This window comes from Coffea arabica, chromosome 11e, assembly GCF_036785885.1.
Source record: "Coffea arabica cultivar ET-39 chromosome 11e, Coffea Arabica ET-39 HiFi, whole genome shotgun sequence".
NCBI lineage: Eukaryota > Viridiplantae > Streptophyta > Magnoliopsida > Gentianales > Rubiaceae > Coffea > Coffea arabica.
This window is the reverse complement of record NC_092331.1, coordinates 61,113,085-61,214,392: the sequence shown is the minus strand read 5'-3', so window position 1 is coordinate 61,214,392 and position 101,308 is coordinate 61,113,085. Positions and strand designations below refer to the sequence as shown.

Genomic DNA, 101,308 nt, shown 5'->3' with positions numbered 1-101,308 from the left:
GACGGAAAAACTACTCTTTAACAGCCCTTTCATCTCCTACGATAAAATAGTACTAGTAATTATTATATACACGACTATTTCCTTTTCTAATTGAACATCTCAAAGAAGCTAATTATACAAAGGGCAATTATATATAGGAGAGTTGAACTGTAAACAAATCAACATTAATGTCTTGGAGGAAGGTTGGTTTTTACACTTTGGAATCAACTCTTGCTTAATTTGGAATCTACCTACCTGATATTATAGGAATAGTGTATATGCCATGATATTAAATTAATTGCAACAATGTTTTGGAATTTAGGTATATAATAGTGAGGTAACATCTTTAAAAATAACATGCATTATATGCTTCTTGAGAAGTAAGAGTTAAATTCATTAACAGATGACAGGTAATTTCATGAATATATTTTTTTTAAAAAAAAGAATGAGTGGTGAAAAGTTCTTAAAAGTGGTGGAAATAAAAAAATATTTATGATTAATAGGGCATCGCTATTAACCTGTTGATTTTGCCCTCCCCAAAAATTATATATAATTCTTACTCCAAACAAAAAATATCAAATTTTCAGGATAATAAAAAAATTATAAGAGGTTCGAAGGCTTGTATTGTAATAAATTTTAGAAAATCTTATATATATTGATGGTGTACACCATCACGGCTGAAGATACGACATATATGCAAAATTTGAGTTTCATATTTAAATTCAAATTATATGTCATGCATTTAATGGTGAAAGTTTATACACTATCACTATATAGAAGATTAATTTGAAAAAAAAAAAAGATTGGGGTCTTCGGGCGCCACAAGGCGCGAAACCTAGAGGCTAGAACCAGAGAATCCTGTACAAGAGTCGCCCATTCAATGACACGCCTTCAAAACCCCAACCTAAAAGCGGAAGGAGGAATTTATTACGTAGTTGCACATAAAATCCACGTCTCCAGCCATAATCAGACCAGTCAGCTGCAAGTGCTTCTCCGTTTCGCTGCAAAAGAGAGGGCTGCTGTCAAATTCACATCACAATACGTTCCCAATTTCCCGCCCCCTGAGTTCATCAGCTCCGTGCCGCTGCCCTTGCCGTCGCCCGGCAATCCGTTCTTTCCAATTGGATACAGGTCAGCATATCTTGAATTTCCCCGTTCCCAAAATTCTTTTTTTGTCCCGAATTTTGAGCTAGGGTTTGCCATTTCCTTTTTGCAATTGAACTGAAAAGACAAAGAAAACCTAAATCTTTGCGTAGATACGAAATCCAAGCATCTAGTAGAAGTTATCCACCTCTGAGAATTAGGAGGCAGCATTTCGTAACGGTGCACTTCTCTTCCCAACTTTGGCCTCGACTGAGACAATGTAAGTGATTTTTTTTTTTTTTGGTTTGGTGTTCAACTCAATATTATTTTTTTTTATCTTTTTTATTTTTCCTAGAGTTTTGGGGAAACGAATCAGATTGCACTGATCTTTTATGGTTCTGTTTGGAACAGGAAAGATTTTACTTTAGAAGTCCGGTATCGGAAAAATGCAGATGGAATTGCAGCGGATCCACAGCCTGATTGGAGTTTTGATGCTATTCTTTTCGACCTCAACTCACTCGAAAACAGGCTCAAAGTCTCTTTGCAAATTTCTTCTCCTCCTAGCAAGACTGATGCTCCGTACGCTTTTCGCCTTACTTACCTTATAAGCTGCATGACCATTACAATTTAGCATGTCTGTGTGCGTTGTGATTGTATATAGAGATATTTACATTTAAAGTCTTTGTGTGCTTAAAATCATTAGTACCTTGTAATTTCGTCCAGAGTTTTAAAGTGGAAGGCTAAGAATGAAAGTCCAGGGCCATTTGTGATGCAAGTGCTGGATGATGAATTCGGTGTTGAAACGGATAATGTTGAGGAGGGTCATCATAACCATCGAGCCATGGTTGCAGGCAGGAGATTTGGTTGTGATGAACTCTCTATAAGGTGCGCTTATGTATTATGATTCTTTTCTCTGAATATTATGTGGAAAAATTTTCTGACCGAAAAAAAGTGTGAAGAGGGAGTTTGGTTGGGCCAAGTTACCAAATGTTAAGTGACGAAACTAGTTCCATTTGTCTAAGGCGACATAATAGAACAGGTCCTATTGTTTTGTATACTTAGTTTTGACTCTCAACCTTCACCAATCACTTCCTATTCTTCATCTCAATCTTCAGTCTAGTAATCAGCTGGTCAACCACTACTTTACCATAACATACTTGGTCTTCCATAGAGCAGTATTCAGGTCTTTACCATCTTCCTGTCTCCTTCAACTTTTATCACCACTTGAAGGTTCAATATAATTTTCCTTACCGTTGCTCAATTTGATTGTCTTGAGTTCTCAAATTGTTATGTTTATAGGGGATCATCAAATGCCTCCACAAATGACAGTCAAAATTCTACTCTGCAATGTACTCTTTAGTACTAGAAATGTAGATACTAACACAGAAAGTGCATGAACTTAAACAACTAGATAAAAACAACTTTTGATATGCAACTTCCAAATTATGTGAGAAGTTGTTGTTCTTACACTGTTGTGTTGATATAAATTTCTTATGCTAGTTTGTACGTTGCACAGTAACATGTGGCTGACAATTGTTGAGGCTCCTCACCCACCTTATAGGCGTGTTGTTACTGCAGTGACGGTGAAGATTCTGAGGATGAATCCGTTTTTGGAATGCAAGGAAATTTGATGCCTCATGTTGGTTTTGCTGAAGGCACACTTTCTGAGCTAACTCATGAACACCAACTTGGAGTAATGGTATATTATTTTGCAAGTTAACAACTTTTTTGTTGTTTAATTATTTGACTGTGTAGGAAGCATGAACATCACACATTACCGGCTGTTCTTTAATTTTTATAGGAATGTGAAAGTTGATTTGGAACAAATGCTGCTATGATACTAGTGTTGATAATTTCAATTTTCCCTTTTACCCATGGTAGCACAATTTTCTCTTCTCATTTGATTGCTTGTTCTACTTGTTACATGAGATACTTTTGATGCTCCGTGAATCATGTGGCGTTATAATATTTTCTTTGAATGTTTAATGTAGAGCAAGTTTGGTTTCTGGCTTTGTCATTGAAGCTTGAACTCTTGTCAAACTTTTTAAAAGGGGAAAGTATCACCTTTTCTCAAGTAACTGTTTAGCACAATCCACTTTTAGGCTTCAAATGTACTATATCGTTGCCTCATTCCCTTCCTCGACTCTCCAAATAGAAGTGTCTACTATCTGAGTTAAGTTCTTCCGGTCTTTTTATTAGCCGTTATAATGAGTCATATAACATTGTTGTTCTGATTAACAGGAAGTAGTTAGAAACCAAATAACAGAATTGGAAACTTGCCTCATTGATGAAAATGAGAAGTTTGCCTCTACAGTTGCTCGTGTGGAGAATTACACAAAAACAAGGCAGGAATTGGACAGAAAATTCGATATGCAGTACCAACGCAGAATGTAAGTAATTTGATTGTAGCTTCCAGGGAGTTATTAAAAGTGGTTTAATTTGCAGCATATAAAAGTTTAATGATGATGCTTAGTTAATTTTATTTCAGAAACTTTCTAAAACGTTCATGTGTTTTGCTTGTATTCTGATCATGGTGATTACATGATTTGTGAGAGAAGTTATGATTTATTTGCTACTTTCTTGGTTTTTGCCAATGCCCATTATATTGTTAAAGAATGTTAATTGAAAATCATGTTTTGGTATAGAGAGACGGTCTCTTGACATTTGAATTTTGTGCTGTAGCGCAGAAGCATTGGATAATCACCTGACAGCTGTACAGAGGGATCATGAACACAAGTCTCAAATAGAAGAAAGGAGAATAAGAGATGATGCAGTTCGTGAAGAAGCCCAAAGAAGGGAAAGAGCTCTTCATGAAGAAAAAGTGCGGCAGGAAAAGATTAAAGCTGAAGCTGAGGTTTGCCTTAACGTTTGTCTTAATGATTGAAGTTAATCGCATTTTACTTGCTGATACTATGTTATGCTTGCAATTGGTTGCTGCTTGAAAGAGAAATTTTAGCTTGATGTCTTCCTCCAGTTCCCAGCATTTACCTATTTTTGAATCTGAAGTTTGAGTATTAAACTTTTATTCAGCGAATGGTAATTTCCTTCGTACTGATGGTTTTGGTTTGTCTGAATAAGTTGGGAAGAGGGTTGCAAGAGAAGGTGTGTGGCATTGGAATGGTTTTTATGGCTTGTAAAGAATAAGTAGAGCTGATTATTAAAGTAGGAAGGCGGAGTAGCTGTTTGTTTGCTTTCTACATTTGGCACTCTATTTTTGGGTTTTCCTTTTGCCCATTTTGCCTCCACTATTCCTTATTGTTTACCCTTTAGTCTTGCACATATTGCCAATTTGTTCGGAGGTATTAAACTTTCTCTGTGTAAATCCTTCATTAGGACTTCATAAAGAGTATCGGATAAATCTTAGCTTGTATAACTGGTAAATTGTCACTTACCAGATGCAGGCTAGACTAGAAGCAGAGAGAGTTGAAGCAGCAAAAACAGCAGCGTTGGAAGCTGAAAAAAGAGCAGCAGAAGAAGTAGCACAGAAGAAGAAATCTGCCGATACAAAAAGTTCTGCTGCTGGGGTTTCTATCAATGCTACTGAGGCTAATGGATCCCAGGGTTCTGTACTTCATGTCACAAAAAGCGCACAGCCACAAGGTATTTGTGCTCTCTTGTAGTTACCCTTCTAAAGTTTTGTTGCACTGCACACTGCCTAGGGTAGGCAATGGATTCTCTGGTTCCTTTGCCTTTTCCTTGTGCCACTTTTTTTTTTTCTCTAAGAAACTGATACTCTAGGCTAAGAACTTAAAGTTTGAATTTTTCTTATTAATTGTCAGCTCAAAATCAAAGTCAATGTTAGCTCTGTACACATTATGTCTTTGACTTCTGTTTTCTGGGCCTTTAATGTATGCACAGAGTAAGCTGGTTTGTTGCTTTAGGATATGTCCATTGTTTGATGTTCAGTGAGTGTTGGTTCCACTTTTGTACTGTTCAGTCACTTGTATTTTCCAACTTGGTCACAAAAGCGTCTAGAATAATTAATTACTGCTAGTTTTACACATTCAGTATCAGAACTATTAGGATATTTTCTTGCTTCTACTTGTATTGCAAGTAGAGTGAATTTTGATTTGAGTTTTACCTTGCTGGTATGGTTCCAGGCACCGTAATCAGAAGTGCAGAAAATGCTTTAAAATTGGAAGAAAGGAGATTCCAGATTTATAATGAAGTAGCTGCTGAAATGCAAATGAATCCTAAGATGGTAGGAACAGAAAGACCTAATGCAGTTTTAACTCTTATTTAGATGTATTTCTATGATACATGTTTCTTCCTTCATAAATTGTGAGTAGAAACGAAGCCTGGCCACATCTCTCTTTTAGCCACACCAACCTCAGGGAGAATGCCAATCAGGATTTCAACCATTTGCATTTTTTAATTATTCATTTCTGTGGATTTGTTAGAAACATAATTTAATCATTGTTAAGAAAGAGCTGTTTAATTTGTATTTTGCTGCTGGAATATGTTGCAAGTGGTCTAAGCCATGAAGTGCATCGCATGGTATCATTTCATATACTGGACTTGCTTGTTTTGTGGCACTAACAAGCTGTCTCTCTGTGTTTTCAGGACTATCGTAAACATGAGCAGAAAATAGCAAGAACTATCCGCCAGATCTCAGGATCAGAAGAGAATGTCAGGTCAGATGTCTACTTTGGTCCAATTAACAGTTTTGGCTCCATAAAATCTTGAAGCATTGCATTCTTCCTGTTTCCTGCAGTCCTAGATTCTCAAAGGGTAGCTTTTGTCACAGATTTTTGAATGTTTTCTCTTGAATCCTGATTGGTATAATCTGGATTTATGCATGAAAGAGTAGTTTGATGCATCTTTTATTTCCTTTTATTGTTTCTTATTGCAGTGCTAAAGCCTCGGAGTTGTTTTATCTTATTAAGGATCCTTCTTGTCCCCAATTCATCAGCATCACAGCGTTTGCGAAGAAGGTGATCTCTTTAGTTCCAGAAGATGAACAATTTCTGTAGTTTTTTGCTGCAATCATATTCTTCTGAGATGTGATGTTTTATCTACGTGCATATCCTCCAAAGTTAAGCTTGGAATTAAGGAAAATGAGATTAGTTTCTATTTTCATGTCTTTGATTTTGCAGTTTGTCTCTCTGTGTGAAAATCCTACTGGAAGCTTTCATAGATCTGTTTATGCATATGCTCGTGTCATTGTTCTCGTCACATCAAAGGTAATGTACTTTGTTCTTCCTTATTGTTGCATGGCTACTTCAAGTGATTTGAGATCTTTTGTCATCAGAAGTCTCCCTAGCAACAATGGAGGGTAGACTCTTCCTTACTTTTATTTAATGCATTGGACAATCATTATTTTCCTGAAAAAGTAATTATCATGAAGTATCTTAGCTCAATTCTTTGTGTTTGATTATGTTCTATTTTAATTGATATAACTATCTCGGTAGTGGAGGAAATAAAGTCACTAACATAGTCTTGACTCTCTCTCTCTCTCTCTCTCTCTCTCTCTCTCTCTGTTGGAATGGAGGCTAGTAGAATATGTGTGTATTCTGGCTAAGTATTGCTGCCACACACATGAGGTGGCTCATCCATGTAGAACTGTCTCAAATTTTATTAGCTAGTATATCTGAAATTGCTAGACTTTTTTCTTTTTATTATAAGATTTGACCTCCATTATGTGTTAGAAAATAATAGAGATGAACCAGAATAAGTATACAAGAATTTCTTACAATTTTCAGTGTTTGTTCAATTTTGAGCACAGGTGCCACGTGCCATGGATGTACTGATTTCTATGTTGAACCAAGCTTGCATTTATACTGTACCCAAACACATCATTTACTCAAAGGTATATACGTATATTACTATATTTTCATTATATGTGGTGGTTCTGTAGAAACCCTAATTATGTCCAAGTTCCCCACTTTCTCTGTGAAAATTGTCTCTCTGTCTCTTTCTCTTCCCTACTTGATTTTCCTGGTGTAAAATAGCCCCTGTCTTTTCTACTTAATTTTCCTGGTGCAAAATAGCCAGCAAGTTTGAAGATCAGGAAGGTTCTGATTTATTAAATTGTTAATTTTGTTGGTTCTTTTCTGTTTTTTTAATTCGTTTCTTGGTTAGTACATTGTTCTCAGAGCATGACTTTTCCTGTTGCAGCTGCTAGCTGCTGTTGCCTAACAGATTTTAAACTATTTCTTTGTTTACAGTCAGCATTTCAGACTAAAGAAGCATACTACAAAGCCATTGGTTACAGAGAAGAAGATGGGGCTATTGAAAGTACAGATAAATATGTTTCACGCTTGAGTTTATGTGTGAAACTTTATGCAGCTATAGTCCAGGTTTGTCCATCTTGTACTCACTATAGTACGATTCCGTTAGCGCATATTGATAGTACTGATTAAATTGCATATTTGGCAGACTGAACTCGAGGGTATCCAAAACTTGCATGGCCTTGCAGAAGGTTGGGCATGGCTTGCCAGGTTCGTCAATGGTCTCCCACCGAATCTTTATACGGTTGTTGCTCTCGAGTCATTTCTTCAAGTAAGTTAATTCAAAAAATTTCCTAACACACCTCTTGTTAAGTTTGCCTAAGAAATTTTCTGGGTCCTAAGAAATTTTCCATGACCAGATGGCTGGATTTGCAATGTACAGGAGATATGGAGCACAGTTCAAGAAGATACTACGTCTTATAGCTCGTAACTTCTTAAGTGCATTAGGAGAGCAGGAAAACACAAAGCTGAACATGGCAATTATTAATATTCGTAACTACCTGGAGTCTAACCAGTTTCTCCAAAAGCCAACAGGATGGGAGCTGGAGAGCCATATCGAATCCCATAATATGGCTCCTTAGCAAGATTTGATTTATTCATTCATTTTCCCTGTATCTCAAACAAAATGCACGGGCCAAAGTCGCACTTGATTAAAAGCTACACAAGCTTCGGTAGGATAAGAGAAGCACAGCTTTTCGTAATCCATCAAGTAGATCTTGTATTTCCCCCCCAACATGTGAGAAATGCTCCCTTGTAGTGGAAGCTGGTTTATAAACAGAATCATTTTACAATCAGAAATCAATGATAGTGTAGTTAGAATGTGGTCTTTTGCATCATTTGTTGCCTCAGCGTTTTGCTTTTCTTAATCTTTTAGTACCAGTGTCGAAATATGTTGCCGAAAATGTACGTATTCGGTATTCCAAACCCCCCCCCCCCCCCCCAAGCATTAGGAGCCCGCCACACGCTGTGGACATACATCGAAGACATTTATTGGAATTCCAAGTGCATCACAAAAACATTTCTTAGACAACATCTGGATACCCACTCAGGAATATTATCAAGATATGTTGGACTCATCTCCCTCGCCCTCTACACTTCGAATATCTTCATAATCTGACAAAACTAAATCCCATCCTCCTATTAAAAAAAAAATTACAAAATTTAAAAGCAAGACCTTAGAGAATCATGCGGGATGACAAGATGGACTGAGCTACCAGTATGGTCTTCGAGCAGCACCACCATCCAATTGTTCGTTTCTACCAAGATTAATCAATAATATTCTTAACCAACAGGTGTCTGGTGCGTTACCAAGAAGAGGAATCAACCCAGAGACGAACAGAAAGTTCCATGGAAATCTTGGTTAAATTAGCATTTCACTTGGGATATCTTTATTGGCCTTGGCCAATCAGGCGCTCTTGCTCCATAGAAAACGACCTGATCAAATCAATCAGAGAAGCCCCGTCTTCCAGTTTCCTGGAACATGAAAATCTTGTGATTACCGTCAAAGCACACTGAGGAATGATACTACAGAAACAACTCCACAAACAGAGATCAATGAAATCTGTGAGCAGCATGTGCTGAACACAGCACAATGGAATGAAGAACGTCGGATCCCCGCCCGCATACAGCTAAGAATAGAGCTTGATTTTGATTGTTATTGGCATCTGGCATATTGGGCATGACTGAAGATCTATTCCACAGTTATAGCAAGCCTGTCCGATGATGTTCTTTTTGTTAGATTAAAGATAGTTAAAAAAGAGAGGATTCATTGAGTAGCATTGTCACATTATATCTCGTATACCTGATGCCCACATTCAAATGCCAAGTCCTTAGTACTGCCTAGACAAATGGTGCAGACCTGTCAAGAATAATGGGATTAGAAGAGATGAAAGTTTGAACTAGGGGGCGGTTGGCAGGGAAATAAATTACAAGGTGTGGGTTATGGTCTGGCTTGTCAGGATTTATTCCGCCAACATTTGAGGCTCCAGAAGGTTTCAACTAGTTCATAATCATACAATTTATCGTATCAAACTAGGTTCCGATTAGTTTAGACTGATTCATGTAGATAATCTTTCATGTAATACATGTCCAGTTTGCTTGCTACATGCCCAAAAAAATTGCTAGAAACCAGAGAATTCAGTGTGGAGATTGGGGATTGTCTTAATGATTCTGACACAGCAATGGTTTGAAGACACTTGCACGGTACAACAAAATCAATCTGCGACTGTGATAGTTACTCGAATTGAACACAGTTTTGCCCACGAATAAAACATTACAGCAGTTATTCAGGATCACTGGAAAACTCCTGCAACCAATATATCTCTGTTTACCTTGTTATCCGGAAGAGAGCTTGATGATGGAGCCTTTTGAGCAGCAATCTCAGGAAAAGGATAAGGATAAGATTGAGCACTACGCTGGAAACTGTTCGGACGACATGATTTCAAGCTGCTGCCATAAATAGGAGGAGGAAGAGGTCTCCTGCCTGGAGCCTTCTTTGTTTCGCATCTGATGATGTTACTGGATCAGAAACCGTATATAAAAACCAATATATGATAGTCTGCAAGCGAAAGTTTTCAAATTTGTACCCCAACATGTCGAGTTCAATTGTAGCTTTGTACTGAGAAGGTATTTCCATCAAGGCAGCAAGAGCAAATTCTGCTTGTTTTCTCAATGGATCCACATCCTTTGACATAATCTCCGTAAAATTGACAAACTGGACAGAGAAAAAGTTTAGAACACACAAATTTATGGCTTCCTTGTGATACATTTAGGATCAGGCAAGTCACATGAGAAGTCAATGCTGTCATTAGTTTCAGTCATTGAATGGCCAAGTTACTGCTGCTGACCTGAAAATTATCAAATGCTCTTGCAGGGATATTATCATCAAACTCCCTCATCATGTCCCAAGGACCGTCTCCAACCCCAACTAGAATTATTGATAATGGATAGTCACTGCAAATATAGATGCATTAGAAGATGAATGTTGGTAAACTACGCTATAGCTTTTCTTGAGCTCAGTATGCCACTCTACCTTGCTCTGACAATGGCATCAACTGTCTTCTGCTCCTGTTGACTAAGTTGACCACGAGGAGTCTCAGTACTTCTTGTCACCTAGAGAGTAGGTGTAAGTAAGGAAGATGTCATTATTGGTTAACATTTCCATTCAGAAAAGCCTGAGGCACAAAAAATTGTCGCAATGCCATAGGTGAAATTCAGAGAACATTATCCCCCCCCCCCCCCCCGTCCCCCAACAACCATGAAGATGACGGGAAATAACCATGAAGATAGAAGCTGAGATGCCCCATTCCCATCCAACTACGATAACTGAGAAATAAGGGGATAAAGCAAAAGTGGAAGTGTGAAGCAAAAGAATTTCACAGTCAAGAAAAGGTAGAGTAAAACATTACTTGTCCATCAGCAATTATTAGCAAAACATGGTACTGGCCAACACTGTCCTCTACGATTCTCATAGCCATTTCAATGATAGGTGCAAAAGATGTTGGTCCTGCAACAATGAAGGAAGAAACTTCGAGTGTAAAATAGATGGAAGTCTGAGGTACACCTAACAGTTGACCCAAAGCGAAAACGCACCTGAAAGTCTTAGACGGGGAACTAATTCCCTGTATCTCCCAAGCACTTCTTCAAATCCATTACAAGATCTAGCATCTGGATAGAAACTAAATACATCTTGATCATGTGTTGAGGCTGCATGCAGAAATAAACACCTTTACGCGAGGTATATACAGATCAAAACCTGAACATCTTGTATGTAGGAAATCGACAATAAATAAATTCATATTGCGTACCATCTCCAAATCCGAAACATGGAATCAAGTTGTCCTCATCAAAGGCAGATAAGGTTTTCCCAATGATGGAAATTGCCTGCTCATAGGGATTCTGAACATTTCCCATATGATGTAAGCTTTTGTGCTTGAATGACCTTGCACCTAGTTTTAGCCGAAAACATTAGCTTACTGGATGAAGCCATTAAATAGCAAAGCGCACAAGGGAATATCAATACCTGTCCACTCATTGCTCTTTGTGACATCAATACCAACTATAAGGTTAGATGACTCTAATCCTGCCTCGGACAGAGCAGCTGTTACCTGAGGTAGAGATTCACTAACAGCAGTTGATGACGTTTGGACATAATTTGGAGGGCAAAACAGAACACAAATCTTCAAATGGCCTTACCTGGTCTAAGGTTTCATAGTTATCGGCTATCCTCGAATACCTGCTATCTGACTTCTGATATGGCTGAGGAGTCCGGGCACCATAGTTGAAGGAAGCAGGTGCATGGTGAGGCTGAGGGGTATAATACGGAGGCTGTTGAGGGTACGGTGATCTTTGGTAACCAGCATGACTAGAAGAAGATGAGCTGAAGGACGAAATGTTTCTCCTACTCGAACTTGCACTTCCCATCAGTTCCACTACAAAGCCTTCAAAAAGAAACTTTAAAATCTCCTGTAACAGCAATCTAAAGCCCACAAAAACCTTCAAAAATACGAACCAAGATTGATTCGAGAACTCACAATGAAAACAAAACTTCTGGCTAGAGGAGACCTTGGAGCAAGGATGATATCTAGAGACGGAGAGTTGACCAAGTATGGAAAAGCAGGAGTAGGAAATTACAGACCAAATGCATCATTTGGCGGGTCGAAGTCATAATTATGGAATTTGAAGCACTCAGAAAAGGAAAGCAAACAAAAGCGTTTACCTTTATGATATTTCTTCATTTGAGAAACCTCCTAGAATATTTGTAATAGTACATAACCTAATAATAATAATAATTGAGGAGAAAATGATAGGTGGGTTCTGAGAAAAAGAGCACGGAAGTGAAAAATTGCATACGGACAATGAGTCATCAAGAACAGTCAACGTTCTGCTTGTGCCGATAGCATGACTTGGAGTCTTTGGACCAAACGCATGGCTTGTACAACGGAAGAGCAAGCAATGCTACCGCTAGCTTCATCACTTTGCTGAAGCTTCTTAGAAGCAAGAGCTAGTCTTCAATCCTGAGTCGTCTCTAGAGCGAATTAAACTGAAGAAACACTTGTCATCTACCCAAGGGAGCAGGGTAGAGTGAAACCAACTAGAACCAGCCAAATCTAATGGCGTCAAAAGTACCACCTAGCTAATTGTGTTATGGAGAACTGCTAAGGTAATTATACTGCGTCTGTCCGTCCATCTTCCTTGATTCGTTGGCTTGAGAAGTCAGATGAATATTTCTCGTTTTTCTATCTTTTCCCAGTTTTGCATGAAGGGACTATTAATTAGTCAATAATAATGCTTTACTTGTTGATTTATTCCGTCTAATTCAGCACAGCTCAGTTGTTGTAATGATTTTTAATGTAAGTTCTTATAATTTTAATGTAATTCTAAATTAGTTATAGTATAAGTTAATAAAATTCAGTTCACATCAAAGTTATAGTAACATTTTAAAAGTTGACTTGGAAATTCCCTGATCCATTTATTACCGTGCAAGTTCTTGGGAAACTTTCAAGCATTCGCCCTTGATTGAATGAGGTTATAACTTATAAGAAGGATCCAGGGAACAAATATACTACTGTAAATTCGACATCATCAATAGGTCAGGTCCCACTCCCCCACCGGGGCGCATTTTTGACATAGCCCTGCACCCGCCAAGCCAACAGCGGGAAGCTTCCTTCTCCGCTCCGTCATCTGCTGGTCAGTCTCCGTCACCGTGACTCTGACTCACCAGAAAAGAAAGAAAACCAATAACTCCAAAAACTTCTCTTTAATTCCCAATCCAGCCGTCCAAAACCCCCACGCGTCACCATCGCAATAATCAATAAGCCAAAAGCCAAAATGCATCGAGTAAAGAATAAACCCGATTAACCGAACCCCGACTGGTAGTTGGTCTCGGTTTAGCTGTCTCTGGATCCTCTGCATCTCCAGCTCGGCTCTCAAGTTTCACCCGCATTTTCAGAACCTGAAAATCGTCGTTCTTTAATATCTGATTTAAGTTATCAATTCCCCGTTTGTTTTTTTTTGGACAATTATTGACGTTAGCAAGACTTCGGAAGCCGCCGGTTGTAGCGAAGTGATTTGTCAGTGGAAAATTAGGTTTTTTTTTTTCTTTTTTGCTTTTTTTTTGGGGTTCAGTAATTAATGGCGGGGGCCGGTGATGAAGAGCAGGATGCTGTATTAAGCGACGTGGAGGAGGACGATCCGGTGTCGATTGATGTAAAATCGACGGCGCCGGAGGAGATTTCCGTCGAGAAATTTAAAGAGCTCCTGGTGGAGCTTGATCGGGAGAGGCAAGCGCGGGAGGCGGTGGAGAATTCAAAATCGGAATTGCAGGTATCGTTCAATCGGCTTAAAGTTCTGGCTCACGAAGCTATACGAAAGCGTGATGAGAGCTCAAAACAGCGGGACGAAGCGTTGCGGGAGAAAGAGGAAGCGTTGAAGACAGTTGAGGAAGTGACGTCGGAATTGGTGGAAGCCAATAAGGGTAAAGATGAGGTTTTTAAGCAATTGGAGGAGGTCTCGAAAGCAAAAGATTCGTCGAGGTCGGAGATTGAGACTGCTGTATCGATGTTGGTGAGTGGGATTGAGAAAATATCAGGAAAGGTGAGCAATTTCAAGAATTTCACAGCTGGTGGATTGCCCAAGTCGCACAAGTACTCTGGATTGCCCGCAGTGGCTTACGGAGTAATTAAGAGGACTAATGAGATTGTTGAAGAGCTTTTGAGACAGATTGAATTGACTACAAAGTCGCGGAATGAGACTCGAGAGCAGATGGAGCAGAGGAATTACGAGATCGCTATTGAGGTTTCGCAGCTTGAGGCCACCATAAGTCGGTTGAGAGAGGAGGTTTTGAGGAAGAGCTCGGAAGTTGAGAGTTTGGAGAGATCAGTGGTTGAGAAGGATGACAAATTGGTTGAAATGCAAAGGGAATGGGCCGAGAAGCATAGTGTGATGGAGAGGGAAGAGTTGGGATTGAGGAACTTGGTGACTGAGTACGATGACAAGTTGAGAAGCATGGAATCGAAAATGGGGTTGCAGAGGTCGTTACTGATCGAACAGTTGAATTATGTTACCAAAATACATGAAGAGATATCAAATGTTGTGAAAATAGTGGACGCGAACAAGTACTCTGAGTTATCGGAATCTTTGTTTCTTGCAAAAGAAACGGATTTGGAGGAGAACATTAAGGCATCTTTGGCAGGAATGGAGTCTATATATGAACTTAGTAGATTTGTTGTGGAAAGAACGAGAGATTTGATACAGGAGAAGAATGGGGAGGTCAAAAGTCGAGATGAAATGGTTTCTCAGTTGGTGAGGGAGAAAGAACAGATCGGATCATTGTTGAGAAGTACTTTGTCGAGGAGAACGTCTGTGGATTTGTCTTCAAGGACAAATGAAATGTTCAAAGTTGCAGAAAATGGGCTAAAAGCAGCTGGCATAGATTACAAGTTCAGCAATCACCTTGGGGAGGGCAAAGTTCCAGCTCCTAGTGATGGAGTTATTCCTGTGGATGCAGAGGAAGATGAAGTGTATGCCTTGGTAAGTACGTTCTTTTTGGTTGCCTTGATTATTCTGGAATGACTTTTTGAATTTTCATTTCTTCTTTACTGACTATTCTTATATGTCATCAATGAAGGCTGGTGCTTTGGAGAATATCATTAAACAGTCTCAGGTTGAGATCATTGAGCTAAAGCATTCTATGGATGATCTAAGGTACCTTCTGTTAGCCCTACTGCCCTTATCTACAATTGGCATTGCCTTGTTGATAAATGAGATAGACAATAAAAGTCACCTTGACTTTTTTGCATCTTCAGAAGTTCCTTGAGATTGAAATTACATGACACAGAATGCTGTTATTAAATTTTCCCATTCCAGTTAAGAAATAGCCAAACTAGCTTACTCATAGACATGGTAATAAGTTTTTGGTTTGTTTTCAAATAATCACATATCAGAGAAAATTTCATTAGTGAATGATGAGGAAATTGTGGTCTTTATGGAAAGAAACCTTGATCAAGGCTTTTCCAGCATCTATAGTAAATTGTATGTCTTGTAGAGTTAATTTGTTTTGAGCCCCCCCTCCCCCCTCCTTCCTCTTCCGGTGCATGTAGATTCTTTGAAATTCAGGATACTGCCAGCAAATTCCTGTGCTAACAATCAGTCATTCTCTCTCTCTCTCTCTCTGTGACATATTTCTTTGCTGAATTAAGGGCAGAGTCAAATTTATTGAAGGAGCAAGTGGAATCTCAAACAAAAGAGCTCAATCATTGGAAGCAGCGTGTGGATGAGCTTGAAGAGAAGGAGAGAGTTGCAAACTCTAATGTTAGTATATCTGCTGTTCTTTTCAATATGCTATTCTACCATTATGTAGTTTCATATTCCAGAGATTGACTGGCATTTGGCCCTTATTTTTGTTGTAGTCTTTTTCATTGGTACATCTGAAGTAACTCTAAATTGATATTCTTAATTGAATCTAGGTTGAAGGCCTTATGCTTGACATTTCTGCTGCTGAAGAAGAAATCACAAGGTGGAAGGTGGCTGCACAACAAGAAGCTGATGCAGGTAAAGCTGTTGAACAAGAGTACACGTCACAGGTAATTTTTGTTCTGATTCTAACTTTGGACCTTTACACTGTATGCCTTTATCACATCTTTTCACTTGGCATCTTCATACTTTACTGAGTATGCAGTGTAATTTGAGCGCAGGGTTGCTAAAGATTTCCACTTATATGATAACTACCTTCACCCCAGGAGTACTATTACATGATTTATATGTGTTGCCTGCAGTTTCTTCTTCTATTTCAATCTTACTTGTAGTAGTGCTTATGCATGAAGAATAAATGATGGTGAATTCTGAATTTCTTTGTTCCCCTTTTTTTGATGGAAGAGGTGTACAACAATAACATTTATAGTTATTTGCTCTGAGGAGTTGGGTGTTTTTTGTTTTTAATGCTTTCAGGTAATGAGTAAAATGTTTGCACAGTTCAGTGACCAAACTGTGCCATTTTAGATAATTTAGTGATCATTTTTGCCATTTACTGGTGATAGAATAGTAGGACATTTGGCCAAGCATGATGGAAATGAATGCCAACCTAAAAGAAGGAACACTTGTGCTTGAGAGAAGCTCAGTAGTGATAATAATATTTATTGTACCATTTTGATATGTATAAAAGCAAGGCTGAATTGATGATGCAGCACGAAGACTTGGTAGGCACAACAGCTTTGTAGAAAAGCTCAGATGTGGAATTTCACTCGAATTTAAAATAGCGACTTGGAATAGGGTGAGAAAATATGCTTAACAAGATGAAAATCTGATTAGCAATTCTACGAATCACTCCTAGGAATCTTTAGGCGTCACATCTAAAGTAGGATGTATCACACAATCCTAAGAAAGACATTGAGCCGGCAGGAAAATTTTATTAATGATAAAATCTGACTTCCCTTTGTGGAGAAGTCATTATTTGTAGGTACTAGAACAAAGCCAACTCCAATCCTAATTAGGACTCCTAACTAGTATAAATTTCTAGTAGAAAGCTAAGCTTTCTTATTCCCCCATAACAACGAAAATACTAATTACACAAAAATAATTATTAAACAGAAAATTACCATAAACATAAAATTCCTGCAGCTAACCAAATTACTAAAATACCCCTGCTGGTGAAAATCAGGAAACAAACTCGATAGGATTCAAATCAACTCCTAAGTTGGTTCCTTGTCATCAAAAGCATGCCAAATCTATGCATGGGCATTCGACACATCTTTCCCACACCTCCTACAAACCTTAGTAGATTTTTGCCACTTATCTCTATGAATTGATCTAAGTACGATGAGTTAATTGTAGTTGTTTAAGATACAGAAATATGATTTGCCCTATCTGGTTTGTCAAGAGATCTTTTTAGTAGTTCTATCTTTTTTCTTGATTCAAGAAAAAAGAATCTCTATGTTGTACTTTGATCATTGGGTGGAATGCTTGGTAGAGATACATATTGCTGTTGTTCATCTTTGTTAGTTTGGATGCTTAAAATAAAATTCCCTGTACTTTTAGCACCCCTTTCCCTTGCGTCTCCGTAGTCTGCATATCCATTTTCCCCCGGCCAAAACAATTAGACCATCACATGAATGAGAAAGTAAAAGTTTACTGCTAGAGAGGGACTTCTGTTCTTCTATCATGTAACCTTTCAGGCTCCCATTCTGGGAGACTGATGCGTTTTCTTCCAGAAATATCTCGTTTGAGTGAATGTGAGGACGTGACGGTATAGTCTCTTTCCCAAACAAAAACAGAAAAAAAAAGGCTAGTATAGTCCAGCAATACTACTGTATGGCTCAAAGTTGAAAATGATCCATTGTCGTGATTGGGTCCTATAGATTGCTAGTTTTCTCCTTTATAAAATATGAGACTACAATTATTGGGTACTTTTTGCACATTTGTTGAAAATTATTAACAAAGTTTAGAATTACAAATTTAAAAATGAGGTTTTGGGATATTCATGCAAGTTTGAGAATACTTGGTCCATGACTGCTCTACGTCCCTTTTTTTTTGGGCACAATGGAAAGCTCTTTTCTCTGCATCATAAAAGTTGTTCATATAAGTTGTGATATATGCTTCTAGGAAAGACCATGTCAACAATAATACTTTGCTGACATTGTTCTGAATATCGTTGCAGTTGTTAGCCATACGCCAGGAACTTGAAGAGGCCAAGCAAGCTGTCATTGAGGCTGAGAAAAAGCTGAAGTTCAAAGAAGAAACAGCAGCTGCTGCCATGGCTGCTAGGGACGCGGCTGAGAAATCTTTGAAATTGGCAGATATAAGGGCAACTAGGTTGAGGGATAGAGTGGAAGAACTGACTCGTCAGCTTGACGAGCTGGATACTAGGGAAACATCGAGATCAGGCCTATCCAGGCCTAGATATATGTGCTGGCCATGGGAATGGCTTGGGTTAGATTTTGTAGGCTTCCACGGAGCTGAAATACAGCAGGAAAATACCAACGAAATGGAGCTTTCTGAACCTTTACTCTAGTAATTCCTTTTCTTTTATTAATTTCTACTTTACGATTCTCTCTCATACAGTATTTTGTTTTCTCGCCCAGTTGTATGCATTGTAATCTTCCAAGATCAGAGCTGTTAGACAACAGCGGTGTATAGTAGATTCATTCTTTAGGACCTTGGTCAGGTGAAGGATGAAGCCATCTTGTTAACCTGTACACACTAGACACGAACTCTTAAACATCAAGCGAACTTTTTGTTCAGGAGACAGGAATCTCCATCATTTACAATTGTTTTGAGCATCAGTTTGGCCCCATGATGTTTATCCTCGCTAATTCTTCAAGATGGCTCACATTTTGCCTTGATTGTATGAACATGCATCTCTGATCTATGGCTAGTGTTGACATGTCATCATAAAGTGAAGATGCATCATTAGGTCTGGTCTAAAACTTACACCTTTAGAGCAGAATGAATAACATATAATTCAGGGAATCGCTCTTAAGAGAGTTTGTTTAGGTTCAAGGTTCGAATTGTCAATTGGAGGTGGAACGGGTGCAAGAAGGGCTGTTAGGTTCAGGATTCGAATTCTTAATTGATGGTGGGTGGAAAGGATGTAAGAAGATTAATATATATATATATATATATCTTAAATATATAAAAGGGGGAAGGGGGAATAGTTACAGTGCAGCTATGGGCCGGTTTTGATGGTAATTCTGATGATTTCGTGGGGTGTCTTGGTCTTTCCATCAACAAAATCCTCCCAATCACACAATAAAATCCATCACCCCCAACACAAGCGCAGGGCCCAAAAACTAGTATATCTACAGTGCAGCTATGGGCCGGTTTTGATGGTAATTCTGATGATTTCGTGGGGTGTCTTGGTCTTTCCATCAACAAAATCCTCCCAATCACACAACAAAATCCATCACCCCCAACACAAGCGCAGGGCCCAAAAACTAGTATATATATATATATTCAACTAGTTACCTAGTTACTAATAGTGTTTCAAACTTTAGGTTCAAGTAGAAAATTCTGTTCACACAATTTTTCCTTTACCAATATCCATAGAATTTTGATTTGGGAAAATTATTGTAAAATCATCGTCTATGCTTTGAAATTTGAAGCAATCCTCAAAACCAATTGCATAAAATTTTGTTGATTACATCTTCTCAAATGGTCAATTAACATTACAACTCTTTATCACCTTAATAATCTTATAGTTTAGTTCCTATTTGCATAAGTTCTAATCTAGTGAAACGAACGGACATAACTAAAATTGTAAAACAAATTGATCAGATTAAAATTTCAATCCGGTGAAATTCTATCATTGGTGCTCTTGTCCTTAGGACATGGGTTCACAAATCACAAGCGAGGAGATTAACATTTGGAGCATTCCCAGACAAAGAAAATTAAAAAAGAACAAGATGGCATCAATAGGGAGGATGAATAATTTCAGTGGTCATGTAGAATATCCAAAACAAAAGGGTCACCAGAACAAATTAAGCAAATACAGAGATGGATAAAATTAACTCAACCACAGTTGACAAACCCAACCAACATTTAACCAAACATTAACCGTAGCTTAATGGACGGCTTGGATTGATCCTCCAGTCAATCCTACGTCCGAATAAATCTCAACGGTCTGGAGCTCCAGGAACTCTGATACACCTCAATCACATCAGGGAGCCTTTGGCCCTTAATCTAGGGTTAGGGTTTCAAACCCCCTTTCTCTGATTCTATGCTCGAGCTAAAATTGATCTATGGAATTGCAGTTCATGTCGGATTATCCACATTCTCATATGGATCGGAGACCAAATAAGCGGCCCAGATTAGCTTGGGACCCATCTCATACCCCGAAGGTAAAATTCTTCCCCCACTTCCTTTTATTGATTTATTTTTTAGTTTAATTTTCTGAAGCATTTTAGCAGGGGTGTCAATAAATTTGGCAACTTTTTTACTCAATTATGGTTTTTCTAGAATTTGTAGCTTGATTAACTAACTAATATCAAGAAATGAAAATTCGAGAATATGACAAAAAGAAGGAAGTACAAGTTTTGCATATCGGATGTTTCATTTGTATATTGACTGGGAATGCAACTTTGATATCATAAACATGTTGTTTTCATTGATTTTTTATGGAAGCCTTATAATTTTGCAGTTGACTATCTTTGTGCTCTTTTGTGTGTGTGTGTGTGTATGGTGATTACTTTGGTCCCTCTTATGCGTCACTCTGAAATTCAACGATATATATTTTTGATCTCTTTCTTGAGATGATATATATCAGGTCTAGTTGAGATAAAAATCTTGGCTTTTGAATTTTAAGAAGGCTAAGTTGGACTTAATGAAGATCAGAATTCTTTTTTAAGCGAGCATTAGCAGGAAACCTGTTAAAAATTCTTTCTTGTCTGAAAAAAAATGTTTATTTAATTTTTTTCTTTTTATTTTGTTGTTTCAGTGTTGTTATTTAGGCCCCGTTTGGGGTTGCGGTGCTTTTGGTGAAAAAAAGTACTTTTAAGTGCTAAAAGTACTTTAAAAGTACTTTTAAAGTGTTTGGTAAATATCATCCTATAGAGCTTTTAGAGTTAAAAGCACTTTTAGCAAAAGCTTAAATTTGGTGCTTTTAGAGTAGATTTTGTGATTTAAAAAATAAAACATCAAATTTAATCATCTTATCCTATATTATGAACCAAATAAGAGATAAACACTTTTAAAAATTTTCAAATTACACATTATCGAATACAATAAGTACTTATTGAATTATATCTCCAAACAATATATTTAAAAGCACTTAAGGAGTTGATAAGTACTTTTATTAAAAGCTCTACTAGAAAAGTACTTTTCAATAAGCCACCGCAACCCCAAACGAGCCCTTAATAAGATTGGCTCATGAGCTCTGAAAACTTTATGATTGATAATTACTTTGGTAATTTCTTGTCCATGTTGCTTTTGAGGGAGATCAAAAGTATTTGATTTGAAATGTAATCAGTAGCTGAGGGAAAGCTTTTATTTGATATTTACTTGGCAAAATATGAATGAATGGCTGTGTGTAGGCCCAATCAGGAATATATTATGGGCAAGAGGTTGGCAATGTGTCAAGCTTTGGGCATTCAAGGGTACCCCAAGACCATGGTAATCTATATGTAAAGGAAGTGGCTCAAAGAGGATCTCCCCCGTGGCGAGATGATGATAAAGATGGACATTACATGTTTGAGCTTGGAGAGAATTTAACTACTCGCTGTAATTACAGTTTATTTTCTTGTTCAAATTTAGGCATCTGTACATCTATGTGATGATTCTGTTTCTGCATGCTTCTCGATACATTTTTCTTCAGTCAACTTTCTAAGTATTTTTGAAGAGAGGAAAATGAAGAGGGAAGAAAGAACTAACTAAAAGACGATTAAGCTCCCCCCCCCCCCCCCCCACAACAAAAAAAAAAGGTTGGTAAGAATGATCAATACAGGAAAATTGAAACGTAATGGAGACATTATACAACTTCAAAATATAATTTTAAAATCTGCATTGCTATTGGAAACTTTTGGAATTTTATTAGGTAGAAGAGAAAATTGAGGAACCCTTATTTCATTTGGTTTACTTGGTGCTCCTTGCTATAGTACCGGAGTGCGATGACCAAATAAATGATGTCTTGCTTTGTGATCGGGATAGTGCTGTCCAATCAAATGATCCTTTGGTCAACCCCGTCCTCACCTTAGGGCTTCTCCTAGAAGAGTGCATCTAAAAACTATTTTATTGTTATGTTAACAGAGTTCTCTTTGAAAATATGCTTTTGATGTTGTTAATGTCTGTTTTGTTGTCTGGTTGAAATTGTTAGTTTCCTTACCCTGTTTTTGTGCTTGCAGATAAGATTCTAAGAAAGATAGGAGAAGGTAAGTCTTGACACTTCTATAGAAGATCCTTTTAAACACCTATAACTATTATGGTCTATCCGCATAATTTCTCCTCTTATGGAGAGTATGCTCCTTTAATGTGACAGGTACATTTGGTCAAGTGCTAGAATGTTGGGATAGGGAAGCCAGGGAGATGGTTGCAATTAAAATCGTTCGAAGCATCAAGAAATATCGTGAAGCAGCGATGATAGAAATTGATGTGCTCCAGTTGCTTGGGCGATATGACAGGAGTGGCGGCCGGTAAGCTCACCTCTACACTGTTTTCCACAGTATGTTTAATTGACTTTTTCTTCACGCAATTGTGAATTTCTGGGTGGTTAAGTGAGTTTATTCCTTGCAGTTGTGTCCAATTACGGAACTGGTTTGACTATCGTAACCATGTTTGTTTAGTAAGTATACCAATATGATTTTCTAACTTTATAAATCTTCTGGGGGGTTTTGGCTTGTGAATGTATTTAAATGGTCTTCACAGGTGTTTGAGAAGCTTGGGCCAAGCTTATTCGATTTTCTACGCAAAAACCATTACCGCTCTTTCCCGGTTGACCTAGTCCGTGAGATTGGCAGACAACTATTGGAATGTGTAGCATGTGTGTCTCAAAACTGTCGCTTACTCTCTAGTAGGATATATGAAGCTGTTTGCTTTGGTAGCCTATGTGTTTGTAGCTTCCATCTCATTCTCTTTTCCGTTCTGATCTTCTGGTGTTATATCTGAACTTGTTATTTTCATGCTGCATGTTTTGCTCCGCTGAGTTTTGTAATGTCACGAGCTTTGTTTTTATGAGATTGTGATGCTATGAGTGTTTATGTTGATTTTTGCTGCAGTTATGCATGATATGCGTCTCATTCATACTGACTTGAAGCCGGAGAACATTCTCTTTGTCTCTCCTGAATACATCAAAGTACCTGACTACAAGGTACATTAAGCTTCTAAATTCCGACAACAGTTGTAGTTCCTTGCTTTCTTAATGGTCTCTGTGCGTTTTGCATCTCTGGGTATTGTATATTCCATCTTCAGTATATTCTGTTTCTTTTTTTCCCTTTTGCTTTTCCCTTCAATCTGCTGTTAAAAGTTCTATTGGCGGTCAGTATTTGCAGGTTGCGCCATGGTCATCAAGAGATGGGTCGGTCTATAAGAGGTTGCCGAAGTCAAGTGCTATTAAGGTCATTGACTTTGGTAGCACTGCATATGAGCGCCAGGATCATAACTATATTGTCTCTACTAGACACTATCGTGCACCTGAGGTTATTCTTGGTACGGTGATGTCCTTTTGCTCCAGTGATGATGGACCTACATATTTTGAAAGTGACTCAGTGGTGATTTTTCTGTTTGTTTCAGGTCTAGGTTGGAGTTATCCTTGTGACATTTGGAGTGCTGGTTGTATCTTGGTGGAGTTATGCTCGGTATTTTGACTGACTGAGTAGTTAATTTACCAGTTCGTTAAATAGCTGCATACTGTTGCTCAAGAGAGTTTATGCAGGAAATGCTATATATTTATCATACAAGTCTCTGTTCATTCGGCAGGGTGAAGCTTTGTTTCAAACACATGAGAATTTGGAGCACCTGGCCATGATGGAGAGAGTACTTGGGCCTCTGCCACAAAACATGTTGAAAAGAGTGGAGTGAGTGGCCTGTTTGTGTTTGATGCTGAAGTTCATATCTTTGTTATGGTTGGCTCTCCTTAGGCTAAAATTTTACTTGATTGATGTAGCCGACATGCTGAGAAATTTGTACGAAGAGGTAGACTTGACTGGCCTGAAGGTGCAACCTCCAGGGAAAGTATCAAGGCTGTCATGAAGCTGCCACGCCTTCAGGTGGGTTGTCATGTTTTGTCTTTCTTATATTTTTCATTTTCATTTTATGGTCTTTGAGGATCCTACTTTTTGTTCTTCTCGCTTCTACTTACAGTTTATTAGCATTGCAGAATTTAGTGATGCAGCATGTGGATCATTCAGCTGGGGATCTCATTGACCTCCTGCAAGGGCTCCTCAAGTATGAGCCTTCACAAAGGATGACGGCTCATGAAGCTCTGAGGCACCCCTTCTTTACTAGAGATCAATTCCGAAGATCTTAGAAGTGGAAGAGACCATTCAAATTGTGAGCAATTTGTACTTCGAATATGGTTTCGATTTGCGACTGAATCCGTGATATAGTAAATAATCCGTTGCAATATATTGAGATCTTTGCTCGTACTATGATATTCATATTGGATATTCTTCATCTTGTAAAATGTTCTTGGTCAATTTTTTGTCAGTACACAAAAGAGAAACCTTCAGAGAATTGAAGTGGTAATTATGGAGATTTTAATGGCTTTGAGTTTCGCAAAATAAGAGGCAAAAATAATACAATCAGATTGCCGTTTCTGATCTACTTTGATAACCAGATCTACCATAGATGTGCTCGTGTACGATGTGTTCTGCTTGGTGAATTATTCGCTGTTAATTAAGAAGCAAGGAGGAGGAAATAACCCTCGCGTCGTTGTAGGCTAGTGTCTAGTAGTGCGTCAACTATTTGCAGACGAAACAGACTAGGAAGAGTACGAGCTGAATGGAAAGAAGAAACCTTGCATGGAATATCAAACTCGCAGACGCATTCAGTATTTGCTCCTGTTGGAATGCCTGATCTCAATTACTTTTTTGGGTTATTGCAGGCAGCTGGAAAAGATGATAATCTTCCAGGAAGGAAGCCCCTTCTGACATGCTTTTCCGGTAGATATCAACTTGTTTCAAATCTTATTCAAACAAAGGACTAGATGACAAATTAAATCCAAGTTGTCTTAAAGACAGAATATGACATCCATGTCAACCAAGAAAATGACAAACTGCAGATCAGCCGTTGCTAAAACTAGGCTCTCCCACAAAATAGATTCTTTAGCTCACCAATTTTCACCTCTTTGTCAAGTTTCCTTCTAACGCTTTGTTGTGCATTTTTTGCTTATCAATACACCCGAGGGAGGACCAGTTAGTGTTATAATGCAATGGGTGTACAGCCAATAAGAATACCTCAACGCTCCACCCAAGTTCGACCTTGCTCTGAACAGACCCTTCACGTCAAACTTCACTCCTCCACTGTTCATTTGCCTCGTCAGACCTTGACTTGGAGCAATGGGAAGCCTAACTTGACTAGTAACCATGTGAATATCTTCAAATATGGATTGACCCCTATGTGCCGTAAAGGGCTCAACATATCTCCTAGCTATTAAGTTTGATTCATAATAAAGATCCATTATCACATAACTGAAGTCCACATTCATTTTCTTGTTTGGATTGGTGAAGTTTGCTAGTATGGTAAGATCAGCTTCGAGAAGATACCCCGTGTCAAGATAGGCTGCATTCAGAGTTGCCGTTGAGATGTCGAATTTTGGAAGCCTTGGGCGATAGACTAGATAGATGATCAGTACTGCTAGACCTGCCACTATGACTATGATCCAAAACAGAGTACAAAATGCAGCAATTATCCAGGCTACAGGTCTAGCCTTACGTGTAGTATTCACTGGAAGAGGAGATGGCCGCTGTTGGCCCTGCCCTTGTTGCGACCTTGGGTCCTGCTCTGGGTCATCACCATGTTGGCCGAAATGATGTCCTCCCTGATGAAGCTGCGGTAGGGGCATTTCCCCTCCATGTTTACGATGAGTCCTGGTTTTGGGTGGAATAACTGGTTGCGGCAGGTGATGTCTGGATGGACGTGGCTGGAGGGGTGGTTGGAAATGAGGGTGATGGGTATCATGTGGCCGTGGTGAAGGCTGAGTAAAATGGCCATCAGGATGTCTAGGGCCTTGCGGCGGCAGCCTTGGCCTCTGTTCTTGGAGCTGTGGATATGGTGGTTGTGGAAGAAAATGGGGGTTGGTCTCATGCTGAGGATACATGGGTGGTTGTGGAGGTTAAAGCTGGGACGTCCAAGATGATGAAGAGAAATGCTTTGTTCTGGATTGATCCCACGTGAAGAGATAGCTTCAAGGAAGAGTTAGAGTTCGTGGAATTGGATGGAATCATGAAAAGGCAAAGAATCAGAGATTAGTTAAGCATAGAAGGCAAGTAAAATCTTATTCTTATTGATGCCTTCTTCCCTTTAAATTTGGAGTATTCCATCTCTTGCTATGCTGATACAGTCGTTTTAGCATGGAAGCACTGTGGAGAATACAGAATCGGCAAGCATGTCAAGCAAGTCGGATTCCACTCAGGAGAGTAAAATGTTTAAGAAAAGCAATTCTCATCTTTGTGTCATATGGTTGCAGCAAGTAGAGGCTTGTCTTCATTGAGGAATTCTCATATAAACCCAATGTTTTAAAAATCGGACCGTTAATTGAACCGGTGAAGTGAAAGGGTCGAGGTTCAACCGGTCGGACCGGTTCAACCTCGGTTCAATGAATTTTTTAAAAAATAATTTATATAAATATATATATGTACAAAATAAGACATGTAATGGACTAATTTAATATTTTATATGATGAAAAGTTTACTATTTTTTAATAACTTGGATTTTTAAAAATAAATTTTTTAAATTATAAGTTAAAACAAATAAATTTCATCTCAATTTCAATTATATCTAAATCCAACCCAAAATATCACAATATTTTGAAATTATACAAAATTCATGTCTCTGAGAATTTAGATATTATGAACTTAAATTTTAATTTACGTTTTGGGATTTAGAGATTGCAATTTAAAAAAGAAAATTTGGAGTTCGAAGGAAGTCAAGAAAATCGAAAATAGAAATGTAAATTTGATAAGAAACAAAAAATAAGATAAAAGTGAGTGGTTGTGGCATTAAATAATTTGGGTTAAAAAAAATTCTTTTTTAACTTTTTTCAATTTAATGGACAAAAATAAAATTAAAAGATGGAAGAAAATATCAATAAATTAAAAATAAAGAGGTTTGATTAAAAAGGGAGTGACAAAAGAAAAGAGAATAGAGAGAGAGAGAGAGAGAGAGTTGAAAATTAAAAAGAAAGAGTCATGAGGGGATGAGATTTTGTAAGAAAAATGGAAAAAAGAAATATGAGTGTTTGCTTTATATAAATAAGTTATCAAAAAAAACTAATAAGATGTGATGGTGCAACGGTTAATACATTGGTCTTTTATTACAAAGGTCTTGGGTTCGAATCTTGATAGCTGCATTTTGCAAAACTTTAAAAAAAAAAAAAAAGAGGGAAAGCTGAAAACCGGAAAACCGCCGGTTCAATCCGGTTCGGCGGTTTTCACGGTTCAACCGGTCTTTGACCGGTTTTCTAGCAAAGTCAACAATGTCATTGAACCGGACCGGTGCCATGGCCGGTTCGCGGTTCAACCGGTCGAACCGGCCGGCCCGGTCCGGTTTTCAAAACATTGTATAAACCCCTTCATAGTCAACATACCCAAGGTTTATTTTCGATTCTATTATCTGTCAATGACCAATTTTCCTCATTCCAGATGCAATTTTTGTTTTAGTAAAAAGTAATTTGGTTAATTACAGTTTGCACACCTAATCTTGAATCTTTGCAATATTTTCCCCCGTGAATTTCAAATATATACACTTTACTCCGATCATTGACTAGTCAAATGTTAATGATGAACTTTTCATCCAAATTTGATGCGATGACTTTAATGCCCATACATAATGGTTACAGATTGATGCTACCTGTTTAGTCGAAAAATGAAACGTGTTATCAGAAAAAATACCAAGTAATTGAAAAAATCATATTCTGGGGCAAAAAGAACGTAAAAGATACCACAACTCCCACACTAGCTTTCTATTGCTTCTCTTTCTTTTAGATTATAAACGGATTGATCTTGATAATTTTCATTTACGATGCAACTTTTACAAGATTCTCACGGGTCAATAAAATGCAAAAAATTGAGATTCTCTAAACACATTTTTCATTACATATTTTATTTTCTTTAATCATATTTTTATCTCATATAAAAACACAACTAAAAAAAGTTAAGAAAATTATCAAATAATCTTCATTCCTAATGTACTAACTAATTTTATTTCATCTAAAGGAAACATTACTATTGGCATTGAGATAAACACATTAAGTTGCTTAGAGTTCCTTTTTGCAGATTTTTTAGTTCTTTTTATAGTTAAAAGGTCAAATATATGGTTTAATTACGTTTAAATGGATTTAACAAATATTGAAGAAATTGTTATTTATTGTGTTATAATAGTTGTATGTGTTCAAGAATTGGTTAGGGATATTTTGGTAATACAAATATAACTTCATTTTAATCCTGCCAACAAGGTAACCACAAAGGCTAAAATGTATTATATATTTACAGTTCAAGAAGACAAAGTGTTACGAGGAAAATCATTTCAGAATCATTTGTTTGGATTGCATATTTATGAAAAATAACACTTCCGACAAACATAGCCCGCACGTGTCCGTCTCGTCTCGCGACCAGCGAGACATGCACTACTATCAAAAGAGAATTCTGTGAAAAACCAGGACTAACAGTAGAAATGGAATAAGCTAAAGGAAGGCCAGGGAGAATTTTGTGGGCTACGAGACCAGTCTAAAAAAGTTCAAAATAATCGAAGGAGGGTCACCCCCAACGTACGCAAATGCAAGTCATGGAAGTTGGTAAGATTAATAATGGTTTTGAATCGCGTGTTGCTTGCTCCATCATATTACCTGTATCGGTTCTCTTAACAATAATATCATCAGTCCTTACAAATTGAGAAAATAAATTGACAAATATCATGCAAGCTTGAATGCAACATTACGGGATGAATTTTTGGTATAGCAAACTATTTCTAATGTTCCTTTCGTGCCAAGTTTTACTTTTTTACTTGTGAGGAAATTCCTCTCCATTCTAAAGATCCATACATGCAAGTCACTAATCTTAGGACTGGTATACATCTTTTTTTTTTTTGGGTAGAAGTATACATGCTTTAAAATGTCGTGCTTCCCCACTTCTCAAGAGTCTTGCATCTTGTCCTCCTCCTTTGCTTTCCAAATGTTCATATCCATCGGTGCCCTGAGCTCTTTCAAAGAATCTCTAATAAACATTAAGGGTCATTGACACACTCAGACTTAAAAAGATCTTGACCCATATTGGCATTATATGTGGCAGTATTTTGTTAGGAAATAGATCAGAAATCAAACATCCAAGATGATCAAATCCCGCCCTTTAATGCTATCTTGTAGCCATTTGCACCGTTAGAGTCTACTGAATCATTTTGCACCTTCCGCCATCATTTCATGCCAAGGGCATATAAGTCGTACACGCCTCCTTTTCAAACGCTTTGTGGGCCAAACCTATTCAAGAATCGAGATTATGTCCAACAAATCACCTGCATAAAATTGATACCTTTTATGATCAGTACAACCTTGAAAGGTTCCCTGTAAAGAAGAGGAGCCATGTCAGCAATTCACTTTCTGATTCAAGCTCGCTCCTGAGCATAATTTGCAACCTGGAAAATGTTGCCTTTTCCATTTCTCTTGTAGCCATTTGCTCCGTCAGAGTCTACATAAATATATCTGCACCTGCAAGAGAGAGACTGGTTGAGAAAGTTGCACATTGATGATGAAGGGATTATATCTGCACATAGGATGCTAAGGATTTCAACCTCTTCTCATGCATAAGGTCTGTCCAGGATCCTACTTTACTGGAACTAATACGAAATACTGAATTTTGGCCTAATACCAAGACACGTTCAGGAAACAATGCAACTGGAAACCATAGCCAGCCGCCTGAAGTGGTAACCTTTATCATCCAGGCATTCGTTTACCAAAGTAAGAAGTTGGGGCACCTGAGGTTCCACCTCTATGTGCATCATTAAATCTTGCAGTACGCAGTCTTTGGTGCTTTAATTTGAGAAAGCATGTCTGAAAGGGGAAAAATAAAAAATGGATCAGTGAATTGTGAAACATGCAACAAACCATTATTTTCCTAGGCTGTTGTTTGCAGAAAGGAAAAAGAAACAATAGAATGGCACTCTTTTTAATGGCGGAACAGCTATAAATCTTTATGTATTCCTAATTGCAGAACTAAATTAAGTGACTAAGGAAGACAACATTGCTGAAAATGCAACCAAGTCCTAACCGTTCAGCTCTTTCTGCAGTGTGCAAGGAAGATCATTTGGCTTCGCAGACTGACATACAATGGTGCTACCTTAACAGCTCTCACAGGATCTTATAACAACTCAACCTGAAACATTGACACAAGAAAATCAACTCTCAGTGAACAAAAATATTGATCCTCATGAAAATCATCTCACATATGATGTATCTAAGAGGAAAACTAAAGCTCTGCTGAGCTATGCGCTAAGATAAAAACCTTTTCTCTTGGTCCACTTTTACAAGTGTAATTGTTATCTGAAATTACCTTTTTCATTTAAAATTAAATGACATTAAAAATTTTGTCAAATTTAAGATTCCTAGATTTCACAAGCAACACATATATGCAGAAACAAGCAAAAGAATAAGTCATCAAAGACAAACTCGGTACAAACCATGTCTGATATTCATATAGGACGCGTCCTTCGAATGCATGGCATTGATAAGGGTATTGGACAATTTGTGGTCAAGAGTAAAACCCTTCTCCATCATGCAATCCCATACTGCAGAAGCCAATGAAATCTTTTTTTCCTGTAGGAGACCTCCAATGATCAATCCGAAAGTCACCCCATCTGGATGCAAACCTCTAGTTTTCATGTCCTCGTATAAATGCATGGCTTCATCAACTCTAGAAGCTCTGCAGAAACCTCTGATGAGAGCATTGTAACAAACCACATCAGGGGCAAGACCCTGTGCAATCATATCCCGGAAAATACTCTGAGCCCTTTCTACACTATCACTTTGGCACAGATGATTAATTATTACAGTATACAACACTCGATCTGGTATGAGGCCCATCTCAGTCATCTGGTCAAGAAGCTTTTTAGCTGTGCTAGAATTACCTTCTCTCAGAGAAGCTTCTATAAGAATTGTAAAAGTTATAACATCAGGTATTACTCCCTTTTGCCCCATCTCGTCTAGTAGCGCGTAAGCCCTCCTACTGCGGCCAACCTTGCACAATGAACTAATGATAGTGTTAAAAGTCACAACGTCAACCATGCCTCTGGCCTCCATCTTATTCAACATCAACTTGTAAGCCTTATCAACTCTATTGGCCTTGCAGAGTCCCTTAAGAAGCTGATTATAGCTATAACTATCAGGCTCCATTCCACCCTTCTCCATATTTTCAATTAATTTCTCCGCTTCCGCCAACATAACCTCATCACAACAGAAATTCAGAAGCACATTGTAAGTAACTATATCTGGCTCACAACCATTTCTCTTCATAAACCTTTTTATTGCTTGTGCTTTATCAATCCTACCAGCTCTACAAAACCCATGAATAAGTGCATTGTAAATCTGTGTGGAAAACTTAACTTTGTCTTTCATTTGTCCTAATGTAAGCTCATATGCCAAATCAACCTTCCCATTTTGGCACAATCCTAAAACAAGTGCTCTACAAGCCTTATTATCCAAACTAAGGCCTTTCTTAATCATAATATGCCACAATTCAACTGCATCATCAAACCGCCCAACCCCACATAACCCATTAATTGCTATAGTATAGCTTACCCGATCAGGCTCCCTCCCCTTCTCTCCCATTGCTTTCAAAACCTTTAAAGCAAAATCCACTAAACTCTCACTACATAAAAGATTCAAATATATATTACACGCCCAAATATCCGGTACGACACCAAGCCTATCCATGTCAACTAAAAGCCTATCAATCAGCTCAAAGTTCTTAACTTTACACAAACCAGAAATGAACCTCGAATATGTAAATGAATTCAAAGAGAACCCTTTCGGCTGCATTTCAGTATAATAATGTTCAGCTAAGTTAAAACGTGAATGGGCAATCAAGACGCCAATAAACCTATTGTAGTCAATGCTGAAAACTCTGCAATCTGATTGAGTCATTTCGTCGAACACCTTGATCGCTTGATCAACTAAGCCAGTTTTAACGTAGTATGCTACGTGAGCCCGGTAGATGAGCCGATTTCGACCCAGAGACCTGTACATATTAGAAGTTCCCTTCTCAAAAATGAATGCATAGCATCGATTTTTGAGCTGTTTACCTCAATGGGACTTCAAAAAAAATACTCTTTTATATTGAATTTTAGACTTGAATAGGGAGCCCCAGTACCATAAAACAAGCTTATGAATATATCTATTATACAAATGGTAAAATGTAATGCAAATATAAATATAGGTTGTCTATGTATAGGTATGGAGAAAGATGAAACCTGGACGCTGCAATGGAGAAGACGGCGATGGAGAGAGAGCGGACGAATGAGACTTGGGGCGTTGGCCCAAAACCAAGTCCGCACTCAAAAGATAGGGGCTAGAGGGTGATGGACCTAGAAGTCAGGTGACGGGTTTCTACAACGCGCTACTGAAAATGTAGATTGGGCCCATTGTCTTCTGTTCAGGATGTGGTGGATGTTTCTTCAAAATCCGGTTGAGCAGCAATAAGGCGTTTGGGTATTCGGGAATTGGAATCATTACCGGATTACATACACCGCATTGTTACATACACCGCATTGTTTACCCTCCTTGTTTTTCAAATTTGTCTCGAATTTATCAACCTTAAAACAAAATTAAGCTGAAGTCAGTTAATCATTGAAACTATTGTTCGCAAATTCTTTTGGACATGTCTTATTAACTATAATTACGGTAACTATGCATTTTCTTTACTTCAGACACTTGTTCTTTCAGGTTTGCAGTTGTATTTTATGTTTGTCATTTCCTGATAAAAGCCGGACGGCAACTTTTTTCGAACAAGACATCTTCTTGATAATCTGCCAATTCCAAATCAAGACCTGCTATGAATTTCACATTTTCGAACTCTTCATTAAAATTTGCATATGATGGTCATCTGCATCCAACTCTTCTTTTATTTATATAAAAATATAACGTGGCATCGAAACGCAACCCAGTTGATAAAATGTTTCGCAGCTGTCCTCAAACTTTCTACATCTGAACACAGTCCTACCCATCCATCATAAAGGTGATGCTTCAGCTTTTGGCTTACATGCTTCAGCCCATTGTACTTTTCTTTTGTTTTAGAGTTACTCTGCAATCCAATATCTTGTCTTATGGATTGATTAATTTCAAAAAAAAAAAAAAAAAAAAGAATCTATCATTGCATGGCATGGTTTGTGTACATCATCAACTTGATAGAATATTGACAAGAATAATCGGTCCCATTCGAAACTCACATCTCCTCCTTATCTAGAAATCTCTCAAACTATTAAATGATTGCGACTAAGATATATATGCAAGAATGAAAGAACCTATACTCAAATTCTTCATTTTGTCTTGTATGGATCAATATATTCTCCCAAATCAATGTATAAATACTGCTTCAAAAGCAAGTGACTGCATTTCCTCATTAATTAATGATCCAAGGGACACAATTGAAAGCCAAAAAGATTTTTGGATAGCTGCTACTTGCCACTGAGTTGACATCAGCCAGAATACTTCTCGTCATGCCTAGGTACGTTTTACTTTCTGCATCTTTCCTGTCACGCAAGTAGCCTTGTGGAGCTTCAGTTTTGATTCCAAACAACATACTATACTAATTGATTCCCAATTTTTCATGAAAGAATGTGGTTTGTACATTATTAGCGCATCTAGCCTGTATGGTGGTGACCGGTGGGAAAGTAAATATGTGACCGAAGGAAAAGAAACTATTAGTGGGTTTGTCAAGATATTGCTCATAAGGTGAGAGGAAGGGTCAAAACGAGACGTATTGGTCCGAGTCATCCATCTCTGGAGTAATACCCTGCAACATATCCTCAACATCCACGGACGATGGGGATGCAATAGTAGGCAAGGACTTTTTTTTTTATCTAAAGCTGAGAAACTCAGACTTTTGAATTAATAAACCTAAATTCCCAAACAACCTTCAAAAGCCGGCAACTTTTGAAAGCGTCCAGGGGACTTATTAACCCAGAAATCCAACCCCCCCCCCCATTACGATGTGGGATAGGAAACCTCACAGGGTACCCCGCTGCTAAGAAGTAAAGATCCCCCAGACTCCCCGAGAAAGAGTTTCCTGTCTTTTTTATCTAAAGCTGAGAAACTCAGACTTTTGAATAAGTAGGCAAGGACTTGATCAGCATTTTTATAAGTGAGCTCTATAAAAAATATTATAGCATTTTTCAAAAAAGCTATTCCAATTATTCTCGTTTCCGACTTCCCAAGTATTATAGCGTGCATGGGCTGCAAATTGAGACGGCAGAAAAATACATTTTCGGCTTTCCTTCGGCTCCGCCCACCTTCCTTGACTTGAATACCCTGACTGGGAAATTCATGTTGTGGACCGCGGACTGAGATTGCGATATGTCCACTTGAATCACTCTTGCGTGTGTATGTGTCCGTAATGTGTCTATAACACATACATAATAACGTCACGTTGACGCTGATGTAATTCTGGATGCATACTTATGTTAACGTATAAAGGCGTTTGTAATTTACAAAAGATAGAAACAATACGATGTACATCCGAAGATGCAAATTTACAGGAGATAATTGCAGTTTTGATCCGAAATATTTGGCACGTTGAGCGTTTCTAATCCTTAAAGTTTGCAGAAAAGAAAATGTAATCCTAAATGTTTCGATTTCTAAACACATTTAGTCCTATCGATTGATCTTTTGCGAATTGCTACCCGAATCTAAGCAAGTGCTATTACGTGCCGGTAATTAATTTTTTAAAAAAATAAAAAATGAAAACTATTATTAGCCATAATTTGTAGTAAATGAGGACTAATGACTCACATGTCGATCGTTTGAGCAATTAGTATTTAATCTAGAAATATAAAAATTTGATTGATAAAAAAAATTAGGTTAAATACTATTTATTCATGTGATCAGCATGTGAGTAATTAGCCATATTTTATTACAGATTATGGTTAGGAGTATTTTATCAATTTTTAAAATTTTTTTTAAAAAAATTAGTTGCTGGCACATAACCTGATTTCGATAGTCATTAGAAAAAATCAGTTGCTAGGACTAAATGTACAATTTGATACTCCATTTATTTTCATCTATATTGAAGAGTTAAAAGCGCTCGTACCCCAAACATTTGAAACAAAAAGTGCAATTCTCTCGATTTATAGTCCTAAGATGGAGGTGTAACTTTGACAATTGAAGGTGTAAATTAGCAAGAGCGTCACATGTGTCGTGAGCAGCAATAGTGCATGGTTGTAACTATGTGTTTACCATGCAGCATCAAATACCACACCCCTTCTCATCCCTACTCTGCAAATTCAGCAAGATCTCAAGCTGCAATAGCTCCAGTTTCCTAGCTATTCAATCAAGCGGTGGTGGTGCCCCTGCTCGTTTGGTCACGGCATCTTCCTTAAGAGCCGTTGTCCAATTTCCCGCAAGGGTTCGAATCTCATGATTAACGTGTTCAGGGGATAGGACCTCTCCTCTCGAACCGGTGAGAGATTAGTCGGGTCCGGTTTACTCGATGGTCCAGATATCCCTTCCGTCAGACCAAAAAAAAAAAAATCAAGTGGTGGTGGTGGTCAAAATACAACAGCAGTCTACTAGTAGCAGAACTTTGAAGTTTGAACCATGCCAGCAGTTTAGTTGACCACACTAACTCCATTGCCAGGGGATGATGCTCAAACTATACTACTAGAAAATTGGAAGGTTATTGGAAACTAAGCTCGAGTGATGTACTTTGAATAGAAAGATTACACAATTCTGAGGACCATAATCCTTAATCTACTAGGCAAGGCACGCTCAGTAATGCCTCTGTATGTTCTAGATTACGAGAAATTTGGGATTTTGGTCGGCGAGTTTAGTTTGACTGTTGACTGCAAAGTTCCAGCGTTGCATGCTTTTTCCTTCGGCTGGGCTGCAATGTAGGTTTTATTTTAATTGTGTATAAGGAGAGCACAGTTGAAAATCTGCAAATTTGGAAGCTATATCTAAACCAATTTAAAAGAGTGTTCCATACGAATTTCAATCTTACAAGTACTTCATAATTAAAGTCTGTTTGGATCAATTTTTTTTTTTGGGAAATTTTGTAGAAAAAATAGTGTAAATATGTGTACATGTGGAGAAAAAAAAGAAAGAAAAATCCGTAAAAAAAAAATTCAAAAATTTTCCCTACAAGCTCACGATCCAATACGAGTGAGTGCGTTCGAGTATTGCTCTTGCTCTTTCTAATTAAAAGACCATTTATTCGTGACCTTAAATCATTTTCTAAATAAGAGAACAAAGAATCTCGACGCATTCTAAAGCCAAACATCACAAACTCAATCCAAATCAATGGGTAAAATATCAAAAATCTCCCTGTGGTTTGTTAAAATGTTCAATTTTAACTTTCTCTAATTTGAAAGCTAACACTATAGCTCCATATGATTCCGACTAAGTTGAAAATTAAATGGAAAGCATCCAACCTAACGATTGTATGTGAAATGTCAATATTATCCTTACTGTACGATAAATGCTTTTCATTCAATTTTTAATTTAATTGAAATCACAGGGAATTATAATATAATTCAGTAATAGTGTAATTCGGTAAATCATAAGGAGTTCATTTATATAGGGACAATATTGATATTTCACATACAACTGTTAGATTGGATACTTTCCGTACAATTTTCAATTTAGTTGAAACCACAAAGAAATATAATGTAAGTTTTCAAATCAAAGGGAATTAAATTGAACATTTGGTAAACTACAGGGAGTTTTTTTTAAAAAAAACCAGCGCGAATAAGAAGTTTAAGGCTAAAAGCTAAATAGAACGCCAGAATCATGATACAACTAGAGGTGCAATCAACTCAAGGCGCTTGTGAGTAGCTTGCGAGCGGTTTGGTCAAAAGTTTGGCTCGAGCTCGAGTTCGAGCTACTTGTTACATTCAACGAATCGAGTTCGAGCTCCAAAAATAAATACTCGAGCGCTCGACGAGCTTAATCGAGTTTTCATATTATATTTGTATTATATATTCATATTATATTTATATTATATTTATATTATATATTTTGAGAAAATATTTATAAGTTTAGTTCAAAACTCGAGCTCGAGCTCGAGTAGATCTGGCTTTATATTTACTCGAGGTCAAACGAGTCGAGCTCGAGTTTAATTTTATTTTATTGAGTCGAGCTCAAGTCCAAATTTATATACTCGTTCGAGTTCAAGCTCGAGTAACACTGATTGTGATCGAATTCGCCGAGTATGGTACTATTCGTGCGCGACTCGGCTCGATAGCATGCCTAGATACAACCACTTTTATGCTGATTTTGCAATTGCAGTACTGTACTGTCAATTCAGAATCCAAAAATACCTACTTTCTTTATTCTCATTTTAGTTTTTGTCCCCCATAAAGCAAGTAAATTAAAAGAAAGTTTCTTTCGGCTTATTGAAAGCCACTTTTGAATCAAATACAAATCCTTGAAGTTAGAATTGTTTGGGTTGTATTTTTTAAAGAGTTTTTAGGATATAAACATTTTTGAAAATGTGATGTATTTGAGGGATTAAAGGGTAATTAGAAAAAATATATATATTTATATATTAAAGAAGGACGGCAATCCAATAAAAGCCAAATCTCCCAAATTTCTTCTCGATCCCTCGTATCCATCAGAGATGCTAAAATCAATAATCTACGTCAAAAACTCTCACGACGGAGTTCAAATATTTGACTTTATTCCTTTTATTAATTGGACAAGATTATCCTATAGGCTATAGCATACCAAGATCCTTCGTTCTTTGACCGTCAAAATCTATTTGGTTTCCTCGAATTCAATGTGCTCAGTTGCTAAATCCAGTGTCCAGCTCGCAAAATTAATTGCAACATGACACAAGTTTTGTGTAAGTAGTACAAGCAACCCCCAAATAAGGAGATTTATCTCTCGTTTGGATTCTTACTTTTCAAGAAATTTTTTAAAATATATTTTCTTGACAAATTTTATATTTGTCATTTTATTTTGCTGTCTGTCTAATTTTTAAAAATATAAAATTAATTTGAAAAAATAAATAAATATAATGAAGGGTATGCAAAATTAAATAGTAAAAAGTATATAAATGTAAGAAAAAATAATAATTATTAGTATGTGTATATATACGGTAAATTAGGTAAATAGTAAGCTTGTGTTTGGATTACAATTTTTCAAAGAAAATTATAATATTTTCTGTGGACACATTTTCTAATCACCTTTTTACCTCATATATATCAAATCGCTACAGTAATTTTTTTACAAAAAGTCCAAAAAAAATAAAATCCAAACAAAAATATGTTAATGAGTACTCTACAAGCACCCGATAGATATAATTCTTTATTTTATATACGTCACAGTGCTACTATATATTTTTATACAAAAACTCCCAAAAACTCCAATTTTAATAAACAATTTATGGCTGATGCTCTATACCTAAAACTGTCACTCTTTCATTCAACACTCCTTTCTTTTGGACAAAAAATATAAGAAGTAAGAAAATAAAAAATAAAAAGGGAAAATTGTGCTCTAAAGGGTAAGAATTTGAATGCAAGCAATCAAACGATATCCCTACCATAGAAATTTTGTCCTTTAATACAGGTCCCATTTGGCAAGTGAGTTTTTTTTGGTATTTGTCTAAAATTTTACTGTCGTTTATTTTGCCAGTTGTAGAAAAAATTTTTGAAATGTGTAAATTTTTGGATATTTTGAAGTGTATAGTTTAAAATTTTTGAGAAATTTTTTGAAATTACTGTATCTAAAATTGTTAAAAAATTTATAGCAGATAAACTTGATCAAAAACTTACCCGCCAAACAAGGCCAATCACAATCTCCATTTTATTGCATCCATTATCAAGTCTATGGTTCCACGTGATATAATGGAAGAGAATACTATAAAATTACTTACACTGCTAAATGATATGAATATGTAATCAAGTTACTTGCGCTTTTTACGTATGCAATCCCAATTCCCGTATTCTGTAAAACAAGGAAACAAGTAATATGTTATCAAAGTTATACTAATCGTGTACAGGCGAAGAAAGCGAGACAAATCAAAATATCTCAGTACATTGGTAAATATGAGGACCAAATTTCAAGTAGATTAATCAAGTAATTAATGAATTTCCATAACATCATAAGTACAAAATTCCACCCAAAAAAAAAAAAAGAAAAGACAAAACAAAATACAAAATAATTAATGAACAAGTCTCCATCCGATGATGACATGGCAGTTTGACCAATTCTGTTCCAGTCAATTAACTGCCACCCTGTCCCTTTCAATTGGGTTTTTTGTTGGCTTACATGCCACTCCTCCTCCTCCCTCTTCAAGCTCTTCTTTCTCTCTCTTTTTGAATACAATTACACAACTTGCCAAAACTCTACTCTTGTTTCTTGATTTCTTCTTCTTCCTTTAATCTGTAATTATCGTCACTCAATAATTTTAAGTTTAAGTTTAGGTACTTTTCTGGTCTTCTACAAAGATCAAATGTCTGCTGCAATTACTCTGAGACCAACCCACTCTCTCAAGTAAGTCATATTCTTGTAGTACTAGTATGATTTTGGTTGTTTCTTTTTTTTTTTTTCTTTAAATTGAATTTGAGTGGAATTCTTTATGCACTCCCCCCCCCCTCTCTCTTTCTCTTTTATTTTTATTTTTGCGGGCTGTTTACCGTGGATTGATAGTTGATATGGTGGCTTTCTTTTGGTGTTTTACTCGGTCATCTTTGTGATTAATTTCTTATTTTCTATCTCTTTCTAAAATGTAGAAAGTGACTTGGTCAAGGGTTTTAGGTGAGGAAAGAACGGAAACTTTGAATGGTGGTTAAATGTTTGAATTCCCAATTATGTCATAGACCCTTGACTTTGAAGATTCGTCATGTGGTTGTTTTTTTCTTTCTTTTTGGGTTGTTTGAAAAATTCAAGTTAAAATTTTGATCTTTTTGCGTCAAGACTCAATTTTTATATGTTCCCTTCTAAATTTTTGAATTTATTTTATTGAATTTCGGAATTTTAAGCAGAGTTTGTTGTGTTTGAATAGTCAAAGACTCATAGTTGGTGTTTTGTAATGGGATTTCCAGGAACAATCCCCCAATCTTTCTGATTGGAGTTGTAGAAGTGTAGTTTGTTGCTTTCAAATGTTAGGGGAAGGAGAAAAAGATTGGTCATCGGTTGGGAACCGGAAAACCTTTTCACGGTCAGTATCCTGGACTGGCCGGTCACCCTCACATTCTAGTTCCAAATCACAATGGAACAGCAAGGCTCGAGCTTGTTTGCCTCCCCTTCAGCCTCTCTCTATTTCTAGACCGAACGTTGAGGAGTGGCCAAAGCCTGGTTCAGATGATCTTGGCATATGGAATAGTCCTCCTACTCCTGGTGTTAGACCTGGATCAATCACTCCCCGTGAAAACTCATGTTCGGGGCAGCCTCCAAAAGAATTTGAGTTCAAGAAAGACAAGCTTGCATATTTCAACAAGGAGTGTTCAAGGATTGTAGATTATGTATATCTAGGAAGCGACACGGTGGCAAAGGATCGTGAAGTTCTCCGTCAGAATGGGATTACTCATGTGCTGAATTGTGTTGGATTTCTTTGCCCAGAGTATTTCAAAAATGATCTGGTATACAAGACATTATGGCTACAGGACAGCCCATCTGAGGATATAACAAGTATCCTTTATGATGTATTTGATTACTTTGAAGATGTTCGAGAACAAGGTGGCCGAGTCTTTGTCCATTGTTGCCAGGGGGTTTCCCGATCTACCTCTTTGGTCATTGCTTATCTTATGTGGAAAGAGGGGCACAGTTTTGAAGAAGCATTCCAGCATGTTAAGGCTGCGCGAGGAGTTACAAACCCCAATATGGGATTTGCTTGCCAACTTTTGCAATGCCAAAAAAGGGTACATGCTATGCCTGCAAGCCCAAGTTCATTGCTAAGGATGTACCGGGTGGCGCCTCACTCACCATATGATCCCCTTCATCTGGTAGCCAAATTGTTAAGTGAGCCAGGAGCAAAAGGGCTTGATTCTCGTGGAGCATTCATTGTTCATGTCCCTTTAGCTTTATATGTATGGATTGGAAAGCACTGTGTGTTGGTGATGTCTGATGCAGCCAGGGCAGCTGCCGATCAGGTTATCCATTATGAAAGAGCAAGGGGTCCAATTTTAATTATCAAAGAAGATGAGGAGCCATCTGAATTCTGGGATGCTCTTGGGAAGGAGAGAGAAGCTGAAACTGTGGAAGCCTTGTCTGACGGGAGCTCCATTGTTGTGGCTCCAATTCGTCCACATATCACTGGGCGCGCTGTTCAAGAATATAATTTAGATTTTGAAATTTTTCACAAAGCACTTGCTGGTGGAGTGGTGCCTGCTTTTCCTTTGTCAGGGAATGGATCTGAGACCCATCTTCCTGCTCGTGTAAACGGCTGGAGCAGATTGAGAAAGAAATTTGCCAGTGGAATTATGAAAGAACTTATCACATCATCCAAATTAAATGGTGACCGGGCCCAAACAAACCATGGATGTGGTGATGTTGAGACTTTGGAAGAAGTTGAACACGTCCTCTCACCTACAGATCCTTCGTCTCCTTCAAGTTATCAGTGTGATTCACCAGATTCTTTTGCTTCTTATGCAACAAACAGCCCAAGTTGGATAAAGGATTCTTGTACAGAAGTGAATTACGCAACTCCTCTAACTGATCCTTCACTATCTCGAACCCCTTCCTTCAGTTCCTTGGATTCTTTTCCTAGTCCTCATGTTAGTCGACCAAAGTCTGATACTACATCACCCTTGCTCTCACCTTCAACTTCTGACTACTCCAGTTCTTTTACCTTCTCACCCTCATCTTCTAACTGGTCTGATCTGTCCTATCTGTCTGCTCAGCCATCACCTTCAGTATCGGAATCTAAAGATTTAAATTCTGGTAAAAATGCACACTTGGAGGAAGGTGCACCTCTCCTCTGTGAAGGAACTTCTCCATCAGAAGATAATTCTTCTTCTGCTCATGCTTGGCAGATGGCGAACACTTGTTCTCCATGTAGAGGGAGTTCCCTTTCTTTAGCAGAGCGAAGAGGCAACAATCCTCCTCCTCGGATGATGTTACCTTCAGTCGATGAAACATCCCAAGTTCCAGTCAACTTGATGAGATCGTGGTCATTTGCTCTTCCTGACCTTGAAGATGAAATGATGAATGATGTCGATTTTAACAAACACTCTCAAGAAAGTTCTTTGGAAATGAATACTGAAGAGTTAGTATTGGACAGTGATACTTTCATGACAGACAATGAAATTTCTAATGCAGTCAAAGATGAACATTTTGGGACTTGTCGTCTTCCACCTGATGCTGTACAAGATACTGCTACTGAAGTAACTAACTTAGTTCTTTATCAGTGGCCTTCTATGCATGAAGTGGAAATGCATTTTGGCATCCTTGATTCGAGATCTGTGTATATCATGTTTGTTCAAGACACGAATTTGGGCACCCAAGATGATTATGTTTTGTACGTGTGGGTAGGGCGTGAAGCATCACAGAAGGGAGGGAAAACTAGGAAGAATAGCACATTTGAGGATGGATGCATCAAGTGGGAGACAATTGGGCGTGATTTTCTTATTCAGAAGGGTTTAGCTACAAGCTCTGTTGTTCAGGTATCCATTCAACCTTTGTGCTTCAACTGACATGTCTGTGAGAATCATTTTTAATCTTTTCCAAATATACTGACTTAACTATGAAGTGCAGTAGCTTGTATAAATTGGGTTGTATTGCTAAAGTACACAGTGATTGTTAAATTGACACATCTGTGAAAAATTCATTGACCTTCTATATGGTATTCATTCTTTCTAGAAAAGATTCCCATTAGGGTAATTTTGTGTTTGGCTTTTCATGAGTGGATATAGATGAGAATGCAAACGAGAAGTTCCACCATATTACCAGCCCAGTTTCCTGTGGAAGCAGCTATTACTTATTAGTTTATCAAGTCTAGTAATTTAGCGTGTATTCTGATAATCCAAAAGTTGTATCCTGATGTAACCTTTGGTAAAAATTACAGAAATCATAGGATGCTAAAAGAAGTATATTCTTTTTATATGGTTGCTTCTTAAATGATAGAAAATTAATTGCTTTAATTTGGTGAGCATAGCTGGAACAACTGATTTTGAATCTATATTCATTTTATCGTCCTTTCTACATTCAGAGGCAGAAAATTGGCAATTTTAGTTGGTGGAGACCATTGCTTTTTATTCTATCATTTTTTTTTTCCGGGTTTGCAAGGAGGGTGCAAATTGTTATCTACCTGGAACTTGGTTTGATTTTTAGTTGGAAATTGTAGTGCTTTCATGGAATTTGGAGGACTCTTTACACTTGTTTTCAAGTTTAGTTGGAAATTTGGATTTAATTTGCCTGTCGTAGCTTAGTCATTGACAATCATCTGTTCAGCTTCTTTGTTCTATCTTGTTGTTACCATCTTGAATGGATGAACTAATTGAAGTTCTACTGATTGCAGATAGTCAAAGAAGGTGAGGAACCAGAGCTGCTTTTGAAGCATTTTCCCTGTTTCTCATTCCAGAACACATTGGATGATGGAATTAAGTAGGAGAAAGGAGCCAACAGTCTTTCTAAGTCTAGTTCCTGAATTTCAGCATCCGCCATATTGCGAGGGACCTGCAACTGAGTAAGTTAATTGGGATCCCAGGCAGTAGAGTTCTCTTTCCGCTTGTGCGATGTAAGGTGCGGAACATTCCTGGGATCATGTACAGGTGACCAGTTGCGATAAAATCCAGAAGTATGTAAGTTTCTTTGGAATAAGTAAAAAACTACAGTCATTTTCTTTAGTAACTTCATTCAGCTATAATTGGTTACATCCAACCTCAAAAGGTGTTGGTCTTTAGTATGAATATGAAGATGATCTTTGCTGACTTGCACAAGTTTCGCCGGCTTTGAATTTGATGCTGGGGAAACTCTGCTTGCGGAGATTTAGGTCATGCAGTGAGGCAAAATTAAGTGATTCTCTTTCCTTCTTATACAAGCTATACTCCTGTAATTTTTGTATAAAACATAGTGAAAAGAATCTTATAGAAACACACTGCAGGTTTGGATGTTATCCATGCTTTCTGTCATTTCGAAGAATTGTCACTTTAATTGCATTTCAGGGGATCATTTACTATATACTGAAACATGTGTGGGGAACTATCATGGGAAATGTATACAACACTAATCTTACTACGTTTTGGTTTCAGTAACAAGTTGGAGTATCATGTTCTAATAATGTATCAATCATCAGACAATGTAGCTAAGGGCCAACATTCCGAAAAAAAAAAAACATAAAGGGCCAACACATGATTTTGTAAATGATTTCCAACACTCTCATAGCACATTCGCACAATCCTTGTAAGTTGGTCCATTACGTTTATTCATTGTAACGAAATTAAAAGCGGAACTGGAGGTCAAGGAGTATTAAAGCGCTTATTACCGAAGCGTGCAATTGCTTTTATTTTCACGGCAAGATAAGCAAGCTCTTTGGCTTCATGTTTGGGTACTAACACCGCAATGACAATCAGAACTGGAACTTCCTACCATCATTTTTGCTGAGGTGTTACAATGGTATAATTGGCTGTTCTGACCCCAAAAAGACGGGATCATTGGCAACGATTACAGGTGATCTTACCTAAATGGGAATACAGGGCAATATACTTCCACCCATCCAACAATTCTGCCAGCTCCCGAGTGTAAGGAGCATCCTTAGAATTTAAATACGACTTTTTCCAGAATGCAAATGACCTCAAAAGTGATGTTGATTAGCACCAGGTACACATTATCAAGGAAAGCAGTGATCCAATAAGTAAGGTTCGCATAGATGAAGAAAGTTGGGAGCGATATTCACAGTAGGCTTCAGCTTGGTTAGCACAACTGAATATATGCAGGTTCAGAAGTTACAAAGGCTAAATGTCACAAGCCAGACTTAACAAAAATAGTTGGGGAAAAGCAACGCCATAGCAAAATTTATCCCCAACTTGCCTTCTCTTCATCTCATAACTTGTTTTTAGATCTCAACAGAGCCATTGTTGGGCCGAGGGCACTACCTTTTAAGGCTCTATAGGACCACGAGCTTTTCCCTGAACTGGCCTTATCCCAAGAGTTTCCTTGGGAGAGTTCTTCCTTCTTGGCATTCAAAGCCTCACTCAATTGCTCCCATATGTTTCCTCCATTTTCTATAATATAACGAGTAAGAAATTCAAAACCCAAAATGGTATAGAAAAAATCACGTACTCAAGAAGCAGTCAGTTTCAGGAACCAGTAAGGTCTTGTAAGTACCTGAGCCTGAGGCACTTTTTTGTTTCCCACAATTTGCTTCTCCACTCCCTGCATATAGTCAACAAAAGATAAACTTATTACTTACTTTCAAATCCCAAACATCCTGATCTTGGCTAAAAGTATCTAGGAGGAGAAAGGAAAACTATCCAAAATGTGAAAAAACCATTAGCTTCACCATTTGCTTGCACCAGAATACCAATACCTTTTGTTTCTAACTTTTCTATGTAGCTCCGACAAATATCGTTAACCAATAATTTCTAGAGCAACAAAAATGACCTAAAGTAACCTCCCTGAATTTGCCACATTTCTTACCCAATTTTGCAGCATTAGGCTTCCATGTTTTACCAAGAGAAGTTGAGAGTTAAAAAAAAATCTTGTACTGACATTGAAACTGTGCATTTTCTACAAATTCTTGATGACACATTTTTTAAACTAGCAGCTGTAATTTTCCCAACACAAATGATTATCAATAATTTTTCTGACATAACCAACCATGCATACCGGGGGCAGGGGCATCTATTTGTGTCTCATTATTGGCAGGTGGATCAGAAACTGTAGCATTCTCAGTAGCTGCAGGACCTCCATTTGCCTCACCAGTTACTGCTTCAGTTGAACCTTCATGGCCATCTTTGACAACACGAACATCAATAAGAGTTGCAAAACCTATCTGCAGGTTTATGCATACAGTTATTAGTATAATAAAAGCAACAGTAGCTTTAAACTGTGGTCCTTCCTGATCCACAAAAAGTTGTCATAATTAACATTTCGCACGGGAGAAAAGATAACATAGGCAACTAGTAAAATGACAGGTGGTGAACAGCTTTAAAGTACCTCCAAAGATCCATCTTCTTTGTAAAGGGAGTCATCTGGCTGCTTATCAGGTTCTTCATCCGCATTCTTTGTAGTAACTGGATACCCAGGGACTGGCATCAGAATGAGTTTATCAGATTTTGAACTACACCATGACACATACCCAACCTGCAGCATAAGTTCAAGCCAAAAACCTGTAATCATGGTGGTATATTAAGAATCAAGGGTTTTTCAAAGTGGTGTTAGAATTCCATCATACTCGAAAGGGAGAAATTTCAGGAGTCCAGGTCGACGACAACTCAAGTAAGCGATACGCGATCACATCACCTACCTGAAAAGACAATAAGACACCTTAGAAGGTAACCAGGAGGTAATTAGTGCTCTAAAATTATATGCATATGACATCTCAGGTCGGAGGTCAAACTTGTTCACAATTTCAGCATGGACTTTTACTTCGTCAACACAATCCCCCACCCATCCCCCTCCCTCCAGGCCCGAAAGACTCCCCCCACCCCAAAACTAAAGGAAAGGAGGCGGAGGGGAAACAATAAAATTTATTTTGAAAAAGAGGATGATTGTGTTTGGATAGGAGATTATTTGGAATAATTTTTTGGAAAAAAACTATAGCACTTTTTTGTGATGTCATGTATGTGAGATAAAAAGGGGGTTGGAAAACGTGTTTTTGAATGCAACCAAAAAAATCTTTTGCAAATAACAAGCTTTCCAAATAATCTGTTCAAGATAAAACACGAACAGCATGTCAAAATTCTTAATCACTTTTCTGGCATAAACTTTTACTTGAAAATGCCAGGTACCACAGAAAGTGCCAAAGAAAGTACATAACCAGAGAATTTCAACAAATAAAAGTCTTATTCCAAAGCCATAAATATGAACAATATGACACTGAAATATACACCAACCTTTGGCATATAGGAAAGGAGAGGAAGCTTTTCAAAATCAATTGGTCCATTCAAATGTACATCTTTCGGGGCACTTAATGTCACAGGACGGTCTCTGTTGGCATTATTATAATCGTTTCTCCTGGAAAATGAATTTTTCTCAGTTCCCCACTTTTGGCCCTTTCTTTTGCTGGTGATTCCATTCCACTGGAAAGATTCCTGAGATGCAAGAAATTTCACTCTAGTATCTCATATATATATATATATATATATATAGACACATACACACATATATATAAAATTTGAATGACAAAGATGATTTTGAGATGTTTCCATCCTTCAAAAGCACAAAATGAATGAAAGCATACAACTCATGTCAGAATAAACAAGAGTTTTGCAGTAACCTATATCAGATCAAAAAGAAAAGGACTGACCAAATACTGGGCAAAACTTTACTTACGGCCATCAACTCTCATAATCAACATGAGAAAAATTTCGGTCTATAGTTTTAACACTTAGCATACACTTTGAGATATCAAAATCACCATGACACAGTTGTACAGTTGTAGCATAAAACCCTCAGCAGAAAAATTGAAGAAAATAGTAACAGAGTTTGTTATAAATAGCAAGAATTAAACCAAAAGTACAAGAAAAAGCTGTATGACAAATAACATACCTCTGAGACTTGATTTTGTGCCTCAGCTTGATCTGCATTCAAAACCAAATTTACAGATATTAGGACTCTAAATTAATAGCGTCAGTAATCTACACTCTCCAACAAGTCACCAATTTATATTACTTCACTCTATCAGAAAGTTGAAAAATGTGTAATATGAGGTTGTAATAAGCTTATATTTAGTAGATATTGAAAATCAAAATCTCATTTCATTGACAGTAGAGAACAACTGCACAACTTAATAGTTCATCTAGTAACAGTCTACCATCTTCAGGAAATCGATTGCTTTAGGCTGGAAGCTGTGAACAAAAGCTGTTCAAATTTCTCTTAACAAAATCGTTCAAAAAGGGTGGCCTTTTAGCAAAAAAGAATTGAGCACGTCATTGGAACAAAGGAAGTGGCTGTATTAAGCAAACAGTTTCGTACACTGGTAGACCATTTACCACTGGTGGGAATTTGACACAATTTTAATAAATCGATTGCTTCAAGTTGGAAGCTGGTGGACAAAAGAAATATTCTCATAACAAAATCATTCAGATAGGGTGGCCTTTTTTGGGGGAAAAAAATGAGCACGTTCTAGGAGCAACGGAAGTGGTTGTACCAAGCAAACGATTTCCCACCAGTGGTAAGTGTGTTCTTTGGAAAGAGGATATATTGATAGATGCATGATACAAAGTCAGAACAAAATCAAGGTAAGGACGCATCAATTATCTTGTGCTCTTGATGTCGAAAGATTGGACTTCTATCAGAGAAAAAGCATGCAACTTCAACTTCATAGCTATCTAATGCTTGCAACTAAATTGAACAGACAGATTTTATGCAACTAAATGTCAAGCAACTCCAGCAAACACAAGTGTGGGCATGCTGCAAATGCTAAAACAGGCTATTATATTCCTTGTTAACGTCCTCTAGTAAGCCATAGATTTTACAATAAAAAAGCAAACTTAAGAATGGTATTCCCACGTGAAGACATACATTGCAACTTATTTGCATGGTTTCGCCATACAGCCAAAAGAAAGAGAATAAAAGTAACATCAATTCAAAGAAATATAAAAACACAAGCATGCGTCCAACCATTCTCTAGAGGCTCAAAGCGGATGTGCCCAGGCCTAATTACAATCGGAACAACTTCGTCATCCAAGCTTTTCTTCTGATTTGATTGCTCAGATGCACTGCCATTTTGAGTTGCCTCTCCATGTTTTCTCTTATCAGTATTTGTATCTTTTCCAGACCACTGCTTCCAGTATAGCTACATATCAGAAATTGCATCAGAAAAAGAATTCATGTTTTGAGCAACAAAGAGGATATGAATCTTTAATCACTCACCAGTCCCTTTGGTTGGCCATCATCTTCTTTTACATCAGGTTTGGCTGGTCTCTGTTTCCAGTTGTTGTACTTCTTCACTTCAGCTCTAACTGGTTTCTTTTTCCAATTTTGCTGCAAAATTCAGCAAGTGGTTCTTTACAACCAATTCTGGAAGTCAGAGAGGCACAATAATGTACATGTCTGACCACTCACAATTTCCTTAGGTTGAGAAATGGTATCTTTCTTCTGAATTTTGGCCATTTCACGTATCCACCGCCTCTTAGCTTTTTTGCGCCTTGCACTTCTGCTAGGGAGCTGCAAAACAAATTGTATGAAATCTAAGGCAATATTGAAGACAAAGCAAGCAAAAGCTCTGCAAGCAGCGTAAAGTTTAGAGCAGTACAATGCTGTGTCCTTGCAGCACTTTACTTCAATCATCTCAGATAATAATTCAGATGTCTCACTTCCAGAACAGGTTGTAGATGTTTACTGTCTTTTCTACCTTTCTTTTACTTTCTTTTTTTTTTTACCTCTGTTTAAAAGTCCATTTCTACAGATTAAATCATCAGAGAAATCAGTGATAGCCATAATTCATTCAGTCACAATTCTAAAAAGCTGTCCACCACAGGCATTCTTCAGTTTGAATTTTGAAGTACAAATACTGGCAGGAGACAATGCATGTAATTCAGGCAGACAACAATACATTAAGTGTTCAAATATCAGTAACAAGCAATGATTGCAAACCTTCTTTGTTCCCCCAGATACTTTTTCAGTCTCCTCTCCATTTTTTTGAGTCGGGTCACTGCTGCAAAATCAGATTAAATTATTGTCAGCAAGATACCATCTAGATGTTTGAGTACTTCAAGAAATGTAGTATATAATACGGATGTATCACTGAAAGAGTTAGAAAGGAGGACAGAGAACAATATGCCTCTCCCTAGGAGGCCATAACGAGAACGAGACTTCTCCAAGTCTAAGTTGCCTACTAGAAGAAAAGGTTCTATCTTCCTGCTAAAATAGGCTTGTGCAGCGAAGTACTGCCTCAAAATATTGATTATGATAAGAACTCCAAAATTTAACATACACAGCTCTCAGGAAAGTATAGATAAATATGACCAAGATGTTTATGAGTGTCCCGCCAAAAAAAAATACAACTTAGTCAATTCAGCTTAGCTCATTTGAGATACCACTGCAAAAACATAAAAAACAATGGTCTTAAAGAAATTGATTAATGAAACTAATATGGAATCAAAACATCAAAAACAATGGTCTTATGTCATATATACCTCTTCATATTTGGTGAAGCCACAATACTTCCATCACCTTGTTCAGCAATATCACTTTCATTTTTCTTCTTGATCTCAGGTACCTTTTTCTGTTTGTGAGTACTCTCCTTTGCTGCATGGACACCATCTTGCTGACAATTTTCAATTTGCTCTGCTGGACCAGCATTGTCAACCCTACACTGACGCTCTGCACGTAGTTTCTTCTTTCTGGAATTTATGTAGGATAAGAAAAGAAAAGGGTCGGCGACCATTTTAGTTAGAGATTGAAGCGACCATTTCAGTTAGAGATTGAAGCTTGACTCCAAGCATAAGTTATCCAAATACAGCATAAAGAAGCAACAACGTACTTTGACCCCTGCAGTTTTTCCGAAGCTTTCCTTTTCTTCGAAGTTGCATTTTCTTGCGATGGATTATGTAAAGAATTTTCCAACTGCTCTTCCCTGACCTCATCCTCAGCCTCTTCAGTTACATCTCTAGCTTCCTCTTTATCATCCCCCTCCGCACCTTCGGATTCATCTTCAGGCTCATCACTCTGATAACCTCCAGTTTCCTTCTCGAATTCCTCATTTGCTAAAAGCAGTGCTCCAGTATTTACAGGTTGCTGCTCCACAGCTTCCATTTCTGCAACTAAATTGATTGGATTGGTTCCCCGAATAGCCAAGGTGAGCCCTTTCTTCCTTACACTATTAACAACAGATCAAATACAGAAAACATCTGTCATCCTTTCATCTACCAACTTGTTAACTTATTTATGGGTAACATAAATTCAACCTTGAAATTAATAAGGATTAAGACTAAGAGTGAATGCTTAGCCCTAACCTGATTACATCTTTATCCTTCAAAATGGTAGTCGATTCAAAACCTGGTAACACGTAGCCATCCATCTACAAGCAAGGAAAATACAGCATCAATCCAGCAACGAATACACCGTAGGCACAATTACAACTAAACAAAGTACCACAAATTGGAGAGAAAGTCATGATCTTTATTATTGCCAAACTTTCAAAAATCTATCAACTTAAAAAGAACAATTCATACCCTAAATCCAGTGAAGTTGGGTTAATCAGGTCTCTTACACTCCATAAAAAAAATTCAAAAACAGAGTCGGAAACAGAAAACCAATTTAACTGCTTTGCTGAATCGTCAGAAAAAGGAGACAAACCCTTTGATCACGTTGACAATTCCAAACCACTAGGCCACATACACGTTAGCAAAGATTGCATTTTTTCTTTAACAAAGGGGTATATTTACACCCTAACGTTGCAGTTTTTATTGCAAAGATAGGGCAAGAATTAGATACATACGTAGAGGAGGAGGCCATGAGGGCAAGAGGGTTGAAGTTGAAAAGCGTGAAGAATGTAAGCAGCGAGGTCAGCGATGGTTCTGTGGTGGTGGGGTTTAAGGAGAAGCCAGCACTGTTGAAGCCCCTCTGATATTTGGGACTGGCTCAAAATGCCCTCTTTATCTGTGAACTCCAATCGGAGCCTTGTGGTTTCCATCCTCCCATGCAACTGCTGATCTCCTTCTAATGTGGGCTGTACAGGCAAATTTTTGTAACGAAAAGAGCTCCCCTCCTCCTCCTCCGTCCTTCACTTCTCCGCGGCCGGGCCTTCGTCAGCAGCATACAAAAGCTTAAACCCCTGCTAGAGACTGAAGAAGTGATTTTAGTAGAAACCCCTTCGACTCCTGCTTTAACCATGGTAAAGCGCTAGTTGGGTGTTTTTGCACCTGTTTTTTAAAAACTGTTTTTCACATTCCAAATGCTACAGTAATGTGTATTTCAAAAATAACTTCAAAAACATCATATCCAAACAATATATCAAAAACAACTCCAAATATATTTCAATTATGTATATTTAATTTGTATATTTTAATAAGTATATTTCAATTTGTATATTTTAATTATGTATTTTAATATGTATATTTCAATTATATTTTAATATATTTTAATATGTATATTTCAATTATGTATATTATATATATTATATTAATATAAATATATTTATTTCAATTATGTATAATATTATATATATTATATCAATTGAAATAAATATTATATATTTATATAAATACATTTATTTATATATAAATTTATAAATATATTTATTCAATTTTGTTTTATAATATATATTAATATATATTAATATGTATATTTCAATTATGTATATTATACATAAATTATATTAATAATAATGTATATTATATATATTATACATTTCTAATATTATATATTTATACATACATATTATAAATATTTTATTTTATTTATAATATATTTTTATATATTTATAATATATTTACGTAAATATTATATGTTATATAAATTATATATAATATAATATATAAAATATTATACTTTTATATAAATGTACATTTATACATAATATATAAATATTTATGTATATTTATAATATACATTTATATTATGTATAATATATAATATAATACATTTATATATTTATATTAATATACATAATATTAATTTTACATTTATACATAATATTAATACATGTATATATTTATATTAATTATATTAATACATTTCTACATAATATTAATATATATTTATAATTTAATAATTTATACCTTTATATAATATTCATTTATAATTTATACATTTTTAATAATATACACTTATACATTTAAATATACATTTATATTATGTATTATATATAATATAATACATTTATACATTTATATTAATATACATAATATTAATTTTACATTTATACATAATATCAATACATATATACATTTATATTAATTATATAAATACATTTCTACATAATATTAATATATATTTATAATATACTAATTTATACATTTATAATAATATACACTTATAATTTATAATATATTTATAATATTCATTTATAATTTCTACATGTATAATAATATACACTTATACATTTATAAATATATTTATATTATGTATTATATATAATATAATACATTTATATATTTTTATATGAATATATAAATATATTTATTTATAAATATCTATAAATGTATTATAAATGCATAAATGTATATTTATATAAAAATATAAAAATTATAATATTCTAAAAATACTCAAAAATATGTTTCAAAAATACCTCTAAAAATAATCCAAAAAAATCTACAGTAAAAGTTTTTCATATAGTTTTTGAAAAACAACCCAAAAAACAACTAATCCAAACGGACTTGTTTTTCAGATTCAAAATGCTACAGTGGTGTTTTTGAAAAACAAACCCAAAAACAGCTAATCCAAACGGAGCCAGTTTTTTTTTTTTTTTTTTTTTTTTTAAAGAGTGAAGTAATATATAGTTAAAAGACAAATTTTTCTTTTTCTTTTCCTTTTTAATAAAACATCCTCAGTTTATTAAAATCTCGACTAACAACAGAAATTATATTAAACATTGATACAATTTTTCTTTTCTGATTTCTCTACTTCGGCTTTTGCACTTCAAAAATGGGGACTTGGGTAAAATTTGGCCTGTGGCCAAGTCTGCAACATCACCATTTAATAGTTGTACTTCCCTAGAAATTTTAATGGGCTTTGTACGAATTATTATATCTATAAATATAATAATGGGCTTTGATACGCACTGCACAAACAGTCTATAAAGTATAATCTATGCAGCATGAGATTTACCTCAATTCAATCAAATGGGAGGATTGGCAAACATTACCTACCTATGACATCTTTCTTTAACCATTGAAATCAAATTTTGTTTTTACATGTTTTTCGTTTTTTCTAGTACAGCAGCTCAAAGAAGGAGACACTTTGCTAAATGGGAAAAAAAAAAAAAAAAAGGAGAGAGGAGATGCTTAGCATTTTCGTGGCGTTTCTAGTGACATTTTTATGCCACTTTGTGTGAGTTTTGAGAATTTGGGATTACTTAAAAAGTAGTAGCTACGGAGCATTGAGTAATCAATCAAACCAACTCCAATAATATCAATCCCACCAAACAATTTTGACATTTTTCGGCTAAACCATCGTATCACCAATAAAAAAGGTCATCCTTAAAAGTTTCCATAAACTACACATGCTTATTAGTTAGTATGTTGAATGCTATTTTTAGAAAGCAAAGGTCTCTCAAAGCATTTTGACCATTTGGAAAGAAAAAAGAGATAAACTAAAGCCCTATTTGATAATAACTCAATTTAGTACTTAAATTTTAATAAATTCAAATCATAACATGTTTAGATGTGCTTGTAGTAAAACAAAATAGAGCATATTAATTGACTCAGTGAGTTCGAATTGTGTAGGTAACATTTATTTCAAAAAATAAGTACAAATTATTTTCACTTATCACTCAAATGAGTGTTTACTATTCAATAATTTAATGAATCAAAATTTCATATTTCAGTTTCATCAAACATACTCTAAATTAATTTTCTTTAATATTTGCTAAAATTCCCTTATGACGATGGTATGTCTCTCTCTCTCTCTCGGACTACAATTGCAAGCTTTTAAAGCTACAATGGCTTCCTTTCATCTTTCCTTCCCTAACATGTTAGTGTTACTACCAGTTAAATAATAATTTTTAAAAAAAAAAAGAAGAGAGGGAGCTGAAATTACTAAATAAGAAGTTGGTTAACAAAAAATGTGTGTAATTTTAAGAACTGTACAGCGTAAGCATTTACAAATATAACAAACTTAAAGGGCGGATAGTGCTATTAACCATTAATAAAGAGGATTATTAAAGAAAAAATGTAACAAAAGAAAGGAGAGGCTCAAATGCAGTGCGTTGTGTGGGGGATTAAACTTAAAAACCCGATCTGAAGTCACTTCCCCCATTCTTCTGCACCAGACGTCTACAGTCAGCGCAGTCTAGTCACAGAAGATGATGCGTCAAAGAGGAAACCAGCGATTTTAGCTAATTTTATTTTTATTTTCAATAATAATAATAATAATAATAATAAAAGGGCGGCAGCGGCTAAGCTGGCGTACAGTCCGAAGCTAGTAATGGCGGAGCTCCGGCACTCAAGTTCGATGGGAAGCCGAGCGGCGTCAGCGTCACCAAGGAAACGGGACGATGTCGCTGTGGCTTCCTCCCCACTGTCTCCCGATAATATTCCCACCTCCTCTTCCTCCGACGACAATCGTAGTCGTCATACTCGAGATCGCGGCGGCCTCCGCTCTTTCTTCTCCGCCGGGCACTTGCACTCTCTCTTCCCCTTCTCCTTCACCGACGACGCTAGGCTCCATACTCACAATTCCAAGATCTCGGTTTTCGTGCTTTGTTTGATTTTCCTCGCCGCAATTATTTCAGTTTCTTCAATTGTCAATCGATTGGTGAGCACTTGCTGTTTAGCTAAACCTTTGGCAGAATTTCTGGCTTCTCTTTTTGATTATACATAAAAGTGCTTAAGTTTTTGAGTTAGGTGTACGAAGTTTCGATTTTTAATGTTGTTTCTGTTGGAAATTTTGAGACTTCTGATAAGTAAAATAGTTACATTGGTGATTTTTGGTTATGGATTAGCTGGGGGTGGTTTTTTTCTCGGGCCTTTATTGTTTGAGGAGTCGTTTATGTTTGTTGATCATCATGTTATCCGGGGGGTAGAGTGGAGTGAGAAGGGGGGGGGGGTGGAGGGGATGGAGTATTATTGGAGCTCAATACCTAGAGTCTTATAGGCTTAACTTTTGATGCTCATATTGTTCTCTTGGGTGTGGAGGTACTTACATGAAAAAGACACCTTATGGGTTGCAGTGATAACTTGGAAATTCCCTCCCTTGCGTAGAAACTGGCTAGGAAAATGAATTATCTATTTTAGAATATTTTGTGATTGTATCGTTTCTGTCCATTATACAATGAACCCTAATCTTGTTAATCTACATCAAAGATCATGGAGAAGAATTACATCAGAGCTGTCTGTGCTTATTCTTGGATAGAGGAGATCCTATTATGGTAGTTTGTTTGGTGAATATAGCCTCAGAAATTAGGCTTTGAGTTTGACTATAAGGGTATATGACAATTGCTGCGGCTTTTGTTGAGAATGCTAATAGAAAAGTGCAGTTATATTTGGGCTGTGCAAAAATAATAGCTTAATTAGGTCACATGCCTATCATATACAATCTCTGATAAAAAAAAGGGCTGTCTTGATATCCGATGCTTGACATTTGGGTTAAAGTGGTGTGAAGCCTCACAGAAGATGCCAGTTTGGCTAGTATAATCTTATTTAACAAGTAGAATATACTATGTATAAAGTGTGTTTGTTGCATTTCTTGTGCCTGCCTTTTTACTCAAATGGTAGAGTTTGAATAATCTACAGTAGGTAAAATGTTATTAACTAAATAAAGGTAAAAATATCATGACAACAAGGTTTCGTGCCCTATTGGACGTTTTCTTGTGCTTATTGGACAAACATGATGATATGCATCTGTTTGTCACTGTTTATCCTAAATTGTGCATTCTTTCTTTGACTTTAATGAACTCTTATATTCTCCTTTATTTTAAGTAAAGCATTGCTTTGACTTAATTTCTCACTCTCAAACTCTTTACTATTTTTTTTTCTGCTTCAATGCATGCTTAGTATACAGCACTTCTTGACGAGTAGGAAGTTGTTTCTTCTTCTTTTTTCTTTTTTTTTTCCTTTTTTTTTTTTGCTTTTTACAAAATTTAGTTTCTTTTTCTGTGGCACTTTTGGCATTCTATGTGAGACCCTGTAATAGAGGACTATTGATGAGTTGCTCATAAAATTTATTTAACATTCTTCTCTTCGAAGAAAATTCTTAAGCTTATTTGGGATTCCCCTCTTTAATATTGTTTTCATGAATTGTAGAATGCTCCATATCTGTGCAAGAAAGATGGCATAGTACTCCACTGTCCACGGGTAAGTGCTTAAAGAAATGCTTCTGTACTTTTTCATGTTTCATTTTTTCTTAAATGACCAATATAATGATATTGGTTGTATGATTCATCTCATTTCAATTAGGTAAAGGAGCATCCTTCACTATGGGAGAATCCATATTCAGCTACCACTTCATGGAAGCCATGTGCTGAGCGACGTGTGGGCATAATTTCTGGTACTCTAAAACTGTCACTGATTTGCATTATATTGCCCATTTATGTGATGCTGAGCGTGAATGCTTACTTTTTTATAATTTGGCTGCTGTGATCTTTTTTATTTTGAAGTTTATTAAGCTATAAACTGTATGAAGCAAAATTAAAATCCTATCTTGAAGCCACTCATATATGAACCAATTACCTCACATAAAGTTTACCATGCTCAAAAAACTACTAATTTCATTCTGTTATGTAAACTACGTGGTGGTGAACACCAATAATGATAATATGCAGCAAGTGTCATACAAAAGATATTGGAATATATATTGTCAAAAGGTTAAATTCTATACTTGACATTTGCTGTTAATTGTTATCTGAACTCTGGTATGCCCAAATATTTGTTGCCTATCAACTAATAAGAAATGATTTTATACTAGACTGAAGTTGGTAACAAGACTAATGATGTAATAATGTTGTGTTTAAATTAGTTAAGACGATTGGTACAATGACTTTTCCATATGGTTAGGACCAGCATTATACATGAAACAGAAGTGTAAAATTCCTTTTTTTTACTTTAAAAATTTTTCTGGAATGGGCAAATTTTCATTTACCGATGAAGTTGTTCCATAAACTTGTATGGTATTATTTTTGATAGATAGAGCCAAAAATTTTGATTTCTGCAACTTGGCTTCTATTTCCTACTAATTTCCATGTGCTTTGGGCCTTTGGCCTTCTCTTCATAGTGCATGGTTCCATCAACTATCGAATAATTGGAAACAGGAAAGTGTTTGCTTCATGTAGTCTGCATATGAAGAAATGAAACTATTAACTTGTAAAGTGAAGTTTTTGGGGAGAAATTTCGAAAGAAAATAATCTGAGTAGAAAAGACAATGTCATCACTTCTTTTCTCTGAAATTCTGTAATCTCTTGCTTGCTTCTTTTCTTTTTTTTTTCAATTCTTCCTATTTTTAATTTTTTTTTTAAATTTGCAACATAACTCGGATGAATGAGAAAGGGATTTTGTGTTCACTAATTTTACTAGTCTTATCTTCTTCATTTTTAACTTGATGGCAAAGTTTTTCTTCCATTGTATCTGACTACCTATACTTTTGACTCTTTGTAGATATTCCCGCTGAGAATGAAACAAATGGATATATATTTATACATGCTGAGGGTGGTTTGAACCAGCAAAGAATTGCTGTAAGATTCTCTTTGTGCTATCAAATAATATATATGTTTATGAATTGTTTCTTTCTTACTTTTCTAATTGGTCAACGAGGATGGTCATGTCTGATTTCATCTTTCTTGTATCCAGTCATGCACATTTTATCCAAGCGTTTTCATAAACTTCTTTCCAGTTCTACTTGACCGTGTGGCAGGGCAATTGTTAGCATTTGCGTGTCTGATCCATTACCTGTTTCCTAACTTACACTTCTCAATTTCTCCCCTTGCTTTTCATCCTCTTTTTGTCGGTGAAGTTCCATTCAAAGTATTGAACCTTCTTTGAAGCTGCTATTTTCCAGGTTCCCCCCCAAAGGATACACATTGTTTATAGGCTCCTATCTATAAGTGCCACTGCTCAGGCATTCACTCAATACATAAACTCATTCTTACTTTTTTGTTTTTGGGGTCAGATTTGCAATGCTGTGGCTGTTGCGAAGATAATGAACGCCACTCTTATTTTGCCAGTGTTGAAACAAGATCAGATATGGAAGGACCAGACGTGAGTGAAGCTTTCATGAAAATGCTATACACTGTGTACTGTATGTTACAGAAAATGAGGCTGCTATTCAGCCAAGGGAATGTTGACATGCACTCTTCCACATCTTCTGTATCACCTATTTTGCTGTTATCGTTAACATTCAAGTTCTCTGCTTCACCACCTTGACCGGGACCTGAGCTTATTTCAGTTACCCAGTAAAGCATGCTTCATTGTTAAATATTTTAACTGTTGTTGGTTCTGCAAATTTTAGACCTAATTTTGTGCTAAAAACTTGAACTCTGAATTACATGGAGTATACACCATCTGATATGTGCAAGGGTTTTGTTTGTTTCATTGATATGCACGCATGCAACTCGAAAGTACATGCTTTTTTATACAACACATCCTTGTCGTCTTTGTATCAGTTGGCAGATCTCTCTCTCTGTCTCTAGTACCTTCTCACTGCAATAGCTAATTTATTTCTTAATGTCGGTTGAGCTTGATCATTGCTATTAAAAGTACTGAAAACCTCTAGGTACTTATTCAGTCATTTATCCTCTGCAGAAAATTTGAAGACATATTTGATGTCGACCATTTTATTGACTACTTAAGGGATGACGTACGAATTGTTCGTGACATTCCTGGATGGTTTACTGACAAATCAGAGCTGTTCACCAGCATAAGGTCTACTATTCTATGTTTTCTCTTTTTTAGTACTCTTATTACAAACCACAGTTTTGACTTGTGAATCTCTGGTTAAAGGTTTTAGCAACTCATCATGACCTTCTTTTCAACATATAGACATGCTAATTTTTAACCAATTTGGTGAAACTGTCATTAGTCACTAAAAATTAAATGTACTCCTTTTCCCCAGTGTTCATAAGATTGTGCAAACTTTTTTGGGTCAGAACTCAGACATGGGAAGGTCTCTCCTACTTATAGCCATCTTAAAATTTTAAAATACCTGCTTAATTTGGTCTATGTTGGAAATTTTAATTGGATTGATGTGTCCTACATGGTTTATTTGTTTCTGCTCATGTACTATAATTGATAGACGGACAGTGAAGAACATCCCCAAGTATGCTCCAGCGCAATTCTATATTGACAATGTTCTACCCCGGATTAAGGAGAAGAAGATAATGTCCTTAAAGCCTTTCGTTGATCGACTTGGGTGAGGAATGAATGTCAATTATTGGTATTTCTTTAATCGGTTTGACTAATTGGCAGGTTTAAATATATCATAAATACTAACTATTTAGTTTTCCATTCAGATATGATAATGTTCCCCCAGAAATAAACAGACTAAGGTGCAGGGTAAATTATCATGCGCTCAAATTTCTGCCTGAGATTGAGCAAATGGCTGATCAACTTGTATCAAGGATGAAAAATCGCACCGCCAGTTCAAATCCTTTCATGTACATAATTTGGACAATGTAGTTTTATCTCCTCTTTTTTCCTTTCCATTGTGAGGCTTGAATTTTTTTTTTTTCCCAAACAGGGCTCTTCATCTGAGGTTTGAGAAAGGGATGGTAGGCCTTTCATTCTGTGATTTTGTGGGAACAAGGGCAGAGAAAGCTCTCATGGCTTTGTACAGACTGAAAGAATGGCCTCGACGTTTTAAGGTTCAGTTCATCATAATTGCCATACAACAAAGAGAAAAAATTTAACAACATAAATTTGATAATCTGTTTGTTTTCTGGCAGGACGGCTCTCATCTATGGGCTCTAGCTCTTCAGAAGCGGAAGGAAGGTCGGTGCCCCCTTGAGCCTGGTGAAGTGGCAGTCATGCTTCGAGCAATGGGTTATCCGAAAGAAACCCAGATATATGTTGCTTCAGGACAGGTTTATGGTGGACAAAACCGCATGGCTCCCCTTAGGAATATGTTCCCAAATCTCGTAAGGCCACTTGCTCAGTTTTGATTCACTTATTGTTCCTAGGAACGTTGTTTTTGTTGTTGTTCTTTTCGTGTCATGTCTCTAACCTAAGCATTCTATCCACAAATGAATGATGAAACAAGATACATTTTAACCTTTCGATCAAAAAAAAAAAAGAAGGAAATCATTTAACCTCGTGTGTGTATGCTGAATACATGAATTCAGTATGATTGTTCTTCTGCATACAACAAAAAATTCGTATGCTTTGAGTTGTGTTTGGTGCTAATAGGTTTAACACTCGTAGTAATAGATTTTGACACTTGTTTTGGTCTAATGACCAAAATCAACTTTTTCGGTACTCGGTGATATATTGTCCTTGAGAACCCTTTCAGGTGATCGTTGTTGAATTAGTCTTTTGATGCATGGTGTTTCATGATTTTGGTAATTATGGGCAGGAAGATAATTTAATCTGAGTAGCCAGAAGGGAACCTTCTAGTAATTTAAGATCCTATATTCAAATATCTATATGAAGGTCAACCTTTTGGAAGGGCTTTTAGTGTGAACTACTTAGTAGCTATTTCCGTTGTATTATGTTTATAGAAGATAAGAGAGTTGAAAGAAAGTGTAAATAGAAATATGGGATGTTAATTGACTGGGGCTTAACTAATTTTATGGGCTTTGCTGTCATCTGAAGTCTTGAGCGTGGTTTTTCTATTACTTTCGATTGGCACAAGACGAGCAGTGTTCTTTGTGGGGTTGTGAATTATGTTTGCTCACCTACGTATCCTAGTTCACTTGTCATTTTTGTTTTCTTATAGTTGATATAGTAATTGTTAAAGGATGTATAACAGGTAGCAAAGGAGGAATTGGCAACCAAAGCGGAGTTGGATGGCTTCAGGAAGCATGTCACTAGTCTGGCCGCCCTTGATTTCTTGGTCTGCTTGAAGTCTGATGTGTTTGTCATGACCCATGGAGGAAACTTTGCTAAATTGATAATTGGATATCGTCGTTACATGGGTCACCGTCTGAAATCCATTAAACCAGACAAGGGACTGATGTCCAAATCATTAGGCGACCCATACATGGGCTGGGCGACCTTTGTGGAAGACGTGGTGGTTACCCATCAGACTCGAACAGGATTACCTGAAGAAACCTTTCCTAATTATGACATCTGGGAGAACCCTCTAACACCTTGTATGTGTAAAGCCTGATTGTGATAACTTGTATAGTGAAGGTAAACACTAGGAATTTCATTGGAAGAGTCTCTTTGGTAAAGTTGCAGTCATGCCCTTGGAAAGTTGTCCAAGCTGTTCTGCACTCAAGAGACCTGGAGAATCTGAACTTGCATGGTGGAAACAATCTTGGGGATTCTGAGGTCTGCTTGGAGATGGAGATGGAAAGTTTGTGAAGTGCAGGCTTGCAAGTGGCTGGCATGGAGCAGCCTCGCAACTATTTGCATGGCCTGGTGCTCTTCCTTGAAGAGAATACAACAGTTTTGCATCTTAATATTGGACCTCTTCATTGAATTGAGCAACGATGTGATGTATATTAGTTTTTTTTTTATTCTGGTACATGAAATCTCATATTTCAAAAAAAGAAAAGAAAAGGTATACTTGGCATTCAATAACTCGAAAGCACCTGCTCTATTTCTATTCTTTTTTTTTTTTTACCCGACAGTGATAATAATCTGCTCTATTTCTATTTAACACGTGGTGTTTTTAAGTGGCTTCTGCTGGTTGCCAGTCGGGTCAAAACTCCACCATGCAAACTTTTGTAGCTTTTGTAGTTTTGCTCAAGTCCACTGCACGCGATTGATTTGTGGTTAAATTGGTCCAGATTTCCTTATGAAGTAATCTTCCTTCATAAGGAAGACTGCACCATTGTCTCTGTTGCCATTCATTTCCTTGCGTCTTTTACCTGTATTATATGTATATGGACAACAAGAAACTTATGCAAAGTCCGACGCGGGTAAGTTCCTACATTCGATATTTCCATAAGCAAAAACCCCACCAGACGCCTGAATTTGTAAGCAACTCGACGGGTCCAGTGTCATTATTCTCTGTCGTTATTTTTCCTTTCCTCACAAGCTGACCAATGTTCATTGCTGATATAACTATTGGTTTTCATTCTAAAGAGATGTTCTAACTACTGCTTATTAACGAGACAAGTGGAACTGGAACACCAAAACTATGCCCTCTGTGTTTTTTTTTTTTTTTTTTTTGTTTAAAAAAAAGAAAGAAAAAAAAAAATCCGTGGCGAGGGGAATGGTAGATGGAGTTAATTACGATAAATCACATGATGATTCCTCCAGGCAAAAAGCTATCCCCTTTAACGCTGTCAATATGCGATTCCTCTCCTCCCTCCTTTGACCCAGCGGATGGAAATCAGCATATGTTTATGTAATTTCTAGACTTGTATCCTCTGTGTGTACTAAACGACAGCCAAAGAATCCGTCTTTGAGAAAGATAAGAGAGTTGTGTCATTGAGATTATATATTACAAGGCTGAAGATTAAACATTAAACATAAGAAGGCTTCTAGTTCTATCAAAACCAATAATGCATGGCTGAGGATTATTATCCTTAATAGTAGTAGTATAGCTTGAAACCAAACATCCTTAATAGTAGTAGTATAGTATAGCTTGAAACTAAAAAAATGTTTTACTAGGTATCGGAGTACAATACAACAACAATGCTTGTACGCTCCCGAACAGCTGGTGACTCGCTAGCTATAAATTCCGAGACCAAAGCCTAAATGGACGACAGTGATTCACGGGACATCTCTCAATTTCAAGACCCTGTGGCGCACACTTGTCACTATCCAGCTATAAATTACGTGTCATTAAGCCGTTAATCCGTGTCATGTATCAGCATGATGATTGATTCATCATAATCCATCACTACTGAAGCAGAGTTGGTGGAACTAACTTGTTATCTGACTGCGAGTTTTACTAACAGTAAAAGCTTTGCATCCTATCAAGCTCCATTCATCTTTACACGCATATATAGATAAGATAAGAAGACTGAATTCACATTTATTCACCATTCTCTCTTTCTTCAGCGTCATCTTTTGAAATTCACCTAGCACCAGAGGAGTCAAGATGCAGATTTTAGCTCTGATTGTTGTGTTTTTCGCCTTCTGTGATTCCCTTCAAAGGTACTTCTGATCCTCCTTCAAATCAGTTGCAGCTCGTCTAATCTCATCTCGTGGGAGTAGAAAATTTTCTTCAAGCAATTAAATGCCCCAAGGCCGGCCTTTTTCTGTTCCTTCTTCTGTGGTGAATTCTTGCATTGAAATACTGACACTAAACTCCACAATTCTCCTACTTGTATGGTGTCATTCATGTTAACTTGTCTTGTGCGTAGGGGTTAGGACTTAGGGTGCGGTGCGTGGTTTTGAGCTAAACTAATGACTTTTGTCAGAGACTGGATGTATTTATGCATAACTAAGCGAAACAACTCACGGATACTCAAGAATTCAGATACTCTTAGTAACTGGTTGATTTTCCTCTACAGTAGCCGCATATATGTGATCAATAGGTCGTTCTAGAACGATGATGACCAACACATGCTCGATGCTCATTCGTATATGTGACTTTGGTTCTTTGTAAACAGTGGTTACTAGCTCATACTATTAATGATCATGGTCAGGGGAATGTCAAAGAGACCATCTCTGAGTGAATCGGAAGTGCGAGCTGGCTGCCCCCCGAGAGGCTGGAATTCCTATGACTCCTTTTGTTGGACCATCTCCGAGGAAGAATTTCTCCAAAATGCGGAACTTGTTGCTCAGCGATTGCATTCTCATGGATATGAGGTCCCAAGAACATATTTTACTGACAATTTTACGTAGTATATGATGAATTGCTTGAAGATATCGGAGCTAATCGGTTTCTCTTTCTGTGATGAGCTAATCTCATCTTTTGGATTTTGTTTCTCTTTGCAGTATGTTGTGGTGGATTATCTTTGGTATAGAAGGAAAGTGAAAGGTGCTTCTGTTGATTCTCTTGGATTTGATGTAATTGATGAGTGGGGAAGGATGATTCCTGACCCAGAAAGATGGCCTTCCTCCAAAGAAGGGAAAGGGTTCACACAGATAGCCAACAGAGTTCATGACCTGGGATTGAAGTTCGGGATCCATGTCATGAGAGGCATAAGTACACAGGCATTCAACGCCAACACCCCTATTTTGGATATTAATACGGTAGCCTCCTTAGTCCTTACTCTTTAGCCATAAGGTTATCCTTTTTTTATGCTACTACATTTGGAATGTGCTGCATTTATAAAACTCGTAATAAAATACTTTCCTTTAATGTGGGGGGAATATAAATGCCAAGATTAGTTTGCAGACAACTGATTATATTCTCCTTATCCTGTATTTTAGGGCAAGGCTTACGAAGAGTCAGGCCGAAAGTGGTATGCAAAAGATATAGGCATTAAAGCGTTGAGTTGTCAATGGATGCGCAATGGTTTCATGAGCGTAGATACAAAGTTGGGAGCTGGAAGAGCATTTCTCAGGTCACTGTACCATCAGTATGCAGCATGGGGTGTTGATTTTGGTAATCTGAATATGTCAAGGCTAATAGCATCACTTTCTCTAGCACAAAGTTTTGATGAATATCAACACTGACGTCTTTAGAATAGCAAAAAAGAATTTATTTTAACTTCTGAGCTTTTTCTAGTAAATGCTTCATAAGATCTTGACATTTTGAAGATAGTAAGCTGACTAACTTTTGAGGTTTTTATGTATGATGAGGTTTTTTGATTAATTTTGAGTTGTTGAAAGCAAAAACTTGAAGTCTGTATAGAAAAATCCACAACTCTTGTTACATTTAGGAAGGAATTGCGGAAGTCTCACAGATTTTTATTAAAAATTCCATATAATATTTGCTGTTACTAAATGTGATTTTCTTCTCTTTACTTGCAGTGAAACATGATTGTGTGTTTGGTAATGATTTAAGCATCGATGAGATAAGTTTTGTTTCAAAGGTACAAAATGCTGCATTATTCTTTCTCCTCCTCCTCCTCTCTCATGCTTGAGCTTGGTGTTATATCACCTTTCCCCTGAATACAGTATTTAACTTCTACTGATAATCACATGCAATTGAAAGCATTCCTTGTAAAGTCCTTACAAAAATGAGTCGATGCGTGCAGGTTTTGAGTGAAATTAATCGCCCCATCCTATATTCGTTATCTCCCGGAACTAGTGTAACACCAAGCATGGCAAGGGATGTCAGCAGCCTAGTCAACATGTATAGGATAACTGGGGATGACTGGGATACATGGGGAGATGTTGCATCCCATTTTGATGTTTCACGGTAGAATATTTACTTTTTGTTGTCATGGTCATTTCTTTTTTAACATCTGTAACGTTTCAAATTATTGAGTTAAATTCTCCATTTGCTGCTTCTTTCTCTAATCTGGCTTGTACATGTTTGCTATTCTCCATTTGCTGCTTCTTTCTCTAATCTGGCTTGTACATGTTTGCTCTTTCCTTGTGTTTGTAACAGGGATTTTGCAGCTGCTAATATGATAGGAGCCAATGGTCTGAAGGGAAAGTCATGGCCGGATTTGGATATGCTACCTTTGGGTTGGCTAACTGTTGCAGGTAAAGCATCTAAGAAATTTTCTGAGGACTGATTGAAAGAACTCTTGCTGTTATAAAGATGCAATTTTATTTTAAATATATGCTTGTCCTGTCACTATGATTGAATTTAAGACAATTTTGCCAAGCTCATGGATAGCAGACAGGCTGTCTAGAAACTTATCACCACAGTCATTTAGTTCACTTGACTATACATTCTAATAGTGCCATCTCTTCCCCCATGACCATAGTAGTGAGATGAATTAGAATAATCTAGTCTTGCTGTAACAGAACCATGAAACGAATCATTGCACTGGATGATCTCCTGAATCCATCACATTGGCCAATTATGTTGTGCAAGCTTCAAGATCCATGTTTAGCTTCTTGGTGATAGAGGAGTCACCTAATAATTTTTGCAAGGCTTTCAAGCCAAGGATGTTGCATTGGTCATGCATCTCATGTTTTGATACAGAAAATGCTGATGTCATATAATTTCTTTTTCAGGACTAAATATTATGGAAATTGTTCAATTACTTGTGTAAAGGATCTAGAAAGAAAGAAATTCACAGTAATTTCGTATGCCCTTCTTAATAGGTGCAAATGATGGTCCACACAGGAAATGCAATCTAAATCTTGATGAGCAAAGAACTCAGGTATGTCTGCTCCTGAAGAAGTTGAAGTGTATATAATACTAAAGCTTCAGTGGGAACTTTATCATCATTGCTTTATTCTGGCAGATGACACTATGGTCCATGGCGAAATCTCCTCTCATGTTTGGAGGAGACATGAGAAATCTAGATGAAACCACATTCAGCCTCATCACAAACCCTACTTTAATGGAGATTAACTCTTTTAGCTCAAATAATATGGAGGCAAGTTTATAAAGCCATCTTTTTAAGGGAATCGTAGGTAGAAGTACTGGGTAGTATACTAATGTTTTGAGTGCAGTTTCCACATATAACAGGTGCAAAATACTTTAAATTAGGACGATATAATCTCACCAGCCGGCCAGAAAATTATGGAGTTAGGCATGCCTCAGAGGACCTCTTTATGGGCCTAAGTAGCTGCAAGGACAAGCATGCTAAAGGTTGGTCAGTTAAAGCAAATGGTGATGATCTTGAGAAAGTTTGCTGGAAAGAGAACTCAAAAAGCGAACATCAGGCATCTTTCTGCCTATACAAGGAAAAATTGCTTTTGGAAGTGTAATGATGTTCTCCCTTATCTTATTCTCTTGGTTGTGACTGACAAACTTTTACTCAGTATCGTTGTTGACATAATGATGTTTGACTCTACAAAGATGGTAATGCAGAGATGAAGAAACAGAAGACAAAAGAAGTCATGGTAAATTCCGTTTATTAGCAATAGAAGGAACAGATTTCTGCCTTGGTGCATCTGCAAGTCGAAAACTTAGCTCAAAGGAGTTCAGCAGAGGCTCATTTTCGCCTTGCCGGTTGGATGCCAATCAGGTGTGTTTAGTTTCAAAACTTGAAGTCCAGGGATTATGAAATCATCATAAACATAATATGTTATGAATTTATGGTCTATTGAAAACATAGTTAATTTGGGGATCAAAATTAAACTTAATTTTGTCTTTTCCTTTTGAACTTTTCTGTTTTTGGGGTTCAAAATGATATTCAATGCCGTTGTTCTTACTAGATGTGGGACTTGAAGCACAACGGAACCCTGGCAAATGGTTACTCGGGTCTCTGTGCGTCAATGAAAAGAAACCAAGGTGATAGAAAATATCTGAATATTTTTCTCTCTGTTGAGATAGTATTGGTGGTCATAACTAACTAATTGATTTGTCATGCAGCTGATGCAGGAACAGGGGGGACTCGTTCTTGGCTTGCAACTGGAAGGAGAGGTTTGATATCCCAAACTAGAAACCAATTTGACCACGGATGAGCTTAAATTTCTCAAAAATTCTAAAAGTAATCTAAATGGCCACTTCTTTATGATCGTCTTAACTGTTCTCTTATGCATTCTTGCTGACTATGTCTTAACTTTTCTTTTTATTTTGGGGTTTTTGGTTTTTTTTGGCCCTTTGTGGGGGGTGGGGGGTTGTTGGACAAGGGGTTGGCCCAAAAACAGAAGGGGGTTCAGGAAAATACCATCTTAATCTGTAAAGCCTAATGCCATGAAGTCAGATTACTGATGCACTGTTAGGTATCGGCAGTATAAAAAACTAGGCTCAGCTGCTCTGCAACTTTCATCCACATGATTGGCATTTGTGTCAATCGCCCTTGCAACAGTCACTCAAGCGAGTTACTCTGAGTATTTGATTTCCGAACTAATTATCTGTCTCTCTTGTCATGCAGGAGAAATATATCTTGCGTTTTTTAATTTAAATTCAGATGAGACAGTAATCTCGACAACGATATCTGACATAGCCAAGGCACTTCCTGGTGGAAATCTTATTCATACTTCATGCACTTGCACGGAGCTGTGGACAGGGAGAAATTTTGGAGTTGTAACAAGCTCAATATCTATGGTTGTACAGCCGCATGGCAGTTCACTTTTTACCTTGAACTGCACCTAATGCTGAACACCTACTTCACTTAGTGCTGTGCTGTCAGGGAAGCCCTTGATCTGACGGCGTATCATTGAACCTTTCTTCAATCTGGTCATGTTCTTTCTCACCTTCATATCTTGCTTCGCCCGCGGACCGTATACTGCAGTCTCTTTGCACTTTGAGATTCCCGTTTAATATGACGGAAATCAGCTAACTTTTATCTAAGATGAGATTTCAGTTATCTCCGCTAATTACCTCATGTTTCCAAGGAATTGGTGGATGTCTTTCTTTGCCTAGGACAAGTAATATGCTTTGGATCATGTCAATGAAACTGTATTTCTGGTCTCCGAACCGATTCCATTTGTCATTAATGTGGACCCAAAGAAGTGAATCATTCTCATGTTTCCTGGTCGCGAACAAAATCAATTCAAAATGTACAAGGCAATTATTGATGTTCTCCTAACCAACAGCACTTTAGGCTATTGATCACCATTAAAGACTTTAAAGACTTTAAATCCTAGTGGGGTGGGATCTTGTCTTCCATTAATATGTTACTATAAGTGTGATTTTTTCTAAATTCATACGAGTGCATCTGTTTGATTCGATGGTGGTTCAGTTTCTGTCGATTTTTTAGGTTCGGTTAGATCTTTTCTAATCTAGGGTCCCGTTTGGCAAGTGAGTTTTTTGAGTGTTTGTCTAAAATTTTACTGTAGTTTACTGTAGAAATTTTTTTTTAAAAATTTTTGATGTGTGTAAATTTTTGAGTATTTTGAAGTGTATAGTTTAAAAACTTTGAAAAGTTTTTTGAGATTACTGTAATTAAAGTTTTTTAAAAACTTGTAACAGATAAACTTGGTAAAAAACTCAAGTACCAAACAGGGCTAGATTAGAATAAGAGTAGAAGTAAGTTAGATTAACTGTTGTCACCCTCCCCTTAATTTAAGTTGGAGTAATCTAGATTAGAGTAGAAATAAAAATAAGCTAAGACCAACTGTTGTGTTGTCATGATGTTTTCCTTTAGGCTCATGGATGGTCTTGGGTTTCTTGTCCAGTTGTTCCCCAACTGTAGGAGGAATATCCATGCTATGAACCACTGGGAGGAATATACCATACTCATTACGCTATTACACTTTTTTATTCGCTTTTTCCTTGGGATGCCTAAAAGGGTTTCTTGACTCTCTTCAGCTAGTAACTACAGGCCAATGGCTCAGTGGCCACCAGGGTGGACCGTAGGTGAAGGTTCAAATCTCACCTGCAGTAAAAAAAATCTAAGAGTTGTGTTATAGTATTTTCTTGGTCTAGTTGAGACTGTATATCCATTAGTTCCTACCACAGTCTCCTTAGGCTCTCCCTCCCCTCTAAATTAGGTTAAATTAGGATAGAGTAGATTATACAAATGTATCGTTGCTGACAAAAAAAAAAAACTCTCTTCAGCTAGTCCAATTTGGACACACCCACCATCGCAGACGAAGAGAAGCGAGTTGTCACGTTGTTACAATAATAATAATTTTTAGTTACTCGGTGGTTGGTTCCTCTGACGTAAGCACTCACATATTTTTCCTCTTGGCCGCTGATTTAAGCACCACCAACACTATATCCTAATGAAAAATTTGACAGAACTTTTGTTGCATCGAGATCTGGTAAAATCCTTCAAAAAGAAAAAGATATAGTAAAATCACTAATATTAGCTTTATAGTGTACGGATTTTAGGTGCATGTATTGTTTTACATGGTGATGGCTAAAATAAAATGTTTTTTATTGATAAAATATAATGATCCATGTCAAAAAGGGGAAAGAAACACCAAGATATGCCTACTAATCCATGTAGACAAGGAAAAAGACATGCCCTGATTAATTAAATTATAAAAAACGACAATTAGATCATATCATGAAGACTCCATGAAAAAGATTTTCCATTTGAAACTATTAAAATTTGCAGTAGAAACTGAAAGAAATTGTTAGAACTCGGGCTTCTGATCCGACGACCCTTTTAACCCCAAAGTCAGAAATCTGTGTAACAAATTTTTCTAACCATAGGAATTAATGATATCTCCAGAGATCGAGCCAGGACATGCATGCTCCCAAGGCTATTTGATGATTTTTTACTCATGTTTCTCTCAAGGGTTGAGCATAAGAGGATGAGCCTATGGTTGTTTGGGTTGTATTTTTTTAGAATTTTTATAGAAAAATTACTGTAGTAATTTAATATATGTAAGGTAAAAAAAATAATTAAAAAATATGTTCATAAAAAATATAATATTTTTAAAAAAAAATTACAAAAATTGCAATCCAAACAGACATACGTCTCCATTTTCTCCATTCATCATCGTTGCTTGCACGGTTTCCTGAGCCACATTTTACCATCTTTTCATCCAGTATTCCATTCCATTTCATTGTGTGACGGCGCTGTTCTCTGCCCATAAATGGATATACTTGTCAAGCTGTAATTCAATAAAGAGAACAAGTTTAGGAAGATATTGATTTAACGGGGTTGACTTGTTGAGCTGATGGGCCGCCATTATGGCTCTGTTTGGATTCAAGAGTTTTTTAAAAAATTAAGCCCGGTTTGGATTGTATTTTTTTTAGATCTTTTGTAAAAAAATTACTGTAACGATTTGATATATGTGAGATAAATCACAGAAAATATAATAATTTTTGTTTGGAAAATTGCTGTCCAAACAAGGCCTAATACTATTAAAATTTTAAAAAGTACTCTAAAAATAGTCTAAATTTTTTTAATGTTTAAAAATATCTCAAAATATATTCTAAAATCTCTTCTACTCTTAAATATTCCAAAATATTTTCTAAAATATATTATAAAAACTCTGCTACAGTAAAAATTTTTAAAAACACTCCAAAAACAGCTAATTCAAACAGATCCAATACAGCAACTATTCCCTCTAATCTATGGATAACATTTGAACAGTTGGATGTACTAAAATTTGCTTTGGCAGGGAAGATTTGAATGTGAAATCTTGCCACGATGGAGAAAGCCAGAATAGAGCATCACTCTTTACACTTTACCCATAGCTTTTATTCGCGGTCAGTCTGACTCCTGTCTGTAGAACTGACAAGGCAGAAGTAGTTCTATTACAAAACGTGATCTGAGCCGCACAAATTTTTGAGACCTCATCCCGGTCGTGAACTGCCTGGGACGGTTGTCAGAACAACCGCTCCGAAAGGTGTAACACCATTTGTACATGGTGTAACATCATCTGTACAAGGTGTAACAATAGAACAACAACGAGTAAAATAGAACAACATTTTTGTGGGTCCCACACGATGTGAAAATCGAGTTACAAAACGTGATTTGAGCCGCATAAATTTTTGAGACCTCATCCAGGCCGTGAACTGTCTGGGACGGTAGTCCAGGCCCCTCGTCCCCAAGACTAGGGCTTAAAATCAAGCATGCACATTTGTCAATGACTGACCAAGAAGGTGTTATACGGTGTAACTACTTCAATTTTATATCTCTGTCTGCAACTTCTCTCTTATTTTTTCCCCTTCTTCTGCTTATCATTAACTGAAATGTTCCTGCAAGTTTCTTTTGTAAAGTCTTTCTCCATAGTGCATTTTTTATCGTTACAAAAAAAAAAAAAAAAAAAAAAACTCTGGGTGATAAAGGGATTTGGATTTATACATCCGATATAAGAAATTCACATATAATCTTGTAAAAGATTAATTTGCAAAGGTTTAGACTGGCTTAAAGAGATAAATCTTAGCACTGAGATTGTGTATATGAACCACAATTTATCCCTCACGAATTTCACCCTTTACTCATTGGACCGTTCCTAAATACTTTACACGAACTTTATTATTTTAGATAAATTTTTAGTCAAAAAGTAATTGGGAATAAAAAGTTATATTAAAAAATATTATTTGTAATGCAAGTAAATAATTTTTTTGACCAATGATTCCTATCCAAAAATATCCATCTGCCAAAATCCAAGTCTTGATTTACTTCCTGTCAAAAATAGACCTTTCTTTTGGCGCCTTCTGTTGTTTATTGGAATTGTCTGCGGCCACTAATAAATCAATTTTTCCTCTATTTCAATCCCTCCCTCCTCCTTATAAAGGGCCTCGGATCAGAAGCTGCGACCTTCTCAGTTTCTCCCTCAGACTTACAGAATCGGGTCCGCATTTCAAGGATCTCCACTCTGCTCCTTCCTCTCTCGCAAAAACTCTTCACCATATACTTGATCACCAACTAAGTCCCACCTTCATCGTTTAACAGTCACTAACCTTAGCCTTGACCTTCACAACTTTAGTTAATTTCTTCTTTTCTCTTTGTCCCAAAAAATGCAATCTCTAACCCAAAATTTATCATTTTTATCGCCTTTGTTTTCACAAGTTAGTGAAAGCCCTGAGCCCAAAAAAATTCAATTGAAATCAAGTTTCTTCAAAAACCCAATCTTTTTCACATCCCACAAAAGCGTTCACAGTCCTGATAAACCAATTTCAACAGAAGTGTTCCCCAAAAATCCCATCTTTTTCACATCCCTGAAGTGTTATCACAACCCTGATAAGCCAATATCAAGAAACTCCTCAGTTTCTTGTATAACAGCTCATGAAACTCCATTGCAACCTTTAACGATGCCCGAAAAGGTTCATTGTTTGGCTTGTGAATTCAAGTCTTTACCTGAGCCAATTGATAGGGTCAAAAGACTGTTACATTATGCCACTCTCCTCCCTCCATTTGATGAGTCCGGTCGGGTTGAAGAAAACCGGGTCAAAGGCTGTACAACCATGGTCTGGTTGGAGGTAGAAATGGATAGTAACAGATTAATGAGATATAAAGTTGATAGTGACTCAGAAATCACAAAGGGATTTTGTTCTTGTTTGATTTGGTTGTTTGATGGTGCGATGCCTGAGGAGGTGTTGAGTGTAAAAACTGATGATTTGGCTGAGATGAATGTCGGGATGCCCAGTAAAGGTCATTCCAGGGTTAATACTTGGCATAACATATTGATTAGTATTCAGAAGAAGACTAAAAATTTTGTTGAGGTAAAGGATAAAGACCGGTCTTTGACAGAGTTTCCTCCCTTGGTTGGTAGTACTGATGGCTTCAGCGTCTATGGAAATTACAAGGAAGCTCAGGTTTGCGTCAGACTTCCACTGTCCTCTTCTTTAATCTGTTTCTTTCTTGGCCTATTTATTTGTATTATGAAGTGCTCCCATTTTACTGGTTAAGCAAATTAAACTTTGCTCTGTAAGGAGAAAAGTCAATTCATATTTTGAGCATGATTCAATATTTTAATTTGCTTGCTAAATCGGCTGCGGTATATTATTGCTGTTTGTTAGGATATTTAGGCTAACATTAGATAGAACACTAGGACGGTGTTTTTTTTTTTTTTTTTTGGGGTTGGGGAAGATTTTTGGAGGGGGAAGGGGGGAAGAGATTTGGGGGATAGGGGGATGCACATGATTATGTACTTACTTGTGCACTTTTGAATTTCGTAGTATATGCAAGAATCCCGTCAAGCGGGCAACGAAGTTGAGGGTCCAACTTGAGCTTGTTTCGGTCATGAGTGGTAATGGTCAATTTACTATTCCACAGTATAAGAAATGAGAGAGTCCTAGATGAAAAGAAAGACTCTTTGCATCTTCTCCTACTCTTCTCAAATCTCAAGTCGATGCCAGGCTTTTGGCTGTCCATTTCAAGGTTTGCAAGGGAAACTAGAAAGCCTTTCTTTTCTTTCTTAAGGTTTTGTTCCTCTTTCTTCTCTAGGAAATATTTCTGCTGATCATGTGATGCTTTTCTTCAGAGCCTTCATTCAAGAAAACTAAGCCGGTTGCATTTCCTACTTCGAATAAGTCTTTTGAGGTTCAAGATTTATCAGCAAACTGAAGCAGAGGAAAGTCATATATACTTTGTGGAGAATCTAGAAGTAGAAGCGCAGCAGAGTTACGTACATGCTGCTGCTGCTGGACTGGAGGAAGTTGAATTCAAGAAAATATTTTTTATTATGCTTTGCTAAAAGTGGATATCCTCATATGTACAAGTACCTATAACAGTGCCTTTTTCTGGTCAGTAATATTTTGCTAAGCAATTTTGAGCTGCAATGTGATCCAACTATGGCGTTTTCAATTGGATGATGGTTGCTGCAGCTAACAGCGACTTGAAATGCACTGGGGGGCAAAAGCTTCGTGGCCAGATTGCTCAGCCAACACTGCATTTTTTTGAGCATTCTTGGGGCTACTGCGGTATCAATATGCAGATCTTTAATAATCAGTATAGGAATTTGAGCAAAAAACAGAGGCCTTTTCGCTTTTCATTGGGAGCGAGTCTTTGCCTCCCTTTCCACTCTTCCAGCCCAAAAAACTCGCAATTATTGTGGCCCAACACAATGGGCCTGACTTCTTGTTTTCCATCTTGTAAGAATAGAGTAGAGTATCGGTTGTGGTGGTTTCTTCTACCATAAATCTTTAGATAGATGCAGAATGGGCAATTTAGTCATATAATAATGATAAGGGAGGAGTTCGTTCCTGTGCATGATCGAATCGATTGGATTTGTTGATGATGATGAAACCGAATTAGGGCCAAGAATAGTTGCAACCGTCAATGATCGATCAGTCAAAAAAGAAAACGGCAAGGTCTTCTTCCATGGTGTGTATCGGTTTTTTAACGTCATATATATATATATATATATATATAGAGTTTACACGAATTTGTGTTCAACGGTCCTTGACTTGAGTTGGTTCATATTTGACCAGCATATGAGGAACGAGTAACAAGCACAAAAGACGGCATAATAATATGTGATTTTTCATATCATTATTGTCAGTGGATTTTTTTTTTTAATTATTTTTGAAGGATTATTGTCAGTGGATTGATAATTCATTCTACTACTACTACTAGCGGACACAGCACAGCAAGACACCGTGATTCACACTTTTCTTTTCTGCCAAAAAAAAAAAAAGAAAAAAAAAAGGAGCAAAATTTGACAGCCGTTGGAAGTGTGGACAAGGATGGTGACCTGCACTTGTTTGACGCTTCTTACAAAAAGAAAACGTAAAATACGAAAACTGGCAAAGAGAAGAATATTTGTATACTGATTGATATTCTAGTAACATATTTGAAAGCCCCTGAGCTGCTTAACCTCCAAAAATGGGCATTTCCTTCCTTTGTGTTGTGACGACAAAAACAAGCGGAAAAGGAAGGTCTGTCTCGCGATTTGACATTCTGATTCAAATCCGACCACTGTCGTTTCTTTGAACCATCATGCAATTGAAGATGTTTGCTATTTCAGGTCCACAAATCACGCAGGTAAGTACATTGTACAAAGGTACATATATATATATATATACATATATATATCACTACTTATATTAGTGCTAGTAGTAGTATTTTGAAAGGCTACCACCTACCACATATGTTCAGACCAACCACAAAATCAAATTTTCTACTACTACTATAAAATACTTTTAGGTTGTGTTTGGCTTGTATTTTTCATGATTTTTCATGGAAAAATTTACTGTTACGATTTGATGTATGTGAGGAAAAAAGGTAATAGAGAAATGTGATCATGGAAAACGACGTAATTTTTCGACGGAAACCGGCGATCCAAACAAGGTCATCTAATTAATTAATAGAGTCATTGACTTAAGGGATAGGCTGTGTACCCAGGCTCAACCAACTTGATGACATATTGTGACATATTGCGCGGTTGGCGGTTACTTAATCAGTACACGCAATTGCCTTCTCTAGTTAGTAAGTCAGCAAATAAATAAATAATTCTAGTTCTTTTTTGCCACAAATGTTGGAGTAGAAATGGAGAAAGGGAATAGAGTTAGACGTACCCTTCTAGTTTTTGTTTTGTTTTGTTTTTCTTCCCTCTTGATAGTAGTGTCTTTTAAGTGAAAAATAGCACACTTGAAATTAAGAAAAATTTGGTGTTTATAGTTAGAATAAACCGTTGTACCCACCAAACATTCACAAATCAAAATGCTCAAAACAGAGAGGATACCCTTTCCCTACATACTACTACTACTACTATTAGCGCAAGCAATTCAACAAATTGATGTCAGTTGCCAAGATACAATCATACAAGTCCATTGCACCGAAGAAGTACCTTAATCTGGTTTCATTAAGCCAAACATTTTACAAACAAGAAGCCAACCCCTAATGAATGAACCACAAGTAGTAATATTCTAACAATTATTAACTTCTTAAAAGACATTTTTATTTAATTTTTTTTCCGGCAACGATAATAATTGTATAACCTATTTTATCCTAATCTATAGGGAGGGAGAGCCTAAGGCGGCTTGTGTGTTAGGAACTAGTAAGTATGCAGATCTGTCTAGATCAAGAAGGTGCTATGATACCATTCTTAAATTTTTTTTACTGCAGTTGAAGTTTTAAACCTCCACCTACAGTCCAAGGAGGGACTTCTCCTTAACTCAGTGGCTCAATGGTTCGTTTTTATTTAGTTAGTACTGAGCAGTGGCAATGGATCCACATCCGTCTCTCAAACACAACTCTCTCCCACGAGACACGTTAGGACGGAGTGTCAAGTACTCTATTCCCCGTAAGGATTAGTCGGGCCGCAAGAGATTAGTCGGGCCCCATCAGGATTGATTCGAACACCTCTGTGTCGAAAAAAAAAAAAAAAAAAGTACTCCATTCCGCCCAGAAAGGCAATTACACTACATAACATACACCAAAAGGCCGCGATATTTCCGACCCCCGGCCCACAAAATAAAGTGACCCTCCCATCGGAACCACTCCCACATCTCCACGTCATCCTCTTCAGGTGGGTCACAACACATCACCAGCTCAACTGGCCCCCCGCTTGAGTGACCATTTAGCCCCAAACAAAAAGAAAAAATCCCCCCTAATTCCTTCCATCTTGCTGCCAATTTTCCACTTCTCCCCCACCATTGGCTCATTACAATTTACAAGCACATTACAACTCCCTGAACCCGCCCCCTTCCACGAGAGATTCAAAACTCTTTCTGGTACCCGTTTTCATGTTGTTGGAGCTCCGGCTCCTTTCCTCGGAGCCCCTGCGATTTTTCCTTAAAAAAAATAAATAAAATATTACACCATTAGAGCAACAAATTTATAAAAAAGGAAACTTATTTTTGCCCTTTTTCCTCGTTTTAGATCTTGTGACAATCCACCTTCGAAAATGTCGAATTCGCCATGGGGAAATATCGGCGCCTGGGCCGCCGATTCCGAACGAGAAGAGGAAGAACTGCGGGAGCTAGCCGCCAAAGCTGCGGCTGAAGCGGCCTCCGCGGACGCTTCAGCCACCGGTGGCGGAGACTCTCAGAGCTTCCCGTCCCTGAGAGATGCCGTCAGCAGCGCCTCCAAGCAGACGAAGAAGAAGACCAAGATGAGCTTGCAAGAGTTCACGATGCAGAATGTTTATGGCTCCACCTCCAGTCAGCGCGGGCTAACCCACGAGGAAATGCTCCGCCTACCCACTGGCCCGAAAGAACGGTCCGCCGGGGATGAAATGCAATATGGTGGCGGACGTCTGGGAGGAGGATTTTCTAATTATGGGGTCCGGAGCAGTGGGCCTCCACCGGGTCGCATGCGAGACCGGGATTCGGATGGGGAGGGCTCCTGGGGTGGAGGGGGGCCTCGAAGATCTTATGGGGGTTTTGAGGATGATCGCCGGAGGGGCCCGCCTCAAGGTGGTAGAGGTCCAGATTTTGATCAACCTTCTAGGGCTGATGAAGTTGACAATTGGGGTGCAATGAAGAAGCCTTTACCCTCATTCAATTCGGGTCCTGCTGGTCCGGGTCGCCCCAGCCGGTATGCTTCTTTGGGCGGTGGCAGTGGTGGGCTTTCTAGGGCTGATGAGGTCGACAATTGGGGTGCCTCCAAAAAACCCATTCCGCCACCAGCTGCTAGATCTTCTAGTTTCGGGTCAGGCTTCCGCGGGGATTTTAAGCCGGAGCCCGAGAAATGGACTCGTGATGGGAGTCAGGAAAGACAAAGATTGGTTCTTGACCCTCCCCGAGGTGAAGAGGGTGAAACGGTGGTGAAGGTGAATAAGCCTAACCCCTTTGGTGCAGCTAGGCCCCGAGAAGAAGTGCTGGCAGAGAAGGGATTGGATTGGAAGAAATTGGATTCTGAAATTGAGGCGAAGAAGGCCGTTAATAGTAGGCCGGCAAGCTCTCAGTCCAGTAGGCCAGGGAGCTCCCAGTCAGCTAGGTCAGAAGGCCAGCCATTGCAGGTGACAGGAGGGGATGCAGCAGCCAAGCCAAGGCCTAAGGTGAACCCTTTTGGAGATGCTAAGCCTAGGGAGGTTTTGCTAGAGGAGAAGGGTCTTGATTGGAGGAAGATTGATTTAGACTTGGAGCATCGTCGTGTGGATAGGTTAGCATTTGCTTGATTTCTTTTGGAGCACTTCATCATGACATGTATCAACACTAACCTGCATTAGCAATATCGACCTTACCACAAGTAGGTTTTCTTGGTGCTGTTAATTCTGTGGTGTGGTTCATAGTTTTACATTCAAAGCTCACGTGGTAGAAGCTATCCTTTCTGCTTATTTGGGTGTTCTAAGATGGACATTGTGATCTTAGACCTCTTTGCGTTTGTTTTCGAAGGTTTTTGCAATTTGGTAAATGCCTGGATTCTGAAATTGAAAACAAAACACAGAATAGTTTATTCAATTATAGAACAACATTGTCAAAAGAAGTAACTTTGGAACTTGCTTATTTGGAATTTTCCTATGTTCATAAATCATGCTTGCCATTCAGCTTTAGTGTTGCCTGTGGTATATTTATTGAGCCACTGGGTCGATTTGATTACTCTTATATGCGCCCTGAACACAGTGAATGCATTTGCTTTCTTTCATAAGCATATCCTGCCATGCATGAAACAAAATGCCATCGTTATTTTCTTTTAGCATGGGTTTATTATTCTGTAATTACGATTAATTCTTCCTTTGACACGTTATTCAACCAAATTATGAGGACGGAGTAGTCGAAATATTTAACATGCTATGTATGGCTTAATGGTGGTCTGGTAAATTGATGGTCTTCTTTCCACTGATAGGAACTAAACAGTAATGTTACTCTAGTTTACATTTAAATTATAACACCAACAAGAATGCATGAGATGAGATAAAAATTCTGTTATCGCGTTCTGATTGGCCTGTTCTGGAAGCATCATTAGTACTCTTTAATGAATATTGCAGAACAGCAATGCTTGTCGCAAGCATGATTTATTCAAAATTTGCATCTTATGACGGTAAGATACTATTCCAATTGAATTTCATTGGCTTGGTTGATTAAATTCTCGAACCAAAATATGGCCCAGTTTGAACAGACTAAATTGCTGGCTCTTTGTTTATTTGGAACTGCATAGAGTAGACAGTTTTAGCACTGTGGGCTGCATGAGGTGCGAATTAACCAGGTAGGTGTAACTTTTGCCAACTCCATATACATAGTTGAGATGTTAGAGGGGTAATAATTGGTATAGTAAATAATGGGAGTGAAACCATGATGTACAACTTTCTCTGAAAGTTGGACCTGGATCTAGTACTGAGAGACTGAAATTGAAGCAACTCAGAGCAATGGTAGGCCAGTGAATTGTATTTATAAGATCACGTGTTATCCTCAACTGTGTATTTGAACTCTATTCACCATGCAAATGACGCTGAATGGAGCCAAAGAAAAAGACGATACACAAACACTGGAGATATAGTTTGACAACTATTCGAGAACAATCAACTACCAGTTTGTTAGTTTGCCTGGACCTATGTTAACTTTAACCTTTCTGTATCTCTTCATTGATGAGTGCAGTGGACAATAAACATCCGGAAGTCTAAACTATGGGGAATGCCATTTTCCTGATTCTTTTGGGGAATATATGGTGATGAGAGGGAGTGGCTTTTTTCTTTTTCTTTTTTTTTTTAAAACAGAATTTTAGGTATGAGGATGCATGAGACAGCAGAAATGAAATTGAAGGAAAATAGAATACTTATAATCTAAAATTTTGGAGAAAAACTATCTAGTAAGATAAAGAGAACAATGAAGTGACATGGACTTATTCTTCTCACAGAAAATCAAGTGTAGGTATAAATATGGTACTAATTTTACTGCATTGATAAAATCCACGAGGTAGATGATGTTTTCATTGTTTTCGAGTTTTTACTAGCTCTGACCCACATTGCTTTCTGAAAAGAATACCTACAGACATTTAGGACACTTTGTTTAAAAATCAAGATATTCCTAGGTTCTGAGTTGATAATTCAAATGGATGTACTTAATCTAAAGATGAGTTGAAGAAAAAGCCAATCCCTGGATAGATAAATTTTAATGTTGACATTCGTTGGATAGTTTAACATGTTATGATCTAGGTTGAATCTTTTATGGAGTTTTTGAGATTGTATCATATTTCTTGTGATTTGAATGTGGCGATGATGAATTTGTAAAGAACGGAACCGAGACAGTGCAGTTTAATTCAGGATGCACAAATCAATGCTTACTGGTGAGCCACTGTTCGGGGGAGATGAATGTCCCGATTATGACAATATATGCATCTAGCTGTTTCCTTGCGTATTCTATTTAGAGTACCTGTTTCCTTCTTTAGGGGTTATATAGTTCCTCACAAGTGTGTGTTTAATGGATAAGATTAAGCTCAGTTGTCATTTGTTTCCTTATCTTTTTATTAGTTTTGCCCCATTCTTGAAGCAAGTTTGAAATTCTCTTTCATCAGGGTTGCACTTTTTCTGTAAATCTGTAGTGGCTCAAAAGTATTTGTGATTTATTTTTGCTTTACATATGTTAGTCTTTGAGATTCTAATGCACTTTTAGAACACTAACGCACTTTTATTTTTCTTATCTGCTAAGGTTGGTTGATGCATATTTTGTCTACTTCAAAGTTTCAGATAGTGAGCTCTCATCATAATTTAATCAAAAGCTATTACAAGATTAGACTAATTCCCAAAGACATGAAAATTTGGGTGTTAGAAGTAAATCTCATTAGTTGCTGAACTTGGAGATAATATTTCAGGCCTGAGACCGAGGAGGAAAAGAATCTGAAAGAAGAAATAGAACATCTGAAAAAGGAATCACTGCAAAAGCCTGGTGATGATCAATCTTTACATGATCAAATACTTCAAAAGGAAAAGGACTTGGAACTGCTGATTCGTGAATTGGATGACAAAGTTCGTTTTGGCCCGAAACCCACTGAAAGGCCAGGTTCTGGAGCAGGTAGGCTTACTGGGCATCCTGAGATGCCCCATTCTCAGCCTGCAGCATATGAAGAGCCAAGAGGTGGTGAGTTCATGGACAGGCCTCGTTCACGTGGCACTGGAGATGCATGGGCAAGGTCTATGGATGATAGAAGAGCTTATCATGGTGGTAGGAGCAGAGGATTTTTGGGTAATAGAGATACAGACAGGTACTATTTGTTCTGTACCCTTATCGTCTTCTTTTATAATATTGATCTTTGGGGTGACAATTGAAATTTTAAGATTCATTGTTGCCACATGAAGTGCAAAAGGAGTAAGCTTGCCAAGCATGCATTGTATGTTCTGACTCTAGGGGTTGTTGAGTTGCGAGTAATTTCTTAGTTTAGGTTAGATTGAAATCTATGTACTCTAAATTCTTTTGTCCTGCTTAGAATCTGGATCAATCTCAATTTGTGAAGGTTGAAGAATAATTTGCTTGCCTAGGTTTTTCAGTTACCATTTTTCAATCAAGCATTGGCCGGTATCTCTTGCTACATGTACCCAAATAAGTGATTCAAGTATCATTAACATTTTTTGCATTTGCATCTGGTGCTAAAACCAGGAATTCTGAATATTCAATCAGTGCAGAAGATGTTTGAGCATAAGCTTAATATGGTTATTAAATTGGTTGTTGCTTAAGTGAGATTGTTGAGAATTGTCAGTAATTGTTGTCATCATGTGTCTTGCAGGTCAACATCAAAGGAGAGATGGTGAATGTCGCGCTAATTTTCTCTAGCCTCCTACTTCCATAATTGACTAATTCGGACAGAATAATCTTTAGCATGGTTGAATTATTCTTCTCTTAATTTTGTTGTGAATGGAGCTAGAAAATATTGAGCATTGACACTGGGCGTCTTGCGTTGATCAATTGTTGACTATGTAAAAATTGCAATTTTCCGCCCGCTTCTCCGTGCCATTTCGAGGGAGGAAACTTATTTTGCTTATTTCTTTTCTAAGACTGTTGTAATGCAAGCAGCCTACTTGGTGCAGTCTTTGTTTAGTTTTGCTCTTGTTTTGATGTTGGAGGTTTGTCTTTTCTTGTTTTTTTATTTTTATTTTTTTGTTTACCTTCCCTCTCAAGTAGGCTGTTGGTGGGGGTAGTGGTTTGTTTAGGACTGAACATTTGTTCTCAGCTCTTGTACATTCCACTTCGTAATTGAAATATGGGCTGCAATTTTGCTTTCTTGGGTTTGTATATTCTTAGATGATTCTGATTAATGTTAGACAAGGGCAGTAATTGGCGGGAGGGTGCTGCGATCTTTTGAAGATGGATCTCCAGCGCCACGCCCTCCCGGCGATGTAAATGTGCTGAAAAGCAGCATGAGGTGAACGTCTTAGGCTCGGTCTTCCATTGTATTGTATGCAAAAAAGAAGTACAGTTACAGACTTGCGCGGTTAAATTTTGAATGAATGAATAAAAGGACGCACAGAGCAACAGACCTGGGACTCGGACTCTGCAGGGTGGTTAAAATTTGGATGAATAAAAAGACGAGAGCTGTGCGCCAGATAAAAATCAAATGTGCGGGGCCTAGTTCGGGATACGAGAGAAATGGAGGAAGCGAAAGCAGAGGCAGGGTAATCCTGTGTTGTTTTTGGGTTAATCAGAAATGAACGCTGGTCAGAAAAGTGCTTCTTCGTTCAGATATGCCCTTTCACTTTCAGTCCCTTGCCCCGAGAAAGGACGGATTCAGAAGTCGAAGCAATGAACAACAAAATACAACTCATCACGGATCAATTCAAAGCATGAAAGATGAAAGTGATGCACAAGATTTGATTTAATGTGGTTTTCTTTTTGATAAGTGGGATAAGACCTCCCTCCTATTTACAATTCAGGATTTCATTTTAACATGCCCTATTTAACATGGCAAGACATCATCATCATCATCATCATCATCATTATTAGATAAAAGCCCCATACAAAAACAGAAATAGAACTTGAATCTCAACCTCAATGCTTGTATAACCTCCGATCAGAATTTGGTACCTCGTACTCCTGCCCGTAGCAGATTAGTACTATGGCCGTTTGAAAAGAATAAAACTTAAAAAAGGGCCCGGGGAACGTATTGCCTTGTAGCTTGGGGTAATTTGCAACCAGAATTTGATGCTTGTAGGTTGAACATATATGGAGTGGGTGAGAGTGGGATTGAGTAGGTTGGGGTTACCATGGAGGCTGCAGAGGAAGAGCGCGGCACTGGTGGGCGTTGGATTCATTGTAGTTGCTGCACTCACATTTTTTTCAAGAGAGACTAGATTGGATCTTAAACAGTCAAAAGATTGCCATTTCCCAGCAATTTTTAATTTTGGAGATTCAAATTCAGATACGGGCGCTGTATCAGCTGCATTTGGCCGAGTTCCTTTCCCGAATGGAATCACCTTCTTCGGTAGACCTTCTGGCAGGTACTGCGATGGCCGGCTCATCGTTGACTTTTTGGGTAACTTCCAAACTATTTCCTGTCTATTGATATTCAGTATTCTACTTCCATCTCGCTGTACATAAATGGTGTTCCATCAATATCTAATAATTGTCGCATTCAGCTCATGTCCTTCACAAGTATACCTGCAAATCTCATTCCGTATTATGGACTGTTTTTGCTCAGTTTCTCGGCCAAAAATCTGTTTCCCCGAGTTTATTGATGCTAATTTCTGTTCTGAAGCACTGAATAACTACACCAGAGAAAACATGGGTAAAGTTGTTCCTAAAGCTTTTCAAACTTTTGAACGCTTGATTCTAAATGCGCCAGAAGGAAATAGAAGTATCCTATATCTTAGGCGCATTTCCTGCTAAGATAATGTATCTACAGCCTACTAATTGGGCTAATGCCTGGGTCTCTCGGGCTTTAATTCTCAGCTTTTTGACTTCCAAGTTCCAAATTAACATTTCTCTTGATCAGAGTCTAGGAAGATCAATCAGTCATCTGTTTGGAATTTCTGTTCTTAGTACCAATTCTATGACTTGATTAAGATGACTTGGACGTCCTTACAGACTCCCTTCAGATGTTCACCGTGTTAATTGTATCAGTTGTGATCCTAGAAGAAGCAGGTGGAATGCTTCTTATAGTGTGAACATAACTAGCTGGCCAATCTCTGCCTTCTCTGTTGAATTACGTTTTCTTGTTTAGTTTGCTTTGACTGTGCTGGACCCCTAACATCTGCAGCTGAGGAGCTGGAAATGCCATATCTGAGTGCATATCTAGATTCCATTGGAGCAAATTTCCGACATGGAGCAAATTATGCTGCAAGTGGGACAACCATTCATCTTACTGATGCCCAGTTATATGGGGCAGGCTTCAATCCTCTTTCAATCAGCGTACAGCTTTCACAGTTTGAACAATTTACAGCCCGCACCAGGGAGTTATATAACCAATGTGAGCAACCATCAGTAACCGTACAATTTGTGTTTGCTGCAAATTTACTGTCTAAAACCGTGGGTGGGGTTAAGGGGGAGGGTGGCACGGTAGAGGATAATGAAGGAAGAAAAGCTTATATGTTCAATCTCGTATAGAAAGTGATTTGACTCCTTGTGGCTCATATACTGCTAAATCTCTTTTAGCCAAGACCTCAAGCATGATAAACACTCTACCTAATCCGGAGGATTTCTCAAGAGCCATTTACACGGTTGATATTGGACAAAATGACTTGCACTTTGCCTTAACAACAATGAAAGACAAACAAGTGCAGGCATTTATTTCCGGAATAATTGATCAGTTTTCGTGGAGTATAGAGGTAATAGTTCTCCTAAAAACTGAAAATTCTTCGGATGCAGCTATCACATGTTGAAAATTAGACTCTGCAATATAACATGTTTGATTCTGTTTCTAAAACATATTTTGGCATCATGTTCATTTATGGAATTTCACAAGTTACGCCTACTGTGAGGAAGGCATTCTTTTATGTTTGTTCTGCTGCTTAGTTGTTTGATTTAAACGTTTGGAAACAATAAGCTCTCTATGAATCTGTCAGCAGTTTTATATTTCAGTTGCTTCTTAATGTAAGTTTGTGTCGTACTGCTCCATTAGTTTAGCACTTGCTCTAAAATAAATGTATGAGCGTGAACTTGTATTTACTGGTGCATAGCTTCGTCCAGATCACTCATATTTCTTCGATGTAATGTTTGTTGTCAGATAGAGATCAGTCCCCACGCCTGAAATTTCTTTTCAATGTAACCTGTCATTCTTTTTCAGTCATCCACCTTTATTTTGCTACCAGAATCTTTACAGGAATGGAGCAAGGGCATTTTGGATCCATAATACAGGTCCAATTGGATGTTTGCCATTCTTTGTTATCCCACATCCACCAAAACCTGGCAACACGGACCAAAATGGTTGCATAATATCTTACAATCAGGTGGCTCAACAGTTTAACAATGAGCTTAGGGCTAGGGTATCCAGACTGCGAGACCAACTTCAAGATGCAAGTATCATATATGTTGACATCTACTCAGCTAAATATTCATTAATCAGCAACGCAAAGAAGTATGGTAAGTCTTGTTAATGTTGCCATCTATCTCTTGATGTCTTTCAAACAAGAGATTTACCAAAACTTTGTTAGCCAGCATGGATGAAAAGCACTCTCAGCTATAATTAATCATGTTTCCTAGCTATATAAACATTTTCATCTCTTCTTTGCTTGTACAATTCTGAAATTCTGTATCAAATACAGGTTTTCCTCTTCCTCTACAGAGTTGCTGTGGGAAGATTGGAATTGTTGACTGTGGGTACAAAGAGATGGTGAATGGAACTGAAGTTCATGGGGATTCTTGCAATGATCCCTCGACATATATTAGCTGGGATGGCATACATTATACAGAAGCTGCAAATAAATGGGTCGCCAGCAAAATTCTGGATGGCTCATTTTCTGAACCTAAAGTTTCTATAGCCGAAGCATGTCAGAGACTTTCTCCACCACCATAGTAGATTGTTTCAGCTCTCACTTGTCAGAGCGGAAGCTGTTTGTGGACAAAAGTGCTGGCTATTGGTTATAAACACGAATGGTTTCAATCATTTTTCCGTCTCACCATGCTTGCTATTTTAGAAGAAAAATGTCTCAGAGATTGCTTAATCCTTTGGAAGAATGAAGATCATCATATCAAACTAACACAAAAAGACCCAAAAAAAAAAATGAAAAAGATGCTAACACACTTTCAGAAATGGAACGTTATGCTTGAGAAAAGGGCGGATAAGGCTTGCAGTTTTCAATTTTAATTGCTGGAGTGAAAACAAAAACAAGGAAAAAGCAGAAAATCATAACCGTATAGATTGTTGAAAACGACTCCACTGGGGATCGAACCCAGAATCTCTGGTTCCGTAGACCAGCGCCTTATCCATTGGGCCATGGAGTCCGTTGTTGAGGGTTGAGATCAATAGCTATCTGATAACATTTGAAGACTGATGAAAACTGATTGGTTACCAAATATTGAACTAGACCTTCTTTTAATTTTTTTCTAACACATTCTTTCAATTTTTTTCACTGCTGTGAGGTTCGAACCTCCAACTTACAGTTTAAAGAGAAATTTAATCTCTTTTTGATGACTATTGAGATTTGGCTCAGTGGTTATCAATTTTGCGTATGTTATGTTACAAAAAAAATTATCATTTGAAATAATTTTTTTAAAATAATCTTTTAGCCAAATATACTCCGAATATTGATAAGGGTAAGAGAAAAGCATATGTAATTTCACAGAGATTTACTGTTAAAATACGTATAGCTGCATATATGCGAGAAGGTATTATACATCACACGGGAAACGATTGATCCAAATAATTAGAAAATATGAGTTTTCGAAACATATAAACGTCGCCTCCAAATACGTCGATTTAATCAACCTCTCTACCCTCAGAAGAAGATGAAGATTCTTGTATCTACTGGCGACTACAAGTCTTTTCATTTTTTGTTCGCAAATGTATGCATCTTTCTATGAAATTAAAGCTTCCAAGTTCGAGCTAATAGGCAGTAGTTATGTGTTATCTTGCTAGCCAGTGCATGGATTTTCATTAAGTTGAGGTTTACATCCATCTAATAATCTTCTCATCCTAACACGTACTATCTTAGTGAGCTTGCTGCTTAGTTCAGGTTGTTCGTCAAATTGAACTAAAACAGTAACATATATGCATACGCTCCATTCAATTTTTGGACACGAAACTCCGATACCGATATTCCCTTTGTCCGCAAGCTGCTTTCCTCGGAGCTCCTTCTTCCAAATAAGTAGTCACTCATTCATGTTCTCTGGTAGTACAAACTCCAATTGAAAATGGCATATAGAGACATGGATTAGTTCTACTTTGATGCGACGTAATTTAAGTTAATCCAATTGCTTCTATTACCTTTTCTTTTTTATGAAAAGGTATTCAACTTTTACATATACAATTTGGAACCTCTTGTAATAGTAATTAGTTAATGTAGGACAGGGTAAAAGTTACTATTTGAATAGCCATAGTTTTGGGTAAGAAAATCTTGTGGATAATGTGGGTTAAAATACCTGTCTCTTTCATGACATAAGAATGTAATATAAAAAGCCATAAACGCCGACTTTGCTAAAGGTGTCTATCTGTCTTTGAACGTCCTTCAACAAAACCTCTCCCGCTTCTCCGGCCTTTACCATTACTTTTCACTAGAAATATTCCGAGATCTTGACCGGAAAATCTCCTATGACGCCTGATAGCCAGAGAAAAATTTTTCTTGCCGCATTGTTGTTACTTTTAGTGAATCTACTTTCAGTGTCAGCGAGAAGCAAGACGCCTTGTGAATTTCCGGCTATATTTAACTTCGGCGACTCGAATTCCGACACCGGCGGATTATCTGCAGCATTTGGGCAGGCGGGGCCACCCCACGGGGAGTCCTTCTTCCATGGCCCCGCTGGACGATACTGTGATGGCCGTCTAATTATTGATTTTATAGGTAACAATACATTGCTCCTCCTTAATTACTACTTTCCCAGTATATATATATTATTCGTCACGTGGGATGTCGAGCTGCTTTGTTACTTGTTAATTAGTTCCAATCCTATACAGTATACGCAAATCTATATATATATATATCTATATATAGTTGTTGAGCTTGAAGAAATGTATATATGAGAAATGTTGTTATACAATACTCCATAGAAGACGTTCAACAAATTAATTAAACAAATCGAAATGTTTCGTGGTTAAGTACCTTTCAGGCAATTAAATACGGCCATGCATGGAGTATAACAAATGCAAAGAATTTTCGCAATTAATTACTGGTACGGAGTAATTCATCTGCACAGGTGATTGTTAGTGAATTGAAGATTGTCGAACATTAACTAGCCTTAATTAAGACGACAGACAGGCCCATGTACCATCTACCTTCCATGCTCCTATACATTCTGATGCACTTTTACTACAAGTATCATTTTCTTACATCAGACTCAGAGTTTCATATGAAATTTACTACTCTAATTTAATTTCCAAATTTTCCCAACACTAGTAGAAAATCTTGTACTAGTTAGTATCGTTTTTCTGCTGCTCTTTTTCCTTTTGAATTTTGGTCTTACCCTTTAATGATTGTGTGGTGAAGAAGAATTGGGTGCTGGTGGCTAGTGATGGAAGAAGGGAGGGTGAAATTTCTTGTATTCTTTCTTGGGGATTACATTATCTGAAACGAAATCCACTTTGTTTCAAAAATCTGTCAAACTGGGCATCATCATCATCAGCCTATCCCCCCCCCCCCCCCCCACCAGTTTGGGTCCACAACTGTAACAGATTAGGATAGATCATCTTCTTCCTTTCTTTTAGACTTTTCCTATTATTGTCTTTTTCTAAATTGGAGGATTGCTATCATTTTAGTTGCTGAAGCAGGCATGTTAGTTAACGTAGCAAGTTCCATTATATGATTATCCATGCAAATCCAATGCGTAAAATTATACTCAACTCACTACTGAACTGATGACTTTGATTAATTGTTTTGATTTTTCAGCTGAGAGCTTAGGATTGCCTTATCTCAGCGCTTTCCTTGATGCATTGGGTTCAAACTTCACTCATGGGGCCAATTTTGCAACTGCTGGATCCACAATTAGACCCCAGAATACAACTCTACAGCAGAGTGGTTTCAGCCCCATCTCCTTAAACGTACAGTTTTATCAATTCAATGACTTTCATCGCAGGTCTCAGATTATTCGTAGCCAAGGTAAACGCTAAAATACAATGCGTTGCACTTCACCACTACTTTTGTCTGTCTGTTTATTACATACATCAGACACCATAATATTTTTGCAGGGGGTGTTTTTGGGGGATTAATGCCGGAGGCAGAAGATTTCTCGCGAGCCTTGTATACATTTGACATTGGTCAAAACGATTTAACTTCGGGATACTTCCTCAACATGACGACTGATGAAGTGAGAGCATATGTTCCAGAACTACTAGATCAGTTCAAAACCATTATAAAGGTGAATTCACGTGTGATTTCTTGATAAGCCCTCCAAAATCAATATGAATGCTTGAACTGCGAAATACATGATTTTGCTGCTGTTTTATGCAGGGAATATATGATCAAGGAGGCAGATCATTCTGGATTCACAATACTGGTCCGGTTGGTTGTCTACCATACGTCATGGACCGTCTCCTAATCACCGCCGCACAAGTTGACGAAACAGGATGTGCAACTCCTTTCAACGATGTGGCTCAATATTTCAACTGGAAATTAAAGGAAGCTGTTTTCCAGCTAAGGAAGGAGCTCCCAAAAGCTGCATTGACATATGTAGACATCTATACCTTGAAATATGATCTCATCAGCCACGCCAGGAAGCATGGTACGTACGTGTATTACACTACCAGCCCACAACCGAAATACTTGTGACATTGATATACTGACTTTTTCAGGGCAAGAAATGTTTGCATGATTTTATTCAATTGTTGCAGGTTTTGAGCACCCTTTAAGAGCCTGTTGCGGACATGGGGGAAAATACAACTTCAATGCGCATTTCGGTTGCGGAAGCAAAATTAAGGTAAAGGGCAAAGAGATTATGATAGCAAGATCATGTAAAGATCCATCGGTGATGATCAATTGGGACGGGGTGCACTATACTCAGGCCGCTAATAAGTGGGTTTTCGATAGAATTGTGGATGGTTCGTACTCGGACCCTGTCATTCCTTTGACAATGGCTTGTCATAGGCGTTAGAGACTCCAAAAATTCTTGGGCTACTGAGAAATGGATAAAAAGAGGAGCAGATGGTACTTGCTTACAAACGCTCCAACCCTCCATTTTTTTTTTCTTTCTGCTATCAATTTATGAATGATTTAAGCACTCAGGTATTAATGATGGCTTGATAAGTGGATCAAATTACTACTCAAGTGCCGTTTGAACGTGGCTTGATAAAAATTCAACCCGAGCCAGTTTGAATTTGTAGCGCAGGCAAGCCAAATTTGAATGCAATCAAACTTAAAACATCATCATATTACAAAGAGGAAGCAATTATGTAAAAGTACGATCTCAACTTCATTTGACAGAAATATAACAAATGCACCCAATCTCAACTCTACTTGTCCCAATTCCACATGAGGAGTAATTGAGGATGATGTTGTGTTTATGCATACGCGATCAAGGAGGTAATATATAAGTTATTAGTTATTCATTTGAAATTTTTTAATATACAGCCCTAAGAAGTTAGTATACACTAGTGCCGATCCCTAGCTGGTTTATTATTAGTTATTCATCGGACATATGGGCTTAACTTTTGGATCCATAATTTCTGTTTTCAAGCCCCAAATCCACCATGAGGATCATTAAAATAAATACTAGCAAGTTCTTGTGATATCAATCACAAAAACAAGAATTGAGAAAATTGTGCAAATGGAATTTTCAAATACTAGCATATTTTGATCACTAAACTCTTTTATTTTATTTTTTACTCAAAATGGTCACTCAATTAATAATAAAAATATGATTCTTTTGACCAAAAAAAAAAAAATGTTTACAAGCTTAGATTCGTTAAGTGACAATAAATGTACATTTTCATTAGTCATGTGACGACAAATCTACGCTTTTCTTAATTGAATGACCATTTTAGTAAAAGAAATGGTAGACGTACGAAAATCACAAATTTTAAATTCAAACATTGATTTGTTTACCTCTTCCCTTTCAACCTTCTATTGGTATTAGTAAAATATCGTGTCATCAACTGTAGTACTTTCGACAGCATTGCTCATCGAGTGTATTCGTCCGTGTAGCTTTTGCTGGTGCTGATGGATTCTCACAACCTGAGGTTTTTATCCTATGATCTTCTTATCCTTTTACTACTGGTGATATTACTGCTTGGTCCAGTTTGCTCATCAGCTCCAACTTTAACCGAGTGCAACTTTCCGGCCATATTCAACTCTGGGGACTCAAACTCCGATACCGGTGGCCTCTCAGCAGCCTTCGGGCAAGCCTCTCCCCCCAATGGAGAAACGTATTTTCACTCTCCGGCCGGTCGGTTTTCTGATGGCCGCCTCGTCATTGACTTCATAGGTAACACTACAAACACAAGTCCAAAGCTGTTCTACAAATTTTAAATTTGATCTCTTATTCAAAGATTCACCATTTGAATTGCCATCTACAATTCTACTACTTAGCATGCATTTGTCTTCTTCTGTGCGGTATATTATCATCAGCTGATACCTACATGTATTCTTTTGTTTGTTTACTTGTGTCACATGATTGACTGAACAGGGAGAGTTAAGGTGCATATAATAATAAATAATGTAATAGTTTAACAACCTTGCATTTTTGTTATGATATTCAATCCTGTAAAATATTGATTGTTATAATCATTTACAGTCAAATCCCAACTCCACACTTGAGCTTTTTTTTTTAATTTAATTTCTTTGAGACCTTGAGTTAATCAGTCTTTTTTCGTTCGTGATCGCATACCACATTGAAGTTAACGACGATGCATTTTTGAGATGTTTTGTCACTTCAGTTGTGGTTACAAGCTGCTGTATTTTGGTTGTCAGCTGAGAGCTTGGGATTGCGTTACCTTAGCGCCTATCTTGATTCGGTTGGTTCCAACTTCAGCCACGGAGCTAATTTTGCAACAGCTGGATCAACAATCAGACCACAAAACACTACCATTTTCCAGAGTGGATATAGCCCCATTTCACTGGGTGTGCAATTCACTCAGTATTCAGATTTTCACGCAAGGTCTCAAATAGTACGTAAACAAGGTAGGTAAATTCTTGCATTTGCTCAGATGATAAGCCTAATTAGCATACGAGATTTGATAAGCTCATTTTCTTGCATATATAGGTGGGGTATTTGAGCTCTTGCTGCCAGAGGAGAACGATTTTCCTCGTGCGCTGTACACCTTTGATATCGGCCAGATACTGCTGGTTACAAACTTAACATGTCTACTGAACAAGTGAAGGCATATGTTCCCGATGTGTTGGGTCAGTTGTCCAAGGTTATCGAAGTAAGGAACATAATCCACAAATTTGCTACTATTACTAGCTAGTGATTGCAGTTTAACTCGAATTATCATCTCTGAAAGTTTTATTACCGTGCTCGACACGACAGAATGTGTATGATCATTTTGGATTCACAACACCGGACCGGTAGGTTGTTTACCTTATGTTATGGACCGTTTTCCAGTCACAGCAGCTCAGATTGATAAGTATGGATGTGCTAGTCCATACAATGAGGTCGCTCAATACTTCAATCTTCGGTTGAAGGAAGCTATTGTTCAACTCAGAAAGGCCCTTCCATTAGCTGCAATTACTTATGTCGACATTTACTCAGTGAAGTATTCCCTCATCAGTCAAGCAAGGAAGCTAGGTAACTTGTTAATATCAGTAACAATAATCAATGTGGGGAGTCAGTTGTTTGAAGTTGCTGTTTAAATTGCAGCATCAACAAGTTATGCACTCCATTTCTTATTTGTAATGGAATTAATTCCTGTTATTTTGCTACTTGATATCAGCGGTGTTCCTCTTTTTTGGTTTTCTTTTGATGCGAATGTATACTTTCGAATGGAATATTGGCAGGATTTCAGAATCCATTTCTTGCTTGCTGTGGTCATGGCGGGAAATTTAACTACAACAGATTCATTAAATGTGGAAGTAAGAAAATTGTCAATGGCACAGAGATTGTAATAGCAAAATCTTGCAAAGATCCATCGCTTAGGATTAATTGGGATGGCGTTCACTTTACTGAGGCAGCGAACAAGTGGATCTTTGATCAGATTGCCAACGGTTCCTTTTCAGACCCTACCGTTTCATTGAGTTTGGCATGCCACAGGATGGAACCATAAATCTTTGGATTCTGTCACGTTCTTTCTCTTGTTCCTAATTGTTGGGTTTTTGAAAAGAACAATGCGTTGCTCAATCATGTCAGTTCTGGATTTCAACAAAAATTGATTGATCACGATATCAATTTGCTTGGAAATTTGGAGCTTTGCTGCAAGTGCATTTCTTTCTCTCTTGTTTCTTTGGTTTAATTCTTCTACTAAGGCTACCCAAATATATAGCAGGGCCTTAAATAGTGAGGCCCTGAGCAGTGATTCCAGCTTGAAAACGAATGGCGGCTAAACTTATTCACGAGTAAACTTAAATAATGTGGCTTTGCCAGCAATTTGGATCGACTAGAATTACATGGTTTACGAACAATACCAATGTCCAAATCTGCTAATTCGGTTTCTATGCATGATTCTATGTAAACCTCAATGCTTAGCTTAATGAAACAGTGTTCATAAATTAGTTATGGATGTCAATGGCAATGGGCTCAGCATCAGCATAAGCACCAGCACCAGACAAAGATGAGAACCATGGTTCATACTGGGAAAAAAATGTAGGCGCTGTCTCATTTCAGCCATAACCTGCATGATTGGTCAGACTCTAAAGCTGAACATGTACAATGTTGACATACTTATTCAAACATCAAGGACAGCCAAAATTACTTTAGTTTCTAAAACTATTTAAATCGATTACCATCACAGTAATGTCATCCAAACTACCCCTCTTTACAGCTAAGTTAACAAGTTCCTTGCATGCTGCCACCAGTCTACTACAAGCAGGCTTGGTTCCAAAGATACTATTTTCATGACTTGGATGTGTACTTTTCATATTCGCTTGGCTTGATAGTGAAATTCGCTGAGCCTTGGATCGAGGGCTATCATTTTCACTACTGAAGTTAGCTTCACTTGTATTCCAGTTTTCTACTGTTCTCTTGGAGCTGGGGAACTGACCAGTCCTTTTTGACTTGAGAGACACTCTGCGCAACTTTGGAGAAGGACTCAAGTTTATCCTGCCATACTCATCAGTACTCTCCTTTGAAATAGCTTTCTCTTCACGCGAACATGATCGTGCCACAATATCTGCAGCTTCCTGATTGCCAACCTACTCGAGATAATTCATTTGGGTAACAATGTAAGTGATGTCTAGTACACACAGCAACTGAGGCTCCATCAATCCAAAGACTATCCAAATTAAATGTGAACAATAATAGGAAGAATGTTCATGATCTATAATACAACCCCCTTCCACCCACTATTAGAAAGAGGAACCAAAAAAAATAAAAGGTAAGGTGATATTTTTATGGGCGAATGCAGCAAACTACCTAGGCATGTGAGGAATCCACTACTTGCTGCCTTTATAATTGCACTCACCGTTTAGAATCCTAAATGGAAAGGATAATGGCATCTAGTGGACGTGAGCATCAGTAGCTCTTTCCCTGACATTCTCATCTCCTAACACTGGATTTTCCAAACAAGATTTTATAACTAAATATACTTAATTACCTCCTCCCAAAGTCCATCAGATGCTAAAACAAGATATTCCATATCCTTGGTTAAAGATATGATCTTTGTGTCTGGTTCAGCTGGTACCCAATCCTTCAAATGTGCATCTCCAATGCTTCTAGAAACAGCAAGTATCCCATGAACTCTCCAAGCTCCTCGATGATGTTGTACAAAACCCCCCTGCATGGCAAGTTAAAAGAAGTTTAGCTCATCACTAAGCCCTTCATCTGCTTAATGTTAACAAAAGCCCAAGAATGCTTTCATAAGTACCTTATCTTCTATTCTTCTACGTTCATCCTCCAGTCCTGCCTTATGGTCTTTTGTGAGGGCTTCAGCTGCTCCTCCTCTACATAATACTGCTCTACAATCTCCCAAATTTGAAATGACAATATCCTTGTCTTCAATCAAGGCAGTAACGCAACAGACTCCACTACCTAAGCCCTGTAATAGTCTAGCTGAAAAAATGAGAACCTTGTTCTGGGAAACTGAAACATCCTATTGATGTTTACTTAAAAAAATATGCAAATCTCTGTTCTAGGCCATTTCATTATAGTTTCATTTTGAATAAACTAGTAAAGCAGAATCACCTGTGCTACCAACAATGTATAGAGGCAAGTCAGTCATTCATGAACCTTCAAGTAGTTGGTTAGTTTGCAAAAAGTTGACATCATTCCTCCATTATTAATAGATATACTTTGCATGTGGATGTAAAACAAAATGCATGTGTATATTTTGTATAGGGCCATGCAAACAACCACATTTAGATACTCATTTGACAAATGAGTGCAGATCCGTGCTTTACTGTTTGGCTCATCAAGTCATACTTTACACCTTAACTTGTAAAAAAAGAGGTAATAAGCTCTTCAATTACAAGATTAAATTAATTGTTTACAGTTATGCTACCAATATACTACCATAAAACTCCTTGAAAATAGAAAACGTTTATCTTCCTTTTCGCTCTCAAGCATTATTTCCTTTCCTCCTTCCCCGGTAGGATGCTTATGTTATGCCACTCATAAAGTTACATCGATGCCAAGGCAACAATATACGGACAAAATCAGCAGAATTAAAGAGAAATAAGGAAAAGTAAGGCTTCTTTAATCTTTCCAACTGAATTGCTGCAACTTCATCCAACATCATAAAAAAGAGATTCTCTTATTGATCTGAGTCTTGATCCTCTGTATAAATAGAAAAGCACTACGTAGTTTTAACCCATTTTGAACATAATCTGACTGCTTAATCAAATGCACCGTTAAAATTTCAGGCCGTTCTATCTCTAGACAAAATAATCAGATGATTCTTTTAAGGCAGCCCTCAGAACCCCAGATTCTGCCATATCTGATTTCTAACTGGTACTGATCTATGTAACCAAAATCCTATGTCAATGAGCAAGTTAGTCTTGAACGAGGTTAAATGCCCAAACGCGCAGTGGATGCTTCATGCTTGTAATCTGTAAGACCATCCAGATTCACTTTGGTCACTAATTTCCACTCTTAGTCAAGGCAGCTATCATGGACCATAAAGGCAGCTATCATGTACCATAAAGGTTGGTAGTCAAAAGAAGAAAATTAGAATATGAGAAACCTAGAACCGTGGGGAGGTTACACCAGTATTTTAGTATTACCTTAAAAACTCGTCGACTTTTTCCTCAACGAACAAACAACATATAAACTAAAAATGATAAAAGACCAACTTGCCAAGTTTTTACATTACCTGCTTCAAGAAATCCTCATCAGTTTTCAAATAACCTGCTTTAATATCTTCTTCCTTTGGTGCATTTCCGGAAGAATTCTTCAACATTTCATATATATTTGAGTGCAAATGCTCTGCTACAAACTCTGCAGCCTTACTACCCCCATGTCCATCATATACCCCAAAAAATCCCTACATTACTCCAAGAAATTCAAGAACTTACAAGTTACGATTTATCCCAAAGAATTAAATAAATAAAAAGTCCATTTTTTTGACAGACATAACCAAAACAAGAAATGAGAAGCAACAGTCAAACCACCCTTCAAGGCTAGATACCTTTTTGTTAAATGAGCAAGTAACAATCTTGTGGGCATCTTCCATGAACTTTTTCTTGCCTTTGAGAGAATAAACACCAACACCATAACCACCAGAGCACACGGCATTTTCTTGGGGGGCACATTCTCTGAGACTAAGCTCTTTACCGACAAAAATTTCGCGCAAGACGTTTGGGATCTCAATCTTGGGGGGCCTCTTTCTTTTCAGTGAACAGGAAGAACCCAAAATTGGGATTGTGTTCTTGTCAGTCCCTTCCCGATTTTCAGAAGAATCAGAACAAGACTGCATCTTTATACTTGCAATGTCAATTATGGTATCCGTAGATCTCGAAACGCTTGTTGGGGCAGCTGGGCGATTAGCCATAGTGAGAAAAAAAATGGCTGCAAGAAACGGGAAAATGCTTCACATTTATGAAGGGAGGAAGGACACCGATAAAAGGAGAGTTCTGAGTTCTAACGGCTAGAAATTTGGGTGAGCACTGTTACGTATGTGTGTCAAATTGTGGGAAATGGGGAAGTTTAAGGCAGAGAGGGAGACTGACTGAAAGTGAAAGGGAGGTGGTCAAACTTCAAAGTGTAAAAAATGCAGGGCAGTTAAGGTTTTGAGGAAGTCAAAACAAAAAGGATTGTTTTGATCTTTTTGTCTCCGAGCCGTTGGGAGTACAAGTTTGAACACGTACTTCCTGCCTTCGGCTTAGATCCGACAATTTTTTTTGGGGTTAATTCCACTTTGTCCCCTCAAACTTTGGACGATAACCCACTTAAGTCCCTAAACTTCAAAGTGGGACACTTAAATTCCTAAACTTTTAATTTGCTTCCAGTTAAGGAAAATTGTTGACAAAATCCTGAATATCGTTGGTGGTCAAAGAGCGTGGCAAACACTCTCCGTTAATGAAGGTGGGGGAATATTGTTACTGAAAATGACAAGGACATAAACGTAAATTTGGGTCGTAAATTAAGGACAAACAAAGGAAAAAAATTGCAAAGGAGGGAAAAACCCAGATAGTGGTCATTTCTTTCCTCTGTCTTGGACGAAAAAATAGAGAGGAGGGGAAAAACCAAAGTATGTAAAAATTCGAATGATTGTTGCTGAAAAACACTGAAGATTGCAAGAATTGGAAGGAAGCGAGTCAATGTGAGAGAAAAAGTGTCCGGATCCGCAGCGAAACAACAAAAAGCAAAAGAGAAGACAAGTACTGGTATGAGAAAAATATTTTACAGCTTTTTGTGTACTTTAATTGAATTTAAGAATCGAAATTTGGGTAAGAATTTGGGGTAGCAGTAGAAAAACGTTTTAAAGCCGTAGGGATTGTTGAAAAGTTAAGGTTTTGGATGGTTGTGGAATGCATGTCCAAGGCATTATATATTTTCGATGGTACTGTTAGTGGGTCTGCATAATTTACTAAAAAGTGAGTATTGTGGGAACCCTAATGTTCCTTCTGTTGAAGACATTGTGGTCCCAAATGCTAAAAATTTTGTAAATAATTAATGGGTTAATTATTAATGATTTTTTTTTATTTAACCAGAGTGTGGTTCAAATGACATTTGGCCCGATCCATTTTCTTTGGCGATACACCATCAGAAGTTCTCCCAGCAAAGAATACGTGGGGGGAAGGGTAGACTATATAGACAACTGTAATGCTGAAAAATGGTCACTACAGGTGCTTGATGAATGTGCAGTAAGACTAGGATACCCGAAAGATGCTCGTTTTGGGTGGTATGGTAGGATTCCTGGTATGCCACTTGAGACTGGACTATATTTTTGCATGTGTGATTGGGATTGTGATCTACTTGTAAACACATTGCTATCCAATAGAGTGGCAGAGGTTTATCTACGAGTTGAAACTGATGATAATCCAGTGAGGCTTCAAACTCAAAAAATAGATGATGGAGACATGCCTGAAGGCCACAACACTTCTACCAAGCAGGCTACAAAAGAGAAAGAAACATATGAAATGGACAGTGACATAGCAATACTGGAAGAAGTTGACTTCAACGATGTGAACAACAGAAGGAAAAATGTGGCTGATGACAACAGTAATGAAGTTGCTGCAAACAGTCATGAGAATTTTGATTCCAAAAGTCCTAATTTGCAACAAGAGAAGGACAACAAGGGAGATAATGCAGGGGAAGAATCACAAATGGCAACTGATAATGATATGCAGGCTAATGAGACTGATGTGCAGGCTGATAATGATGTGCAGGCTGATGACAAATTCGATGATCCAGATTATACGGGGCAAGTTGAGAAGGATGTTTTATTTGATGAAGCCTTGAAGATTGGACAACAGTTTGGTGTACATAAAGGAGCTCCTGAAGTTGGACATTCTACCAGCAAAGACACAAGAAAAAAGAGAGCAAGTAGGAAAAGAGAAGCTGTTGATGAAGTAAATGTTTGTGATGAGCCTGACATGGTTAATGTGGAGGATATGCAGTCAGAATATGAAATAGATTGTTCTACAGATTTGAAGAGTGAGAGTGAATCCGAAAATGAAGATGGTCCTAAGAGGAATAAGAAGCCTAAATTTTCAGTTTTTAATGAGAAAACTGAAATGAGAAATCCAAGATTTAAGGTAGGCCAGAGGTTTTCATCAGTTGTTATTTTTAGGTTGGCTGTTAGAATCCAAGCCATTATGGAGGGAAAGGATGTCCAGTTCATAAAAAATGACACATATAGGGTACGGGTGAAATGTAGAGGCTGTGAATGGCAAATTTTTGGCTCAAAAATGCAAGGTGAAAACACTTTCCAGATCAAGACACTTACCAAGGAGCATACCTGAAAGTCGTTGAGGCCTGGCCTTAAAAGAAAGACTTTGGAAATGCGCAAAAGCTTCTTATGTTACCCACTAGAAAGTCGAAATGGAGCAGTTGAGGCAAGAATCTGCAGCTGCGCATTCTTGGCTTGATGAAAAAGATCCCAAAACTTGGTGTAGAGCCCATTTCAGATGTGGATTGGATTGTAATATTTTGGTGAATAACATGTGTGAGTCCTTTAATGCAGTAATTTTAAAGGCCAGGTCACTACCAATCATATCTATGCTGCAGACCATTTATTTGTACCTATTGAAGAGGATGGAGAGGAACAGGGAATCAATGTCCAAGCACGAAGGTTTAGAAACATTTAATTTACTAGTATTAAGTTCAGTTCGTAACTTTGAGAAATTTATGACCAATTTGTTGTTTTCATTTTGTATTCAGGTCTCCTTTGTCCAGCAATATTTGAGATACTGGAAAAGGCTAAACAAGAGCAGTGTATGTGCATAGCGTCATATGCTGGAACAATGAAGTATCAGATAAGCTGTCTATTTGGGGAACAGTACATTGTTGA

General features: G+C 37.4%; 15 protein-coding genes, 1 non-coding gene and 1 pseudogene across 34 annotated transcripts; 11 read left to right on the top strand and 6 right to left on the bottom strand.

Annotated features, from left to right (window-relative positions):
• The first annotated feature begins 926 nt into the window (after positions 1–926).
• Positions 927–8,128, top strand: LOC113719282 (mRNA export factor GLE1). Of its 2 annotated transcripts, none has more exons than XM_027244482.2 (16): positions 927–1,110; positions 1,236–1,342; positions 1,474–1,641; positions 1,786–1,947; positions 2,641–2,761; positions 3,304–3,452; positions 3,745–3,916; positions 4,458–4,662; positions 5,163–5,263; positions 5,626–5,696; positions 5,915–5,996; positions 6,159–6,245; positions 6,788–6,871; positions 7,230–7,361; positions 7,441–7,563; positions 7,675–7,818. In XM_027244482.2, coding segments are annotated over exons 2-16 (1,707 nt in total). In that variant the 5' UTR covers positions 927–1,110; positions 1,236–1,340; the 3' UTR covers positions 7,723–7,818. The 2 variants fall into 2 exon arrangements, with proteins under 2 accessions (XP_027100283.2, XP_027100282.2); XM_027244481.2 differs by having other exon boundaries at positions 928–1,110; positions 7,652–8,128.
• A 137-nt stretch (positions 8,129–8,265) lies between these two features.
• Positions 8,266–12,574, bottom strand: LOC113716980 (E3 ubiquitin-protein ligase RGLG5-like). 4 transcript variants are annotated; one of them, XM_027241572.2, is made up of 13 exons: positions 12,010–12,574; positions 11,825–11,874; positions 11,487–11,731; positions 11,314–11,398; positions 11,099–11,239; positions 10,884–10,997; positions 10,700–10,797; positions 10,324–10,403; positions 10,139–10,244; positions 9,878–10,005; positions 9,623–9,797; positions 9,094–9,150; positions 8,266–9,004 (listed from the first exon to the last, which is right to left on the bottom strand). In XM_027241572.2, exons 3-13 carry the CDS (start codon positions 11,712–11,714, stop codon positions 8,921–8,923), a joined length of 1,296 nt encoding a protein of 431 aa, XP_027097373.2. In that variant the 5' UTR covers positions 11,715–11,731; positions 11,825–11,874; positions 12,010–12,574; the 3' UTR covers positions 8,266–8,920. The 4 variants fall into 4 exon arrangements, with proteins under 4 accessions (XP_027097373.2, XP_027097371.2, XP_027097370.2 ...); XM_027241570.2 differs by having other exon boundaries at positions 11,487–11,722; XM_027241569.2 differs by lacking the exon at positions 12,010–12,574 and having other exon boundaries at positions 11,487–11,722; positions 11,825–12,003.
• Positions 12,575–12,858: 284 nt separating this feature from the next.
• Positions 12,859–18,553, top strand: LOC113719111 (uncharacterized protein At3g49055-like). Its single transcript, XM_027244151.2, has 5 exons — positions 12,859–14,822; positions 14,920–14,996; positions 15,491–15,602; positions 15,758–15,874; positions 17,944–18,553. The coding sequence occupies exons 1-5, from the start codon at positions 13,425–13,427 to the stop codon at positions 18,295–18,297; spliced, it is 2,058 nt and encodes a 685-aa protein (XP_027099952.2). The 5' UTR covers positions 12,859–13,424; the 3' UTR covers positions 18,298–18,553.
• Positions 18,554–19,887: 1,334 nt separating this feature from the next.
• LOC113719356 (serine/threonine-protein kinase AFC2) lies at positions 19,888–24,446 on the top strand. 3 transcript variants are annotated; one of them, XM_027244565.2, is made up of 12 exons: positions 19,888–20,122; positions 21,314–21,500; positions 22,121–22,147; positions 22,255–22,408; positions 22,509–22,557; positions 22,641–22,755; positions 22,991–23,082; positions 23,264–23,420; positions 23,505–23,569; positions 23,691–23,788; positions 23,878–23,980; positions 24,091–24,446. In XM_027244565.2, the coding sequence occupies exons 1-12, from the start codon at positions 20,024–20,026 to the stop codon at positions 24,238–24,240; spliced, it is 1,296 nt and encodes a 431-aa protein (XP_027100366.1). In that variant the 5' UTR covers positions 19,888–20,023; the 3' UTR covers positions 24,241–24,446. The 3 variants fall into 3 exon arrangements, with proteins under 3 accessions (XP_027100366.1, XP_027100365.1, XP_027100367.1); XM_027244564.2 differs by having other exon boundaries at positions 19,889–20,122; positions 23,255–23,420; XM_027244566.2 differs by lacking the exon at positions 21,314–21,500 and having other exon boundaries at positions 19,984–20,122; positions 23,255–23,420.
• Positions 24,447–24,947: 501 nt separating this feature from the next.
• LOC113718648 (uncharacterized) lies at positions 24,948–26,111 on the bottom strand. Its single transcript, XM_027243537.2, has one exon. The coding sequence runs from the start codon at positions 26,029–26,031 to the stop codon at positions 25,075–25,077; it is 957 nt and encodes a 318-aa protein (XP_027099338.1). The 5' UTR covers positions 26,032–26,111; the 3' UTR covers positions 24,948–25,074.
• A 2,627-nt stretch (positions 26,112–28,738) lies between these two features.
• Positions 28,739–32,619, bottom strand: LOC113717683 (uncharacterized). 8 transcript variants are annotated; one of them, XM_072072810.1, is made up of 5 exons: positions 30,600–32,619; positions 30,191–30,295; positions 29,715–29,973; positions 29,475–29,631; positions 28,739–29,403 (listed from the first exon to the last, which is right to left on the bottom strand). In XM_072072810.1, the coding sequence occupies exons 1-2, from the start codon at positions 32,161–32,163 to the stop codon at positions 30,291–30,293; spliced, it is 1,569 nt and encodes a 522-aa protein (XP_071928911.1). In that variant the 5' UTR covers positions 32,164–32,619; the 3' UTR covers positions 28,739–29,403; positions 29,475–29,631; positions 29,715–29,973; positions 30,191–30,290. The 8 variants fall into 8 exon arrangements, with proteins under 8 accessions (XP_071928911.1, XP_027098266.1, XP_071928913.1 ...); XM_027242465.2 differs by having other exon boundaries at positions 28,739–29,438; positions 29,559–29,631; XM_072072812.1 differs by having other exon boundaries at positions 28,739–29,438; positions 29,559–29,625.
• Positions 32,620–39,389: 6,770 nt separating this feature from the next.
• On the top strand, positions 39,390–44,185 carry LOC113717888 (protein-tyrosine-phosphatase MKP1-like). The gene is made up of 3 exons (XM_027242732.2): positions 39,390–39,624; positions 40,176–42,734; positions 43,589–44,185. Exons 2-3 carry the CDS (start codon positions 40,233–40,235, stop codon positions 43,676–43,678), a joined length of 2,592 nt encoding a protein of 863 aa, XP_027098533.2. The 5' UTR covers positions 39,390–39,624; positions 40,176–40,232; the 3' UTR covers positions 43,679–44,185.
• A 727-nt stretch (positions 44,186–44,912) lies between these two features.
• On the bottom strand, positions 44,913–52,053 carry LOC113717889 (coilin-like). Of its 2 annotated transcripts, none has more exons than XM_027242733.2 (15): positions 51,677–52,053; positions 51,192–51,256; positions 50,720–51,055; positions 50,373–50,579; positions 49,831–49,891; positions 49,300–49,401; positions 49,108–49,218; positions 48,856–49,030; positions 47,782–47,813; positions 47,127–47,324; positions 46,466–46,537; positions 46,228–46,374; positions 45,898–46,063; positions 45,397–45,444; positions 44,913–45,293 (listed from the first exon to the last, which is right to left on the bottom strand). In XM_027242733.2, exons 1-15 carry the CDS (start codon positions 51,869–51,871, stop codon positions 45,112–45,114), a joined length of 2,097 nt encoding a protein of 698 aa, XP_027098534.1. In that variant the 5' UTR covers positions 51,872–52,053; the 3' UTR covers positions 44,913–45,111. The 2 variants fall into 2 exon arrangements, with proteins under 2 accessions (XP_027098534.1, XP_027098535.1); XM_027242734.2 differs by having other exon boundaries at positions 49,831–49,888.
• Positions 52,054–55,073: 3,020 nt separating this feature from the next.
• Positions 55,074–62,567, top strand: LOC113718647 (protein PECTIC ARABINOGALACTAN SYNTHESIS-RELATED). 2 transcript variants are annotated; one of them, XM_072072478.1, is made up of 11 exons: positions 55,074–55,653; positions 57,141–57,191; positions 57,294–57,384; positions 58,488–58,564; positions 58,999–59,087; positions 59,631–59,750; positions 60,121–60,237; positions 60,338–60,481; positions 60,565–60,688; positions 60,770–60,961; positions 61,780–61,929. In XM_072072478.1, exons 1-11 carry the CDS (start codon positions 55,324–55,326, stop codon positions 61,786–61,788), a joined length of 1,344 nt encoding a protein of 447 aa, XP_071928579.1. In that variant the 5' UTR covers positions 55,074–55,323; the 3' UTR covers positions 61,789–61,929. The 2 variants fall into 2 exon arrangements, with proteins under 2 accessions (XP_071928579.1, XP_071928578.1); XM_072072477.1 differs by having other exon boundaries at positions 55,075–55,653; positions 61,792–62,567.
• A 1,168-nt stretch (positions 62,568–63,735) lies between these two features.
• On the top strand, positions 63,736–69,434 carry LOC113719244 (alpha-galactosidase mel1). Of its 4 annotated transcripts, XM_027244406.2 has the most exons (15): positions 63,736–63,894; positions 63,999–64,094; positions 64,589–64,751; positions 64,881–65,138; positions 65,319–65,493; positions 65,862–65,923; positions 66,089–66,252; positions 66,445–66,542; positions 67,113–67,171; positions 67,256–67,390; positions 67,467–67,720; positions 67,828–67,984; positions 68,175–68,250; positions 68,332–68,382; positions 68,837–69,434. In XM_027244406.2, exons 2-15 carry the CDS (start codon positions 64,039–64,041, stop codon positions 69,055–69,057), a joined length of 1,929 nt encoding a protein of 642 aa, XP_027100207.1. In that variant the 5' UTR covers positions 63,736–63,894; positions 63,999–64,038; the 3' UTR covers positions 69,058–69,434. The 4 variants fall into 4 exon arrangements, with proteins under 4 accessions (XP_027100207.1, XP_071928739.1, XP_027100206.1 ...); XM_072072638.1 differs by lacking the exon at positions 63,736–63,894 and having other exon boundaries at positions 63,921–64,094; positions 68,332–68,449; positions 68,837–68,930; XM_027244405.2 differs by lacking the exon at positions 63,736–63,894 and having other exon boundaries at positions 63,923–64,094.
• A 3,715-nt stretch (positions 69,435–73,149) lies between these two features.
• LOC113718694 (sufE-like protein 2, chloroplastic) lies at positions 73,150–74,684 on the top strand. The gene is made up of 2 exons (XM_027243587.2): positions 73,150–74,127; positions 74,491–74,684. The coding sequence occupies exons 1-2, from the start codon at positions 73,330–73,332 to the stop codon at positions 74,539–74,541; spliced, it is 849 nt and encodes a 282-aa protein (XP_027099388.1). The 5' UTR covers positions 73,150–73,329; the 3' UTR covers positions 74,542–74,684.
• Positions 74,685–77,872: 3,188 nt separating this feature from the next.
• Positions 77,873–83,409, top strand: LOC113718947 (eukaryotic translation initiation factor 4B2-like). Its single transcript, XM_072072287.1, has 3 exons — positions 77,873–79,360; positions 82,007–82,396; positions 82,916–83,409. Exons 1-3 carry the CDS (start codon positions 78,162–78,164, stop codon positions 82,938–82,940), a joined length of 1,614 nt encoding a protein of 537 aa, XP_071928388.1. The 5' UTR covers positions 77,873–78,161; the 3' UTR covers positions 82,941–83,409.
• A 142-nt stretch (positions 83,410–83,551) lies between these two features.
• On the top strand, positions 83,552–87,239 carry LOC113718948 (GDSL esterase/lipase At3g26430). The gene is made up of 5 exons (XM_027243883.2): positions 83,552–84,658; positions 85,382–85,591; positions 85,777–85,949; positions 86,433–86,703; positions 86,886–87,239. Exons 1-5 carry the CDS (start codon positions 84,349–84,351, stop codon positions 87,134–87,136), a joined length of 1,215 nt encoding a protein of 404 aa, XP_027099684.1. The 5' UTR covers positions 83,552–84,348; the 3' UTR covers positions 87,137–87,239.
• A 252-nt stretch (positions 87,240–87,491) lies between these two features.
• Positions 87,492–87,564, bottom strand: TRNAR-ACG (transfer RNA arginine (anticodon ACG)). Its single transcript has one exon. It is a non-coding gene; the product is annotated as a tRNA-Arg (tRNA).
• Positions 87,565–88,769: 1,205 nt separating this feature from the next.
• On the top strand, positions 88,770–91,500 carry LOC113717823 (GDSL esterase/lipase At3g26430). The gene is made up of 5 exons (XM_027242637.2): positions 88,770–89,120; positions 90,162–90,371; positions 90,461–90,630; positions 90,723–90,993; positions 91,103–91,500. Exons 1-5 carry the CDS (start codon positions 88,871–88,873, stop codon positions 91,360–91,362), a joined length of 1,161 nt encoding a protein of 386 aa, XP_027098438.1. The 5' UTR covers positions 88,770–88,870; the 3' UTR covers positions 91,363–91,500.
• An 820-nt stretch (positions 91,501–92,320) lies between these two features.
• LOC113717822 (GDSL esterase/lipase At3g26430-like) lies at positions 92,321–94,671 on the top strand (annotated as a pseudogene).
• Positions 94,672–94,883: 212 nt separating this feature from the next.
• LOC113717981 (probable protein phosphatase 2C 14) lies at positions 94,884–98,502 on the bottom strand. Its single transcript, XM_027242858.2, has 5 exons — positions 97,982–98,502; positions 97,667–97,837; positions 96,224–96,394; positions 95,954–96,133; positions 94,884–95,552 (listed from the first exon to the last, which is right to left on the bottom strand). The coding sequence occupies exons 1-5, from the start codon at positions 98,342–98,344 to the stop codon at positions 95,115–95,117; spliced, it is 1,323 nt and encodes a 440-aa protein (XP_027098659.1). The 5' UTR covers positions 98,345–98,502; the 3' UTR covers positions 94,884–95,114.
• Between the last annotated feature and the right edge of the window lie 2,806 nt (positions 98,503–101,308).

What these genes read in the sequence shown, in the direction of transcription:
- LOC113717683 (XM_027242464.2), bottom strand. Translation starts at nt 32,163, where the DNA reads ATGTACAGGTCTCTGGGTCGAAATCGGCTCATCTACCGGGCTCACGTA.
- LOC113718694 (XM_027243587.2), top strand. Translation starts at nt 73,330, where the DNA reads ATGCAATCTCTAACCCAAAATTTATCATTTTTATCGCCTTTGTTTTCA. An exon ending in GAAATTACAAGGAAGCTCAG is followed by an intron (nt 74,128 to 74,490) that starts GTTTGCGTCAGA and finishes TGAATTTCGTAG; the next exon opens with TATATGCAAGAATCCCGTCA.
- LOC113719244 (XM_027244406.2), top strand. Translation starts at nt 64,039, where the DNA reads ATGCAGATTTTAGCTCTGATTGTTGTGTTTTTCGCCTTCTGTGATTCC. An exon ending in TTAGCTCAAATAATATGGAG is followed by an intron (nt 67,391 to 67,466) that starts GCAAGTTTATAA and finishes TTTTGAGTGCAG; the next exon opens with TTTCCACATATAACAGGTGC. An exon ending in GCCGGTTGGATGCCAATCAG is followed by an intron (nt 67,985 to 68,174) that starts GTGTGTTTAGTT and finishes TGTTCTTACTAG; the next exon opens with ATGTGGGACTTGAAGCACAA.
- LOC113717889 (XM_027242733.2), bottom strand. Translation starts at nt 51,871, where the DNA reads ATGGAAACCACAAGGCTCCGATTGGAGTTCACAGATAAAGAGGGCATT. An exon ending in TTTCTCAACCTAAGGAAATT is followed by an intron (nt 49,219 to 49,299) that starts GTGAGTGGTCAG and finishes TGAATTTTGCAG; the next exon opens with CAAAATTGGAAAAAGAAACC. An exon ending in AATAGATGCCCCTGCCCCCG is followed by an intron (nt 45,445 to 45,897) that starts GTATGCATGGTT and finishes GACTATATGCAG; the next exon opens with GGAGTGGAGAAGCAAATTGT.
- LOC113718947 (XM_072072287.1), top strand. Translation starts at nt 78,162, where the DNA reads ATGTCGAATTCGCCATGGGGAAATATCGGCGCCTGGGCCGCCGATTCC. An exon ending in GAGCATCGTCGTGTGGATAG is followed by an intron (nt 79,361 to 82,006) that starts GTTAGCATTTGC and finishes ATAATATTTCAG; the next exon opens with GCCTGAGACCGAGGAGGAAA. An exon ending in GGTAATAGAGATACAGACAG is followed by an intron (nt 82,397 to 82,915) that starts GTACTATTTGTT and finishes TGTGTCTTGCAG; the next exon opens with GTCAACATCAAAGGAGAGAT.
- LOC113717823 (XM_027242637.2), top strand. Translation starts at nt 88,871, where the DNA reads ATGACGCCTGATAGCCAGAGAAAAATTTTTCTTGCCGCATTGTTGTTA. An exon ending in TCTAATTATTGATTTTATAG is followed by an intron (nt 89,121 to 90,161) that starts GTAACAATACAT and finishes TTGATTTTTCAG; the next exon opens with CTGAGAGCTTAGGATTGCCT. An exon ending in CAGCCACGCCAGGAAGCATG is followed by an intron (nt 90,994 to 91,102) that starts GTACGTACGTGT and finishes CAATTGTTGCAG; the next exon opens with GTTTTGAGCACCCTTTAAGA.
- LOC113719356 (XM_027244564.2), top strand. Translation starts at nt 20,024, where the DNA reads ATGGAATTGCAGTTCATGTCGGATTATCCACATTCTCATATGGATCGG. An exon ending in AGAGAATTTAACTACTCGCT is followed by an intron (nt 21,501 to 22,120) that starts GTAATTACAGTT and finishes TTGTGCTTGCAG; the next exon opens with ATAAGATTCTAAGAAAGATA. An exon ending in TATGACAGGAGTGGCGGCCG is followed by an intron (nt 22,409 to 22,508) that starts GTAAGCTCACCT and finishes TATTCCTTGCAG; the next exon opens with TTGTGTCCAATTACGGAACT.
- LOC113718648 (XM_027243537.2), bottom strand. Translation starts at nt 26,031, where the DNA reads ATGTATCCTCAGCATGAGACCAACCCCCATTTTCTTCCACAACCACCA.
- LOC113719282 (XM_027244481.2), top strand. An exon ending in CCTAGCAAGACTGATGCTCC is followed by an intron (nt 1,642 to 1,785) that starts GTACGCTTTTCG and finishes AATTTCGTCCAG; the next exon opens with AGTTTTAAAGTGGAAGGCTA. An exon ending in TTTATGCAGCTATAGTCCAG is followed by an intron (nt 7,362 to 7,440) that starts GTTTGTCCATCT and finishes CATATTTGGCAG; the next exon opens with ACTGAACTCGAGGGTATCCA.
- LOC113718647 (XM_072072477.1), top strand. Translation starts at nt 55,324, where the DNA reads ATGGCGGAGCTCCGGCACTCAAGTTCGATGGGAAGCCGAGCGGCGTCA. An exon ending in TGAACCAGCAAAGAATTGCT is followed by an intron (nt 58,565 to 58,998) that starts GTAAGATTCTCT and finishes TTTTGGGGTCAG; the next exon opens with ATTTGCAATGCTGTGGCTGT. An exon ending in GCCAGTTCAAATCCTTTCAT is followed by an intron (nt 60,482 to 60,564) that starts GTACATAATTTG and finishes TTTCCCAAACAG; the next exon opens with GGCTCTTCATCTGAGGTTTG.
- LOC113718948 (XM_027243883.2), top strand. Translation starts at nt 84,349, where the DNA reads ATGGAGTGGGTGAGAGTGGGATTGAGTAGGTTGGGGTTACCATGGAGG. An exon ending in CAGGGAGTTATATAACCAAT is followed by an intron (nt 85,592 to 85,776) that starts GTGAGCAACCAT and finishes AATCTCTTTTAG; the next exon opens with CCAAGACCTCAAGCATGATA. An exon ending in CAGCAACGCAAAGAAGTATG is followed by an intron (nt 86,704 to 86,885) that starts GTAAGTCTTGTT and finishes TATCAAATACAG; the next exon opens with GTTTTCCTCTTCCTCTACAG.
- LOC113716980 (XM_027241572.2), bottom strand. Translation starts at nt 11,714, where the DNA reads ATGGGAAGTGCAAGTTCGAGTAGGAGAAACATTTCGTCCTTCAGCTCA. An exon ending in GATGCCATTGTCAGAGCAAG is followed by an intron (nt 10,245 to 10,323) that starts GTAGAGTGGCAT and finishes CTATATTTGCAG; the next exon opens with TGACTATCCATTATCAATAA. An exon ending in ATTGAACTCGACATGTTGGG is followed by an intron (nt 9,798 to 9,877) that starts GTACAAATTTGA and finishes TAACATCATCAG; the next exon opens with ATGCGAAACAAAGAAGGCTC.
- LOC113719111 (XM_027244151.2), top strand. Translation starts at nt 13,425, where the DNA reads ATGGCGGGGGCCGGTGATGAAGAGCAGGATGCTGTATTAAGCGACGTG. An exon ending in AGAGAGTTGCAAACTCTAAT is followed by an intron (nt 15,603 to 15,757) that starts GTTAGTATATCT and finishes AATTGAATCTAG; the next exon opens with GTTGAAGGCCTTATGCTTGA. An exon ending in AACAAGAGTACACGTCACAG is followed by an intron (nt 15,875 to 17,943) that starts GTAATTTTTGTT and finishes ATATCGTTGCAG; the next exon opens with TTGTTAGCCATACGCCAGGA.
- LOC113717981 (XM_027242858.2), bottom strand. Translation starts at nt 98,344, where the DNA reads ATGGCTAATCGCCCAGCTGCCCCAACAAGCGTTTCGAGATCTACGGAT. An exon ending in GTAGAAGAATAGAAGATAAG is followed by an intron (nt 96,134 to 96,223) that starts GTACTTATGAAA and finishes CTTGCCATGCAG; the next exon opens with GGGGGTTTTGTACAACATCA. An exon ending in CTGATGGACTTTGGGAGGAG is followed by an intron (nt 95,553 to 95,953) that starts GTAATTAAGTAT and finishes TATCTCGAGTAG; the next exon opens with GTTGGCAATCAGGAAGCTGC.
- LOC113717888 (XM_027242732.2), top strand. Translation starts at nt 40,233, where the DNA reads ATGTTAGGGGAAGGAGAAAAAGATTGGTCATCGGTTGGGAACCGGAAA. An exon ending in CTACAAGCTCTGTTGTTCAG is followed by an intron (nt 42,735 to 43,588) that starts GTATCCATTCAA and finishes TACTGATTGCAG; the next exon opens with ATAGTCAAAGAAGGTGAGGA.